Source organism: Indicator indicator, chromosome 6 (genome assembly GCF_027791375.1).
Source record: "Indicator indicator isolate 239-I01 chromosome 6, UM_Iind_1.1, whole genome shotgun sequence".
In the NCBI taxonomy this organism is placed as follows: domain Eukaryota; kingdom Metazoa; phylum Chordata; class Aves; order Piciformes; family Indicatoridae; genus Indicator; species Indicator indicator.
The window spans coordinates 25,791,780-25,935,958 of record NC_072015.1 but is presented as its reverse complement, the minus strand read 5'-3'; the positions used below and the strand labels follow the sequence as shown (position 1 = coordinate 25,935,958).

At 36.6% G+C, this 144,179-nt stretch overlaps 1 protein-coding gene across 1 annotated transcript; it reads right to left on the bottom strand.

Moving 5' to 3' along the window:
• Positions 1–60,610: 60,610 nt before the first annotated feature.
• CDH19 (cadherin 19) lies at positions 60,611–95,713 on the bottom strand. Its single transcript, XM_054381871.1, has 11 exons — positions 95,516–95,713; positions 92,047–92,341; positions 86,403–86,522; positions 85,085–85,249; positions 84,234–84,418; positions 82,384–82,637; positions 78,644–78,780; positions 73,742–73,863; positions 65,550–65,667; positions 62,306–62,557; positions 60,611–61,101 (listed from the first exon to the last, which is right to left on the bottom strand). Exons 1-11 carry the CDS (start codon positions 95,711–95,713, stop codon positions 60,611–60,613), a joined length of 2,337 nt encoding a protein of 778 aa, XP_054237846.1.
• Between the last annotated feature and the right edge of the window lie 48,466 nt (positions 95,714–144,179).

Here is a 144,179-nt window from a genome sequence, read left to right as displayed (position 1 = left end):
TCTGTGATATACATTCTCTTCCTGCTTTACTGCACCCTTGTTTTTCATCTGGACAAGCCCACAGTTACTCTATACCTAAACTGTCAACAAAATAATACACGATAGGTAGGCAAAAGCCAGTATTACCTGCTGGGATACTCTTCTTGTCCTTGTTCTCTGGCAAGAATTTGCAAAAGTTTTTAGAGCAAGCCAGTTTCTGAAATTATGGACCTTAGGTAGCTCCATAATTATGAAACTTGGGTAGATTTCAGAAATTACACAGAAATAATTCTCTAAATAGATAGGGATAGAGATAGAGGTACAGATACAGATAGAGATACAGATAGAAAGAGAGAGAGAGACAGTTAGTTAGAGATATAGGCCTGCAGTGATAAGTGATAGGATGAGAATCAATGGTTGGAAATTAGAGAAGAGGAGATTCAGATTGGGTGTTAGGAAAAAGTTCTCTACAATGAGGGTGGTTGAATACTAGAACAGGTCATCCAAAGAGGTGGTTGAGGTCCCATCCCTGGAGATATTCAAGGTGAGGCTCAACAGGCTAGTTGGGGATGTCCCTGCTGACTGCAGGGGGGTTGAAATAGGTGACCTTTAGAGGTCTCTTCCAACCCAGGTGATTCTATGATTCTATATTTATTTACATATATATATACATATATATATATGCACTGATATGGATTAAAAGTAACTTCCAAGAGATTAGATGAAAAATTATTACAAGAATGATAACAAAAATAACTAGGTGTTTGGGTTTTGTTGTTAGTTTTTTGGGTTTTTTTTTGCCAGTGACATTTTGGTTGTTTCTTGATTTTTTCAAAATGTGAATTAAGATAAGAGGATTCACAGAAGTAAGGGCAATTCAGTTTATGCTGAATAATTCCTTAAAAGTAATATATACTGTTTAAAAATATAAGTTTTATGTATTTATTGAGTTTGTGTGACTTGGTCTTGGTATTGGGGTGCTCCAGGAGTGGCTTTTATGAGAAGCTGCTACAAACTTCTCCTACGTCTATTAATGTTAATGCCAGTGACAGCCATCTCCAAGACGGACCTGCTACTGGCAAAAACCCAGTGGTGGTGGTAGTACTTCTGGGGTAACATATTTAAGAAGGGGGAAATAATTGCACAACAGCAGCTGCAGCCAGGAGTGAGAATATATGAGAGAGAAACAACTCTGCAGACACCAAGGCAAGTGAAGAAGTGCTCCAGGTGCTGGAGCAAAGATTCCTCTGCAGCTCAAGGCATGGACTGTGGTGAGACAGTTTCTCTCTCATTGTCCTGCTCTGATTGATTGATAATAGATTAACCTATGTTCCCCAGATCAAGTCTCTTTTGACCACAATGGTAATTGCTGGGTGATCTCTCACTGTCCTTATCTAGAGCCACGAGCCTTTTACTGTATTTTTTGTGCCCTGTCCAACTGCAGATGGGAGCGATAGAGCAGCTTTGGGGGGCACCTGGTGTCCAGCTGGGTTAACTCAGCACAATTTAATATCATTTTATATAATGATATTGAGCACAGACACTGATAAATGTAATACTAAGCACCAATAAGAAGATTTTGTGGAGCATTTGGCATTCGAGTTCAGATTGTGTTTGTATATAACCCATTTTCTGGCTCTGCATATAGCTTAAGCATGTTGGATTTAAAGAAAGCCTCGTGACCCAAAATAGAGTTACACCAGATATGAATATAGTCCATCATTAGTGGAAGAAAAGTATATTTATCCAAAGAAAACGTTGTGCAGGGTTGAAGGCATGTGACAGAAAGTTTTTAAATGGCTGCACATCTCTGGAAGTGTGACATTTTGTACTGGCAGGAGCAGAAGCAGGAGGAACAGATTGTGGAATGGAAAAATGCCTAATGAGGTTTGAGGGGAAAATTTTTATAGTGCCTGGTCCAAAATATACCAAAATCAACTTGGATTTTTTTTTATTTACTTTTTTTTTTTTCTTCTTCTCATAGGCTGTACCAGGTTTTCTGTCAGGGTTTGCACTTCATTCATAATAACACATACACCATGCAGGGATAAAACAAGGAAAGGTTAGGGTGGGTGTATAATACTAAGAGAAAGTGCAGAAGTCTTGGAGGCAATAAATAAAAAAAACCAACTTGGCTGGTTTATACAGGGTTTATTTTCAACAATAAGAATTTGAGGCTTTCCTGGCTATGATTGATATATCCACTATGCATATGCAAAAGAAAAATAAATGATGTTCTATGTAATGTTTTAAGGTAAAAGATATAACTGGCATTTTAAAGGAGAGCCAGACCTCAATTAAATATCATATATATATATATATATATATATATATATATATATATATATTCCCCCCCCCCCCTTTAAATTAAGATCTCAATCGACTTTCAATAGAAAAGTCCACAGAAAACTTTAAATATGCAATGAAATAAGAAAAGAACTTCTGGTTTTATTCTACAAAATGCAAAAATGAGGTTATTAGAAAAACAATTATTTCAAAAATGTTACATTTCAAGCAAGTAAAGATTAGTTTGGTATACCATAAAATAAAAACCCATAAAATAAAATAAAGTAAAATAACATAAAATAAAGTAAAATTGAATTAAATGAAACTAAATTAAATTGAATAAAATAATTTTAAAAAATCATCTACATTCTAAGTATTTTTAGAAATCTGGTAGTACAATTTTTTGTCTAGTATAGATAGGGATTTAAATACAGCTTTCAAAACAATGCTAAAATTGCTTCCACAGAAAATGTACAGAAAAGGTAGCTATCCTGTAACCTACAGGAATTTCCCATAACTTTAGGACTGTAAGTTCTGGAAATCAAACTACCTTTTGCAACTTTTTTAGTATTTTTTTTTCCATTTAATTTGTGTTATAGTTAAATATTGCCTAATGCATAACTAAAGTTGGAAAACAAGTTGACAGTTCTATGAGAGAGAAGAATCATTTAATGATGAAAAGAATCACTAGGAAGAATCATATTTAATTACATGTTGCTAAACATAGAAATTCTTGGAGTTGATACTTGACAAGAATTCACAGGAATCACTCCAGCTTACAGCCAACACTGAAACGGGATGAAACCAATCAAAGTTACCCCACCTGTACTGTCAGTTTTGAAATCCTTTATTTGCTTGATGGGACTCAGACAATAAGAAGTAAAACAAAGAGTTAAAAAGGAGGAGAGACGTCTACAGAGGCAATTTAAGATGGACAACGAGGTCACTGGGTGTCCAAAATAATATAGAATTTTGTCTAAAGTTTATTGGTTAAATGTTGATTCTTTTTTTTTCCCAATGTGTTTCACATTTCAGAAATAGGAAGTGGTGTTAAATTCCCAAAGATTCAACAAAGGCTAAGTCATGCTAAGATGATGATAGATGTAGGATATGTAGTGCTGTGTACAGATATTTATAGTTTAGATCTTCAACACGTAATTACAATCTGACTTCCATGTTGATTATAAAAGGTTTTGTCACAGCTCTCTGCTTATCTAATGCCCTTTTTCCATAGTTCAATACTTTGCTTTGTAATTTTCTGTTCTGGATATTCTGGTTTTTTATCTACTTTTTTTCTTCCCCATCCCTCTAGAATCCATTACTTTCAACTACTATTTTACAAATCTTTCTCAACCCAACAATTATGACCTATGGCTTTCAAATTCATTTCCAACAAATATGTTTTGATTTAGGCAAACTGAGCATGTCCATTATTACTGAATCACAGAATCATAGAAACATTCAGGTTGGAAAAGACCCTCAGGATCACCAACTCCAACCAGTAACCCTAATCTAGAAGGTTCACCCCTAAACTATATCCCCAGGCACCACATCCAAATGACATTTAAACACATCCAAGGTTGGTGACTTCACCACCTCCCTGGGTGGCACATTCCAATGCCTGACCACTCTTTCCATGAAAAAAAAATTCCTAATGTCCAGCCTAATCCTACCCAGTTACAGCTTGAGTACTTTCCCTCTTGTTTTATCACCAATTACCTGTGAGAAGAGACCATCACCAACAACTCCACAGCGTCATTTCAGGTAGTTGTAGATAGCAAGGAGGTTTCCCTCAGCCTCCTCTTTTCCAAACTAAACAGCCTCAGCTCCTTGTCACTCTTCATAAGATTTATTCTCCAGGCCCTTCCCCAGCTTTATTGCTCTTCCCTGCACTTGCCTGCTCTCCTTTTGAGAAGTAATAGTAGCTTGCAATATGTATGTGTTGTTATATATAGCCATATGCAGAAGCTCTCTTAAAAATAAGAAATATACTGTGAGGTCTTTTACACGTCCCTAAGGTATTACATAGAGCTGCGAAGCTGCATTCATTCTTTTATGTATCAAACTACTTTCAGTTTATTATCTGATAGCAGAATTGTTGCAAAATATGCTTCAGAAATGCTTTTCTGCAACCTGCCAGGTTTTTAAAATTCTCTTTTAACTGACAAAATTAATTGATAAAAAAACAACAAACAGGATTGCCAAGCACTGTCTTTCTAGTGGAAAGAGTAATAGGTATATATAGGGATAAAAGGCTCTCAACTGGAGATGTTGCAAGGATGTATTTACAGGGAAATTGTTGTGAACACACTAATAAATTCAATTATTTCTATTCAAAATATTTCATATTTTGAATTAATTTTTCAATTAATTCAATTATTTTTTCAATTAATTCAATTAATTCAAATTTTGAATTAATTTGAATAAATTAATTAATTTATAATAGCAGCTCCTCAGCTGCTCATTACAGCTTGGATGAACTTCAGAGAGCATCATCAGTGCTGCAAGAAACACAGGGAGGACATGAAAGCCACTCCAAAGCAGAAATTACTTTTTTACAGCTAGATTGGGAGAGAACTTAAACCCTGTCACTGCTGAAAAAAACATTTATTTTCATTCAAGAGAAAGGTTCTTCTGAGCTCAATTTTCTCACGTAAAAAAATAACTCATTTCCTCCATATAGTATAATATCTTTAATATCTTACAGACATTATTCAAATCTCAATATGATGCTTACATTTCTCATCTGTTTACTTAAATACAATCTGTAGCATAGTTTGAAGGATTTGATTTCAGCATGTGGAATTACAGACATCTCTCAATTTACTACCTCTGTTAATTTGATTCTGCTGACCATTATATTGTACCAACCTTTCCTTTCATGTTCCAATATCCATTATGAAATTTCTCAGTTTTTAGATACCATTACTCTTAGTCCTCCACAACCTCATTCCTTTCATGTCTGCTGAGTCTCAGTTTACATATAAAAACCATCTTCCATCTTCAGTTAAATACATTCATGGTATGTACACACCTTCAGTCACCCCTTCCCTGAATAATTGCAAAGAGCCACAAAATCCTTTCCCATTTTACATGTGGCTAAACTTTCATTTCTTCTACAGAACCAGTATTCCATAAAACAAGTCACATTAAGGGCCCTTTTTTTTTTTTTCTCCTGAGACTAGACTTCAGGTTTTCTAAATGTTGAGTATAGAAATTTGGCTCAATATTCTAAACAAATATTACCAGACCTATTTGACTTATAGAAAAGTTGACTTAGAAAAGATTCCGGGAGTTTACTAATTCTACCTTTGTCCTTGGTATGGCATCACATATAATTTTCTACAGATGATTTTCCCAACATCCTTCTAATTCTGTTATTTATTTTAATGTTTGTATGAGCATCTTCATTTTTTCAAAGTCCTGTTTTATTGGTGGGTTATAACTCAAAAGTAATCTAACTCATTTATGTATTTAAAAATTTGCTTTTAGTTTGTAGAAGCAAACATGACTATTACCCAGGTTTCAGAATCTTTCACTTTGGATTGCTCTATCTGAACCCATTGGGGTTTTTTGCTTGTTGGGATTTTTTTGTTTGTTTGGGGTTTTTGTTTGTTTTGTTTTGTTTTAACATGTCTCATTTATGTTCCATCTTTTCCTTAGAAATATATTTCATTATTCTACACCTGTGACACTTATGGCAAGAAGACGCAAGGCTTTAGAGAATTTTTATGGTAACACTCCTTTCCATGGTTCTGTGTGGTCTTTGTCCCTTTTCTTGCAATTTCTTTGTGAAATATGCACAGAGAATTAAGAATTAGATCACAGTCCCCAATACCAAAGACAAATGAAGAAGCCTACAATAAACAACATAAAGAAACTCCCCTCAAAAAAATCCCCAAATAAACAACCAAAAAAAAACCCCAAACCAACCAGCCAAAAATCCTAAAAAACAACCCCCAAACTTAAGGACTTTTATTTCGGGCTTCATATCGTACCGCTACTTAAAGCAGGACCCTGCAAACATTCTGATTCATTAGCCTAAGAAAATTTAATATTAGAAAAAACACTCATAAATACCATATATCCTTTACATGAAGCATGTCATCTGGGAGTATTGCATCACTTATCACATGTTCATTAAATAATAATTAAATCATGACCATACACAGAAATTATTAACAGTAGAAAATATACATCAAGAGCCATGAAAATGATATTTTAAAATAAAATTATTAAAAAGTATTTCAGTGTAATTTTTTTTTTTTTTGGTGGTGAATTTTTTTCCCTAGACACTAAAGACAAATCCATGTTGTTTTGAACCATAAATTTTCTGGTCTCAGTTGTTGTATCACCTTGTATCAATAACCTGCAGAGTAATCTGGCTGCAGCTGACTGATTGTGTATCATTTTCCCTGTGGAAGGGAAATCTTTAGTGCCATTCAGCCCGAGAATGTGTTCAACACACAAAGCCTCTGACCCTAAGACTTCTTTAGATAAGGAAAAGAGAGAAATAGTTCTTTGTACATCTTGGCACAACTGTTAGCTTTGTGGATAGATTTCTAGAGCCATAGAGTGTTAACAGGAGACAAAAGTAAGTTGAGAATCAGAGTGAATACCTGTCTCTGATTTCACCCTTCTCACCCATACTGTTGTGGTAGGCTTTGATGGGAGTCTTAGCAGCAGGGAGGATGCCAAGAAAGCTCCCCATTCTGATGTCATTTTATATAACTCTTAAGACTACTTTGTGGTCCAGAGGAGAGTCTGTTGCACTTCTCTTCAGCAGCTGTTGTAACTCTTTGATATATGAAGTCAGACCAGAGTACAAGGGTAACATTCACTCCAGCACAGAACAGTCTGACAAACTTCACTGAAATCCTTTCAGTGCTGAGCAAAAACTTCAGCAATACCACAACTTAAGTAGACTATCTTCCTCCAGATGACAATGGTCTCTGTAAAAGTCTGAGTGTGCTTTAGAAAGGTGTATTTGTGAGCAGGAGAGAAAACTACATCCAAGAGCTTTTTCTAAGTGTTTCTTAGCCCTTACCCTTCACCTGACATGATCTAATCCTCACCATTCTTGTTCTTATTATTTTTAACTTGTAACGTTGCCCCCTGACAGCAAAGTTTCTTCTTTAGTTTTATTTCTGAGCTGTATGATGAAAAGAAATATCTGGAATGTAGAATAAACCTGGACTGAAAAAAAAAAAAAACAACAATGTAAAAAATAGAGGGAGGGAGGTAGGTTAGTCGGTTTGTTGGTTGGTTAGTTAGCTAGCTAGCTAGTTAGTTAGTTAGTTAGTTAGTTAGTTAGTTAGTTAGTTAGTTAGTTAGTTAGTTTCTGGTGTCTAGGATTCTGTTTTCTTCATTATCAGACCTGGAAGGAAAGCTGACAGGAAAAACTGCTTGATTTACAGATCACTGATTGAAATCCAAGGAGTCAGCTGGCATGAAAAATGCTTGAACTCAGAAAGAGACTTCAAAGAACGTGCAGTGTTATCCCTTTACTTCTGATCCATAAAAGTGTTATTGGAACTCCAAAGTGAAGTGATCTGCAGAACACTTCCAAGCAGAAAGATCTGGGCTAAGAATTCAATTAACAAATTGCTGTTACACTATGAAATGTGACCAAAAATCCTGTTCGTTCTTTTCTCAGTCTATTGCAGGTAAAGACAAGTTTTAATCTGCAGCATCCTCTTGGTCTTAATACAATAGGCTTTACCTGGATTTATTGAGACACATATGATATCTGCTTCCATATTAGGGACATTAGGAAACTAATGGTTCAAAAAGTTTTCAGTAGTACAAAAGGATAGGAATTACCAGACTGTGCTCAGTGGTCCATCTTAGGACATAACACAAAGCTGAAAAGAAGTGAATTTTTTTCCATGTATTTAAAAAAGCTCTGTCACAGACCTTTTAAGTTGCCTTATGTAATGCTTAAAAATGGATACAAATGAGCCATCAGAAAGACAATTTTTGGAGTTTTTTCTAAGAAAAAAAGGTCAGCTTTTAGCTGGCTGTGGGTACCCAGTCTTGGAGGGGAAAAAAATAATTGAATGATACTTCAGCACAGCCTGTCAGAAGGGAAAAACATAAAGGAAAGAAAAAACTTTCAGGATTTGGGTTTCTTTTTAGAGAACAGAGTTATCAGGTTTCTAAAAGAAAATAAAAGTGAATTTAAAGATTAAATCCATAACCTTTCTATCCAAATAGATTTTTCTGTTCCTTTCATAAGTCCCTTTAGCTGTTACAGATGATTCTGGCTACACATCATGAAGGAAATTCTTCTCTGGCATACAGCTGCATGTCTGAGTCATCTTCAGGACAGTAAGGAATAACTCTGATACCTTGCCTGTGGGCAATTTTTGTTAATATAAAAATTCTGAGATGACCTTTAGTTTTGAGATGGCTTCAATCAACTTCAGTTCATCTCCTTCTGTATCTGCTAAGAGTAGAGGTTGAAATACAATTTTTATAAAATACATAGGTGTTGGTTTTGTGTGAAGTTGTTGTGTTTCCTATTTCTATTACTTCCTCTGATGGTATTACTTTGTTTTTTTTTTTCTTATAGAAGCTCCATAAGACATTACAGAAGGCTGAAAAAAAAGAACCTTTGATAGTTGTACTGGGCTTAATTCATAGCTGAATGGAAAGCAAGCACGGACTTCACAGAAGAATTAAATAAACACAACAAAACACAAAAGCAAAACTCACAAACCCAACCAAACAACAAACAAAAAAGGCCAGAAAAAAAAGCAACCCAAGCCAAACACCCAAATAAAATAACCAAAAAATCCTAAATCCCAAACCAAACCCAAATTAATTCAAAGCAAAACAATAACAACAAAACCACAGAAAACCCCCAAAAAATAACAAAACAAAACCAAAAAAGTCTACAAAAACAAAACAAAAGGAAACCCCAAACCAAACCAGGAACAACAACAACAACAAAGCAGAACTTGCTGAAACAATTGATTTCAATTAGATTTTTCTGTGTTGAATAATTAAAATCTGCCCAGAATTTTTTTAATTTTTTTTTTAATATTTTAAAGTGTAGAGTTTGATTTTTTTTTTTAATAGCCTCCTTTGTTATGTTTATGGAATTCCTGAAAGACCTCTGGAAATAAAATCTGAAATTAATTCACTTATTTGAGAAAAAAATAAATAAAAATCTATCACTGATACCATTGCCTACAGAAATATTAGGAAAAAACAAATAAATCACAGTAGCAGAATCATTCCAAAGGGGAAAGACAGTGTTTCTAACATCTACAGTATATTAGAGATGCAAGCAACCTCAAGGCTTTCAATTGATTTGATTTTTCTGTGGTTGGTTTAACTCAATATTTCAAGGTCCTTGCTTCTTTATTAGGTTGCTCTTTGCCTCTTTATTATGCTTTTATTTTGAAAGATTATGATGAGAAGCACTATTTTGAGCATCATATGAATGCACGGAACACCTAATGGCACTTGTATTTTCATATGACCTCCTCATTCCTTAGGTTAAAAACACCTTTGATTGCTCCTTTCTATTTCTCACCTCTTTCCCTTGTCCCTTTGCCTCACACACACTTTTAATACTTTAGGAGAAATACAACTCAAAACACTAGCTGCTTTGGTAAAATAAGTGCAGATATTCAGGGTTCTTGTCAATAATGTGTGATTTTAAGTGTGTTATTAGAAATTAAATCTGTGCTCAGCTTTTCTTGGGGAACTTGGGGTGACTTCGTTAATGTTTATAAAGATGTAAAGGGTGAGTGCCAAGAGGCTGTTCTCAGGCTGTTCTCAGTGATGCTCAATGACAGGACAAAGGGTAATGGGTGGAAGTTGAGGCACAGGAAGTTCCACACAAACATGAGGATTGTTTTCTTTTTTTTACTGTGAGGGTGACAGAACACTGGAACAGGCTGTCCAGGGAGGTTGTGGAGTCTCCCTCTCTGGGGATATTCAAAACCTGCCTGGATGTGTTTCTGTGTGATCTAGCACAGGTGAACCTGGTCTGGCGGGGGGGTTGGACTGGATGATCTTTTGAGGTCCCTTCCAACCCCTAACATTCTGTGATGCTGTATCTAACAGCAGCTGCTGTCCTATCTGCAGGAGACTGGTGGGAGAATATGAACCAGTTATTTACAGAAATCAGCTGAATTCAGACTCCTCATAGGATGTGATGAAATTAGAGGAAGCAGAGCAATGCATTGAAAAAACGTGGTTTTCCTTTGGAGGTCTACTGGTCTCTAGACTCAAGATACGCTATAGATTGATCTTCATTATATTACCTATAATGGTAGTTTTCCACTAATTGAAGTCTGTCTTTAAACAAAGATGGACACAGAATGAGATGCTGAAGTGACTTTGCTTCTGCCACCTGAGAAAATACTACCAGATGTGACCACAACTGGATTTTCTAGTTTTTTTTTAGTTGGTTTATTTTTAGTGTTGGTAAGTGGTCAGCAATAGCTAACCAGATACCATCCTTTATTACTTTTCTGAAAGGCAAGAAAAATAATTAGACCATTGTATTGACATTCATTTAGCTGCCACGTATGAAACTACTTTTTTTTTTTTTTTTTAAGTTAATTTGCTTAAAATGCCTCCAACACTTCCCAGAATCCCCCATACTAGTGTGGACATTGTATCAGGAGTTTCTGACATAGATTTCTTGATTTGGGAGATCAAGACTGATGATAAACTTTACTGTGTGACATTTCTTAATGCATGTTTTAAAAGGCTAAAAACAATTAAATTGTCTTGAAGATTGTGCTATTCATTCTTCTTATTATTTTTTTCGACTGTGTCTCAGATATAAGAGAGTTTTGTCTGTCAGATTGTTCCATTAATATTTAGCAGTTGTATTCTGTGTCAAAATATGAGGCATTCTGCATTTAGTTACATTGCAATATGTTATGTGGTTACTACAGAGGTGCCACCTGTAGAGTAGAAGCAGAAAAGGATTTTTCTGCCCATAGTTTACAAAAAACAAATGAAAAGTCACTGCAATGCCTAATTCTCTCCAAGAACCATGACTGGTTCACAGAGGTACACATCATGTAGAGAAGTGGCACACAAAGGGGTTCAAAGGCAGACATGGTGACATTCTGCAGCTGAGCAGGATGAGCTCTTCAGGCAAGATGAGAACTAAAACAGCTTTTCCACTCAACATAACCTTCCTAGAGGGATATTTCTGGGGTCAGTTCAAAGGCAACTGTGCAAATACTCCTGTGGAGAAATTTCACTGGTTCAGTGTCTCGACCACTTTTACTGGAGGTGCAGTCAGCTGCAGCATGGGTAGCTCCCAGGCTACTAGCCGTCCTCATCCCACTTGCATGTGAGGCCCCCTCTGCTGAACAGAGGGTCCAAACCTGTCACGTTTGTGCTGCTGCTGCTGCTTGATGTGAACATGACCATGTTGCTTTTGTTTAAAATAATACCTTCTACCAGTTGGCTGTCTCAGTGGAGTAAGCCTGGTGGCTCTAATTACTGAGAGATGCCTCTGCTGTGCTGAAGGTGGGGCTTACACACTCTGGTGGTTGCAGATGATATTTTTTTTTATCCTCTTGCTTTGGCCAGACTGTTCAGAACTGATTTCAGAAAGCCGCATTCCATGTTCACACTTCACAGGCCAATAAGCATGTAAATGAATGCATGACACTGAAATGGGTAAAGGCAGGTTAATACATAGAACACAGCTTTCTTGTAAAGCTGCAATAGGCTCCTACTGGAAAACTAGAGATTACAGTTGTGTCTGGATACCCATTTTGTAAGTTTGACACAATATTTGTTATACAAAACCACTGGATTGCTGTGTTTTAACCTCAGCTGGTATCTGAGCCCCACACAGCCACTTGCTCACTCCTTCCTGGTGGGATTGGGAAGATGATTGAAAGAGTAAAAGTGAGAAAACTCATGGGTTGAGATAAATGCAGTTTAATAATGATAAATACAAAATTAATAATAATAGTAAGGGAAAAAGGGAAAGGAATAACTGAGAGAGATTAATTAAAACCCCCAAGAAAGAGAAGTGATGAAGATTAAGCAATTGTTAACCACGAACCAGCTGATGTCTCCAAGCAGCGGCCCCCTTGCCAACCTCCTTCACAGTTTTACTGCAAAGCATGAGGTTATATAGTATAGAATATGCCTTTGGTCTGTGGGCACAGCTATCCTGGCTGTGTCCTCTCCCAGCTTCTTGTGCATGTCTGAACTACTCACTGATGGAGTGGAGGAACTGCTCAGCACCGCTCAGAAATAACAAAAACATTCCTGCGTTAGCCACATTGTTTCCAGCACTATGCTGGAATGAAGCACTATCCTACTATGAAGAAAATTAAATCCACCCCAGCCAAAACCAGTACATAATATAACAAATAAATAAATAAATAAATAAATAAAATAAGAAAAAAAAGAAGCAGCCTATCAGTCTGCAGCTGTGTTCATCAGCCATATCAGACAAGATTGTTCAACCATTTGTCTCAATCACTCTTGAGGTGAATTCTCCACCTGTCTTCAGGACAGAAGGGTAACAGATTCCAGTAGGAAAAAAATAAAAGAATCTTTATATGGTATGGTTATTATTTCTCTGATGTAAGAGAAGAATATTGATAAATTTCCTCCAGATATCTCTCATAGCTACATAAATCACTGTAGAACCTTAGAATTATATTCCTCAGAGCAATCTAAAGCAGAGACAATGTCACAGATATCTGCATTTATATCCTTTATCTCTTCACTTTCATTCTGTTTATTTGTTCTGTACCTATGTACCTCAGTGAATATAACTCAAATATGAGTTTTCAGAGAGAAAAATCAGTAACAAAGGAAAACAACTGATTAGGTCTGGACATCTTTGTCAAAAAATTCATTAAATTTCTGTGTACAATATTGTCTATTGCTTGCCATAGGAGTCTTTGGGAACACTTTTGTGGAATAAGGCATTGCTTGTAAGCATGAAGGTTTCATAATATTCTCCTTTATTCAGATCCAGTCAAATACGATTCTGTGAGAGTAAAACTGCTGAAAATATACCTCAGGATTTTTGCCTGTAAAAGAAATAAAAACAAAACAAAACAAACACTCAAAAAACTATAGAGTAAACACACTTCCAAAGACCTGTATTAAAAATAAGTATTCTGTAATACGTATGGAATGAAAAAAAAAAAGAAAGCTCTAATATTATTGATTGTGTCTCACATGTTCTATTATATTTTCTAAACTTCTTGTCTTTTTTTGAATGTTTGTAGTGACAAAGATGACTGCTCTCTAACCTTCCCATCTCTTTGGCATTTCAGATTTTTATTTTATTATAGAATTCTGTTTATCTTGAGTTTACTTTTAAAATTTCTTTTCCCCTTCCTCTTTCCTAATTCTATTCTTTTAGCTGTGCTATACTCATTCTATTTTTTAACTCATTTTTGCACTTTGTATGACTTATACTCTCCCCTTCTCTCTCTATATAGATCTATTTCTCTATCTCTGTCATCTCTATCTATATCATTTATATCATCTATATCTATTTTAACTTCTGGATGAACAGATTTCCTCTTATGCAGCTTCTTGTTTAGCAATTCAAAACAAACAATTTAATTTGAACACTAAAGAGCTGAAAGCATCAAAAAAAGCCCTGTGTGCTATATACCGTCTATGCTAGGTTTTGTTTTACAGAAACACAAGGTAGAGCATCATCTGAAAGAGTGGATTAGTGTCTGCTACTGTTGGATGGCTTCCCTTAATAAGGATTACTTCCCACTGCCTCTTTCTCTAACTCAATAAGAGCAGTAAGCCATATTCCCTTTACTTCTCCTTTTTCTCAGGATATCTGTGCCTCATTGCAAGGAACAGACAACTCATAGAGTAGTTCCTTTGTGCAACTACAAAAATAAAAACAGTGTTGCTCACAGTTCTTGAGTGTTTGAGCTGGCACCACGCTCCTGCTTTGCTCTTTTACCAGGTTCAAGATTTTGTTTTCTAGATTGAACATTCAAGATTCCCTGTGTTCCCTGTGCAACTGTGTAACTAACATTGTGCCACTTCTCTTTACTACCCCATCTTCCTCTTCATCATGGGGATGTATGGTAGGATTAGGAGGAGGAGAAGTTAAAAACCAATGTCTCTTCATAATTCATCTCTAAAATGAAGAAAATTTTTTCTCCAAGAGAGTTCTTGCTGAAGCTGAGCTGATAGACAACAGATAGACTGGAAGCTCTCACCTGAATCCAAACTTTCCTTCTTACCTTCTCCTCACTCTTCTTTCTCCTCTAAAAATGATAAATAAATGAAGCCCTGTCACTCTGAAAAGTGTGTGCAGTGCTCATCTTGCAAGACCACAGAAAATAAGATGGAAATATGAATTTGTACAAGGCTTTGAAAATATACTCCTATGCAAGCTCTAGGCATGATTATGATGACTATTAGTGACCCTAAGCACTGTGCCTTTTTTTTTTTTTAGGGCAGAACTGAGGCTGGTTTGACATATCAAAGGGAAGTTAGCCTAGATTTGAGACTCTGCTTTAACTAAGACAATTTCACACCTGCTCCCTTTGTCAGTCCATATGTTTGTCATCAATGAAAAATCCTCTCCACATGAGCGTTTGCAGTGGGAATGATTATGACACATTCCATTATCTTCAGTAAATTGGCTGCTTCAGTCCTTGAACTGCTGAATACCCCTCACAGGTCTTGTCTGCGTTGCAGACTTCACTCAGTTATAACATAATTGAGATGAACTCATCATATAGAGCCTGTGCTTCTCACTATGCTGCAGAGAGGAATCTTCTCAGCTGCAGCTCAGAGAATTAAAGGATTTTCTTTTCCCCTAAATAAAAAAAAAAAAAGAGAGAGACTCATTCCAATACCATTTAAAGTCAGAGGAATTGAACAATTTGAGCATGTATTCAATAAAGAACAATTATTAATTTGTGATTTGTATTAAGTATTGGTTAGAATTAAGTATTAGAATTAAGTATTGCTTAGAATTTCTAATGCTACTCATTGAATATTTTTTATTATTTTTATTTTTTCATATCCAGAAGATTCTCTTCACTGAATAAATTTATTCCTATTGTATCTCAAAATAGTTATTGGCTCATTTGTTCCTATTCAAGAATGATAATTACACCTGACAACATTTTTACCCTATTATGAAGCTTTGTCAGGTTAAAACAGAGCAAGGGTTTCTGTGTAATGGAGCTAGAGGATATCAAATCAAAATAAACAGCCTTTTCCTGCATATCATTATTCTTTTTTCTCTAGCAAAGGCAAGAATTCAGTATTTTCAGAGGGTACTGCACACAACCAACTATGAAGCAGCTGCTCATAGTTTGCACCCTCTTAGCAGAAATAATACAGTATGTGTCCTTGGCCTAGTGAACATTTCATTCATAATCTTAAAAAGCACTGGAAATTATATATGGAATAATATATGTAACAGCATCTTAACAAAAGTTGTTTTGTGATGCTAATTTTCCTCACAGATCTCTTTCTTAACCAAGTGGAGAAAAATCACATGGACCCAAGATTTAAACTCCAGGTTTACATCTGTGTGTTTCAAGACTCAATATAAACACATTTCTCTCTGATCCATCAGAGGTGAGTTGACAGTCTCTGGAGTGTGACCACAGTACATAAGGTATGTGTCACCTTGTGACTCTTGCTGAACAGATTCCTTCGAGTGAGGTAGTTTGAGGAATTCCTACATTAAAGTTCTCAATGAGTTTAAGAGATGAGAGAGATTTTGAGCTGCCTGGTGTCAAAGACTGGAGCGGAACTTGAAGTTTCAAGTGAAGTTTTACACTGGAATAAATGCACTCACAAGTTTAAAGGTGCCTCCAGGTGTTAAAGTCTTCAGATAATTGCACAGGTGTCTGGGTTTAATAGAAAAATAGAATAAAGATAGATAGTATTCACTCAGTTTTTCAGCAGAAGCTTCCCGCTAGCAATTACAAAATGGCAAAAACCAGTGGTGGACTTGTTGAGGTTTTGATCTTCGGTTTTGTTTTGGTTTTGTTTTAGTTTTTTTGGCTTGATAGTATGAAAGAGTTTCCAAATAACAAAGGTGACACAGAATCAGCTAATTATTTCCCACTTGTAGAAAAAAAAAATGCTTTACATTTATATTCATCCCCCTTACTACTGTGTCACACAAACACAGAACTATTATTCTGATGTTGGCAGATTGTACAAGTGTCTCACACCACTTTTTTTTTTTTTTTTTTTCATTAGAGAAGTATTGACTACAGCAATAAAAGCATTATGATTCAGGTTAGGTTGAGGTTGAGATGAAGAGAGAAGTGATTTTAGATTTTAATGAGGAAGCCTTCAGCGTTTGAAGGGCACCTTGTTTATTAGAAGTTCTGCAATATCATGGGGCAATGTGAGTTATCTTTCAAGAAGTGATCCTTTCTCAGGCATCAGTTAAGTAAAACAGAGAGTGATGCCTCATGTGAACCCATATTGCCTTGCTGAAAACCAGGGTCACTCCAGCAAAATCTTAATTTCTAAAGCAAATGAAACAGCACAACTTCCATCAACCCTATCACAAAACTACAGATTACTAAAGAAATTGGATGAAACCATGAGAAATGAATTTTACTGGCTAGGTTCATACATAAATGTAAATAGTCAAGATTGCCTTAAATATGACAGGTCTACTATGTTCATCCTTCCTTTGATAGTGAAACTTACAAAAAATCATAGCTTTAAATATAGACTCAAGGCAAAGGAAAATACATGATTTGTGATGACCTATATTACTCACTTTATGAAGAAATAAATTTGTTCACAATATTGTTTTCAATGAGATTTCCAAAGTTCCCAACACCTTTCTGACTTTTTTAAAGAGCATGTTAGTTAAAAAGCTCTTACCATTTAAGTGAGCAGACGCAGTATTTTCTTTATAGCTTTGAATTTGCTCCTTGAAAAAGATTAAAACTATGCTAGCTCTAGGAAAAAAATAAAATATAATTAATACGGTCAAAAACCCCAGTGAAAATATAGCTAGGGAAGGCTAAAAGAGCATTTATGCCACCAGAGTGGAATTTATGGGATGGAATGGGAGGAGGGGGAATGTAAGTTCTATGTGTAAATTGTTCCCATGTGAAAGCTGTCAATCCATCTTAGTCTCCATTATATAAATGCAGGAGAAGTGATGCACAGGGGGTGAAGAAAGGAGGATTTTTTTTTTTTCAATGTATGTCCAGAATTGCCATGGAATTAAATGCATTTAAGAACTCCTCAGGTGCACAGGCTTTATTTTTAACAGCTGTAATTTACTCACATCCTATAAAAGTGCATCTTTATTATGAAAGCTAAAAAAAGTTTGTAGAAGAGTTAGGATTTTAAATCTAGAAATCTATTACAGATTTACTTCCTGAAATTATGCCTAGTTGTACTTAAAGCTTGCCAGTTAACACTGTAAAATCATTGTTTAATAATTTTTTTATTAATTTGTTAATCATTGTAATAAAATTAATCATGATTAATTGACTTAACAATATTGCAGTTGTCATAAACGCTCATAGAGAATTTACAGTGTAAAATCAGCATTGAGGGTTGGATGTTCTCTCTTCAAGATTTTTATTTTGTTGATGATGGGTGTTAAAAATCAGTAACCAGAGAAAAGAAGCAGCTTTATATTGTCTTTGAGATCACAGGGTTTTTCTGTTTATTTGGTTTGGGGTTTATTTATTGGAGTTTTTTAATACTTATTTACAAATGGCAATTTTGGATATTATAAAAATATCAAGATTTTCCAGGACTGCAACAAGTAAGGAAACATTTCTGAGGGTAAATAATTTACATAGATTCATAGATTTGTAGAATGATTCGGGTTGGAAGGGACCTTAGAGATCATCTATGTCTAACCCCCCTGGCACTGGTAGGGACACCTTCCACTACACCAGGTTGCTTAAGGTCTCATCCCATCTGGCCTGCAACAGGGAGGGAGTATCCACAACATGTTCTAGTGTCTCACCACTCTTACTCCACAGAATTACTTCCTAATATCCAGCCTAAATCTCCCCCCCCCCTCCCCTCAAGCTTCATTCCTTTCCTTCTCATCCTATCACTGAATGCTAGGAATGATATCAAATAAAATTGTCATCTTTTTGTCTAGTGTCTCTGAATACTGAAAGGATATTTTGTATTCAGCTTATGGAGTTTTTTTCTTTTTGTTTTTATTTGATTAACTAACAGTTCTCATGGGCATGGTCACCTTTTATAAATTTGCCCTTCTCCAGAAACATTGTGATCTGCAGTGACACATCTAATTTAAAAATCCAGAGGGAAAAATGCTGTTGTTATGTTAGTATGTGATGAAATAAAAAGTTCAACTCACATTTATTAACTTCTTTGTTTCGGTGAGTATTTGCCATTTTCCAGTCCTTTGCTTCATGTGGCAACAGTGAACAAGTCCTTGGGTATGGCACTTATCATACAACTGCCATTCAAAGTGGCAAACAAATTCCCAGGAATCTGGGGGGATATTCACTTCACCACGAAAAAGATCAGAGAGGCTGTTTTGGACTGACCACGTCCTCCTCTTCCTCACCCCTGCACAACTCCAGGGAGGAGATAGGGGAGTTAGGAACGAAGTTTGGCCTTGGAAAAAGGGAGAGGTGGAGAAAAGGTGTTGTAATTTTTGAGTTGTTTCTCACTATCTTGCTCTGTTTTAATTGGTGAAAAATTAAGCTAAGTATTTCCAAGTAGAGGCTGTTTTTTGCCTGTCATGATAACTGATCTCCCTGACTCTTCTTCAGCCTACAGGCTTTTTAATCTTATTTTCTCCCACTGTTCTGCTGAGGAAAGAGAGTGAGAGAGCATCTGGGTGGGCATCTGCCATCCAGCAAAGGTCAATCCACTATAGAAATCCACACTAGGTCCACAGAGTTGTGTGGAAATCATGTCTTCACCTGTTTTTATGTCAAAACTACAGTAAGACTTGGAAAAAGGTGGATTTTTTGTTGACTATTCGATTATGTGACTTATTCTTTTTTTAAATGTTGCAGATAGATAACAAATTATTGTTTGTGCTCACATATGTGCAGAGGGATGTGTATGTTCTGGTTTACTTGCCAAGTAGGAGTCAGGAAAGAGCAATTATCAGCTGTAAAATAAAAAGCCATAAAATTCACCATGACGGTAAGAAATGGTAGACATACATCTCAGGAAAGTTAAGCTGAAATAAGCAGAAGAAAATAAGAGAAAGACAGGAAGTGTTCAGATTCTGCTGAGCATATTCAAACTATTAAACACTGGAATAAAATCCCAAGGGAGGAGATAGATTTCCCTACATTAGACAGTTTCAAGGTCCAGCTTGACAGGGTGCTTGGCCATCTCATTTACACTAGATGTTACGAAGTTCTGGCCTTTAAAGGAAGCATCTGATTTTCAAGCAATAGTCTCCTGAACCCATTTGAAAAGTACATTTTATTTCTCTTTGTGTGTGTGTGCCCTGAGCATGAAAGATAGCCTTTATTTAATTTTAGCACTCTGAGCTCCATGCAGTTCTTATCACAACCTTAAAAAATAATGTAAAGAAGCTTAATCTAAAGATAATTTATTGTTTATGGAATTCTGTTAGCAGTGGTTAGTCTGCCTTCACTGAGCTTAAAGGGGAATAGTCAATGCATTTAAAATTAAACAAGGAAAAAAGCAAGGGGAAAAGGAAGAGAAAAAAATAAATTAGGCTTGTCTGGTCACTGTCTTCTACAGTAATTTCACTTAGTGAAAAGCAGAGTTGCAGTTTCTCAGTCAAACAGAAAACCATTTTGAAAGAAGATCTACAAAATTAAGCATTGTCTATTTAATTCATATATATAATAAACTGTGATAATTCTTTTAGTGCTTTCCTATTGTCTCCTGCTATTACACAGGAAGCCTATTCAAATGAATTACCAAAAGCAACACTGAGGTTGAGGAAACAAATTCTCCCATTGATTTCCACATTACTTCAAAATTCCACATTTATACTTTTAATTCATTGTTGGAATATCCCATTGATTTCCACATTACTGCAAAATTCCACATTTATACTTTTAATTCATCGTTGGAAAAAAAAAAAAAAAAAAAGATAGTTCAGTAAATCAGTGCAGAAGCTTTTATTCCTTCCAGCACTCTCTGTATTGAACATCTATTCCTTTGGGACCAGATTGTCTTAAATACCTTTCATTCTTATGGCAATAAATCTGAGCCTTAAAATAAAATCATACAGCATTGGCCTAGTTTTTAAACTATTCAGTCCTTTAAATATTACATTTTTATTTTTCATTTCATAGAATCATAGAATCATTAAGGTTGGAAAAGACCTTTAACATCTTTGAGTCCAACCATAATCCAGCTATCCGTGACCACTACACCATATCTAGAAGTACCTCACCTATATGCTTCTTGAATACCTCCAGGGATGATGACTCCACCACCTTCCTGGGCAGGCTGTTCAAAGGCCTCACCACTCTTTTAGTAAAGAATTTTTCCTCATATCCAGTCTGAACCTTCTCTGCTACAACTAAGCCCATTTCCTCTTGTTCTATTGCTAATTACTTGGGAGAAGAGACTGACATGGCCCTGACTGCAACTTCTTTTCAGGAGGATCATACCAGTAAAATTAATGATGTGTTATTTCCTTTCTAAGCACTTCTTTTTTTTTTTTATTGTTGTTGTTTGTTTAGTTTTGTTTTGTCAGGGATTTTTGGCTCAAGTAAATATTAACTTATGACTCAAAATGCAACAAAATAGACAATATTTAAAACTACAGCACATTTGTTACAAAGTGCTTATTCTAACAAGGAATTAGTAAAGGGGAGGAACAACAACAGGCACCAGTACAGTTTAGGGGCTCTCTTGCTGGAAAGCAGCTCCACAAAGACCTTGGAGTGCTGTTAGACAGCGAGTTCTCCATAGGACAGCAATGTGCTCTTGTGGCCAAGTGGGCAAATGATATCCTGGGGTGCATCAAGAAAAGTGTGTCCAGGAAGTCTAGGGAGGTTCTTCTCCCCCTCTACTCTGCCCTAGTGAGACCACACCTGGAATACTGTGTCCAGTTTTGGGCTTCCCAGTTCAAGAGAGACAGGGACCTGCTGGAGAGAATCCAATGGAGAGCCATGAAGATGATTAGGGCACTTGAGCACCTCCCCTATGAAGAGAGACTGAGACCTGGGGCTGTTTAGTCTTGAGAACAGAAGACTGAGAGAGGATCTCATTGATGTGTATAAATATCTGAGGAGTAGGTGTCAAGTGGAGGGGGTCAAGCTCTTTTGTGTGGTGCTGCAATAACAAGAGAAGGAATGATGGGTACAAGCTTGAACATAAAAGATTTCACTGCAACATGAGGAGAAACTTCTTTACAGTGAGGGTGCTGGAGCACTGGAGCAGGCTGCCCAGAGAGGTTGTGGAGTCTCTTTCTCTGAAGACATTCAAAACCCTCCTGGATGCATTCCTGTGCAGACTACCCTAGGTGATCCTGCTTTGGCAGGGTGGTTGGACTAAATGATCTCTGGAGGTCCCTTCCAACCTCTAATGTTCTGTGATAGTGAAGAGTAAATAACACTTGTTTGCGTTTCTGAGGCAGTAAATAGTTCTTGCTATTTTGTATACCACAGGTGAGCTGATAAAATGAGATGACTCTGTGCCTATAAAACTAAAATGGATCCCTACCTTTCTTTATAGAGATTCCACACCTGCCCAGGACATTGCAAACTTTTTAAAGAAAGACTGAGTATCATTAATCTATTGCTGCTTCTGTGCTGCATGTGGATTGCTTCAGAGTCCAGCTGTCAACTCACCATGCCCACTGAACCATGTCCTGAAGTACCATGGCTACACATTTCTTGAACATTTCCAAGGATGGAGACTCCATTACCTCCTTGGGCAGAAGAAAACAGGATTTAAACCTATCCATAAACAGAATAGCAGGATTTTTATTCATTTTGATATTTAATGGAAATCAACAGTATGATTATAGCAACATTGCTTCGCCAACAAGAATTTCAAGTCACATGTAAAGTGGAACTTCACACGTTGTATGTATTGCATTAGGAAATGGAGATTTAAAGTTTACATATATATGCAATTTATATTCAGAACTTAATGAGTGATGTGAAGTTAATTCTGTGACTTGTTTCAAAAATGTTGTGGAATTGCATCGTGCAAGATGCTAAACTCTTCTATGATGATAAAGCTAAGTTCTACAATAGAAAATAAAAAAGGTGATTTAACAATCTCTGGTTCAAGCAAGCAGGAGGTGAAGAAGAGCTTATCTCTCTAAGTGCTCAACTGTAGCAATTTTGTGTCCCTGTTTCCTATCTCTCTTTCCTGAACGCTGACCAAATGTGAGCATTCCTTTTGCCTGTAACAGCAGAGACTTCTGGGCAGCTCTTCTGGGGATTCTCAAACCCAAAGGTCAAATTGTCATGTTGTTTTGGCCTGCTACAGCTAACACTGGCTATTGATGATTTTCATCACTGCTCTAAGTGTCCAGGCTTGTTGAGATCGATGAGCCAGAAGGTCAGGCTACCACATTGCCTCAGTAGGGTAAAATTCCTTGTAGCTTTTGATGATTTCCGCTGCTTGCACTTGGAATCTCTATCTACTGGAAGAGTTTCTAAGATTGAGAAGGTCATCCTGTCAGAAAGTGCTTACAATTTCAGAATTTCTGTGCTTCATTGCAGGGCTTTTTCTCTTGTGTCTAAATGAACTTGCACATCAGTGCAATCACTGAGCTTTGGAAAATGCTTTCTTCAGCATCTCCTAAAAGCATCTGTAATCGCCAGAGAAAGGTGGTTGTAAGAAATTATTACCTTTGTTCTAGTCATCATTCCTTGTTAGTGCCTTGAGAGAAAGGATTCATTTTGTGCTATCTTCTGGTCTCATTAGAGTGTGCTAGTTGGGGAGGAGAACTGGGAAACAAGTGCATTTTAACACATGAAAAAGGTCACAGTCAAGTGGTTTCGTAATGTTTGTCAAACGGTTGAAGATAAATGTATGCCAAGGTTCTTAGAAATTATGCACTTAGTGTTTGAATCACTGTGGGTCTTATTTTCAGATGCTGACCTTTCCTAGCACGAAAACATAACTTAGTACATCTGAGACATGCAAAAGACCAAATGGAAAACCTAAGGAAAAAAAAAAACTTAAAAGAACGAGTGGGTGTGTGAGAGCGATACAAACTCAAAAATACACATATAACTGAAAATATTTGTTTATGATTTCTCTCTGACACTTATACCTCATGATTTCCCTTACAAGTATGAAAGCTAGCACAACAGTATCCTATTTCTTTTAATTTATTTATTTATTTAAGTTAGAGATGACAAGAAGTACTGCCATACAGTATTAAACATATAATATAAAGGTAATCACAGAGTCATAGAATCATAGAGTGCTGTCAGCCTGTTGAGGTCATTTTGGACAAAAAGTTTTGGCATATCAACCACTCTTCCCAGATTTGTGTCATCCGTAAACTTGCTGAAGGTGCACTCTGCCACCATTGAAGGACTGACTGGAGCCAGTATTTACCCCTGGGATGCACATCTAGTTATTGTGCTCTGATGAGTCTTGGTGCCACTGGTCCTCACTCCCTTGGCCCAGATGCTGCTTCACCTGGTTGTCAGTCTACTTCACTCTCTGCTCATCCAGCCTATACTTAGTCAGCTTCTCTATGAAAATCTTGATAGAGACAGAGTCAAAAGCCTTCCAAAATTCCAGGTGTTCAGTGTTTTTTTTCCCCATGCCTGGAAACAGTTCCCAGGGTTAATTGTTTCATCACCTTCCCAGGAAATGTAGTAAGGCTGAACAGTCTGCAACTCCCTTGGTCCTCTTTCTTGCTTTTCTATGATGCTTTGCAGAAATCAAGACAATCAAACTGTACCATCAAATCACTAAAATAAAGTTCAAGCCTGCGAGAAAAATAAGTTGTAGCCTGTATATGTGTAGTGGTCTGAGCTAGTCCCTAGATACTAGTTGTAAGACAAAGACATTTGAGTAATAGATAAGTAAGAAAGGATTGGACACTGAATGATAACAACAGATAGGTTAATATAATTCCATTAGTGTGTTGGAAACCTTATGCCCTGCAGCAGAGTTTGTTTCTTTTCTTCTTTGCCTGCTTGCTCTTGGCTGCTCACTCTACTTCTGGGATTCGGACTGTGCTATACTCCCTCTGACCTTGGGCTTTTCTGGTTTTGCTTTTCTAAAGGTACAGGGTAGGCTGAGGGAGAGCATGTGGTTCCTATAGCTTTGTCCTTTGTCCTCAAGAGGGGACCAAGAGCTGAATTAAAGCTATAGGGGGGATCCTGTGTTGTTGGTATACTGTGTATGCATATGTAAATACACCCTGTACATGTTTATTGACTTTTATACTGTTATATTTAGTTTGTTTTGAAAATACAATTCCATTTTTACTTTCAAATTCTGAGTGTGATAAGATTTGCTCTCTAGGCCAGATTTCTGTTAAAAAAAAAAAAAAAAAAAGGTGATTGGGGGGATCTAATTCAACCAAGAACAATATGACAGAATTCAAATCAGATTATACCTTTCTTCCCATAATCAGGTCAATAAGAGAAAGACAAAAGTTCTTCTAGGTCACTTCATCACTATAATGATATGCCCTGATAAAAGAAAGAATAATGAAAGAGGGAGGATAATTGCAAAAGTAGCTACCAAAACATCAGACTCTCTTAGTGTATATGGCAACACAACAGAATGAACATTGCATATAGTGGGAGTTTGTTATCTGCAGAGAGTGGGCAAACACTGTGACTTGATGTCTGCTCCAAAGATAGCAAAAGAATATTTACACTAGAGGAAACCTTTCTGTGCAAAGCATGGCAATTTAAATAGGCATGAAATGAAATTGTGGCTGATCATCACTCCTTTAAGGAACCTTTCTGTGAGTTCAGATTAATAAATTAATCTGAACAAGCATTTTATCTTATACTGCCTTTATTGTATTTTTGCTTAGAGACATACAGAAAAAATAGTTAAACAATATTTATGTGTTTAAACATGCAATTACTATCAAACCGTGCAGCTGATGTCATTATAAATGGAAGAACCTAATAACACGTTGTCTACACTTACACACAAAAAAATTGTTTATCCTGCCCAAGGGAACACAAGGTGAAAATCTAGCCTGGAGAACTATATCACTTTAACACAAGCCCTCTAGACTGAAATCTCCCACTGAAGCCACTGTTCTCATATGAGAACTAAATGAACACTGAATATAGGACTCAATTTTAGGTGCAATATACTTTTGCAAAAGATACAGCTCAGCTCTCAGCTGGCTGTTGTCATCATAAAACACAGACACTGGAATGAAAACCACTGACCAAACTGATATGCCTTTCATTTCTTGCAGAAAGGTTTGCATAAGGAAGTGATGGAAATCCCTGAAACCAGCTGTGCTACCAGACTGCATCAAGGTTGTTTCCTACTGAAATACAAATGACAAATTAATGTAAACTCTCACAGAAGCATACTGCAATATACCCAAAATACAGGCACCACTTTCTCTAACCTCCCAAGGTGAAACCATACAGTGAACAAAAAAAAAAAAAAAAAGCAAGAGCTCTTTGTCTTTTCCTCCTTCAGTAAAGATGGGAGATTGCTTGTCACTTGCAAATTGGCTGGTTACCTCTTGAATAACCTCCTATGCTTCTTCTGACACTATAGTTTCACAACACAAGCTTGTGACTAAGTGGTATGCCTGAGCTCTGTATTACTTTTCTACCAGAGTTCCAAAGTGTTTACATCTCTTTCCTGAGATTTATCACTATGAATTTTCTATCCATCTTCTGAGAGGTGTTATTTTCCATCTGAACATCTCCTGTGCGATCTGGTATAGGTGATCCTGCTCTGACATGGGGTTTGAACTAGATGAACTTTTGAGGTCCTTTCCAACCTCTAACATTCTGTGAATCTGTGAAAATGTTTACTGTGTGTGTATCCTAACAGAAGATCTTCCCAGATGGACAAAAAAAAAAAAAATAAATCACATCTTAATAGTCATATGAGGCTCAATTGAACAACTGTACAACAAGTAAACAAGTGTTACCTGTGCAGGATCTTTCTGGACACTAAATAAGTTGTTGCTGGCTATTTGGTTGATTGGTTGGCATGACTGTGGTTTCCTAAACAGCTCCACCATCTCTTCATTGACCTGCACACACATTTGGGTTCTATATATAGTGATAGTTATCCCTCGTGGTACCATGCAGATGCAAAGAGATTCATCAGTATCTGAATATTGTAGAGTCTAGCTCATTTTTAATGGTTGATTTAGGTTGTCCTATTTTCCATGTAATATCAGAATTTCAAATATCAGATTTTTGTTGTTGAATTGTATGCCAGAAATCATGACCACTGAAGCAGAAATGCATATTAGAAATTGGCAGCTCTGATTTTGCTTATTTCAGGATTTTAGGAAGCTTGGTGCTAGTATGCATAATAGGAAAACTCATCTTAGTGAAAAGTTAATTGTTATATCTTGTGCTTAAAAAATGGCGTATGGTCATTGCCCTTAACATGAAATAGAGTGGAAGGTTGTATTAAACCAACAACAACAAAATTAAATGGGTGTGGTAATGATATATATCTTATTTCTATTCTGCACTTAATTATTCTGCATTTAATTATTCTGCTTCCCTACACTCCACCCTTGTCTTCCCAGCACATACTGAAGAGATTGGCATGTGTTGCATACAGCAGATGGACATGCTGTGGCATACACAGATTCTCAGTGCAGTCCTGGCACACACAATTTCTGCTGAATTTGCTAGCTAGCAAGGACTCCAGCAGCAGCTGTTTCACAGCAAATGTTGTTCACTGTCACTGTATTAAAAATAATTAGGCCAAGATGAATCAATGAAACCAAATAAATGAACCAACCTTAGATCAAACTGGATGAATATTTTTAATATGCATTTCCCCATTTTGTTTACTTTTTCTTTTTTTGGGGGGGGTTTGTTTGCTTGTTTTAAATGGAAGATATATTACAAAAAGGAAGAAATTCAGTTCTCAGCCCAAATTCTCAACTAAAGTACTTATCCAGCAACTTACTCTGGAAACATCAGTTGCAACTCTGATAGGTTCTGCTTATGTTGGGAGGATAGTCTCAAGAAAATAGTATCAGCGGGTTCCACAGGCAGATGCAAAGACCTTTTGTCCTTGTTGTGTCGTCTGTTCTGAGGATTTTTTTGTTTGTGTATTTTGTTTTTCTGTTGGGTTTTTTGTTGTTGTGGTGGGTGTTGTTTGTTTGTTTTGTTTTCACACAGAATCAGAACCATAGAATCAAACAGGTTGGAAAAGACCTTCGAGATCATCAGTCCCAACCTATCACCGTCAATTCAACTAAACCATGGCAATAAATGCCTCATCTAGTTGTTTAAACAATTCCAGGGACAGCGACAGTGGGCAGCCCAATCCAACAGCCAATCACTCTTTCTGTGAAGAATTTCTTCCTTTTGTTTTGTTTTGCTTTGTTTTTCCTTCATCGTAGGCTATCTCCAAGTGATTCAGCTTGGTAGACCTGGTATTCCTTTCTTGGGTGTAGCAGAAGCATCAGTTTTAAATCTCGGACTATGTTTATTTCTCGTCATTGTTGATGTTATTACAAAGCTAATAATAAAGTTTGCTCATGTGCATGCCTGCCTAAAAGGAGGTAGATAAAAGGATCCTTGATTCATCCCATCATTTCTTTTGCCCAACTAACTGGCCAGTGTGGTACAGAATAAAAAGATTTCTTAAAGGGTGTTAAAATATTTTGTCACTCCTATTGTTATTTAAAGGTGGGAAATGATTAAATGTGGAGGTAAGGAGAAAGCATTCTATTCCCATCATGTCTTTCCTCCTTACGGGCTTTAACGGATATCTAGTCTTAATAGATTCTAGCTTTTGTTTAGTGATAGACAAAGGTGATACCCAATGTTAAGATTTCATCATTAAATTCAACATGCCCTTGTGTGCTTAAACTTGTAATTCATTCCCATTGTAATTCTCCACTTGCAACACGTCAGGTTTTGACCCTTAGTTGGTGATTACTATATCGATAATTGTCCAGATGATTGTCAGTCTTGTGTTATCTTTGTGACAGTAGATGATAATCAAAGATCATGTTCATGGCTCTTCCTGTAAACCCTGACTTTATTTGTGCTTTATTTAAAATGTACTAAATTGCTCAGTTGCTTGTTGAATAATATCTCCTCATTAACTGCATACATATCAGATTTAATTTCAGACTGAATACCAATAACTCTAGAGTGAACAAAGAAAATGACAATGCAATTACCTTGAATTTAGGGCTAAAAGTAAGTATTCCAGCATTAAAATTATTGCTATTAGTAGCTGTCATTTTTGTAGTTGCTCGGGGGTCTTTCTTTGACTTTGCTAGTTAATACCATTGCAAGTTTATTACCTGGAGAACTGCTGATTGCCTTACAGGGGAAAGAAATTTTAGTGTGACTGATACTCTTTTCTACTCCCCTGTAACAAGATTATGCTTGCAGTTCTTATTGGAAGTTGACCTACTGACCTCAGCCTTATTTATGCAAAGCATGTGCTCTTACCTATGTAAAGATCTGCAAGGAAGTCTTGTTCTTTATCACATAAAACAGCAAATGGAAAATCCCACTGCACAGGAACCTACTTGTTCTTTAATTCCATACACACAGGTATCTCAGGATTTGACATGATGTTTTCTATGTCAAGGATGCTTCACATCATATATACTTCCCCTGATGGAATACATAGATTCAGGTGGGTTGTTGTTTGTTTGTTTTTTTTTTTTTTGGTGGTTTTTTTTTTTTACAAAAGTAAATAGACAAGAGCCAGTTAGTGATATGCATTCAAATACTGATCATAAAAACTAACTTCTGAGCTGTACAAACTGCCTTTTTAAAGTTCTCTACTTAGCTTGTGAACACACATTTGTTCCTTTTTAGATGGCTCTCTCCTTAAAAGGTTTGCCAGTATTTTGCCTTTTTCATTCACCCCAAATTTATATGAAATTATTAGAGGTCACAGAATTAACTAAGGCTTTCTAATAGTCTGTTCATATGCCAGTGAATACTGAGCTGCCTGTATGTAAAGTTACACAAAAGAAACTGCATTAATTTGCAGTAGCCAAATTAGTTGCTTCTCACCTAAATCAGCATGATCATTGAAAGGCATTAGCACAAAGACTGAAAGGTGAAAGTGGTAGTTCGGTATGACTAACTAATGCAATAATTTGATCTGCAGGCCTAAAATTGAGCTGACTGAATGACTGCAGGCTTTGAAGGGGCAAGAGGAAGAAACTGGTGAATGGGAAAATAAAAATTATCACTTGTTAAAAACAAATTAATCTCTGAAACTAGTAGAAAATCTTATTATTCAGATCACTTTGCTTTATACTGCATTTATATAGCAAAGCTTTATCTTTTTTCATCTTTTTTTTTCTTTTTGACAATATGAAGAACAGCACTAAAGTTGCATTACCTGCTCACACTTTGTTAGTTTGCTCCTTACAAAACTTTTTCTAGGTGTGGATTGCACAATAACCTTTCAGACACTATTGCAATGATGCTAGTAATAACTATTCCCACAGCCTTAGAGTGTTAACTATGTTACTTCGTGTATAACTAAACTACTGGGACAGTTCTCTTGCCTAAGAATATATTCAGAATTTAAAGAAGGCTTTGTGAAGATTTATGCCTCATGACAAAGCACACCATCTTTTCTTAGGAGTTTTGTAAGCGTAACTAAGCACAGAAGCATTAAAGACAAAGAAAAAATACAGCTAGACAGCCCCAAGTGTAATAACAGCTACATCTCTCAAGAAATAAATCACCTACATGATATGGCAGACCATGGGAAATGAATAGGAGAAAATATGTATCAGTAAATCAACAGAAGTTCAAGCGGCATTATGCTGAAAGGGAATTCAGAGTGGTACCTGACACACTATCCTTTACTCACCCTCATTGCCAGCTGCTGCCAAAGCGATCCTTACTTGTTTTTTATGTTTTTTAACATCAAAGCAGTTCATCTTGTGGCAGGAGAATGACTTAGTGAACAAGTAAATAGTGTTATAGAATAAGACAGTGAAGCAGTTTCATTCCTGGCTCCACAAGACACTTCTGACACGACCTTGGACAAGTGCCCTAACTTGAAATTCCGTGCCTCAATGTGTCCATTACCATTCTTACCCACAATCTACAGGGGAAGCTAATATCATCAGGACTGACAATGTCATCCACAGTTCAGTTTATTTCAATATGGACATATTTACAGGGTTTTCTAAACTTTTTCCCTATTTGCCTATTTTTGTTTGGTTTGTTTGTTTGTGGTTTGGGGATTTTTGTTTGAAGATTTTGCTTGTTTTGGTTGATGATGATGATGATGATGATGATGATGATGATGATGATGATGATGATGATGATGATGGTGATGATGATATTCCAGTGTTCCACTACCCTCATGGTAAAGAACCTGTGTTCCTTATAACCAACCTAAATCTGCTCTTCTCTAGTTTGAAGCCATTGCCCCTCATCCTATCACTGCAGCCCTTTGTAAACAGTTTCTCTCCATCCTTCTTGTGGGCCCCCTTCAGGTACTGGAAGGACTCTATACGTCTCCCTGAAGCCTCCTCTTTTCCAGGCTGAACAACCCCATCTCCCTCTGCCTGTCTTCGTAGCAGAGGTGCTCCAACCCCCTGATCATTTTCATGGTCCCCCTCTGGAGGAAATCTTTATCCAGTTTGCTAAAGACTACTACTTCACGAGGAATACCTAGGAACTCATGAGAGCTTCATTACATCCCTTGATAGTCTGATCACATCTGTAAAGACAGAAAAAGAAATTGAATGTTATCATTCAATTAGAATGATTAGAAACCATCTGCATCACTTGTGGGTACATGTTAGTGCTACCAATGTTTTGAATTTCATCCTCTAGGTTAGACTGTTATCATACTTGGTTCTGTGATCTTTCTGGGGAAACACTGCAGACACACCAGCTCTGGCAAAATGGCGTAGTCAGAATTTTCTTCTCACTAAGTGGCCTCAGCATGCTGGTTATATCCTGAAGGGAGTACACTGGCTCCCTGTCAAACATCAAATTGATTTTCAAATTGCTTTGATGGCTTATAAGGCAGTGCAGCTTGAGAAGTGTGTATTTATCAGAATTGCTTTCTCTGCATGAGCCCAGTCTCTCTTTGAGATCATAAAAAGCAAGCAAATTGGCTATTCTGGAATGTAGGGATGGGTAAAAACTCAGGAACGCATATTTAGCTGGTTTACAACTCAAAAAATGTAGTTGATTGTCTGACCAGAGTCTGTAAAGTGGCTTGATCCATTCATATTTATGTAGCATTTCATACATCTGTGAATGATGAGCAGTATTTCATTGTCTCTACATTCATTTCATGACCTAAACCAGGACACAGGAACTGCCCCTGCAACATATTTCTAAGAGAAGAAATCTCTTTTGAAGGACATTTCATAGCTGCAAAGGAAAGAATGGGCAGCTGTACCTGCTGGAACTTCTGTGACTATAGCTGACCTATGAAGTACAGAGGATACTATATCATGTCTGTAGGAAAGCACACATGCTACACAGAGTTCTTTATATATATAAAGAACTTTTTATTTGCAGGTGTTGATCCCAGAGAAAAAGATGATCCTATACTAAATAATGTTTTGGGGTTTTTTTTTGTTACCCTTCAACTCACAGGTTTATGTCCAAGTCAATAAATTTAGTTCTTAAGCACATTTGAGTGAGGAAATGAGCAAATAGCAAGCCTTTCCTGATCAAAAAGAAGGAAAGGGAAGGGAAGGGAAGGGAAGGGAAGGGAAGGGAAGGGAAGGGAAGGGAAGGGAAGGGAAGGGAAGGGAAGGGAAGGGAAGGGAAGGGAAGGGAAGGGAAGGGAAGGGAAGGGAAGGGAAGGGAAGGGAAGGGAAGGGAAGGGAAGGGATAAAAAATAGCCACCAAAAAACACCCAAATAAAAGCATTCTTTATTATTTAATTTTAATGTTGGAATAGAGAACATGCTGTGCTGTTTTATCATAAAAGCAAAATTCGTGAAAATAAAGAGCACTGTCAGTAAAATGATGCATTTGTATATTGGTGAGGGTAAAATAGTGAGAACTGTATAAAATAAGTAAAAAAAAAAAGATTTTCACATGCTGGAAATGATATAGCAAGGCACTATAAAATTCAGTGTAATCTAGTGTAATGCTTTTACCAGGTTACATTGTAGTATGTGCTCTGTTTCTGACTCTTCTAAGCTAAACAAATTTGCCTGTTTTCCTCTTACTGACTTTTATTTCACAAAACTAAATTGTAAGCTCTGATTATGTATTTTTATAACAGTTTACAAAAGAAGTTGTTGGCCTCAGTTGAAGGAGCTCAATAATTATTACAATAAATATTTTTCAACATTTCAAAATAAAGATCTTGCCAGGAATGTAAAATTACTTTTAAATTGCGTTCCTTATTTTTAATAACAAATACAAATGCTCATGCTGACATTTTCAATGTGATTATCAATCTCCTTCATTACAATTATTTGAAGGGCTTTGAATTTCATAATGAGATGGTTGCAATTTCAATTAAATTAGACTGTATATTATCTTAAGATTCTTTGAATTAAGTTAAAAATATATGTATAAGGGTTTTTTTTTTTCTGTTAAGGAACATAAGCATCAACTGAAGTGTCAGAAAAGCATTTCAATATGACAAAAATAGAAATAAGTATTTTTGGCTTGTAGCATTGCACAGCTATTGTGTCTGTGATCTATTTTCAAGCTTTCTTGATAAATAGAGAATTCCCCATTTCTATACATGCATTTCACCTTGAACATAGAAGAGGCAGGCCCTGCAGTCATAATTAGAACCTATTTATTTGTTCTAGACGATATCAGTCAGTTCCATCTGATGTTAAGTCAGACAGCTGGTTGTGTAATGGTGTGCACGTTGACCTGGGGGGCACACAGGTCAAGTATACATCAAACAAAGGGTAAAAATTGTCATGTTCACTTACAGTGCTACAAAGCAATTAGCAAACATTATGAACAGGCTGAGTCTAGCACTTCACGTCCATTGTTTGATTTGGACAAATCATGTAATTATAACCTTGGAAAGGGCTTCTGTATCCTTTTTAAGAAGGACTTAATGGTAAGTATTCATTAATTAGATATTTGAATTTTTTTTTTTTTTAAGAAAACAAACCAAAACAAAAGAGATCAATTAACATTTTGGTTAGGACTCGCAATCACAGAATGTAAATCAGAATGACTAAATATGCACACCTTTTGTAACACAGTAGAAAACAACAACAAGGTGTTCTGGAGATGTTATTGCTGTACGTTTGCAATTAGTTCCACTTCAAATAATTATGCTGTAGCATTTTATTTTATAAAAGGTATGAAGAGCTCTCAGCTGAGATTAGTCTCCTCTTTTGATACAGAAGGTGCAAACACATAGGCAGAGGAAATTATTCATACTCCATGGATATGAAGTCAGTCTCATAGATAAAGAAATGCACAGAGTAACAAAAGCTTCTGCCTAAATTCATATATGTCTTTAAGTAGGATCTATAGCAATGTTCTAAGCTCCAACATGCAATTTAATGCCACAAACAGGAGAGACTTTGGGTGATACGAAGTAAAGTATCCTGGTCTCTGTAGAAACAAGCAGTGAGCTGTTGCTGTGAGATAAACAAGACTTTGATAAGGCTGATAAGATCTATCTTCTGTAAGGTACAAAAGCAGTAAATCAATGACTCATCCAGGAATAGGGTCCAGATTTATAGCCTCACTGTCCTTACTTTCTTAACTATGATGTGACATCCGTGAAAGTGCAAAATAGTATTTTCATTGGCATAGATTACAGTCCATGGGCTTAGAAGTTGAATTTGTGCAACCTACTGATAAGATTCTTTTTTTCTCTTTAAGTAGCTCTGATTTCTGTGAAAATTGAAGGTACTCAATGTTTTTCAAGAGTGAAACTAGAAAGAGAAGTCTATAGGCTATAACTTCATAAGACATAAATCAGAATTGTTCCAGTGGAACTGTCCTGATTTATACCTACTGAATTACAGTCTCATAAAAGTTCTTAACAAGTGAGTAGATGTTTCTTAAAATTAATGAAAACTTGAATATCTATATTTTATTTTGACAAAGTATGTTTTGGGGAAGAGAGTATAGTATGGTAACCTACATTATTAATACTGCTGGAATAAATGTCTCAAATTTGAAAACCTCATGTTAAGCATTCAAAATGTATTTAAGGCTATCAAGGACTCAAATTTGAAAACCTCATGTTCAGCATTTAAAGTGCATTTAAAATTATCAAAATAAACTTAATTAATTAAACTTAAATAACTTAGAAAAATCCCCAAAAGATTTATGGATTCTCTCAACAGCATTGAAGTTGATATGAAAAAAATAGATTGAATTCCTGCATTTTTACACTTGGACATCACTGGTTTATTATTTCTTCTTTCTTCACCTGCAGTACAGCCTTCACTAATAGGACCTAAACGTATCTTAACAACAATATTTACTTTTCTTCTCAAAATATACTTCCTTTGCTGTCCCCACATAAATACCAGACATAATTGTTCCTTTTGAGATGACAAAATTTTCTTAAAATGCCAACCTTTAGTGAAGAACTAAAATAATCTACTTCACCGTGAAGATGGAGAGAGACTCTTTATCAGGGAGTGCAGTGATAAGATGAGGGGTAACAGGTTCAAACTGAAAGAGAGTAGATATAGATTATATATTGGGAAGAAATACTTTGCTGTGAGGGTGGTGAGGCACTGGAACAGATTGCCCAGAGAAGTTATGGATGTCCCATCCTTGAAGTGTTCCAGGCCAAGCTGGATGGGGCTTTGAGCAACCTGGTCTAGTGGAAGGTGTCCCCATCTATGGCAGGGAGGTAGGAACAAGATGATCTTTACAGTCTCTTCTAACTCACCTCATTCTATCCTTTTTTATCTTCTGTCATATTGGTTTTCAGTAACGCTGTAACCCATATATATATGTTTGGTTACAGTTTGGTAAATGTCTTGAAGTTGGACTTCAGTCAGTGGAACAGAATGCCTGTAGAAAAGAGGCTGGAAAAAGTCTGACTTCCAAAGCACATATAATTCATTCTGGATAATTATAGTTGGGTTTTTTTGCTGCTCACTTTGGTTTGTTAGTTTGATTTGGTTTGGTTTGGATTTGTTTGGTTTGTTTTTGTACATAGAAAAGTCTTTTCAACTCATATGACAGAAACAGGTAACCAATAATGTGTTGTGAAAGGATGCAAATGGATTCTCTGGAGAAACACTAGGTAATTGGCAAACATAGTAAATTGGGAGGAAATAGAACCCAGCAGAAGATTTTCTCACTGTGGTAGAGATTAACCCTCTGTCCCTTGGCTTGATTTCAGAATTGCAGCACAGGACAGTCTGTGTACATGCACAAAGAGAGTCCTACACTCCACATTTCTTATCCCTGTACAATAACAAAGAGGAAATACAGTCCTGACAGTGAAATCTAAAAAGCTCTAGATGATAGGGAAAACATCCCTGCAACACAGGCAAAGGTGGAAGGACCACCAGTAACTCCACTGAACAACAGTTCCTCAGCCTTCTTGTCCATCCAACAAAGGCTGATCCAACAAAGCCTGCTTTACTGAACTTCCTGTATCACAGGCAAGTGAAAGAAGAAGAGGATGGAAGAGGGGAGCTAAGTCTTGATTTAGATTTTCTGAATATTCTTGAGTGTTGAAAGATGAATATTTTGTTTTCTAATTGATAAAAATAAATAAATAGATAAAACTTCAACTATTGAGATAATTTTCTTAAATCTACAACTGCATTTGCTTTTGAAAAAAAAAAACAACAAGAAACATATATTTTTTTAATACATTTGGGTCCAAACCCTACATTTTTTCTTTATTTTTGTTTCTTTGTGTTTTCCTTTCCTGGCCAAATGAATCCAACTCTAGATGATGCACAATCCCACTTTTTTCACATTCTCTCTACTTTGACAAGTGTCAAAACACTTCTGTTCCTCAGTTCCTATTGGCACAAAACAACACAAGCTATAAGTTTCAAGTTAAAATAATAACATAAAATATATCAACATAAAGATTGTCAGAAAAATATGCAGCTAGCAATGAAATTGCAGGCAAGTCTGTTTTCATAAGCAAGTTCATTTCCCCACTCTCAGAAGGGTTAAAATGCTGGCTTGAGTTCATAAACAAAATATAGAAAATTATTTCTAAGGGATTGGAAGTGAATAAAACTTTTGAAATGCTCAGTTTATTAACAAATATCCTACATCATCATCATCATTATTTTCTCTCTTCCACAACCAGGACCTACAATGATAAAAGACATAAAAAGAATTGCCAACTTCCCTTTTACATTACTCTTTCAGCGCATCTTGTTCATGAGAGAGGTGTTTGAAGGCTCAAGAATCATAGAATCGTCAGGATTGGAAGGGACCTCAAGGATCATACAGTTTCAGCCCTCCTGCCACGAGCAGGGGTACTTCATACTTCATATCCCCATCCAGTCTCGCCTTAGAAACTTCCAGGGATGGGGCTTCTACCACCTCCCTGGGCAACCTGTTCCAGTGTCTCACATCCCTCATGGTAAAGAACTTCCTAACATCCAATCTGAATCTACCCACTTCTAGTTTTGCTCCATTCCCCTAGACCAATCACTATCCAACATCCTAAAAAGTCCCTCATCAACTTTCCTGTAGGCCCCCTTAAGATACTGGAAGGCCACAATAAGATCTCCTCAGAGCCTTCTCCTCTCCAGACTGAACAACCACAACTCTCTGTCTGTCTCCATAGGAGAGGTGCTCCAGCCTTCTGATCAGCCTTGTGGCCCCTCGAAGTAAAATAGGTCTAGAAAGGGACACATCCCTGAGCAACCCATTCCAATGTCTGAAAGAGAGATCAAGCATTGGAATAGGTTGCCCAGGGAGCTGGTGGAGTCATCATTCCTAGAGGTGTTTAAGAAATATGTGGACATGGCACTTTGGGACGTGGTTTAATGGCTGTGGTGGTCTTAGATTGATGATCTTTGGGGTCTTTTCCAAACAAAACAATTCCATGATTCTACACAAAGAGTGAGGATGGGTCACTCTGAAAGTTATTATGAGACATTAAGAAGGCTGTAATTTTGCTGCACACCATGTCCCATGAACAGCTCCAACCTCTGAAGCAATCCAGAACTAACTGAACCATCCCCTCACGTGAATATGAAATGTATACTTCAGAGGGAGTTTTTCATTATATCCATGCAGCAAAAGATCCATGGAGTAATAATGTAATTTTAATAATGTTACATATAGTTATTCTAGATTGCAGAAAAACACCATACTAGTATTCCTCACAAACTGTTTCCAATCCAGTGCTATATATTTCTCTTCAGAGAGACAATTATCTGGTCATTTGTTTTTACAACTGTTACTTCTTTAAATATTTCAACCAATTTCTACTTTACAAAATAGAAGCAAATTAATTGCACTATAAGTTAAACAAAAATGTCTCTAGGCACTATTTCTGTACTCTTTCTCTCAAGAGAAATCCTTAAAGTCCCAAGAAATGCTCATATGCTACAGCTGCCTATAATTAAAATATAAGAATAGCTAAAAATATCCCATTACCTCAAAAACAAGGAAGAATTCATTTTCAGAGACTGAACAGCATGGATGAGTGGAAGAAAATATGGTATACTCTTTAAATTTATTCTCAGTAAATCTCATGTGCATTGTAGAAGTGTTAAAATGGATTAGTAGCATATTAAATTATTCTTTGAGAATATTCAATAACAAATATTCACATTCTTTTTCATCCTGTAAAGTTAAAACTACAAAAATAGGAAAAAACATGTTGTTTCTGACTTCAACAATTATTATGCTAGCAAAAATAGAAATAAAATAACAACCAACAGACACCAAATCAGCAAAAGAAACCAGAAAGGTAACATTAAGTGTCAGCCAAAAAATTATCCATTTACTCCTAAAAGAAAACCAAGACATTGGGAATGCTTACCTATGTAGGAAGAGCATAGGCAATTTTTGTGGTGAAGGACTTACTCCTGATAAAATAAAGCTTGTGTGTGTACATGAATCATCCCTAACAATATATGATTATTGGTTTTTTTTCCAGCTTTAGCCGGACATCGTCTGCTCATTAATTCAGATTAACAAATGAGAGTTCATGGTGTTATGTTTAAGGGTGACATATCTAGGGCATTTTTGAAAGCCAGAGTGTAACCAACAGTGTGGGCATATGTTAAGTGCTAAAAACACTGAACTTCCTCATTTCAGGGATTGTATAGGTCATAAATCTGCCTAGACAAATAACAAGATTTTTTTTTTTCTCTGGATATCACAGAATCACAGAATGTTAGGGGCTGGAAGGGACCTCAAAAGATCATCCAGTCCAATCCCCCTGCCAGAGCAGTATCACCTGTACCAGGTCACACAGGAACACATCCAGGAAGGTTTTGAATAGCTCCAGAGAGAGAGACTCTACAGCCTCCCTGGACAGCCTGTTCCAGTGTTCTGTCAGCCTCACAGTAAAAAAAAAAACTTTTCCTCATGTTTCCATGGAACTTTCTATGCCTCAGCTTCCACCCATTGCCTCTTGTCCTGTCATCGGGCATCACTGAGCAGAGCCTGGCTCCATCCTCTTGGCACTCAGCCTTTACATCTTTGTAAACATGAATGAGGTCAACCCTCAGTCTCCTCTTCTCCAAGCTAAAGAGCCCCAGCTCCCTCAGTCTCTCCTCATAAGTATGTATGCACACTCATTTTTCTTGTCTTTCTTCCCTCACAGAATACAGAGATATTTTTTTTTCTTTTTTTTTTTTCTTTTTTTCAAGTATTCTGATTTAAAAAAAAACTTCTCTTGATACTATTTGAATTGCTTTCTGTGACAAATTTTAACTTGTTGCTGAAGATCTTCAGATTCTGGAAGTAAGTGTGGATTTCATAAAGCCGTGCAAATTTATACCAAGACAACATCCCATTGGCACTAAACCCCTGCTTTCCTCATGTTTCCATGTCCTGCTGAGTGAAGAAGGTTAACTTGTCATTGTCTGGATCATTAACTTCTTGAAGAGAGATTTTTGAACGCTCTCATACATAAATTTGCATGACAAGACGAACTTCTTAACTCCATAACTAGGCATTTCAGAATGTCCCAAGAATAGTATTTGGGAATTAGCATTTTGATTAGTACATAGTTTTCCAGAGTGTACTTTCTAAATTGCACTGGAATACTGTTGCAGAGGTACAGGTATGATGGATGTGCAAGGCAAACAGAGAAGGAAAAGTTATCTTTGTTTTCTTCATGAAAATGTTCACATTCCCTGAAGATAAATTTGTTTAACATATGCAGAGTGACAATTTGATAAGACAGCTAACAGGCTACAAATAACTTCCTAGTGTTTTTTTTTTTTTTTTTTTTTTTTGGTCATTTTTGAAAGATTAGTCTAATTAAGAGATGAAAAAAAAAGTTCTGCCACATCTATTCTGCTTGTATTAAAATAATGTTGTATGCAGCTGCATAACATCATGCATTTTCCACAGGTACCTGGTATTTCACCCACTGCTGCTGTCTTGAAAGCTAGTAGTAAAAGGCATCTGCATCTACACACCGGAGCTTTCTGACAACAATTAAAACTGGCATCTAGAAGCATCCTGAGATGAAATCTTTTAATTGACAGACTGAGACACTAGCCAAAGGGGTACATGTCTGGGTAATCCCTGGTCTGAAACACTGCTGGTCTGTCAGCCTCTGAAATTATTGACAATCTCCTAACCAGTATGCAACAGCTGAGAGGAAGCTGTGCCAAGCCATGGCAGGCTTCAATAGGTTTAGAAAAGCCATCAGTGTAATTGTCATCTTTAACACTGAAAGGTGCTTAGATGCCATTGTGCTAAGTGTGGTAGAAACTGTGTAAAGAGAAAAGAGCCAAAAGACTCTTGGAAAAGGCAGATGCGTTTACTAACCCCCACTGCTTTGTGCTGCCTGAAAATAGAAAGCTTAAGACAACAGACAAGTAACACATCTCATCAAGTCCAAAGCTTTATGAGAATGACCTCTGTGAGTTCCTCTGATTCATTGTTGTCCTGGTTTCACTGGGATAAAATCCTAGGCCAGCCATGGTTTGCAAGCTGTTAGCAGTTTGGAGTCAGCCAGGGCAGCTGATCTGAGCTGGCTACGGATGTATGATAAGAGGGAAACTTTGCTGAGGACAGGGAATTTTCCTGCTTCTTCCTTTCCTTCTCTTGCTTCTCCCCATCCCTGGAGGGGTTTGCTTACCATTCTGGTCCCAAAGCTTTTCTCAGGTATATTCTTGAATTGATCCTAAGCAATATTTCCCTTTTGTAAGGTGAAAGAAAATTCTAAGAGGAAAAAAATATCTATAATAATTTACCTAATCAGAAAGTATGCAAAAGAACACAAGAAAAAGACAAAGATTAAGCCTCTCCTGGAAATCAGTTTATTTTGTAAACCCTGCTGAGTTTCATGCTGGGTAGAAAGAGATGGTTAAAATAACCTAGAATAGTCAGATGACTCAACATGGCTTAGTAGTTAGAGAAGGCAAAAATATAGCAAATAAACATGAAAAGAGAATTGGAAGGTTGAATTGGAAGATTAATTTTGTGTGAACAATAAAATGCAATTTTATTTTTTTGTAAGTAGGAACTCTGAATAGTAAAAAAATAATAAATAGCAAATCATCTAGATTAACAAGAACAGTGATAAGCCAAGATGATTATAGTATTTTGAAAGTTGGTTTCCAGCACTTTCTTCCCTCTAATTATTTGTCAATAGACTGGAAAACAACAATTTTCAGACATTTGACACCAGACTGCCTTCTAAAAAGAACAAAGCTGTTCTGAATGAGTCTGAGAAGTTAATGACTACATTTTGTAATTGTGGGGTCATTTGGAGAGCATATGTATGCATCATATAAAATTGGGTGAAAAAAACTAACAATGCAAACAGTTCAGGTTGTCTTGTTATTACTGTCGTTATTATTTTCCAAAGGAAATGATGAAAAGGTATTAAATTATCCCAAATACTTGAAAAAAAAAATTCTGTTGAATGTTCGTCTGTGCTGGATTTTTCTTTTTTTCTTCCCCTCCCACCCCTCCCAATGCCATCAGGCATTCCAAATACCAAAGGACCTTCCTAATGACCATCTTTCTTCTGATCTTTGTGATAATTAGGGGCTATGGCACTCACTTCAGGGCAACTGGGAACATGTAATTAACTGTGTTAAAGTGTAAACTCATGATGTAATTAAGGAAATTAATATGAGTTGTGTGAAATCATTTAAGAGACTGAAGAGCCTCTTGTGCTAGACTTTGTCTGGTCTGTAGCATATATCAGTTCTGAACTTAGCAGATATTATTTCACCCATGTCATAACTCTGTATCAGCTGAGGAGATTAATCATAGAATCATAGAATGGTCCAGGCCAGAAGGGACCTCTAAAGATCATCCAGTTCAACCTCCACAGTCAGCAGGGTCACCCTCAACTAGATCAGGTTGCCCAGTGCCTCATCGAGTCTTACCTTGAATATCTCCAGGGAAGGGGCCTCAGCCACCTCCATGGGCAACCTGTTCCAGTGTTCCACCATCCTCATAATGAAGAACAACTTCCTGATATCCAATCTAAATCTGCCCTGTGGCAGAATCACCTCTCTGGCTCTGCTGACAACACATCTTATGATGCAGCCCAGGATATGATTTGCCTTCTGGGCTGCAAGCATGCACTGCCTCCCTCCACACATGTCCAGATTCTCATCCATCAGCACCCCCAAGTCCTTTTCCTCAGGGCTGCTTTCTGTCATTTTATCCCTTAGTCTGTATTGATAGTGAGGATAATTCTGGCCCAGGTGCAGAACCTTTCACTTGCTCTTGTTGAACTTCATAAGGTTCACCTGGGCCACCTCTCCAGCTTGTCCAGGTCCCTCTGGATGGCATCCTGTCCCTCTGATGTATTGACAGTACAGTACCGCTTAGCTTGGTGTCATCTGCAAACTTGCTGATGGTGCATTCAGTCTCACTATGTTATTGATACAAATTAATTTAAACAGCACAGGTCCCAGTACAGACCCCTGAGGGGCACCACTTGTCACTGCTCTGCATCTAGACTTCAAGTTATTGAGCACCAGCCTCTGGGTGCGACCACCCAGACCTTATCCACTGAACAGTCCACCCATCAAATCCAAATCTCTCCAAACTGGTCAGCAAGATGGCGTGGAGGACTGTGTCAAAGGCCTTGCAGACGGCCAGATAGATCACATACAGAGGTCATTCTTTATCTACTGATATAGTCACTTTGTCATAGAAAACCACAAGGTTAGTCAGGCAGGACCTGCTCCTAGTAAAGCCATGCTGGCTATCTTGAATCACCTCCTTGTCCTCCATGTGCCTTAACATGGCATCTAGGAGGATCAGTTCCATGATCTTCCCAGGCACAGAGGTGAGGCTGGCAGGTCGATAGCTCCCAGGGTCCTCCTTTCTACCCTTTTTAAAAATGGGTGTGATGTTCCTTTCCTACATTTCTTTGCTAGTAGTTTCTGCCAAAATCAAATATTGTCTGGTCAACTTGTGATGATCTATTAGTTTTCTGATGAGTGAATGAAGAATTTAGGCTTTTTGGTGGTATGTGCCAGGCAGAGTATTTATAGTTACAGCTGTAGAAATTCAAGCAGACAAATCATATGGAAACAACAATCTGCCTCATCTTTTTGGGGGGTAATGAACTGTTGCAAATATAATTTAATTCGAACTGGTTTGTTTCCTATCTGGTGTTCAGGAAGACACTAATGTGGAAAACAATTTGTCTTGTAGTTTTCTTCTTATCCCCATCCAGGTCATGTTGTTCTATGCATTTGCTCTGTTGTCCTGTGATTATTATATATTTACTTCCTTAACCACACAGATTATAATTCATCTTCCTTAAATTTATGATGAAGACCACAGTGAGCTGCTGAGTTCACAGTATCACAGTACTTTAGAGATTGGAAGGGACCTCCAGAGATCACTGAGTCCAACCCCCCCTGCCAAAGCAGGATCACCTAGGCTGGTCCGCACAGGAATGCATTCAGACAGGTTCCAAATGTGTCCAGAAAAGGAGACTCCACAGCCTTTATGGGCAGCCTGTTCCAGTTGCATAAATAGATTGTCTTGCATTTGCATCATTTGAGATGAAAGAGACTTCTATAAGAAAGACAGGAGATAGACCAGTTGAATGCACATTGAAAAAATAAAAACAAACAGTCAAAACGCTTTGAGTTTTTCTGGATTTTTGAGTTTTCCATTTGATAGATATTAGATACATAAATGTTCCATTTGATAGATATTAGGTAAATGTTTCATTTGATAGATATTAGATAAATGTTCCATTTGATATTAGATAGATAAATGCTCAATTTGATAGATATTAGATAGACAGTTTATTTGTGCAGTTAACATATTTTTTTTTAAATTAAAACCTAATGGTCCTGAGAAATTCATGGAGTGTTTGTTAAGCCTTTGGCAAGAACACTGTCTTTGGGCAAACATGATGGGAAAGGAAGGAGAGAGGAACAGACTGTTGAACTGACTCCTGTGCTTCTCACATACAGTCCCAGGGTCTCCAGCATCTGCAGGAAAGTGCAGAGAGTTCTCAAGTACCTTGTGCTGTAGAAAAAATGACACCTGAAGCACTTTATAAGTTTAAGGATAAAGTCTGGCTAACTTGTCATTGTTCATAGGATGGACATTTAAGCCAGCCTGAGGGATATCTGATATGACAGGGTTTCCTTTTGTCAGAGCTGTGATGCTCTGAGGTATTTCCCAGTTGCTAATGTGTAGGAAAATCCCTCCATTTTTATTAAGTAATGAAAGAAGTGTCATATGAAGTGGTAGGCATATTCCAGGACTGAATCTTTATGGGGAAGACTGATTTTTTTTTTTGGCGGGGGGGTTCACTAACTTCAATTTAACAAACATTATCTTAAAGTTTTGGATGACAATGTCAGCTACAAGACACAGATAGCTACAAGATAATGATTTAGCACATCTGAACTGAATGGAAGACATGCAGCCAGGAGCCTTTGATTAGTCAAAAAATTACATGTTATTATCTTGAGCTGATGGTATCAAAATGTAGACTTTGATTAAACTGTACAATGCAAATATCACTATAGCACAAAAATGCAAGAACTTCAGCGTGAGCACTTTAAATAAGTTATTAAAGATCACCAGAACTCAAAATCAAATCTGCTTGCAAAACAAGCCTGTGTTTCCTTTTGTAAGTGAAAAAAAAAATATTCTTGTGTCCTTTCCAAGTAAAGCAATATACTGCTCATTAATTTTAAATAAAAGATAAAAGCTCCATGTCCCTTCACACTGTGGTACAAAATAAAACATTAATAAAACACAATCTAGAAAGGAAACATAACATTAGAAGTAATGCTTCAGCCACAGGGCCTTCCCTGAGCTGTAGCAAAATATTGAACAACTTTAGATTAGTGCTGCTTCTAATCTTTTAATTTCCTTTTTATTTTTTTTTCCCCCAGACTTTACAATTCCAAATTCAAAGGAGTTGGGGACTTGGTCTCATGAGTCCAACAGAGAGTTACAATTCCTTTAATAATGCTATGCCTCTAGCCTTCTACTCAAAAACAATTTTAGCTTACATTTAAGTGTTCCTACAAATAAATCACATCTATCTCATTTTCTCAGTATTTATTCATTCACCCCTCAGAAAAAGAACATAAGCTTTGGCTGAACTTTGAAATAAATTCAGTGTTTGCTTGCTTGTTTGGCTGGGTTTTATTGAGTTCTTTTTTGTTTGTTTCCTTCTCCTGCCAGTGAAACTGTTATCAGGGTGCTTTGTTGGAATACAATCATGAAGAAGTGTTAAAATAGACAGAAGATAACTGCTCCTGTTTAAAAAATAAATAAATAAATGGTAAAATAATAGTATTATGCCTAAAACTGTTTAGTATTATGCCTAAAACTGTTTAGTATTATGCCTAAAACTGTTTAAAAAAAAAATAAGCCAATGAAAACTAACTGTAATGGAAAACCAGAAAAGAATGTGTAAATATGACCTATTCAGTGGTATTTACCTGCCCTATGGTCTCATTGTTCTGCAGATTTTTTATAAATATTCCTATATGGATCAATATTTTGTTTCTGAAAATCAAATGCATGCTACCTTCAATGATGTGATTGAGTCTAAGCTTGCATTTAGCCTCATTGAATGGACAGACACAAGATTTAGAGGACTGACTTAGGGAATACTTCCAGTCTTAGAGTACCTAACACGGAATGATAAGCTTATATAAAACCAAGCACACCTCATTTGTCAGTCTGGCTAAATGAGTCAGATCTTGCCATTGTGCTTCAGCCATTACATGCCTGTTGTGTCTTGCAGCCTTGTTACATGAACAGCTTCAGGCGGGAGGATCTCATGAAATTCCAGTGCTTATGTCTCAAGACAATATAGATGATGCATATCATAGAATCATAGAATGGTCTGGGTTGGAAAGGACCTCCAAAGGTCATCCAAACCCCTCTGCAGTCAGCAGGGGCATCCTCAACTAGATCAGGATGCCCAGAGCCCTGTTGAACCTCACCTTATTTCCAGGGATGTTGCTCAACCACTTTCTTGGGCAACTTGTTCCATTGTTCCATCACCCTCATAGTAAAAAACCTGTTCCTAACATCCAATCTAAATCTGCTCTTCTCTAGTTTGAAGCCATTGCCCCTTGTCCTATCACCTTTGTAAACAGACTCCATCCTTCTTGTAGGATCCCTTCAGGTACTGGAAGGTCACTATTAGCTCTCCCCACACTCTTCTGCAGGCTGAACAACCCCAGCTCCCTCAGCCTGTCTTTGTAGCAGAGGTGCTCCAACCCCCTGACCGTTTACATGGCCCTCCTCTGGATCCACTCCATCAGGTCCATGTCCTTCATATATTGAGGGCTCCAGACCTCAGTATGTGCAGGGCATTATAGAATACATTTACACCTCTAAGCTACAAGTAGAATAATGAAGACACAGAAACTGCAAGTGTCAGTGGAAGCTTTGTCCTCATTTAACTTAATTCAGGCTTGGTAAAAGGTCCAGTTCCCAAATCTCACCTCATGCTGGAGACATTTTTGTTCCTCATATTTGTGTTGGCAAAGTTCAGAAGTGCTCTTACAAGGTTTGGTGCTTTGCCATTTTTGCCTATGACTTGAAGAGTACAAATAACACAGCATTTTAATCACAACATAAAGAATAGGAGAAAGCAGAGAATCAGAAAATGAGGACTGGAGAAAAAGCAAACCTGGGTAAAAAAGGGGGAAAATATTGTTTCAGTTAAACTGTGTAATAATAGCATGGCAATAACATAAAAAAAAAAAGAAGAAAAAGAAAGATATAAGAATTCTAATACAAAAATACTGAAGACAAAACTGTCAATTTAAGTTTAGTTTCATCACAAGCTAACCTCAAGTTTTAGAGGTCTGACCTAGTGGAGAAAATCAGTAGTAACTCAGAAGAGAAAATCAGGTCAAAGAGAAGTGTATCAAATAATCTCTTTGACTTTACTCGATTTGTGATATTGGTTATTACCGTTTTATTGGAGAGCTATGTTCTCTCTCTAAACTGAATGTGTCCTAGTGAATAAAAGAGGCACAAGACAAAACAAATAAAATTTCTTCCATAATTTCAGTGATGGTATAGAGAGCAAATTTTGGGTGGCCCAGCCTCCTTCAATGATATCAGAAACAATTTCACACATTTGTGAGGATCTGGGTAACCAGGACACTGAAAACTGACAACAAAGTTGGCCTTCCAGTACCTGAAAGGGGCCTACAAGAAAGCTGGTAAAGGGTGTCAGGTTCAGATAGGACTGAGGAAAATGCATCCAAGTTAGAGGAGGGGAGATTTAGATTAGATGTTAGGAAGAAGTTCTTCTCCATGAGGATGGTGAGACACTGGGACAGGTTGCCCAGGGAGGTGGTGGAAGCCTCATCCTTGGAGGTTTTTAAGGCCAGGCTGGATGTGGCTCTGAGCAACCTGATCCAGTGTGAGGTGTCCCTGCCCATGGCAGCGGGGTTGGAACTGGATGATCCTTGAGGTCCCTTACAACCCTGACAATTCTGTGATTACTGAGTTCCACATTCATCTTTTAATCTGTGATTTCTGTTAGATTTTACCAGTCTCTGAGTCAGAAGTTTTTGCCCCCTCTTACCAGCAGATACATAAATGACACCAGCCACATGAAATTAAAATTGTGCCTTTTTACCTGTTAAATAATTCCAAAGATTATGCAATAAACATGTAGCAGTCCCTCTTGTCAACTATTATTCAGGCAGGACACAATAACAGTTTGATTTTGTTTTTTTTTTACTAATTATGTGACTTTCAAACTTGATGCATAAAAAAGCCTTCTTTACTTTAGAAAATAACACATGTACCTAAAAACTGCTTGAACTGGTAAAAAAACAAACCAAACCAAACATTGAAGGAAGGAAAAGAAATAATTCATGATAGCTTGTTTCTCAAATAGTTATAGTATTGGCCATTACATGGTAATTTTATAGGTGCTAGTGAAGATATCTTGAGAGTAATAAGAGAAAAATTAAAAAGACAGTTTCAAACCATCACACTGTTCTCTAGAAGTGTCAGATGCTACTTATTGGGAGCAATGGAGGCAAAAAAACAACAGCATAACTCGCCCACCCTCCACCCACCCCTCAAAAAAGCTCCCTCTCTCTTCTCTCATTATTTGTGATAGTGGATAGGCAAAAAAAGAAAGTGATCAAAAAAAAAAAAAAAAAAAGACAATTTTAGTAGAAGCCAGGGTTTGATACAGAAAATGAACACTGACAAGCCTTCCATCAAATTAATTGTCTGGAATTTGTAAATAAATTACTGGAAATTGCCCAGCTTCTCTGCAGATTAGTGATATGCCAGGTTCTCGTGTTTAGAATTTGATGCTAGCATTTGATTGCCAACATGAATTTGGAAGCTAGTCTGTGAAATCAATGCCTTTATAAATGACTGGAAATACATTTCAATGAATGCCAAATTACAGCTAATTATTTTCTTTCTTTGAAATCCCAGATAATTTTCCAGAAATCTGTTAAGCTTGGACTATGACACTTCTACAGTCTAGCAACTACAGAAAAGTGTATCCTAAATGCCTGATTTTTCTTATATATGTGTACATATATACACTATGCACTATTTTAGCATATTTTTTGATCAAATTACAAAAACAATAATTGCGTGAGACTGATAAAGCTTTTCTACTCTCCTAGAGTGGAAAAAAAAGGAAAAAAAAAAAGATTTTAACGACCAATTTTAATTCAGGAGCTGATTTAAAATAAATTTATTCTCTTCCATATGAAGGAATTATATATATTTTTTTTAAATCCTGATTTACAGATAGGAAAATCAATCAAACTTGTCTCAAAGTCGCTAGTACTCCTCTAGGCACTTGAAAGTTGAGTTGTATGATATTTTATTATGAGAATGGCATTTAGATACAGAAGAACATAGAGCATAAAAAAAAAGGTAATATCCTGGAACAACTAATGCTCTAAACCATTTCTAGGCATGTAAAGGATAAGAAAGTGATTAGGAATAGTCAGCAATGATTCACAAAGAAACAGCCAAGCTTGAAGAACCAGAAAGACTTACATGGTGAAACAACTAGCTGGGTAAATGAGGGGAGAACAGCAGGTATGGGGTATCTAGGCTTCAGGGAGGTTTTTCATTGTCTTCTGTAAGATCCTTCTTGAGAAGCTGAGGAAGTATGGGCTGGATCAACAGAGAGCTGGACTGAAAATTGGCTGAACAACTGAGGTCAGAGTGTGGCAATCAGTGGCACAGTCTACTTGGAGGCCAGTAACTAGATGTTTATTCCAGGGATTAATGTTAGTTCCAGTCCTGGAAGAGGTCCAGGACCTGGGATTCCCAGTGGACACCAAGTTGAAGATGAGGTAGCAGTGTGCTCCAGTGGCAAAAAAGCCTGATGGTATCCTGAGCAATTTGGTAAATTATTGCCAGCAGGTAGAGAGAGGTTATCCTTCTTCTCTGCTGAACACCCTGTGAGGCTACACCTGGAGTTCTGTGTCTATTTCTCAGCTCCCCAGTACACAAAAAAGATGGACATACTGGAAAGAGTCCAACAAAGCACCAGTGAAATGATGGACAGACTAGAGAAAGGAAAGGATGAGAGAGCTGAGGCTGGTTAGTCTGGAGAACTGAAGGCTCAGAAAGATGGTCTTATTAATGTGTGAAAACAGATGAAGGAAGGATGTAAGGAAGACAGAGCCAGGCTCCTTTCAGGTGCCCAGTGACAGGACTAGAGGCAATGGCCACATGTGGAAACATGGGAACATCTGGGAACACTTTTTACAGTGAGGGTGACTGAGCACTGGCACAGGCTGCCTGGAGAGGTTCTTGAAATATTTAAAAGACATCTGGAAACGCCCCTGGGCAACTGGCTCCAGGTGTCCTTGCTTGAGCAGGGGGATGGGACCAGACGACCACCAGAGGTCCCTTCTGCATTCAATCGTTCTGCGGAAGCATAGCACTGTATGACAATTAGTCTCAAATACCTGTTTTGTGAAACAGAATGAGAATGGGGTTTAGCATTTCATGAAGGTCTTTAAAGGTGGATTGTGGAGAGCTGGTAGGGGAAACTAAAAGCTTTCCCCTCTACCAGCACTGGATATGGCAGTTCAGGTTAATGGCTAAATAATAGATCACATAAAGAGTACATAGTAATCATTCTTCTGAAAGAAAAACGAAAAATAAAAAAAAAATCAGTAAATAGTAGAAGAGTGGAAAAATTATGAATGAAACAAAAAAAAAAACAAATGTTGCAAAATCTCAAGGAAACTTTTACTGAACTGAAAAGAAAGGTTTCAGAGGGGAAAGGATAAAGTGTAGGCATATGTTAAACATAGACTTCACACATAACCAGAAAGAAAAATATTCATTGTCTTTTAAACTAAGATTTTCCTGGATAATATTTTCATTTCTAGTCAACTCTTTGCTGTTTTTTGTTTGGTTAGTTGTTTTTTTTTATTATTATTATTTTTGTTTTGGGTTTTGTTTGTTTTCCTATTAACATATCTTTCAAAAATTAATCAAGAGAATTTTGAAATGTTTGAGCTTTCAATGGTTTGTCCTTAAGAAGCTTTTAGTTTTAAAATTTAAGTATTTTCTATAAAAAGAAATCTCTCCTTAAAAAGAAAATTAATATGCTACTTTGACAGCTGCTTCCTACAGATGGATGTTAATATATAACAGACCAAAAATATTAATGTCACTTAAAAGCAATGTCAATTGAAATGATAAGACAGCAGTCAAGGAGGAATTTAATATTGAAGCTCATGCTTGAATGCTTAAAATGAGTAGAAGAGAAACACATCAATATAACCATTAACATAGACTCAAGCTGGCATGCTCTTCTCTGGTTTATGCTGTAATCCCATCACACTTTACAAAATCAAATTAATGTCTTCTCATTGTCTCAAATTTGAATTAGGAAGACAAACATCTGTTTTATATATTATATCAATACTATATATATGTATATATATATATATATATATATATATATATATATATGGAGCTGATACAGCAGCTGTAAACCATCCCACTCCAGAAAACTCTACTAAGAAGAATATGAATAAAAAGAATGATTTCAGTGAAACTGAGTAAGTAAGTGCCATCAGCTGTGATAGCTTGTAATACAAATCCTGTCACATAGTATCTGCCCTGGGATATCAGCCAAACAACCTGATGGACTCAATGGACCCTTCACGTACAATTTTGTAAAGCAGGATAAAGGGAAAAGATGCCAGCTGCAAGGGAGCATCTATCAGAATTGTCTTCCATGGAATTTTGGAGTATTTGGGAATTATTTTTGTTTGCCTTACAGCAACAGTACAGGCAGAGTTCATCATGCTTTAGGGCAGTTTGGTCTGGAATCATGTCCCTTCTGGCTATCAATTTAACTTTTTGTTCTCTAGATTTGGATTTTTTTAGATCAGTCATCAAGATGTCACTTTGTGCCCTCTAGTGCCACAAGAAGGTTCACTGTGTTCCCTATTGAAGATGCTGCTGAGAGCATGACATTTCCTATAAACTTTGACCTCATTACCATCAAGGAGGATGAGATGGGTGCTTCTTGCGAGTCCTAAGCTCTTCATATTTTAAGGGGAAGCTGGTTATTTCATTTATACTTCCATTTCTCTGGCCTCTCCTGCAATAACAACAGTAGCCCCCAAACAGCAGGAGGTGCATCATAGTAGAGAAAGAAAGCTCAGTTCATAAACCTTTTAAGCCTTTTTATTATAATAATCTTTCTGTTATTCTTCTTCTTAGAGATCCTTTTAAGTAATGTTCTCTCTCTTCTCTCTCTCTTTTTTTTTTTTTTTTTTTTCTGATTTCTCAATTTATGCACTTTTCCAAAGCTCTTCATTTCTAGCACTAACATTTCTCCCTCGGCTGGGATCACTTGTTCTCTGTTCTTTTTATATGGCAATAATAATGACAAAAACAAAACAAACATCTGCACAACTGCAGTAAATTAAGCTGGCTTTCCATGCTCTTTGCAGAGTAAAAATAGCTGAAGTGTATTTCATAAATGGAATATATTCAGGCTGTAGTCTGCCCCACATGAGTACTGCTTAGAGGCAAAATTTAACCTTTGTTTTTTCATGTCTGATTTGAAGAACTCAACTATTCTTTCTTAATTTTCAGCAATTTCTGGCCCTGATTCTCTGTAAGGCTTATATAGCCAATTAATTAAAAAAAAAAAAAAAAAAAAAAAAAAAAAAGACAACCAAAACCGGAGCACCACTTGAGAAAAAAGTGATTTATAACAGAAGGTCCATTTCTGCAATTTACATTGTTATTGGATGCTGCTAGAAGAGTTAACTCACAAAATACTAATTCCTAAGCCAGGGCTAAGCTAATATTAAAGAATCTCTCTGCAGAGAGTTGCAGGCTTGCAGGTGTAGATATATCAAGGCAGATACAAGTATGCCAGTTATGGCTCTGGAGCTGCATACTCGAGCTGGATACAGACTGAGCATAGTTTCTTCTTAATAAAGGTTCACTGGTTTACTTCTGTGCTTCAGTGGTAATACAACCACCTGAAATGAGGTTGTAGTGATGTAGGTGTTGCTCTGTTCTCCTAGTATAAAGTGATATAATGAGAGGAAATAGTCTCAATTTGTGCTAAGAGAGGTTTAGATTGGATATTAGGAAAAATCTCTTTGCTGAAAGAGTGATCAGACATTAGAATAGGTTGCTCAGAGAAGTGGTGGAGTCACTGTACCTGGAGGTGTTCAAAAAACATGTAGATATGACATTTTGGAACATGGTTTAATGGTAATGGTGGTCTTATGTTGAGAGGCTCAACGATCTTACAGGTCTTTTCTTAATGATTCTGTGATTCTGTGGTTTCTGTATCTACAGCAGTCTAGCATCTGGACAGCTCAGGGGATGATGGAAATTTTCACATGATTCTCTGCACCTGTCTGTTTATTCATACATACACATGAATCAGGGTAACAGGAGAGGAACACCTCCTGTGCCAACTCCTACCGGCACCACAATTTTATTGCCAGCTTCCTACAGCAAAATGTACTACACAACTCTTTATGCTTCATCAGATAACACTTTGCACAGCATTTTCAGTGAACGTATCAAGCCTTCCTAGCCCCTTATACAGAACCCCTGATTGTCTGTGTATGCAGCAAAATAAATAATTGCCAGCTGTTGAAGGGTGTGGATCAATATCCAGACTGAATCTGTTTTTACAACTAGCTTTACTATGACTGAACCTTTAGTAATTGGAGCTAAAAGCAGCTTGCGAGGCAGATGGATGTTGCACTTACAGTGGGATAGATTGGAGGGGAAGGGGGGAACAAAGCAACAACAGGATATGAGTTTGAAAATCCTGTAGTCAAAATGAATTGGTGAGCATTTCTGACACAAAATATAACAGCTATGTAGGTCTACCTTGGATTATATAGGTCTTAAGAGCTTGACAATAAATCCATACCTGTTAAAAAAAAAAAACAACTAATTGTAAAGCATCTTAACACATTCAGGATAATGAAAAGGAAAAGGAAAAAGCAAAGGAAGAGAGGAGAGGAGAGGAGAGGAGAGGAGAGGAGAGGAGAGGAGAGGAGAGGAGAGGAGAGGAGAGGAGAGGAGAGGAGAGGAGAGGAGAGGAGAGGAGAGGAGAGGAGAGGAGAGGAGAGGAGAGGAGAGGAGAGGAGAGGAGAGGAGAGGAGAGGAGAGGAGAGGAGAGGAGAGGAGAGGAGAGGAGAGGAGAGGAGAGGAGAGGAGAGGAGAGGAGAGGAGAGGAGAGGAGAGGAGAGGAGAGGAGAGGAGAGGAGAGGAGAGGAGAGGAGAGGAGAGGAGAGGAGAGGAGAGGAGAGGAGAGACAAAAAAAAGAAAAAAGAAAAAAGAAGAAAGAAAAAGAAAAGGAAAGAAAAGAAAAGAAAAGAAAAGAAAAGAAAAAAGAAAAGAAAAGAAAAGAAAAGAAAAGAAAAGAAAAGAAAAGAAAAGAAAAGAAAAGAAAAGAAAAGAAAAGAAAAGAAAAGAAAAGAAAAGAAAAGAAAAGAAAAGGAAAGGAAAGGAAAGAAAAGAAAAGAAAAGAAAAGAAAAGAAAAGAAAAGAAAAGAAAAGAAAAGAAAAGAAAAGAAAAGAAAAGAAAAGAAAAGAAAAGAAAAGAAAAGAAAAGAAAAGAAAAGAAAAGAGGAAAGGAAAAGAAAATCACTATCTCAGAACCAGAGAGCAGTCACTTTTATAGACTCGGTGTCTCAGGCTGCTGTTGGGAGACAGCTGGTCGTCTTGGGGTTCAGAAGTCAACCCTTAGAACTGTAGAAGTGGATGCTTTTTTTTGAGCTTGATTGTTCTTATTTCTCTAATGTCCCAAAGCAAATAACAGGCTTTAAGCAAATTATTTCCCAAAACTGACATGACCTTCAATAACTCTGAAGTCCTTGCTATTTACCATTTTTCTCTATTCCTTCCCCAGCTGAACCCATGCAGGTAAGGCACAAGCAAGCCTTATTTGCTTCACAGTGAATCACATTGTTATGTTTGATTTGACAGAAAAAAAAAATCATTTGGGAAGGAAAAGAAATGAAATATTAAAGTTTGAAAGCCTTGTGTGAGTCTATTTTGAAATTAATCCTTTAAGAAAGAATGAGAATTATTTGCTGAATTGGTTTATGAAAAAAAAAAAGAAGAGGAAGTAGAATAAAGACATTTCATGTGAGCATAGTGCATATCTAACCAAAGTGTTCAGCTGATAACTGACATAAACTTATTAAAGCCTAGAATTAAAAATCCCATCCTGCTACCACTGAAAAGTTAATCACAGTGTAAAGCTAATCCTGGATATCAGGATTTTCCCACCAATAAGCTTTGTGGTATATAAAGTAGACCCTACAGCAGCACATTTATGCTTTACATGCTAAGACTTGAACCCATATGAACCATCTTAACGTAAAAAAAAAAAAAAAACAGGAAAAGAAAGAAAATGAAAAAGAAGCACAATAATCAGCATTTAAGTTAATATAGGAACATGAAAGGATGTATATAATCATCTACTTAATGGAAGCTGCTTGTGCAGTAATTCTCAGTAAGCACTGACTCTTCAGGTCTCTTGTAAAACAATACGGATTCACTACTTAAATAGATAAAAAACTCTTTTCTGCAATCAGCAAATTAATAAATAACAAATAAATAAACAAACAAATAAATAAATAAAGGTAGCAGACCAGCTGTAGCTGATGAGGATTCTTTCAATAACTTTGCCAAATAAGTTCAGCTGATGATAGCTTTCAAAACTGCTAATAGCATGCTGCAACCATGAAGATGAATTACAACAGTGGTTCAAACACCAAGAGCTTATTCCTACTATTTCTGGTAGGTGCAGAAAGCTAATAGACAACTGATAAGGTTCTTATTAAAGTTTTTTTTTAGGCTAGTCTAGCCATTCAGAATAAAACTGATCTAAAAGTGTTGGGCAAACACTTTTAGAATTGTTTCAATTGTATAATAATCTACAAAACTCCTCAGTGTTAGATCTGTGTTAGAGACTTAACAAGCCCATGTGCTCCTTCAGATGCTCAGAATTTTCATCAGTGCCACTCTTCAGTGCTTATTTATTTTTTTTCCTCATCCATTAGTCTAAGCAAACCTGCATGAAACATTACCACCAGTAAATAGCTCCATACTTTAATACAAAATCACCATAAATACTCCCACAATGACATTATTTTAAGGGCTTTTCTAATATGGTTTCTCACTGTGTGCATGATTGATTGCTCTGAGCTGAAAATCCTGTCTCAGTAAAAGCAAAAATGCCATCTAAGAAAATCAGTAGGCACTTTGTTTTTTTATTTTTTCCTTGTTTTGCATAGGACAGGGCTAAGTGTGCACTGGGGCATCAGTACATCAGTTTCAGGTGGTAGAAATTTGGAACATGTGTTGCAAGTGGGATAATTATAATTTTTTTGATGTGGAAGCATGCACAGTTAAAAAGACATCTGAGACCAAAAGGAGGAAGCTTTTGAAAGCTATAAGTCATATTGAGCTGGATGGTTGCCTGGAATGTGCTCAAAGATTAGCTTAAAATCTTGAATTGTAAATAATGTAGAAAAAAAATCATCATCCTATCAAAAAAAAAAAAAATGTTTTCCTATATTTCCATGGTAGCTACATGTACTTTTGAAGGCTCAGAGGAGGGATCAGAGGTATAATGTCATTTTAAAACAATCACAGAGGAAAGAAAATTGATGTCTGTTTCAGCTTTCTCCTTAAAGTTTACCTTTCAAAGGCTTTTAAAAGTCTGCAAAATATTTGTTTTTTTTTTTTTCTTTCTTTGCTTTTACTTTTTTTGTTATCAAATATGATTTGTGGCTTAATTTCTAATTTTTGGTTTTGAGTTATACAACTTTTCACAGAATCACAGAATGGTAGGTGTCAGCATCTAGACCAACCTCCCTGCTAAAGCAGGTTCACTTTACATCAGGTTTCACAGGATCACATCCAGGCAGGGTTTGAAATTGTGAAGAGAAAAAGACTCCACAAATTCTCTGGTGTGAAGGTTTGTTGGTGTGGGGGGAATTTCAACTCACACTGACATATCTGGGCAGCCTGGTCCATTGCTCTGCCACACTCAAAGGAAAGAAGTTCCAACTTGTACCTGTTGTCCCTTCTCTCTGTGGCTCAGCACCACTGAAAAGAGTCTGACCCCATCCTCCTGACCCCTTTAGGTATTTATAAGCATTGACAAGATTATTCCTTGTTCTCCTACATTCTTCTCTAAGGTGCAGACTCTTACAGCTCCTAAGCTACTGAAACTGTTGTCCAAGACACTCTTTGTAAAGTCTCTTTTCAGAGAGATTAATTTAGAAGCAACAATGTCAGAAGAGATGTATCATATATCTACAAGTAGCTTTGTGTCCTTTTAAGCTTTAATCCAATAATTTATGTTGTTTCTTTTTGCTCAGATACCTGTACGCAGATGTTATTGTTTCTCTACCAGCCACTCCTATTTGAACCTCCATGTCAAGTATTGTTTCAATTCGGCATTTTAATGTAACTAAAGCATTACCTAAATCACAACTAAAATGTTTGGGGAATTAAAAGCCATTGGTATACTGTTCTGGATTCTGCTATTGGAGAGATTTGTGAAATAGAGGTAGTTTCTAATTGCATTTAATAATATTTGATCTTAGTGCCATGTATCTGCTTTTGCTAGCAGACATCCTCTTGAGTCTTGGCAATAATCAGGAATATACCTGTTACCTGTGTGCTGTGGTGAATTTGTTTCATATGGATCTAAGCAGTCTCTTTGTATGTATGTATGTTTTAATCTTCTGAGATTTAACTACAAATTTTACTGTTCCTTGGACTCTGTGTATGAGGCCTTATAGACCCATACATTAAGACGTTTTCTGGTCTTGAAAGCATCCAAATTACTATTGTAAGATGTCAACTTTTTTTTTTTTTCCTAAACAATAATCCACTCTATTTTTCGTTATAAACCATAAGTCTATCAATTTTCTAGTAGAGAAATCTTGCAGACTTTATTAATAACTACTGATCCATCCTTCCTTCGTCCTTCCATCCGTCCTTCCTCTTATTTTTCATATAACTTTTATTCTATTTGTTCATATCCTGGATCAAAGGTAAAATATATTCTTTGCCAGAATATAAAATCACATCATCTCCTTCAGCTTCTACTCCTCAGAGGGAATATATTAGATCTGACTTTGAAGCATAAAATGTACATTCTCTTTTCAAAAATATTTTATTCTCATCTCTCAGAGTTACCCCATGCAGCTAAGAGTGAGTGTTAGAACAACCACATTTCCAATGTAAATGTTGAGAGCAAAGCTAGGACTGCACTGACAGCATGTATGAGAAAATGCAGTAGCAAATTTATGTGAATTAAATCTATTATTCTCAGTGGCAAAAAGGAATGCTTCTCAGTTTTATGATAATAGAAAACCTATATTGTGCTTTACAAAATGAAAATCAAATGAAAACATTTCATTTTGGGTGGATCTGTAAGCAGAATACACTTTTCCCGTCTTGTCAATGAGTCTGAAGCTCCAATATGCTATCAGGTGAATTTATTATTTTCTTTTTTAACTTCAAACATCTGAATGCTAAGCATTTATTAATATATGCATAGCCTTCGTTCCCTTGGCTTTTAAATAATAAAACCAATAACACAAACTCTGAATCCCTCTGAAAGAGGACTGAAACAGGAAAACAATTTTTTTGTCACTCTTTCTTAAGCTGTCTCATTACCATGTTATGGAAAAAGAAATATAAAGGACCATCTCCTCATAGCATTCATACAGAAAACCACTGTGAATCATCATACTTCCTTTGACCAGTCAATAAGTCTTCCTTATATTCCCTCAGGCATGTTATGAACAGCTGAATATATATTTACCATCTGGTACCACATGTTCCCTGTTCACTTCAGCCAATAGTATGGCTAATTCTAGCTGCTATTGAATTTTCAAAGATAAAGGCAATGGAAAATCCTCTTGGGGAAACTATTTCACATTTTAATAGATCTCCTAATCAGGAACTCTGGTTTATGAATTATCTTTTATTAATTTTATACTCTTAATTATTGCAATATCTCTTTTTTTCCCTTTTTTTGCTTCCTCAGAATGTTATTTCCTTCAAATAAGCAGACACTTCTACACGGCCTTTTTGCAGACATCGTTCAGCTAAATTAACTCCAATATATTAAAAAAAAAAAAAAAAAGTGTGAATTTGCTAGAACAGTTCAGTGACCCTTTTCTCACATGTAGAAAGAAACTGACAGGTTTGACTTAGATTGAATACCAGGAACCTAATAAGATGTGGTCCAGTAACAGCTTGGAGTTACTTAGGAGACAAACCCTGCCTTTCTCTCCTGTGCAAACACCATCCTATGCCTTTTTTAGTTAAAGATCATTTAAGATCCATTGTAGGCCATTATACATTTAGAAATTACTGACAAGGGTATACATTGGTTACACAAAATACAGGCATCATAGAATAGTAGGGGTTGAAAGGGACCTCTGGAGGTCATTTAGTCCAACCCCGCTGCCAAAGCATGCCTTGGTTTTCTTCAGTAAACAGAAATTGCAGCCAACACTGCAGAGCTTTTATGTTACATTTCCTCTTTTATTTGTTGGGTTGTTGAGGTTTGGGTTTGGTTTTGGTTTTTGGTTTTTGCAGTTTTTTGGGGGTTTGTTGTTGTTGTTTTTTGCTTGATTTTTGTTGTGTGGGGTTTGTTTTTGTGTTGGGTTTTTTTGTTGGTCGGTTGGTTGGTTTTGGTTTGTTTTTTTTTTTGTTGTTATGGTTGTGGGCTTTGTTGTTGTTGTTGTTTTTTATTTTTCTTTTCTTTTTCCCTTGCCTAAACTTTACCATGCTTTACCATTCTAAACAAACAAACAAAAAAAAGTGTTCCATAATTTTCTTTATCATGATGAGAACTTTTAGCTACGGATTACAGGAGATAATTCCTGTAAAATAAGTAGCTGGTGGAAGAGAGGTGAATAAAATCCAGGTAGGTTGCTTTTTTTTCAGGCAGACCATTTTGAACATATTTGATGACTCTCAGATGAAAAAAAAGTGTGGCTGGGTAGTTTTATAAATAAGAGTAAAGAATTTCACTGAGAGAGCCTTATATTCATTATGGAATGTTTGGAAAAAATACAATGGGAAATTAATTTTGAAGTATGTCCTGAGTCTTACAAAATGATTCAGGATCATTTTCAGAAGTGGGTGAGCATTAAGACATTTTATTATCTTATTGTTTAATGTTATACATAAAGTTTTAAAGCCATCAGCTTAGCATTTCAAAGATTCTTAACATTGTTCTAGTAAAACTAGACTGACTAGTGCAGATAATTTTATATTCCATAATAAAATGAAAGAAATAAATTTGTGCTGGTACATCACTCATCCTTTAAACTCTTAATAAAAGGAAAAATGCCTATATTTGGATAGCATTTTGTTCTAAGTACAGTAATATATAATGCAGTCGATGGCAGTATTTACGTTTCATATTGATTCTAACTTGAATGGCTCTATTTTTTCTTTCCTATCTTATTTGCTAAATTAAATATTGGTTTATGCATTTTTCCACTAACTCCATTTGAAACTAAAATGGCATCAAATTCTTGCTGATGTTGTAATAGGTTTTTGTTTTTTACACTGATATGAAAAGATAAGATAGTTTTATCATCCTAAGCACAATAAATAGAAGATTCTGTGAGCACTTCTGAGAATTGTATTAGAATACCTAGGGTCTACTTTTTCACACAAGTATATTTATATGATAAGGCATTATACAAATATTCATGCTTTACTTTGGTTAATGAATACATTTAACTGGCACAGCAAAAGTCTGTCTTAACTTTGGAAACAGTTTAAAGCTTATAGATGACAGAGTATTTACGATATCCATTTATGGCTTATATTCCTTTTGTACTCACAGGACCCAGGTTTTCAGGATCCAGGAGTGGGCCTAGATATACAAAGCAGCAGAGTTTTCATTTGGACACCTAAAGAGCCACGAGGTTTTTAAACAACTCTCTCCATCTCCTCACCTTATGACATGTCTGGTGTGATTCTTCCAAAGATCTTTATGTCCAAGGCTGTCCCGGAAAAAATCCAAACTCGACCTTTTATTTTTCATGCTTAAGTGTGGGATGATGTCCTTTTTAAAAGTCCACAGTTGTTTCTGGTGGCTGAGATTTAGGAAAATAAAACAAGAAGTGAAAGGGTAACTAATCCCCCACACTTCTATAGGAAGTGTACATGCCTGCAAGCTGTTTGAAGTGAGGTCCCCAGTCTGTAAGGTACTCATAACTCTGATCCACGTCTGACAGGTTTGAACCTAAAGAGCTGAGGGAGCCTGCCAAAGAGCCAGTCCCCTCAAATGCGTACGTCTGAAGTGAGTCATATGGAGGAACACTAGGATCTGTATTTGCTTCTTCGAGCTTTTCTGAAATGAATTGCCTGAAGATTGCACTATCAGGGCCAACCTGCAAAGACTGTCTGTAGAGGCTGTGGATTTCTGTGGTGACCTTCTTCCGAGGTTTGTGCATTCGCATGACGGTGCGGGTCCTCAGAGCTGAAATATCAAACGCTTCTGTGTCCTCCTCACCGCCTCCTTCATCATCATACCTGACAATGTTCTCTCTAAACTCTTCCATTTTCTCTGAAAAGGGAGACTTCTTCCTCTGCTGCCTTATGGCTGCAATTGCCAAAAAGAACACTGACACACAGAAAAAAAAAAAAAAAAAAAAAAAGAGCCAGACACTTAGAATGTGGTTGGAAAGACTTAAAACACAGTTAACATTTCTTAAAATCAATGCTGTTGTAAGGTTACAAGGTTTACAAATTTATAGAGCTGTATTTTTTATGGATTTGATGGTTTTGAGGTGAACAGGGTGTATGATGGAAAAATGGTCATGAAGTGACTTATAAAAGAAATGAATAAGAAATGAATGAAGCAGGGCATCTCTTTTGGTAGATGTGAGTTTGAAATTGAGGGAAACACATGTTACACTTTTTGAAAGTGTTTTGGTTTATTACCTAATATATCCATTTCACATTCTGAATTTAAATCTTAATTTCTCACTCTCTCTCCTCTCACCACCCCAGGAAAACCAAGTGAAAATATGAGACAATAACCATGATATCCTCTTCACCTGATTGAATTATTCAGTTCCATAGACTATGGAGATTGTGGTTCATTTATTTCTGCTATGCTGGAATTTTGAAAGCTGTGACTTATCACTGCATTTTGTGCTACCAGGTCTTATGAATGAGAGTAACTTGTTCCTCCCATATGTGAAAGCTTTTCTAAGTTTTGTTTTCAACTATAATTATTTTTTTTTCAATCCTACCTCATTTCTTTTTTAGCTGAATGATCCCTTTGAAATAGCCTCTGCCTTTCACAGAGATTAATGATTTCAGGTTTTATTTTCCTAAATCTCACTGCAGTTCTATTTAATAAATAAGTATTTTATGGACTGACTTTTTACACAGATCAACACATGATGCAAACTACCAACAATGAGAGGTTTTTAGCTCACTTGGGGATATGAGTGACCTGAAGGAGTTATTTAATTCTACATATTTACTCTGTACTGTTCCATTTGATTGGTCTGGTTTTAAGTTCTGCGTATGATAGTTTGCAGAGATAGAATTACAACTCCTGTGTATTTAAAACACTCAGACCTGTGGTTCACATCTGCAAGCTCCTGAATGTAATGGACATTAATTTGGTGCCCCATGAGCGGAAAAAGAAGATGTTAGAAGAAAACAGAGAAGAAATGTAACATTTGTTTTGCTTACTGCATTTTTTTTTTCTCAGTAGCCCAGCACTTGCAGGCTTAGAGTCAACAGAAGGCATTTATTGTGTAATGGAACTTACTGTAAAAGGAAAACAAGTAAATTCTCTTACTCATACTTACCTAAGAGTATTAGTATGCAAGCCAAAACAGCAACTAAAGCTTCTGTGCTGAGACCCATGGCATACATGAAAGCTCTGTATCGACAGTAGAAAATGTTAACTTGAGTGTCACAGTCACAGACAGTGACAGTAAGAGTATTTGTGCTTGTCAGTGGTGGGGTTCCATTATCCAGAATTATGATTGGCAAGTAGAAAGAAAACTCCTTTTCCCTGCTGAAGCCACTTTTTGCTGTGAAAATTCCAGCTGTGTTATCTGGAAGACAAATTATTGTACATGATAATGCAGTTACTACTTTTTTAGGAACAAAAGTAAAGCTCCAGTGGAATCTGACCTATTTTGAAACAATGACACTGTGCAAAACTACACACCGTCAATCTTTAAAAAGTGGTGGATTTTTCTTTTGTGTCAGTCATGAATAATTGTGGGTTTTTTTAAAAAAATGTATATTCCAGGGGACATAATAAAATTTGACATAGGAGCTCTGTTTCTAATGTTCAGAGGTAAAAATCCCCCCACCATGTTCTGTACCTGACACCTGCTCAGCCTAACTAATTGGTTTATAAAACAGTTCCATGTAACCAGCTGCTATCAATTCAGCAGTTCACAGATTAAATATAGACAGTTTACCAATCAAAAGGCTTCAGAAGTGTATCTGGCAGCACACAGAGAAAGCAGGTGGCAAGAGAAAGAAGAAAAAAGTGAATAGAAAGTCCACTAAAATAATGTTTTATTTCTTTCACTGACTCAAAAAAAAAAAAAAAAAAAGAAAAGAAAACAGAGATAGCTCAGCTCCTGCTGTCTAAATTAAGGAATAGTTGCTAAAGGTTCTCCCTTGGCTTCATATCTAATAGTTCAGAAATCAGTCCCAGTAAGCACCTTAAAGTTCAGTTCTTGTTGCATATTCACTAATTCAAATCTTACCTTGTCACACACACAAAATAACTACCCTGTCTATATATGTGTATAATGGAAAGAAAAAACATCTATAAATGTTTACATGTCAGACTTTCTATCATGGAAGGGTGAATTACTGTTTAGTATGAATTACTCTTTAATGTGAATTACTATTAAAAATAGTGTTTCTACCATTGTCTGTCATTGTCTACTGAGGTTAATTTATCAACATTGAGCATCTTCCAGATTTCTATCAGAATTCAGAAGCTAAATCTCAGGTAATATGTTCCAGAGACAGAAACCAACTCTGAGATAAAATGCTCCAGATCTGTAGACTCTTTTTTTGCCTAGGACTACCCAAATTCTACCAACCACTTAAACATAAGCAACTTCTTTAATTTGAAGGTGAAGGAGCATTGGATCAGGTTGTCCAGAAAAGCTGTGGAGTCTCCTCTGGAGAATTTCAAAACCCTCCTGAATGTGACCCTGTGCAACCTGATTTAGGTGTACTTGCTCCAGCAGAGAGATTATATTAGCTGATCCCTAAAGATCCCTTACAACACCTGCCATTCTGTGTGATTCTCTGCAAAGTAGTGGACTTAACCCTGTTCATGCTGCTTCTAATAGTTTCTGAATTTCATGTAGAGGCAGATATTTTATTTTTTTACAGATTTATTGTGTCAGAAACTCTTCATTAACACTTTTATTTGATTTTTACTATTCTGTGATTCTGTGAACCCCTAAGCACTGACCCTCACATGTTATGAAAGGTGAGTTGGTTTAGTTCCCCATCATTAGCCACTAAAAGGAACTGAATCTATTGCCTTGTGCACAGTTCTGCTTGGACTTACTGCAGGATGAGCAAAGGTGAGAAAGGCTCATGGTTTGTACACAGTTAGAACTTAATGTCACAAGCTATCTCCTCCTGGCAATGAGTGAGAGGTTAATGAAGCTGGGAGTTGAAACACATATTAATACATTAACTTTGAAAATATTGAGAGAGGTACTTTGCCATTTAACATGGCCTGAACTTTCCAAAACTTATTTCCATTGATTTATCCACCTAGCCAGAACATTTAAATAATTAGCAAAAGTCAATAAGAGCAATGTGTACTTTAGTTGAGTCCAAAGATTCTTTTTGTAGTCTCAGCAGACTGACTCTAAGCAGTCATCCTCCCTGCACTTCCATCAGATACTGCACTTCACCTCAGTTTGGTTTTGCTTGACGTCTCTTTAAATCACTCTTTGTATGTGTCTCAATCAGCATCAGTTCTGAATAACATTAAAATGCATACAGAATACATTATATGATGTCAACATTTATCAGCATATGCAAATTAAAACTTATTAGGAAAAAAAAAATATTATCCTTGTATTTATCAGCTCCTGTAATTTTTATCTTACTGAAATGATCACTTTACTGCCACTTTACTCTGTCGAGACCTCACCTGGAGTACTGTGCACAGGTCAGGAGCCCCCAATATAGAAGGACATGGACCTGATGGAGAGGGTCCAGAGGAGGATCATGAGGATGATCAAGGGGTGGAACACCTCTGTTACGGGGACAGGCTGAGGGAGCTGGGATCATTCAGCCTGGAGAAGAGGAGGCTTTAGGAACACTTAATAGCATCCTGCTGGTAACTTAAGGGGGTCTACAGGAAGGATGGGAACAGTCTGTTTACAAAGGCCTGCAATGACAGGATGAGGAGCGATGGCTTTAAGCTGGAGAAGAGCAGATTTAGATTGGATGTTAGGAACAAGTTCTTTACGATGGTGGTAGTGGAATAATGCAACAGGTTGCCCAGGGAGGTGGTTGAGGCAAGGTGAGGCTTGAGAGGGCTCTGGGCAACCTGATCTCGTTGGGGATGTCCCTGCTGACTGTGGGGAGGTTGGACTAGATGACCTTTGGAGGTCCGTTCCAGCCTTGGACCATCCTACAATTCTATGAAGAAGTGACAGACTTGTATAAGAACAACATTCTGTCTCTGGCTACCTTGTTTCTTTGATAAATAGATAGTTTTTAACATGAAAGTTGGTCTTTCCCACCATATCCTACATTAAGAAAATATGTTTTAGTGAATAATAATGTTTTTTCCATAGTAGTGCATTTTTCATCTAACCATTTTTTAATTTCCTTGAAACAAAACTGTCTTTTCTTGTTTATGTTACTTGGCTAAAAAGATGGAAAATAAAATGTTTATTATAACTAAATTATTGTTTTGAAATGCACCTCATGACATATTTGCATCCTATAACAATGGAAATGTTTATAAAATTGGTGATGAGAGGAGCACTAGAAGTATGCATCTTTTGTTAGGAAGTTCTTAAAGAGCTACAAGAATGACACCACCTTGATTATCTTTGACAGTAAAACTTGAGTTGCTTGTGGCTTCCTGATCCAATGAGAAGTAAAAATGGTGACCTTCTGTTGAGTCATCTTTATCCACTGCACTGATGCGTTGAATGAGCTGGGGAAAATACAGAAAAGCAGAATTGTTTAAGAATAAAAATATTTGCTTGACCTTTACAACAACAAAAGGCCATATCAAGCATGTTAAACTGTTGATGCTAGAGATATGATCCATACATACATATTGAGTGCATGTCATGCAGTCACAAATACATATATCCCTCCCATACTCAACCAGTCTCTTTGAGACATATTTTAAAAGCACTCTGCTTTGGGTTTTCATCTGTTTCAGAGAGGAAGACATAAAAGTCTCGAGAAAATGTAAAAGATTTTCTGGATCAAAAGACAAGGGGCAAATGAAATTTCCATAAATGAGAAAAGTAGTCATATATAGAATCATAGAATCATAGAATCAAGAAGGTTGGAAGAGACCTCAAAGATCATTGAGTCCAACCTGTCACCCTACACCTCATGACTATCTAAACCATGGCACCAAGTGCCACGTCCAATCCCCCCTTGAACACCTCCAGGGATGGTGACTCCACCACCTCCCTGTGCAGCCCATTCCAATGGTCAACCACTCCCTCCGTGAAGAACTTTCTCCTCAAAGATATATAGATATAGATATAGATATAGATAGATATAGATATAGATATAGATATAGATATAGATATAGATATAGATATATAGTGGTTTGTCTTTTTTTTTTTTCAATGTGGAAAATACACCATTCTATGTTTGAACAAATCCCTCTACACAAAACACATTACCCTCCAGCCTACAAACACATTGACATCATTCAACTGATATATTGTAGCTCCAGTTAGTGAGATATGGTGACAAGTTCATGTGCTGAATTGTGGATTCTGGTTGTTCAGTCTAAAGAGGAGAAGACTCCAAAAAGGCCTTATTGCAGCCTTCCAGTATCTTAAGGAGGCCTCCAAGAAATCTGGTGAGGGACCTTTTAGGGTGTCAGGTAGTGATAGGATTGGGGGGAATGGAGCAAAACTAGAAGTGGGTAGATTCAGACTGAGTGTCAGGAAGAAATTCTTCACCATGCAAGTGGCGAGACACTGGGACAGGTTGCCCAGGGAGGTGGTGGAAGCCCCATACTGGAGGTTTTTAAGGTCAGGCTGGATGGGGATCTGAGCAGCCTGATCTAGTGTGAGGTGTCCCTGCCCAAGGGACAGCAGGGGGGGTTGGAACTGGATGATCGTTGAGGTCCTTTCCAACCCTGACAATTCTGTGATTCTATGATATTATAACAAATTGATTATGAAACTTTTTTTCTCAAGGAAAGACAATAGCCTTGATTACAAATATGTCAAACCCCACAGTCATTGCAAGACAAAGTAAAAGTTGTCATTGAAAGTAATATCTTTTGTCTCTGTAAATAAACAATGATAAACAATAAATAAACAATCTGTAGTTAACATGATTAGAAATATTTCTGCTTAAAAAAAACAACACATATTTGTGAATTTAATGAATAACTATTTAATGACTTGGGCATCAATATATATTAGGAAGTATGAAACCTCTCTGACCCAGATGAAAGCTAACTGATGCTAGCTCACTGCCTTTCAGAAAAAGTGTCTGATTTGAACTTGCTCTCTACTTTATCAGTCATTTCATGCCTTGTAGATATTTGCACCCAAGAATCTTGAAGCTTCAACTTTCCCAAACCAGAAAGCATATGAATGTTACAAGCTATACTTTAAAAGTAAAGCAGTTAAGTCAACAGAAGTGACTACACTACAGACTTCCATCTGTGCCTTTGAAAACTCTTGCCTAATTTTTCCAGTCGAAGTTCTAAGACTTCAGCACACAGTTCTTCTTCCTTTCAAACAAGATAAGTTTGATGAAATCATCACAGCAGAGTGCAAAATGTGGCTTATACCCCAGAAGCTTTGTATTCTTAGCACTCTGCCTGTGGTATTTCAAATCTCTATGGAAAAATGAGGACCCCTAAGATTCTTCTGTTGCCACTATCAAGAGCAGTGATTGTTCAGTGATATACCTGGTGAGAGTGTACAAAAGATGAAGCTACTTGAGGAAGTCTGTTCCCTTTTGTCAGAACAAACCACATAGCTAAGGTGATGTAAATAAAGGTATAGGCATGCAGGTCAATAAATTAATGAAAAGCATTAACTTATGCCTCATATTACCTGATAATAAATCATAAACTTCATTAGTATAAGGGAATATTGTTCTCAGAATATGCTCAATATGAACAGCAATAAAGAATAAAATTATATATGCAGTCTAAAACATTAGGAATGTCACATTTTCCCAAGAGGATTTTGCTATACACCTGAAAACATGGCAAAAAAAGGCTCTGCTGGCCTTTACTGATAATTTAGTAGCAAAATCGCTATGGTCACAGCTGAGAAAAGGCTCTGTATGATGTATGTCTATCTGTACAATTCAGGGTCTGCTCTGTCCAAGGCAGGGTCTACCAAGCTAGAATGAATATGCAGAATAATGTAGTTAATTACCTACAAAGACATCTTAGCAACATGTAGGATCTGGTTTTTTGTCTTCCTTCCTCCCTCCCTCCCTTTCTTCCTTCCTTCCTTCCTTTTTTCCTTCCTTCCTTCCTTCCTTCCTTCCTTCCTTCCTTCCTTCCTTCCTTCCTTCCTTCCTTCCTTCCTTCCTTCCTTCCTTCCTTCCTTCCTTCCTTCCTTCCTTCCTTCCTTCCTTCCTTTCTTCCTGCCTGCCTGCCTATTTAGTTTGTTTTTTTGTAGTTGTTTTTTGTGCCTGTTTTGTTGTTGTTGTTGTTATTTTATTTTAATTTTATTATTATTTAGTTTAGTTACTCAGCAGAGAAGAGTTCCCTACCCACTTGCTTACGGAAAAAAAAGAAAAAACAAAACAAAACAAACCCCAACACATTAATTATAGATGTGATTTTTATACTTCCACTTATTCTGATCAAGTTATTTAACCATGTATTAAAGATCTCTTTGAGAAACATATTTGTAAGAGCCCATCATCAAGTTACTGCACTTGCAAATTGGATAGTGTTTTGTTATTTCATTATTAACTTCTGTTACTTTACACATAGAATGTGTTTGCCCATATAAATGTTATCTATGTCAGATTCTATCAATACAACTCTGAGGAGTATGTGTTTAGCTGAAAATCAAACCCCTCACCTTCCCTTGTTTTGATCTCTACTGTGCTCTTCTACACAAACCTAAGACTCCTATGATTATTCTAGGCATATTCACATACCTTTAAGGATTCACCCTAGAAGCAAGGGAATATCTGGAACATAAGGACAGAGCAAAACTTTCTTGTTTATTTCTTACTGTATCACTTCTCTTAAAATTCAGCAAAACCCAGATGAGTCTATAAAATATTCAGATAGAAATAGGCAGCTCTGATTCTGCTGACACTAAAGGAAAAATCACCTAGAGAGAAGGAAACTGGGGATTTTGTGGGTTGTTTTTCTTTTTTTTTTTTTTTTCCTGCTTTCCTAGCCTTTTTTACATCTAACCTGGGAGATTCTAGCTTTTTACCAGGGAAACTGGCAGCACAGACTGAGAAACTGCACTTGCTGTTTGTGAGTCAAGGTTTAAAAAACCCCTTGATTTTTGTGTTCAAACAACAAAAATAGAGTAAATGCTGTGCTGCTTCTTCAAGGTTATAGGTCCTATTGTATTGACTAGAGTGAAATTTAATTGCTGTAAAATTTCTTATTTCAAGTCTCATTAATCTAGATGCTTCAATAATCCAGCAGTCCATTTGAAAATGTTCATTTCTTTAAAACTGAGACTAATTCACCTGATCTTTCTTGAAAAACTGATTTAAGTGCATGGTAGATGGGCCTTGTTTATGGTTTCTTTCCAAGAAAACTGAGCCCGCTGCTGGGAACAGCAGGAGCTCTTTTGATCAAAGGTCACAAAAAGAGGTATCATGGTGTTCTCAACTTCCCTATCCATCTGATTCATGTGCACTTTCAACTAATAAATATCATCTGTGAAGGAGTTTAAGATAATAGTAACACCTCTGATTTATCATCGATTAATTAATTTGTATCGAAGTGAATTTCTGCAAACTGTTCTTGACGGAATGTCTGTCTCAGTGTTATTTGTCTTGCAAATAACAAACTATTGAGTATGGAGTAGTTAACTGCCTGGTAGTTTAAATTCATTGAAAAAATATTAGATTAATTGAAAAAATATTTCCTCAACCCCAAGTAATCTCACTGAATTGAAATTTTGAAGATGTCTAGAAGAAAGAAGAAATCTTATCTGCTACAATCCTTTCTTCTTCTAAGGGATTTCTCTTCACCAAATTCAGCTTAAGGCATAGACTCCCCATCTGAACAACTACCAGCACTATAAAGTTTGATGTTACAGTACTTCGAATGTATGTTCTGAAGTCCTTTGTGCATGTACCCATACCCAACTATAGCAAGATGGAAGGAAGTAGGAACAGATTTTCTTTTTTTCTTTCTTTCTTTTTTTTTTTTTTACTTCCTTCCCCTTCCCTTTTAAGTGTTTTCTTTTTACTTCTGCTTTATTTTCTTTCATTTTGTTTTTCACCCAACATCCTTCAGTAGGAGCTCTGCTGTGGTCTATAGGATGAAAGAGATCCAAACACCCATCTTTTGGGGGAGCACAGAACTGGATTTTTGTTCAAATTCGCAGAGGTCTTAAAACTACTAGATTTTTTTTTTCCTCATTGCTCAGTAATGTTTGATGACCACTGCCCCTTGTCCCATCACAGGGTGCAAGTGAGTAGAGGCTTTCTCTTCCTTTTTGACACCCACCCCTCAGATATTTATAGACATTTATTAGATCCTCTCTCAATCTTTTCTTCTCCAGACTAAAAAAAACCAGGCCTCTCAGCCTTTCCTCATCAAACACTGCTCCAGTCCCCTAATCATCCTTGTAGCCCTCCATTGGACTTTCTCAAGTAGATCTCTGTCCCTCTTGAACTGGGGAGCCCCAAACTGGACACAGTATTCCAGCACAAGAGCTTTCATGTTTAAGTACTTTCCAAAACAATGTATTTACTACTGGTAGTGCAGTCAGAGTGGTTTTTCAGCGTGCAAACAATCTTTAGTTGTGGTTAGTATACAGCTGACTTGGACTATAGCAGAGTACAGAACAATAATATGAAATAGGTAGTGAAAAATCCACTCAAAACATCTAATATGATGAATTGATACAGAATGATGCCAGAACCTACCTATCTGTCTTCTTTACTTCCACTTTTATTGTCAAATTTCAAATTAGAATTCCATAGACAAAAATATAATGCTTTTGTTTGAATGTCTTTCAGAGGCTAAACTAAACATGTAACTCTCACAAAACCACTATACAGGAACATGAAGGTCAAAACTCATTAAGCAAAAGCAGACAAAGAACTTTTTTCTAATCTTTTTTAGAAAATAAAACATAAAGCCAATCATTCTGCTCTAGGTTGGAGCTACCATCAACTGCTTCTGAGTTTGGATAATTAGAACAACAATTAGTTTTATTCATCACGTGCTTCACATTATTTATCATAGCCTACTATATTCCAAGGCTGTAAAAAACAACTTTGCCACATGATTCTGCATTACTTTTATTGTAAAACAGGAAGACATCAAGAAAAAGGAACCCAAAGAAACACTTATTTTTTGGCAGTATCTTTCCCTCTGCAGTATTTTTCCTTCTTTTCCCCCAAACACCGTAAGTTGGAGGTTGTAAATAGAGTATTTCACAAGTTGGGCACAATTCAGCTGAGAACAGGGAAGCAACTAAGTTCTAGAGCTACATAACATATCTGAGAATACCTCTCAGAATATAATTTCCAGCTAGATGGATAGGGATAGCTATGTTGGAAATGGAAAAGTTATGGAATATCTATACAAAATTTGATCTAAGCTCATAACATATGAGCAGATTCCTGAACTGTTTGGAACCAATCGCAGAAATATGGCTAAGATAAAAAGGTATATAGTGTCCTGATTAATCCCTTCAGATGATTAAATTGATTCTTCTGAAATGCAAATTGTATTATTCAGTGGACAACCAGAACAGGTCTGAAATAATTTTTAATCTTTTTTTTTTTTTTTCTGTGAGTAAGAAGTGAAAAACAAGACCAAGCAAAACAAAACAAACCAGGCAAGCATAATATGACTGAAGGACATATATCAGCTATCAATTCTATTTTAATATCATGATTATTGAGTGAAATATCATGAATTTTGACTTATAATTATGCACTTCAGCAGCAATTTCCTGTTGTTCTTAAGATGATCTGTTAATGAGAAAAGTATTTAACATGAGAGTCATTGGTATCTAAGGATGCTTTTGACTCTCAAAAACCTATAGCAATGAAAAACTAAAAAAAAAAAAAAATCAGACCAAACCAATTAAAAAAAATCAAAATCAGTCAAATCCAAAGCAACATTTTGACTGTTTGTAAAAAGGCAAAAAAAAAAAAAAAATCCTGTTTATTCCTCATTCAGGTATCAGAATATTAAACAATTCTGTATTTCATATTCAAAGCATTTATTTTTTACGTCATTACCCTTCTTCACAGCACCACTTTCTCCAGTGATCCTTGAAATATGTAAACTGAATTTATTATTGAAAAGTAGCCAATAATGGGCTAGCATATAGATGTTATTTATCAGCAAGCAGCTCTGTAATGATAAAAACCTTGAGAAATAAATCACCTAGGTTTTGGGGTTTGTTTTTGGTTTTTATTTTTAATTGAAAGAAAGTCCAAGACACAGATTACAAATATCCACTTTATAAGCTTCCATATTTAATTCACGGTGTCTTGAAGTCAAGAAGCATGAAGTGGTATTTGCTTTATTGTCTGTACTTTAATCTGTCAATGAGTTACCCTAAGACTGAAAGAAATGGCTTGCTCCAAGTAGCTGTGAACCAGGGGTAGCTTATGCAGAGTGGAAAACTACCAAATGCAGAACAAACAAACTAACTGACAATAGAGAAATAAATAAATGGATGTGAAAAACTGTGAAGAAATTACTTTTGCTACAAGGAAAGCTTTATTTAACTGCAGACTAATCAAAGTTTTTCTTTTGGCAGTTTTCTTTAGGACTCCTGTGTGGAGCCTGGCAGCACAGTTATTGCACAAAACTTAGGGCTTAGGCTTTAGAACAGCATCAATTGGAAAAGAAAATTAAAAAAAAAAAAAAAGGAAAAAAGTAAAGCTGTAGAGAAAAGTTGGTGTAGAAAAATGGACAGTCAGCAGTATCCCTGGGAGCTTAGGGCAGCTGACTGATATGACCCTATTTGTCTGGGGAGTAAGAAGGAAATGAACAAATATCTCTAGGGAAGGATGCTTAACAGGACAATCTCACAAGCTGCCAGCTAGAGAAGATGTTGCAATGGCTGTAACTTAGAGTTCTTCAGACTTCCACTGAACTGCACAGCATTTGAATTTAGAACACAATAAATGAGTTCTAACACAAGAACACAACGGATCTGGTTTGAATCTGATCCAGGTCTGATTCTCCCAAAGTGTGTCATGCTGTTGCAGCCAATACTAGGCCTAGTTTTAACTTCTGTGACATAAACATGAATCACATCCCTGGTTTATGCTCTTTGGTCTTGTTTTTTGTTTGTTTGTTTTGTTGTTGCTGGTTTTGACTATTTTGGTTGATTGGTCTGGGTTTTGTTTGTTTGGGTGATTCATTTGGGTTTGTTTTCTGTTGTGTTTTTTTGTTTGTTTGTTTGTTTTTGTTGTTGTTGTTGTTGTTGGTTTGGGTATTTTGTTTTGTTTTTCCAGAAATTTATTTCTATATTTCTTTCTTAATTTTTTTTTTTTTTTCGGTAGAGAAACAAGGGCTCTGGGCAATCTGACCTAGTTGAGGACGCCCCCCCTGCTGACTGTGGGAGGGGTTGGACTAGATGACCTTCAGAGGTCCCTTCCAACCCAGCCCATTCTATGATTTAATTTTCTTTTAAAGGAGGAACAATACACATCAGTCTGCTGACATCTAAAATTCAAACTATACATATATCAACAGAACTAACTTTACAAACAGGCAAAATAGAGTCTGTACCAACAGTAATGATGATAACTGATATTACAAGAAATAGGAACACCTCAATCTTCATAGTGCTGAGAAAAATGATAGCTAACTCCTTCACACTTACCTGGCCAGAAACTGCATTTTCACAAACAAATGTTTCATAATATTTAGGGAATTCTGGTGCATGATCATTAACATCCAGAACTTGGATATACACATTCGCTTCTGAAATTTTTTCAGGATTTCCTAATGGTAAAAAAAAAAAAAAAAAAAAAAAAAAAAAAGAAGGAGAAATCAGAAGTTGGAGTCTACTACATATTTTAAACTAATGTGAGCATTACAAAATTTTACTGATAGTCTGAAGGGAAGAAAATAGTCACTGAAGTCTATGGATACATTCTGTACTAAATCTTTTTTAGTCCATACCCATAAAAAACTCCATACTCCATACTTGTTATAATACTCTCTTAGTATCTGGTCCGGACCCAAAGACCTCCTACTCACTGCTGAGTCCAGCTTAAAGTTTACCAATTAATACACACACACCTGATACACATGAAGTTCAGGGAGGATGTAGACACTTGTTCCCTGTGACCCTCAATCTGGGTAGTAGCTGGAGGCAATTTTCACTTACACATGTGCAGGTCTCACTGGTAGCTGGTACTTCAGACTCTGCAGCACACATACACATACGATGATAGAGATTATGCAGAGAATCAAAGAGGGTTGGAAGGGACCTTTAAAGGTCATCTAGTCAACCCCTCTGTAGTGAGCAGTGACATCTTCAACTAAATCATGTTTCCCAGAAACATAGTCAAAAAATATTTTATGAGAAGATATAAAATGATAGCACTGACATGAACACATGCAGGGCTCAGCCAGATGATGTACTGACTGGCCCCACTTTGCGTGCAACTAGTCCCTTTTATGCCTCTTTCTGTCTACCCCTTCTGTTTTTTATTCCAGTATGCAGACACAAGAGTATCCATTATAGTTAAAATACAGCTCATGATGGATGCTAGTGTCACTGCTTCTGACCTGTTCAGAAATCCATAGGGAATTTTCTCAAATTACTCAAAGAGATCTTTAAAAGAAAAAGGGGGAAAAAATAAACAAACAACCAAAACCAACCAAACAAACAAAATCCAACCAAACCAAACCAAAACAAAACCTCCTTTTTGCCTCACTTTGGTTTGGTTGGTTCTCACATTGGGTTTTTTTTTTTTAATGTATAATTCACTAGTTGCTTGGAGCAAACATTTGTTTTCTTGGATCTTGTGGAATTTGTGCTGATAGCTTTGAGACTTTTGCCAAAGGAAATGGCAGCAAAAGCAACTACCACAGAGATAAAGGGCTAGATACTCAGCAGTTTCACATTGCTATTCCTTCTGTGAAATCATTAGAGTTGTGCTAATTTACTAAAGTTTATGAACTGTCAGAGTCATTTCAACATACTTCTTTTTGGGATGGCATTTCTCTTGCTGGATCCCAACTGCCATTATGGTACAATAGGCAATGATAAAGTGATCATCTTATTTTTCATAAACATAAAAAGGAGCACACATCCATGTTCAGAAATAACACTGAAAGTGTAGGATTTATATGGACTCTTCAGTCAGAATTAACTGTGTAGGGCAGAGATTTTCCTGGATCAGCATTGAAAGGAAAACTTTGTATCACCTATTATGGGGCAGAGAATAACTTTGGTGGCTTCAGTTGTATATGCTGTGGCATAAGAAGAACACAGCTGCCTTGGCCTATTCCTAAATTGCTTGTTCACAAGATTTGTGGTTACTATGCTGGCTTTAAAGCCTACCTTTTGCTTGCACAAACAGTTAGATAACACCTTTCACCCTAGAACTGCCCTTCACATGTTTTCTTTCACCAAATAATTATTTTTTTCCAATTTATTTTTGGTCATATTATTGTGTCTACTTCCTTACTAAATTTGTGTTATTTTATTGTTTGTGTTTGTTTTTTTTTTTCCCCTTAGTATATGGTGAATTGACAAGGAATGTCATTTAACGGCAAGGACTATGATTTCTTGTGTTTCTTTTGGAAGATAACAGTATGGAAGTTGATATTTTTTTCTGAAATCACAGGTGTTTCATTTTGGGATGGAGGAACACATTGCAAAACCACTCCTGGAATCAGTGTCTGGTGAATATTTAATGTAGATTTTGGGTTAAGCAAAGTGACTCCTTTGATTACAATTGCAGAAGATGTTAGGCAACACTTGTTTTGTGTTTTATCCCTTACACAGGAAAAGAGCTGTCAGAATTTGAACATAGCTATATTCACATCCTACATTAGCCTAGAGGATTTTTCAATGAGCAGAACATGTCTTTGTTATAATCTCCATAAGAGAGATCAGAACTTGAAAAGCAAGGTCTGAGAGAACAGAATAACAAGTGCAATAGACTGGATCAGTGTGAAGAATTAAGCTGATGTTTTAATTACTAGGCACCAAAATTAGTAACCTCCTTCTTTTGGAACAGTGTGAAAAGAAAAGCTGTGACCATTTCTAGAGACAAAGTAGAACTTGCAGGGGATTAAAGAAAGCTTGGCATTCTCATGAGCCAGTAAAAGCAAACTTCTAACAATAATGACAAGAGCTATTGCAATAATATTAATTGAAACTAAACAAATTTCTTTACTTCCTAAAATAAATTGACATGATTTTTTAATTATTATTTTTTTAAAGGACTAATGTAAAAAGGTGGAAGCCTGTCAAGAAATGTATGTATGAACAAGGTGATAACTAAATGCTAAATGATCCATGACTGAAACCTTTGAAGAGATATAAGTTCTGCAGTCATGTAGTAGGTCTAGAATCAGCTACAAAAGGACGTCTACTAGATCCATTGAGAAAATTATGGTTGTTTCCTGTGGGTAAATTTTCTTATGAGTGGTTGTGAACTTTTCCAATAGGTATACAGAGAAATGAGGATCACAATAAGCTCAAGCCAGTTGCTATCACTGGGAATTTTTGTTGGTCATCTGCAGTTCAAATAGATATTCCTCTTCTGAATAAAATAATTACCAGTCAGTCTTCATCTGACTCAGTAAATCAATGTTAAGTAAAGGTGATGACTTAAGGATTTATTTCCTTCATGCTTGGCTAGAATGCTATTTGTGCTTCAGCTTGGTACTAGGCGGAAGCTGATTTCAACCAGATAAAAACTGATCAAAGGAAACTTGATTTCTCTTGACCTAGAACCAGTTTAGGCATAAAGTGGAATAAAACTCAACAGATTGTAGGTTTTGCCTGCTTGTGTTTAAACTGTAATTAATTAGGTATACTTCTGGGTAGCTTTGAAACATCTTACCTCCATGACATGAGGATAGAATGATCCATAACAAATTCTGAAGCCTGTCATTTCAATAGAGGCAAAAGTTTTGTGTCCTTTATGAATGCCAGGAACTCAATAGACCTCTAAGAATGTTGCTTCTGTGGTGTAGTTTCAATGTCCTAGCTGCAATGAATATCTTATGTAGATGGCATTTTGACTGGGTTTCAGTGGAGCCACAATGTCATCCACCAATTGTCTCATACACAACATGTGTTATGCCTATATTTCAAGGAATAAAATGCTATTACTTCATAATATCAATCATTTCAGGTATGCTCAGACCAAGGTGACCTAACTTCAATGCTTTTCAATAGAGTGTTATAGACAGTGACCATATCATCATTAAAGTTATATAGAATGAGATAATAAGGGCTTGGTTTCTCCATAATAACTTCCATTACTGTGAAAGACTTGCTTTCTTTTGCTGCAAGAGACACTTATTCATTTGGTTTTTCCTTATTTTGGTGCTTAATTAAACAGAAGACTCCAGACCAAAGTCATTCTGCTGTATTTCCACAGTGCTTTTCAAGACATGACAAAAATATGCCAGAGATCAATTTTACCTACACCTGTCAGCTGCCCAATAACATGAGAAGGGAAACAAATGCATGTTTAAAAATTCACAGAGAAGCTGAAAAGGAAGAAAATACTATCAGTTCCCAAATATAAAAAAAAATAAATTCTCCAATGGAGATGGCCACCAACTATCCTATATTAAAATTCTATCAGTAATATATTACATATATATATATAGGGAAAGCTCTCGTTGGGGTACAGTGCAGTTTATGATTACATGTTTAAAGTACTCTTAACAATAAATAACACTTAACAGAGATCCAGAATTAAAAATAAACAAAACAAACCAACCAACCAACCAAACCCATACAAAATAAAAACAAACAAGCAAACAAAGAAACAAATAAACTAAACCACAAAATGCTTAAAAGTATTTGACAAAAATTTGTCTGATTTATTGATTGGACTCTAGTTTGATATGATTTTTGAGACTTTATTAGAATGAATGTGATTTATTTTTAAACAGTGTCCCAATAATCTTGTTAAACTGCCTTATAAACCAGTAGCTGTTAATTTTCTAGAGTGCTGTCCCAGAGTTAGGGCAATCAGATCACCAAAAGCACACACAGAGGCAATTTGCATTTGACTTTCAAATCACACTGGCAGGTGAAATCTATATAAAGGGTGCTTCATGGATGTAATTCTCACTGAAAAGAAGTCTAGCTGATTTAGGCCTTATATTCACAATTAATGAGCCACAAGTTTCATACTGGTGTTAAATTAGACCCTGGCTAATTTCACACTAGTCAAAAATCTGGTGTGAAATTAACCAGGGTCTAATTTAACATAAGATCTTTCACTCCAGGAGCAATTCATATGCTTCAGTGTAACTTGAAAACGTTACAGCCTTGATCCTATTACAATTTCCTTTCTCTTTATCATAAGGTCATCTTTTATGAAAGAGCACAGGACCTTGGAGCTCAAATACATTCTGCTTCTATTTAACTAATCATTTTAATAACGCTTCTTAATGTAGCAAGCAACAGTAATATAATGAGAAAGGAGCATGTGTTCTCCCCCCTAAAAGAAGGCATATTCAGAGGATAATTACAGTTCACAGCATATAAAACACAGCCTTCCTTAAATTTCTTACTCACTTGTTTCTGTCGCTGTAACAGTTATGTTGTGCCAAGAAGCTCTCTCTCGGTCCAGAGGTTTAGTTGTAATGATTGTTCCATTGTGTTCATCGATGCTGAACAATCTCTTTAAACGCATGCCATGGACAATAGAGTACCTGCACCAAAAAAAAAGAAAGTAAAGAGGTTCCCTAATACTGAAATGTTCTATCAGAAGCAAGGACACAGAAAGATATTGTCAGTTGAGAAAACAGAACTGTGCATATATACATATAAATTTGTGTTGCAATAGCTCAGAAATCATGAAAAGTGTACTCTTATAAACATTTAAAATTCACTCCTGTCAAGATCAAAGCTCTTCTTTCTATAAAACTAAATATGTCTCAGATCTATATTAATGTGAACTGAATCTGCAATGTATTATTCATTCTTACTTCTAAGTCAGGCTCACAGCAGGTGAATGACTTCGTTGAAAAGAAACAGCAAAAGTGCCACTTGTGAAGTGAATAACACTAACAGCTAAGTGGAGGTATAGTGGCAAATCTATTTTATCATTGCTGACATGCTCTGACAGCAAGGGAATGGGCATTATAAAGAAAGACAGACAACTATCTGTAATGAGGTGACACCTGGGCAGCATACAAAATCCTGATGCAGGAGATGATTGCAAATGAGTTCAGTGTTCCTGAGTCTTCACTGAAAAGTCTCTTGATGTCCATGTGTGGACATGCACATGCACATGTACATGCATACATACCATTCAAATTGTTAAAGTCTAACCACTGGTCACAGGCCAGAGATGGACTGAAAAAGACACCAAAGATATTGGTTCAAATGGAAAGGATATTTACTAATAATTTTCATGACATATATTTAAAAAAAAAAAAAAAAAAAAAAGACTGTGTGTTCCTAGTGGGGTCTTTATCACAAATAAAACCTGTTTGAAGACCTGCAAGGTTCTTACCACTCCAGCTTAGAATTCCCACATGTAAGCATTCCTTCTTTTATTGTACCTTTAATTGTGTTTGATAATGTCTTTCTATCTCCTGTTGGCACTTAAGACTCCAGCTCAGATTATGTGCCAGCAGTTGGATGACTCTCTAAATTGTTATTTATCTTGTTATTTTGTTATCTTTTTTTAGCTTGTTATTTTGTTATCTATTTTTGTTTATCTTGTTAAATTGTTATTTTGTCTGTTTTGAACATGAATGAGAGGATAAATCAAGGAACCAACAAAACACAATCAGTGAGAGTTCTCACCACCTGAGCTAAAGATTTGACATGTACAAACCTCTATTTTAGGGATCTACAATTCAATTTTGTCTTTTTTTTATTGTATTATTATATTTTTAAAAATGTAGGTATTCCTTATCCTTTGTATCTAAAGACAGTTCAGGGTTTTCTAACATTGATATTTTGTTTTCTTTGTTGGTTTTGTTTGACTTCTGATTCTGATTTTCAGGAAATCTATTTTTAATATTTTTTGCTTATTTTTTATCATTGATGCAGTGAGGTTTTGTTTCATTATTGTTTTTTTACTTTAAAAACTGTGTTCCACAAGGCCACTCAGTTGGCTTTATATATACGTAATTGTTATTATTTATGATGGCAATGGTTTCAAAATTAGATTCATATGCATGGCACTGAGCCCAATGAACATTAAAAGTGACATGCTTCTATTTTAAGGAAACTCAGTGATGCAAAATATGCATCACTTGTTTTGGAACCATGCAGACACATTCACTTTGTAGCATGTTCCATCAAAGTATTTCAAACTAAGAAGGTTATGGATATGCACTAGGTTTAAATGTTCTACAGGACATGTTGCAATTATCTAAATAAAGCACAAAACAAGGCACTTTTTTGGGGGAGGGAAGAAAAGAAGTACAAATATATTTTACTTATTATTATTTAATTTAGCCTATGACTAACTAACTAAATAAATGAATGTAAAATCACAACATATGGCCTTGCTCTGACTAAACCTTTGGAGCCTAACTATAGGCACTAATATCTATATATATAGATAGATGTTTCTATTATTAAGAATCTAAACAACAAATTATTTTATGTCTCATCCACTTGATCCTGTATCCTAGCTTGTCTAAATTGCACAGTACACAGTCACATCAAATAGCTCAAGAAGCTATTTTAATCATAAATCTCATGCTAAAGACTAATTACCTGTTTTCTCCCTTAAGAAACAGCAAAATTATTTTCCAAAATTAAAAGCCTGAGGGACTGTTTTTATATAACATCTCTGTGAGGCAATCATGGTAGATGTAGGAAACTGATAAATTTTGGTCATGCTGAGCTGAGCAGATGCCAGTGGAGCTGTTCTCTGTCTCCCTCCTAGCGATGAGTCCATTTCTTCATATCTCCAGAATTTATTTGGAAGAAACTGGAACTACTCCAGACACTTAGAGGTTTGGCTATGGTACCCTAGCTAGGCCACTGTATAAAATATTAACCTATCTCAAGGTATTTGCAAAGATGCACAAGGGTCATTTGTGCAGATTTGGGGCTAGAAGTCAGGATTTAACCTAGTGTGCTGGTTTTGGCTGGTACAGAGTTAAATTTCTTCCTAGTAGCTGTATGTGATGGGTTGAAATTCCCTCTAACATAAAATTGCCAGACCAGCTCACCTGAAAGCAAATGAAGCTGTATACAAGCAGAACTACAATCAAGAAATATGGAATGCAATAAATATGTACAAAATAGACAATATTTACATTTATTTACAATTTATAAACAGCACAAGAACCCCTCTGGACAAAATTAGGGGGTTATCAACAGCTTCCCTCTCTCTCCCTCCTTCCCCTCTGTACATGGGACAAGGGAAAAAGAGCAGAGCTTGTTAATACTTAACCACAACAAAGAATGCAGTCAAGGTCAGCAAGCTAGCAGAAGTACCAGTTAGTATCTGCCAGAGTGAAGGAAGTCAAAAAGAAAAGAGTTAGTATAGACAACTGACTTTATGTTAGTAATCAGACCAAAAGGACTATTTAGACCTTATCATTATTTTCCTTTTTACATCCAACAGTCATTTATTTACATTCTATCACTTTTCTGTTCAAGATCTGTGGAAAATTTTCCTAGGCACAGCCTAAAACTGTCACTCTGTATAGTAGGTTACATTTTGGGTTTGTGCTGAAAACAGTGTTGATAACACAAAGATGTTTTCATTATTGCTGATCAGTGCTTACATAGTGTCAAGGCCTTTTCTGCTTCTCAACCCAGCCCACCAGCGGGCAAGCCAGGAGCACACAAAAAGCTAGGAGGGGACATAACTGGGACAAATGAACCCAAGTAAGCAGTGGGATATCCCATACAATGTTCTGCTCAACAATAAAGCTGGGAGGAACTGCCATTGCTTAGGAGCTGCCTGAGTATTAGCCAGCTGGTGGTTATTCTGGGGAGGCATTTTTTTTCACTCCCTTATCTTTGTTTCTTTTTTTTTTATTATTATTATTAAAATGGTTCTACCTCAGGCCATGGATTTTTTTCACTTTTACGCTTCTAATTCTCTCCCATCTCAGTGGCTGGGGAATTGAGCAAGTGACTATATGGTCACCTGCCACAATACCTAGAACAACATAGGCTGTCACATTGAATGCATGATCAAGAAATCACAAGCCAAGGAAAGAAACAGAAATAGCCAAGGAAAGGAACAGAAAGAGCCAGGGTAATGAACATCAATAGCATTTGGAAATCCCACCTACATGTATATTTGAGGCCTGTTTGCATTTTAAATTAGGTACCTGACTGGGCTGTGATCATTGTCTGGATCTCTAGCAGTTACCACGCCCACCACTGTGCCACCCACAGCCTCTTCAGGAATCTCCATCACATAGTTTTCCAAGGTGAAAACTGGAGGTTCATCAGCATCTTCCACATCGATTTTGACAATGGTTTTGTCTTCAAATGGTTCTTCTTTCAGAAAACGGTCATCAATGTACCTGTTTACAACTTTTGCTTGAATACTGTATCTCCTTTTGCTCTCATAATCCACCTTCTGTTAAGAAAGAGAGACGTGGAATTGAAAAGAGATGTGGATTTCTTCACATTTCAACTAAATCTAGTTCAATAAGTGAAGGTCAATTAAAACAAAATAATGCTTCCCTTCCTTTTGGAATGTTTAAAAAGTAGTTACTTATAAGATTTTATTATTATTTTGTTTTTATTTTTATTTTATTTTATTTTGAGCTAAGAATGCTTTAAACTGTGCTGCCATTATTTGCTTTCACATCTAGTCTTGTTTTAATATTTAAGTTAAACAACACTGTAAAAGAGGTCCTCCTGCAGAAGGTCATCCCTAAGAAAACCAATATATTCCATTACTACTTGTATTTCCAGTGTAGGCATAACCTTAGTGAATATTGTTCTTTACTCCTACCCTAAAGAAAAAAGCAAATCAGTTAATCTGTGGTGCTTAAGCTAAGTATTTTAATATTTAACATCTAAAGGAAATAAATTCCCTGAAGACTACAAGTGTTTAATAAACACATAGTTATGAAACTATTATTGCTAGTCCTTATCTTCTGTAGTTAAAAACAAACACAAAAAACAACAACAAAACACCAACAAATAATGTCAACCACAAAACCAAACCAAACCAATCAAGCAAAACCCTCTTCCTGAACAGTGAAAAAAAAAAAAAAAAAATAGAAGACAAAACCAAACCCAACAAACACTAAATGTTAGAATCCAGGATCCTGGATTTCACTAGGCTCTCAAACTGTCATCATGATGGCCTAGGTGACCTTGAAATCTTCTTTCATGACTTTAAAATAAATCACACAATATCAAAGCCTCTTACATATCTTAATTCAGAAACTGATAATTTTGAGTGTATTTAGTGGTTTGTTTTTTTTCCAAAGTTATGTCCTAATAAAACCTCCACTGTTGTTCTAAAGCTGCAATGCATTCTAGCTTCAGTAAGGTTTAACAAGAAGTGTTGAAAGTGAGGAAATATTGTGTACAAAATATTGATAAAGAATTTACAGATGATGCATGGAAGAGATTTTCTCACAATAGGATACACTGTGTTGCACAGCTAGGAATAACCTTAAGATACTTCAACCAGTGTATTCAGTAGTAATAGGAATGTGTCAAAAACCAAACCAAAAAAAAACAAGAAAGAAAAGTATGTTTCTTTTTATCCCCCTAATACCCTAAACAAATCACAAAGCTTGAAGAAAGAAAAATAAATAGTAGAATCCAAAGAAATAGGTCTTTTTAAAACATCCAGCTTGCTTGAGAAGGTTCCTTACAGTGTTTAAAGAATTTTTAGAATCACAGAACATTAGAAGTTTGAAGGGACCTCTGGAGATCATCGAGTCCAACCTCCCTGCCAAAGCAAGATCATCTAGCGTAGTCCACACAGGAATGCATCCAAGAGGGTTTTGCATGTCTCAAGAGAAGGAGACTCCACAACCTCTCTGGGCAGCCTGTTCCAGTGCTTCAGCACCCTCACTTTAAAGAAGTCTCTCCTCATGTGTACCACTGAAAAGAGATTGGCCCCTTCCACTTCATATCCACCCCTAAGATATTTACAGTCATTGATGAGATCCTCTCTTGGTCTTCTATTTTTAGGTTTCTGAGATCTCACCTTTTTTAATAAGATAATTCCTTCTTGCGTCTCATTGTCGGTAATGATGTCAAAAACATCTGAGCTATCTCCTTCAATGGAATAGTCCATGGCTGCATTCTCCCCTATGTCGCCGTCTTCTGCAAAGACTTTGCCTACAGTGGTGCCCACAGGAGCTTCTTCAGAGACATTCATATAGTAGAGTTCTAAAGAAAAAAATACTGACATGGTTTAGTGATTTGCTGTGGATGCTAGCTGCTGTAGCTCTAATGACTCAAGGCTCTCAAAAACTTTTGTTCAGGAAATGGATCTACACAGCAATGGATAGACCTTGGGGGCAGGGGATGACAATCTTTCCGCTCATCAGTGTGCTCTCAGCCTCACTTTAGCAGCAAATAAAAAGCTGAGTAGAACTAAGGAAAACTGCTTCCCAACTGCATGTCAGTAGTCCTTCCTGGCAGCCCAGCTTTCAGCTCCTGTGTCTGCTACAAACTCCCTGGACAGAGAGGTTGCATTATTTGCTGAAAAGTTTGCAGTCTGTGTCTGCAAAGAATAAAAAGAGGGAAGGAAAATGGTACTAAAAATGGTACCAAATATCCCATTGCTAAGATTTTAGGTTTAGGTAGGGCAAACTCTAAGAAAAGCAGTTTGACAAATCATTTATCTCCACGGCCTAGCAATAAAGCCAGCAGGTCTGAGGTCTTTTGTAAAGATAAGTTTTCTTTTCTTTTTTTTTTCCAGCTTTAAATCTGTATGCTGAAACCAAACCAAACCAAAAAACAATCCTATTGTGAAAAGACCTATCACTCAACAGATCTGTAGAAGATCTAAATTTCCTCAAGACTCCAACTATTGCAAGTACCTATACTCACGTTGTTGAAATTTAGGTGGGTTGTCATTAATGTCAGACAGATTGATGGTAACAGTGGCTGTTGCTGAAAGTGCCCCTGCCTGCCCAACCATATCTTTGGCTTGAATGATGACCAAATATTGATCTTCTGTTTCTCTGTCCATTCCGGAAGCCATTCTGATGACCCCTAAAAACGAAAAGTAGAATATAATAGCATACAATAATACATTATTATTTTTTTCCCAACATCTGTCCACATAATATTGCTATAAAATGCATCGTTTGATACAGTTATGAAGTCACATTCTATACCGTGCACTTCACAGCTGTCCTAATACTGGGAGCTAATACTCATGGCAACACTTACACTCTATGAAGGATCCATTCTGCATACTTAGAGTTCTGGGAAGCAAAATGCACCATATATCTTATTTACCATATAAAACCATCTTTCTTCCCCAGAAATCAGGATTTTGGAGGTATGACACATATCTATGTTTTTTCCAACACAAAGACAGGAATGTCACATAAAAAGTCATAGAGGTGTTAAGCCCTAAGTGTTCCTATCTCCATTTGTTGAGTGGGGTACTCAGAATCCAACTCTTTCCTTCAGCAAAATATTTTTGTATGTAAATTAAATTGTTGATTCTCTAGAGAGAAAAAAAAATCAACTTCCTATGGGAAAGAAAGAATTTATTTAATCCAGATATAGGAGCTATACAAAGGATGTGCAAGTAGAGGGTGGTAGCAATTGATCTTTGTGTTTGTCGTGGTTTTAGAGAGCAGACAGAAGCTCTTTTACCTCTCCCAAAGGAGTGAAAGAAAATGCTCCACACAGGATTGGAAAGAATGGAAATTTAAATGGAAGCACTACTCACAACTATACACAGCAATACAAAAACATACAAAATACACAAATCCATAGTCAACTTTGGCCCAGTTCTCCAATCTAGGCTTACCGCAGAACCTCATTAGACCAAAGCTCTCCACAACCTCCCCCCAAACCAAGCCAAAAAGACCACCACCAGAAAATCAGCTTACCTGCACCAGACCCCACTCCCCTGTGAGGTAAGAGCCCACGTGTGCTGGGAGAAGAGAGGAAGGAAAAAGGGAATAGCCTGTGCTGTTTATAAAGGGGAGATGTAGGAATTATGGGATGAAATAACAAAAGATTACATTTTTCTGGTGTCCATTTCATGGGCTATCTAGCCCCTGGAGGACTTTTAATCTCTATGGCTCTTAAACCTGGAACAGTGTTGAAATGAACAAAGGCATTTTTGTTTGTATAACATAAATGTTAGTTTATGAATGCTTTCAAGTTACAAGATCATTTGTAGTACCTGTTTTTGGCTCCACAGAGAAATAGGGCTGTCCCTGAATGAGACTGTAAAGCAGACGGGCACTATTCCCATAAGAAGGATCATCACCATCTGTAGCTGTTACCTGTATAACCGAAGTACCTCAAGGAAAAAAAAAAAAAAAAAACAACAACAAAAAATGTTTATTTTTTTCTTGTAGAAATTATCCCATAATTACAAACATAAACACTTTAAAGCCTTTTAACAGATGAGCTATATTAGCAAACAGTCCTGAAAATTTACAGGAGCAAATGCCACCTCCTAAAATTTATCATTTAAATAGGACACTATTTGTGTTGCTTTCAAATTATCAGTTAAAATAAAAATAAATTGTGTGTGGCTTTTCAGCACTGCATTTATGTTGCTTGAAATACTACATATCTTACGCCTTTTCCCCTAATTTCTGAGATGTGAACAGAGTAGCAAATTGTTTCTCCTCCCTTTGTATATTCATCAAAGTATTTTATGGAAGTTTCCCATGACAGTAAGAAAACATAGGCACCTTATCAGCAATTGGCCCACTGGTGATAAGGAAATTAATTGTTTGCAAGCAAAGCAGTCAAGAAAAATAACAAAGGTCTGATAACATTTTTTTATCCCTGAGTCTTTACTGAGCCTCCCCCAGTGCAACAGTGACAACAGAATCCCCGGTGCAAAACCACAACAGAATCAATCTGCAGAGCTTGATTTCATCTCTGGCTGGAAGTTGGTTATATCCTGGATACAAGATTGACAGCAATTTCATGGTACCATCAATGATGATTGTCCTTTAAAAGAAAATATTCAAAGCAGCATCATTTTGTAGGTTAATCATTATATTTGTCTTCTTCTTTTTTTCTTTTTTTTTTTTCTCGTCTAGGGTCTGCATAAGAGTACAAGTATCTGTTCTTTTGAGGCACAGAAGGAAATCAAGCTACTGTCAAAAACCTTTCTGACATACATTCACATGGTTGCACCTGTTTATCAGTATAATTACGCTGGAGGAAAAAAAAATAAGAAATGATGGAAGGCAATGAGTTCCACCAGAAACATCTGATTTATTACAAACTCAAATCTCATACTTATCCCCTCAAAAAAAAATATTATTATTATTCCTGAGTTTTCTATCAGTTCAGTAGTTTTAATTTTAAATAGAAATGAAGGAGAGTTTCTTATATAAGAATATAGTGAATTAAATATTTCAATTATTAAAAAAAAAACACCTAGCTTTTTTTTTTCTTTAATTTTCTATCAATTTGTTCAGCAGCACTTCAAGCCATTCCACAATGTGGGTTATCTTCTCTCAGAGTGGAAGTGCATTAAAATGTTGTAATTACAACCATATTTTCAAGTTCTATGTCCTTCAAAATTTATCTGCAGTATGAAATTTCTGACATTTAGATGTATATGAGGTGTTTGTATAGATCTATACATATATATATATATACTGCTCCCTACTGCTCTACAGAAATGATAAAGAGAAAAAAAAAAAGAGAGATGAATATTTAATCAAAGCACTTACATGCTTCAAGAATAACAGTATTCTTTAATAAGATTGGAGGGTAGAGGAGCTCTTCAGCTCCAAAACTGTTAACCTCATATGAGTTTTGTGGAAACGGTTCTAATACAGGAAATTAATCCTCTAAGACAATTTAACATGACTAGAATGCATTTTTTTTGGAAAAGAAAAATTAGATTGCTAGTTAGGAAAGGATCAAGAGCTATGAATGGTCCAATAGGTACAGTCTGTTATGAATGGACTTTGGAATGGACTTGTTTACAACACCCACTTAATAAATCAGGAATAAAATCCAACATAAATATGACTGCAAAGTTATCATTGCAGCTTTTGTGCATCTCATTTAAAAACAGATTTATTTTCTACAGAGTTGCCAACCATTAGAAAGAAATCTTGCATCTAAACCAGCATTTACTGCTTCTACTTTTCAGCTGGTCTTCAGCTAGTTGTTGATTCCTCCACAACATAGCATAAGACAGAAGCACAGAATTTGTTCAGTTGGGCTCAATGGGATGCAGCTGGTGGATGTAATGGAAAGTTGAGCAGGCAGAGAGCATTTAACTAAAGGGGGAGCTGACGTGGAGGGAGGAGTTAACAGATCTGCATTCTCAGGAGGGAGACCATTTTTGAACTGAGGTGGCAGGAGGACATGTAAAGATAGGACTATTATTGCTCACATTCTTTTAGAAGAAACATTTCATGATCACTATATGAACCTCTACATTAATAGGGACTACATAACAACACATACCACCCCGTAAACAAAAAACAAATAAACAAACAAAAATTCCCTAAACTTACACCTCTTGTCACTCCAGCCATGCCATGATATAATTGACAGTCCAACAACCATACAGCTGCACAACATGTATGTGAAAATGGATATCATGGCAGAGACAAACCAACTGAATATGTTTGTGTGCTTTCAAACATATATTTTTGAATATGGAAGTCTGTGTGGTGTCAATACAAAGCTTAGCCCCAAATATGTGTTTTATGCAGACAGTAATATCTTAAGCTGCGTAATAAATATGGTTACACATCTTTTGCTTTTTATCAGCTTTATTTAAGGCAAACAACTTTTTGCTGATTGCTGCATAAGTTTTTCTTTGCATTTCTGCAACACTGTTTTTACCCCTCTTAGGGTACGTAGTGCGGCCCAATAGGTAGACTGCAGGCCCTCCAAACAATAAATAATGAAAAATGAAAAACAAGTAGTTATTCATTTTTCTAAGTAGAGCTTGAAATCCATAGAAACATTAAGAACTGATCTATTATTGCATCTGAATCTGAAGCATTCCATCAGATATACTGCATTTGTACAAGTTTAGCAGTTATATGGAAGCCACTTAATGTAAAATTATACTAAAAGCCTGAGGGAAAGCCAAAGTTCTGTGTTCTCAGAAGAGAGTCCATTTGCTGGCACACTTTTCATTTACTGTGACACTTGCATATAAAATCCTAATAAAATTTAGTAGTGATGGTAATAGAGAGCTAAGAAATAAGTAAAACATTCTAATTTGTTGCTACATTAGTATATGTTTATTGATATATGTACCTAACTTTAGGCAAAAATATCTGTGCCTGTTTTCTGTTTTTTTGTGGTTCTCTGAGGCGTTTGGCTGTGAATTATCCTCTCCTTGCTTCCTTAGTTTCAGACAAAATGTTTACTGAGTCTGAACTGTTTTCCCAAGTACTTCACATGCTCCCTGAGCATGCTTTCTGTGAGGAAATTGCTAGGAGATCTCAGTTCTAGCATCAGTGAGTTGAACTGCTGCTAGAGAACTCTGAAAGCCAAGTCCAAATCTATTGCACTATATCATTTAAAAGAATTCTGGGCCATATCCCTTGTTATACAAGAGGATATTCTGTTTTATTAGGGGAAAAGCATTGATATGCTAAACTATTGTGGTGCATGTTACAAATTTTGGTTTGATACTGTTTCTCTCTACTGTGAGGTTAGAAATTTTCTTGTGAAGATTAATGCTTTGGGATTTACAAGTAAGATGTGGTTTCATTGCAGAAGTGCAGCTCCTACCTTTTGAGAACCTACAGAGAAGGACTTGAGGGTACTGGTAGACAGAAAGTTGGATATGAGCTAGCAATGCTGACTTCAGTCCTGAAGACCAGCCATATTCTCAGCTTTATCCCAAATGGTGTGGACAGCAGGCTGAGAGAGGGGGTTCTGCCCTTCTTTTCCTTTCTGATGAGACCCCCACCTGCAGTGTAGGCACAAGTCTTGTCTTCAAATTTGAGTGCAAGATGTAAAGGCAAGAAGTACCCTCTGAACAAGCAGCTGATTATGTTAGAAAGTTATTTGACCAAAAACTCAGATGGAGAAATCTTGAGACAAATAAGGCTACCTGCTTGTATCAGTGAAAAACAATCATACACCTTTTTCCTGACAGAAGGTTGCATAAGCAAGTTGACTTGAAAATAAATTGATTAAAAGGGTGTCTTTTGATTCTTTTACTGGTAGTGACAGTGAGCTACTGCTTCCTGTAGAAATTAGGATACCAACCCATCTTTTGATTAAACCTCAGATATATCCTTTTCTTGCAACTGCTATCCAAGACAGCAGAAGACAAAGTTTACAGCTCCCTGTGAAAGTCACTGAATCTGCTTTAAAAGCTGAATGGGTAATGCTCAGTGAAACATAGTTTTTGTTACATTTTATGATCACCAATATTATATTAATGACTTCATTAATTCATGCAGTCTTCAGTAGCACAATGGTTGAACTTCTTTTCAATATTATTTGCAACAAAAAAAAATGAAAAAAGACAGAGCTAAGCGGTTAAATTATGAGTGGGTTTCTTTCTGAAAGATTTAAGGAATCCAGTTTTCCTTTAATTTTGAAGATAGATCTTTGGAGATAGCATATCTATAAGATGTTTGTTTATGTCAGATGCATTCACACTATGGGTTATTTTAAGGATTTGAAATTATGTGTATACATATTATGTATTTATATGTGTATGTACAAATGACAGAATCACACATTCACCTGTATTTGTTAGATGCTGACTTCACCTCATATTTGTTGCACAAGTCTATTTGATCATGTTGGGATGGAAAAGGGATTAAGGCAGGGATTAAGTTATTTGTCTTGACAGAAAAGTTACAATTTATATGCTTAGGGAATCATAAAGCAGTCCTTCACAGCACATCATCTAATTCATAGAGAGGCTGACTGGTAGGAAAGAAGCTTGGTGGTATAAATAGGCAGGCATCATACATGGTATGAAGATGGTCATCATATTATCCCACATCAGCTGCATACCATTCGTGTTCTGAATACTTTACTTATAAGAGGGAAACTATCCTTATCTTTGGGTGGAGGAGGGAGTAATCACAACTGCCTCTGATGTGAATGGGATTTTTTTCCAATTACAGTAAAAAATTAGAGTTGAATGTATTGAATATACTACACAGGGTATAAGAAAGTCATGTTTAATTGTTAAGCAGAATCAGAATTGAATTCAAGAGTTGGGTACTCTTGAATTCAACTATGCCTCTATTTTTGTCCTTAAAATAGTTAGTTTAGGTCAGAGGACTTAACAGTTTACACGCATACTACTTTTTGTTCAGCCTGAGGAGCTGACAGATTTTAATAATAATCATACGCTGAACAATTTTCTAGAGACTAGGGTGATATACACTGGTTGAAAAAGTAGTGAAATCTGTCAGCCTCAAAATCTTTTTAGTATCAACTGGCTATAGTACTCTACTTGTTTCAAATGGTAATGTTATATTTTTAAACAAGTAGTTTCACCTTTGAATCACTGATGTGAAAGACAGATCTCTCTAGACTCAAACTAAGCATGCATCCTGTTCTGCAAAAGGACTCAGATATATATAGGCATCTAAATATTTAATGTTAAACAGAGGTATACACAACCTTCACTTTAAGCATATGCCTTGGCAAATTTCCAAGCTTGTCACATAGTTTGCTTTCTGCTCATGAAAGTCTATAAAATATGCCCTTAAGATTTTATATCAACATAGGTACCTAAATACATAAATCTCTCTCTCTCTCTATCTACCTCTCTCTCTATTTACCTCTCTATCTCTCTCTCTCTATACATATGTATGAAAAGAAAGAGTTTGGTTCACAGCATGTCATACCTTCAGGTGACATCTCTGGAACAGTGGCTACATAAGGTCCATCCAAGAACTGTGGTTCATGATCATTGATATCTTGAACCTTGATGACAAATTCTGATTCAGGTTCAACAGGAAGCTGTGTTTTGCTATTAATTGCTTGTGCTCTTAGAGTGTAGAAGGGTTTTTTCTCTCGATCCAGCTTTTGTGTCACATAAATTTTGCCATTATTTTCATCAATGAAAAAAATGCTTCCAGCTCCTTCCCCAGTCAAAATGTATTTTAGGTTGCCATCCTGGTTTTCTAAATCTGATTTAAGCTGCAAGTACAAAACAGAAAAAAATAAGCCATGTTTTGAGAGAAATAGAGTTTTGTAGTATTCATTTTAGGCTTTTTGTGTTTTGATTCTACAGAGAACTTTGTCACTGGTGAGATTTCTTGGATACTAATATTTAAAAGAGAGCACTGTCACATTTTCAGTCAGTCATGGTTCAGTTTAAAGTATTGAAATAACAGACATGTAAATGATGGTAAACCTGGAAAAAACATGCTTCAGCCACTTCGAAGTAAAGACGATGAATGTATCTACTTTAGTTCAGTGCTTTATCATCTTCCATAACTTTCTGCTGAAAATGATGCTTAGGTCATTAAATATTATGTAAAATTTTATTATTAAAAATGACAAGTATCCTTTGGAAGTTTTATATACTTTTTTTTGCACTCAGTAATGGTGAGCGATTCTGTTTTCTTTCTGTTGAAATATTAAAGAGATGAAAAAACATTCTGTGGTTTAAGCCTGTATTATTTATTCTGAAATAAATTGATGGATATTTTCCACTTCCTTTCAGGATGATCTGCATTCTTTGTTGTCTTGCTAAGATGAACTTTATGATAATGATCCCTCTGATGAAGCTCAACCCTGGAGACCACTGTGGTCCAGATGCATTTGTTCCTGCCAGAAAAATTGGTCTGTTAACAACATGCAACAGTACTGTTTTAATAATAATAACTTAATTTCTTAACATGTCAGGCATCCTAATGGAAAGACTCATTTCTATTGTAGCATTAATTCTCTAATTTGTTTTATTTACTTTGGGTTTAGAACAAAAGATGTCAAAATGTCTACACGCCTGGCTAATTACTGAAAAATCTAATTAAAAAAAAAAAAGAATAAAAATCTTCATTCTATTTCTCCTACAATGCAGCAGTTTTAAAGTGCAAATAATGTATCTCCTTGTTGACTCTACTAATCTCACTGTTTTATTTCATGTTTATTGATCATATGGCTCAGTGTGGGACACAAAGCCACAGAATGGGAAAGAAGTAACTGTGAGGTATAAAGGGCACATTGCCTCATTGGATCTGCTCAATCCATTTTGTAATAGTTTCTGAGGTTGCAAAAATCATTCTAATTTTTCTCTGGAACAATGTTCATGATTTTGAAGATTTTCATTATGCATAATTGTCTGCTGTCATCAAATGGATAGTTCATTCAGAATGTCAGTGGGACACTGCTCTGAGATATGAGGAAAAGTTTTGAGTTCATGCTCTTGTCAGAGTATTTAAGTCCTAAATTATACAGATTTAATTCCCCTTGCCAGTACAAGTGAGAAAATGTCAAGGCTAGAAAGTTTAGAATCATTAAAGTAGTTGTTTGCAAAACATAAATCAAGTTCATCCCTTTATGAGTGGCCTGGTCAAGCTCTTTTTAACACCCTCCAATTTGACATCTGTCTAACGGACACCACAGATCGTTTTTGATCTTGGTTTCTTTATGATGAACCCCATGGAATGGGAAAGGTGATGAATATCTGGATCTTTAACATAGGATGGGGTTCAGATATGATCACAGAGTGTATTATACACTTGGAGGCTGTAAGCATGCATGTCTCAGCCTGGCTATTTAGACAAAACCTATGTTGAACCATTAAGTGCAGAATCATTTCCGCCCAGAATATTTTCATGCCCTCGACCATGTTAAATGAGAGGTGTCTTACAGATGACATTTGCTGAGAGAGCATATTGAAAGTTCCCAGTTTACCTGTTTTATTAAGGCAAGCACAAAAGAATAAATGGTCTTTTCATTGTTAATAACAGAACAAGAATTTAGGTATTTGCCTTCTTTGTCTACTTTTGCAGGCCTGATGACACTTTTCTTTTTCTTAAATATGATAATGGATTTATTAGTCTGTGTTAAATGAAATCCAAAGATGGAGCTGTGAATATGACTGCAGAATAGATGTCTACTTTTGTACTTTTTTTGATGCAACTTCCTTCAGGGCCTTAGTTACTAAAAATCCATGTGCCTATTGTGACTGTTACTTCACTTGCTGAAAGCAGTGTATATTCTACTCAATAAAAGGACAGAGGTAAATATGTCTGATTAGACAATGTTTAGACTGCAATAAATTAACCATAATATTTAATAAAATGTCCCTATAGTTTACCTGTGAGAAATAGAAATACAAGGTTATGAAATTTTTCTAAAGCTGTATGAAAATGCATTACATTTTTAAAGTTTCTCTCAGGGAACTGTTTTCCAGCTATGGGAAAAGTAATAATAGTTTAAAAATGAGTATGTCTACACTTGTTCTTTCAGAAGAGAGACATCACACTTCCATAGTAGTTACTTCGAAGGGGCTGTGAGAAAGTAATTAATGAATTTTGAGCACTTCACCCTTTGGGCCCAATTAAATTTTAGTGCTAGTTAATTAGCAGCAAAACTTATTTTGGTTCATTCATCTAGAAAGTGCCTTAAAGAAAAGAAAACGAGATTTCAAGATTAGAATACAAAAATAATAATAATTAATAGTTATAATAACAACAACAAAAAAAGAGTAGAGGGAGGCATATAAAGCCTCATCAAGACAATTATCCTAAAGTGTATTTTTAAAGGAGGGTGAAAAATAATTGCTCGTTGTGCTAAACCTACGTTATTCTAATGAACCATGCAGATTCCTGTAGTTTCTCAGTGGTAAAAGGATTTAGTATTAATCTGCTTCATTAAAAATTAATGAGGGGTAAATCAGCTGCTACTTAGTGTATTAGAAAATCATGCTAAATACTGTTTGTAAACTATGCTGCACTCAGTATGGCTGCTTTGATGCAGTGCCAAAAATAGCACAAGTAAATTGCCAGATGTTGATAAATGAGTCCTTAAATTTCATTCAGGAGACTTAAAGAAACTGCTCAGGTTGGTATCTTCATCTGCTGTGTAAGGAACTAGTTTTAGTAACAGAGTGAACATGGAGTTTCCTTGACAAAATACCTTTGTGAAGAAAGGTCTTTGGTCCTGCAATGACCTCCAGTTCTTGGAGTACTGTGACTCTAAGTCAAGCCATGGGACAGGAAAGATGCTGTACTGCTCCTTGACTTGTTTTTTCTACCTTTATTAATATTTCCGGATTTTTCATCTTCCAAGTCAACATTGTAAATTGCTAATCAACATATTAAATCTAACCTTGTTTTGTTCTTGAATCCTTACTTATCATACCTGTCCAACATACACAGACACTGTTGAAGACTGTTCCTCTGTTACAGAAAGAGGCTCCCATACCCAACCACGTTTTGCTCTTCGAACTGCTGTGAAAGACTGATCTGTGTTTTGAGTGCTGTCATTCTGCGTGCTTGTAAAGCAAGGCCAAGGTTTCACCAGCACCAGGATGAGGGATAGCCACGTGGAACAATTCATACTGAGCCCTTCTTTTAGTCAGTTTTCATCTGTGGAAGAGGAGGAAAAATAAAACAAAACAAAACAAAGAATAACAACAAGAAAAATCAAGCAAAACTCTGTGACAAAACATCACTTTTTCCTTTCCACTTTTACATATTGATTCTCTGCTAATGTAAAAGCTTATTTGCAGTGTTACAACCTCTTCCTCTGCCCAAAAGGAAAGAGATGGAAAAAAAACCAAAAACCTGTTTCTGATTCAAATAGAGATTCTATTAGAGACTGCAATGAGTCAAGTGCTGAGCTTTCCTTTATGAATTTCCTTTCCAGGGACTTTTTACACAAAAAAAGGAAAATCGCTCTTCAATTAATTCATCTTCCAAATTAAGCTTGGTAATTGTATTGTGTAGCCTAGGTATAATTTGATTGGAATAATTGTATGTTTCTGCTTAGACAGGGCTCATTTTGAGCTGCAGTCACAGAACTGCCTGAAGGGTGAATGTCTAGCCTTAGTGGCCCTGATGACTGACAGTCGAAACAGAGCAGTGAAGATAATTTTTTTTAACCTCTTGTTTCCCTCTTTTCCAACTCAGCAAAATGCCTGCAAGAAATGCCAAAGGTGGTAGAGTACCACAAAGAAGCAGTAAAAATGTGCAGCTTTCTCTCCTGTGGTCAACAGAAATTGTCTTAACTGGTTTCACCATCTTTGACATTCTTGTCTTCTATGAAACAGACAAAGGTCAAAAACATCTAGAAAGCTGTAGTTTTCTGCAGCTAGTGTTAGTGGCACAAAGAATTCTTTCAGAAAATGATCTTGTACAAACCATAAGCTATCATAAACTTTCCAGTGTGTTTTGATACAATGAATTAAATTCCAAATTTTAAATAAAGTGCAATGCACAGTTAAGAAAAGCTTTCTCCTGTGATGCTGAAATGAAAATTTTGAAATCATTACCATACACTTTTCAGGTCTTGAAGCCTTGCTTGACAATTGCCTTAACCATTCTTTTCAAGGATTTAGCCTTGAAGAATAAGACTTCCTATGCAGGACTAGCGTGGTTTATGGTTTTGTCACATGCCAGTCAGTTTCTACAGCACATACTAGAAAAAAAAAATTGGCTTCATTTACTTGATGTTTGAAAATAAACATGAGTCTTTTACCTGTCCAAGATAAAGTATGAATTTATGTATTTTAAGGTAATAATTTAAATAATAATGTTAAAAATACCCATCCTCACACTAAAAGAAATGCCATAATTGTTTAAAGTGATGGACAGGTCATATAGACAACTATTTATTTTCTTTCAGCCATTTTACACGATGTGGAATACTATTTTGTTAAAACATATATACATATACATATATATATACACACACACATATATACACACACATATATATATTTACTAAGAAAAAAGACAAAGGAGTAATAGTAAAACACCCAGAACTGTAGATGTTAAAGTGTGTTTCAAATTGTTAACATTTTCTAGTTTTTGTCTGTAACAGTGCAAGGTAAGACTTGAATGGAAGGAATGTAACTTGGGTGCACTCTCATTTCAGTTATTTTCCTAAAGCTGCAAGAATAATATCTGTGACATGGAAAACAAGGTCAGCAAAGTTCAACTTGGCTCTCAAATAGAGGTTTAAAAAGGCCTTGCAGAGTCTTTCTGTACAAATGCATTCAATGCTAGGCAGTAATCTGCACAGAACCCAATCTTGAAAATGGACATTCATTTAATTACAGAACATGCCCAAGGGCAGTTTTCAAACACTGAAAACTGAGTAGTCGAAAAGACCTTTCTGAGGAATCATAAAGGAATTTATTTCAATCACTATCTAAACCAAGAGAAAAGTGTTCAGTTAGGGCCATAGTAAATGCTTCTGACTACCGATCCACTGCTGTTTTGGCTGCTTATTCTGACACTGTCCACCTTGCTCAACAAAGTGTTTTAGGCTTGTAGTGCAGTATTTCATGCAGAGTGAATGTCAGACACATTCATTACCAAAACCATCTGACAGACAATGTGTATGCACATGAACATAGTAAAGATTCAGAACATGGCTGTGCTGATTTACTGGTGGCCACCTTTTAGCAATGTACTCAGCAGTTATTCATCAGCAATGAACAACTTAGAGAGCATAATTAATATTTTGGTCCAGGTCAGTGCTGTCTCTTTACTAATTTATGTTAATAGCCTGTTATACATGGATTCAAGTGTCATGTCTCAGGGAAATTAGAAGGCAATAAAGACTTTTAGATTCTGACATGTTGCACACTTTTACGTGTATAAATAGAATTTAGCTTGAAAATATAGAGGGTAAACAAATTATTGTAGAAAAAAATCATATTGCTATGTAATGGAATTAAGAGTTGTATGTATTTCTGGGTTGATCTCCTCTGATATATCAGCCATGCTCAACTGGCCTTTGCTTTCAATACCTTTCAAAACACATTTACTTCCCATGGCTTCCTACTCGTTTGGCATTGAGACGCTGCCTTCAGCCTCTGGTCAGCATATGTTGACATTCTTAATAAATCCAATTGTTGGATTTATTGTGAAAAAAACACCTTCTGCCTGTTCTACAGACTGTAACTCACTCTCAGAAGCAGTTTTTGTAAAGTATCTGGAAAGTAATTTATGATTCCCTCCTCTTTTCCTAATATTTCCCTTAAAAAAATATAAAATGTCAGTGCTGCCTACCTAAGAGTTCACAGTGTTTAAGGTGATTCTATGCTGACATGGCTGTCTATCACAGCAACTAATATTGTCTCATTATTCTCTTGTATTCCTCTGTCTTTCCCTATCCATCAGCTGTCTCTTGTTTTACACTCAATTGGTAAGATCTTTGTAAATTAAATGGCCTTGTACTTTCTGTTATAATTATAATATGCAGCAAAAGTAAGGATTAGTAGAAACACAGAGTGTTTAAGTGCCACACAAATTGATTTTTTTTTTAAATACAGTGAGCTCTCATTGAAAAATAAAAATATTTTCAGAAAGCTATCAATAATAATTTCCCAAGGGAGTGAGAGAAATGTGGACCATTTTTCTGCTACTGTTCTGTTCCTCAGGAAGTACATATCGACTCTGCCACTTGCATTGGCTTGCAATAATAGACTGATACTTAGAACAGAGTAATGAGAGTATCAGTTGTAATAGTAACAAATAGGTTACAACTTTTAAAGCAGTATCTTCCTTCCATACCCAATGAAAATCGTGACTAGTTCCCAGTCCTGTAGAACAGGAAAAGATTTACATTCTTGGCACAAAGTTTCAGAGTCCTTTGTTAGCTTTGTTCAAGAAACATCACCAAGTGATCCTATCACAACTTGAAACTGGCTATTAGTTTTAGGTGTGCTGGTAGTCTCACTTGGTTCTGAATTCCTATTGTTTTGATAATAGGAATTTATTTTTAATTATGATCATGTCATTAAAAATAATACCTGTTACTGCCTAACATTGCAAGAATAACAAGGGGAAGAATAAGAACTTTAAAAACTACAGCTGGGATATAGTGAAGTTATATATTTATAGAAGAAAAAAAAAAAGACTAAGGACAGAAAAAACAATCATTAATCAGAGCACTAACAAACCCCCACCAAACAATTGATTATATTTAAGGTGGGGCTGACTTCAGTTCTGTTAACTGAAAAATAAGTCAAAACCAAATTAATTTTGTAACAAAAGCCCCATAATTTGATATAAAGCCTTTAAATTAGGAGGTAGCAAACCACTGGAACATGGCAATAAGGGATGTGGTGCTCTTTAACCAGAGACCATTAGGGACCATGTCATACATGTACTACTTCACAAAAGGATTTTTAAATAGTGACTACTGAAGAAAACTAAATCTCTCCATCCTTAAAAGCACTGAGCAGAATCAAAAATGCCAGACTGAAAGACATTCATTTTCTGGAATTTGATTATATTTTTTCTTGTTTTAATAGCATCAATTTAAAAACCCTAACAACACAAAGTGAAAGAATTCCTGTAAGCCAATATAATTCATTAATATGCAGCATCTGAAATATAATACTTAAGCAGAGGCCTAACTTGATGTTTCCGTTGCAGTTTCTGTTTTGTGCCTCAATGTTATTATAAACAGAGTGAAATTTGTTTGCCTTGCTGTCTTTAATTTTCACTTAATAGGATAAAGAAGAAAGGGTATTTATAGCTAACACAGATTACTGTGCTAAAAAAAGCTTGAACTGATAGAAACCTTCATGGTTTCAACTATACATTTGTTCACTTGCACTATGTCTATTGGTTATTTCTCCTAGCTGAATTTTGTATGACTGATTACTGATAATTCTCCCTCCAGAAAAGACTGATGCTCATTGACCAGTTCAGATTTTACACTATATGGTAGACCCATAGTTTATATTGCTTTTAGAATATCCAAAGAATTAATCATATATATCTATAAACTAGTTCAGTTAATGCACACATTTTGTAGCCTTTTCTTTTTTGAAAGTTGTATAGAAAAATAATAAAATATATCAGAGTGTGCAGCTGGTGTCCAGTTCTGGGTTCTGTGGTTCAAGAGAGTCAGGGATGTACTGGAAGGGCTGTGAAGACGCTGAGGGAACTGGAACCTCTCTTTTGCGAGGAGAGGCTGAGAGACATGGAGAAGCCTGTGAGAAGGTCTTCTCAATGCTTATCAACAACTAAAGGGCAAGTGTCAAAAGGATGGGGCTGGATTCTTTTCAGTGGTGTCTAGTAATAGGGCAAGAAGCACCAGGCACAAACTGGAACACAGGAAGTTCCATCTGAATAGGAGGAAAACTTCTTCCCAGTAAGGGTAACAAAGCACTGGGAAAGGCTGTCCAGAGCAGTTATGGAGTCTTCTCTGGACAGATTCCAAACCTGCCTGGATGTGATCCTGTGCAACCAGATTTAGCAGGAATATTGGACTAGATGATCTCTGGGGGCCCTTCTGGCACCCACCAGTCTGTGATTCTGTGCAAAGTAGTGGACTTAATCCTGTTCTTTAGGCTTGTAAGCATCATATAAAGGCATATAATATTTTTTTACAGGTTTGGTGTGTTAGAAATTCTTCATTACCATTTTCATTGATTTTCAGCTGTGAGTTGATCTTTTGCAATCAGTGTCAGGATCTATTTTCTTTCTTATGTTAGTTTTCCATTCTACGTGTATTTTAAGTATTTTATTTGGAAATACTAGGAAAAGGCATACTAACCCTCTAAGGAATAAATATGACACATGCACTATGCTATGCTGGATTCCCTACCCTCTGGTTCCACTAATAACTACACAGACTGGCACAGAAGTCACTATTGTGGCAGTAATGTTTAACTGAGTTCATAAAAAGTAAGAGTGGGAATAAAGGACTAACATTTACAAGAATTTATTTCACTCTTTGAACATTCTTTACTGAGTATCACGGTTGACACAGGTCACACACATATATTATGTGATTAATTGACTGATTTTGTTTTCTGAATAGATACTTTTGATATCACTCTTGCTGTATCTCTGGTCACTGTTTCTATAATGTCTCTCATCTTATGCTTATCTGCTTGATTTATTTTTAAAAATAGTTTAGTGGTTAACATTGGTTTAATTTTAGCTATTGTGTGTATTGGAGATAAATATTTTAATTTAATCTTTTTTTGACTTTCTGGTCTTTCACACGTTTTCTTTGTTTTCAACCAATTTGGACAGCTACGTCTAACAAGTCTACTGAATAATTTATCCTGTGGCTATCAGAACAAAAATCTAAAATGTAATTATACCTTCAGTCAATTAATTAGAGCTATATCAACAATAATCTTGCTAGTTTGTTGCACAGCTCGCTATTTTAAAAGCTACTGCCTAACCATGAGAAGTGTCTTGTGTAGCACACATCTCGATGTGACATATGACCAAATTATTTTGACTGGTAGTGCATATTAACACAGGACAGCTTCATGTGTCTCTGCTAGTCACCCAGTATTACACATACATGGAGAGCAATTGCTCTAAATTTCACTTCATTCTAATTGGTACATTATGTTCTTCATTTTGTAGACATGCTGTTGTAGCATTAAAGAAGGCCTTCAAACTATTATATAGAATTGGCAGTGTAATTATGTCAGTCATACGTAGACAAAATAACTTTAGAGAAATTAATTTCTTAGTTTGACTAGTGTCTTTAAGTCTGTGGATTGTAATCAGCGTAGGGCTGGCAGACTAGAAATCTTGTCACTCTTATTTATTGTTTACTGATTATCTTTCCAGGTAGTATGCTAACAGATCCCAGTATTTTACCAAGATATCTATGGCACTGTAAGAAAATCCCAGATGCAAATTCAGATGACAAAACCCTGAGTCTTCAAAGCAGGACAAGCAGTAGCAAGAAGTCTGTCCATAACAGAGATTCAAAATATCTTTTACATTGTCAAACTGTAATTTTTATTTCTCAAAATCCTGTGTCTCCCATTACAAAAAAAAAAAAAAAAAAAAAAAAAAAAAAAAAGCCAACAACAAAAGCCCAAACAACTAAACCAAAACAAACAAAACCACAACAAACCAACAACAACCTATAGGAACTACAGGGAAAAGCAAGACATATTTTAAATGAGAGGTAAGGGAACAAAGCTGAAGAATGAAATTTCCTGCAGGAACTGAAGAAACCAAGTGGTAGACCTGTTCCTTTCTTAGCTCACAAACCAAAAGGATGAGGATGGAGAGATATATTCTGTAATTTCTAATCTTGTGCCACAATATCTATGGTTGTTCTCCTACCCTTAACGGAACTACATTAATCACCAAAATACATGAATAAACCATCACAGAGAAATAGCATTTTTCTGAATTAAAGTCAGGGATTTTTAGTGCTGTTTTATTCCTTTTGAACTTTGACATATAAGAATGGCTGCACAATACTTATTTCCTATGTGAGCACTCAATTTGAAATAGCCAAACTTTTGCCTTTTTCACCAGAGTTTTCAGACCTAAGCAATTGGTTGCTGATCTGTAATTTGGTGGAGATATATGGATCTGGGACCAGCTTAGCATTTCTGGTTCAGCATACTTATTCTTGACTTAGGTATCTGCTGCCACTGCTGTCTGTACAAAGATTCTCATGATTTTGGGAATATGAAATAATTTCACTGACTGATATCAGTCATATTGCACAGAGCTGGAAGTGCAGACTCAACATTTCAGTTGCACCCAAGGCAGAGGGAGACCCAAGTCTTCTTGCTGCAATCCTCTGAGCTCCTTTAGCCTGGTAAAGATTACCCAACCGATTTAAAAAGCCTCTGAGTACAGAGGCAGAGTCATCCACACCATTCCCATCAACTGAACAGAATGTGTGGAGAAGGATAAACTTCTAGTGGGCAAGACTTTGCCAGACTACCTTCCTTCTGCAGAAGTGACCTTTGGGGAGTGTTAAGGTAACCTAACTGATATTGTCTAACCAGCGTTAAAGTAAATACTGCATGTAGATGCGGGCAAAGACAATCTAATATTATTGTAAACTTTCCCTGTATTATTGTTTTTCAGTTGGAATTAAAATAATACTAGAATTAAATCTGCAACATCAAAATTAATGAAAAATTAAAAGTTTCTTTTGGAGTCCCACAAAAGGATCCAGCAAACATCATGAAGAATGTCACAGTAACACATACCCAGATCTCCAGTAGATTCCTCAAAGGTAATTATATTTTTCCCTGATTGCTGTGGTATCTTCTCTCCTTTTGGAATCATAGCTTTTCCAAATTATTAAGTGAAGAAGATAAGTTATTCAGTGAATAGTTTTAAAGACACATGACACAGATATTTGAACTTTAGTTTCTTGTAATGAAGAAAAAAGAATTTAAAATAAAGTAGAAATATCTGTATCTCTTGTCTAAAAACTGGTAAACAAATTATTATAGTTAGTTCTTTTTTTAGAGCCACATGGCTACACCCTGCTCCAGGCCAGATGCTTCCTAACTAAAGAGAAATTGAAATGCTTACCTTAGGACTTAACTTATGAAAAATTATGTTTTCTGCACTCATTCAATAGCTTCAGCAATTTTATTCTGATGAAAAAATTAATTTAGTAAACAGATGCTCAGCTGCTACAAGATTCAGTTGTGCCAGTAGCTGAAATATGCTGCACTCTCTACACTAAAAGTGTTTAGTTTTAATTGTGGCTTTCCTTAACTATGATTATTATTTATTTTTAAGATAGTTTTGCACCGTGTAAAATTATGACTAAACGCTTGTCTTTCAGCACAAATATTTTGCTGATTAAAAAGTCTAACACATGCATGCAGTAAAAAGCAGAAATTCTTGCCTTCTGGCATTTGCTTTTTATTGTAGGGAAGTAGCAAATCCAATTACAAGATGTTTGATTCACTGGGCAAATGCTACTAGAACAGTTTTGGCTCTGCAGGATACCACTCAGTACTGAAGAACCACTTGTCAGCATAACGATGTAAAGGACCACATTCTGTGATTCACACTTGAATCTGTTTGCCAAATGATTTTCAGGAAGAGCTGTAAAATTCTCTTTAGGATTCAGGTTCCCATTTTTTGCTTCCATTCATAATTATACTTTGCACACGCTAAAACCACAAGTGTAATGAATTCACCTTTCTCATGGGTTTTTTTGAGGAGAATGAATTCCTCCAAACATGAAATGCCCAAGGATGAAAAGAAGCTTCATTTTTTTCAGTTAAACAGATGCTTTTTGCTATAATTTGAATCATCATTAAACTTGTGGGTTTAGCTTTAGAGCCTATTTTCCACATTAAATGAGGTAAATAAGAAGCACCCTTAAATTACCTAGACTATGCCAGTGTGAGAGCAGAACGAAATCAGATTAAAATGGTTGTATTTAAGGAAACTTACTAGGATTCCTTTGCAAAGTAAAGAAATAATCATAAAAAAACAGTCCCTTGTGAGCAGTTAAGGAAACCATACATTCACGTTAAGAAAAGGAAAGAAAAAATGGTGATTTTAAATTTTCATTAACTTACTTTGTGCTCTGTTTATCAATAAAGAGCATTAAGGTAAATAAAGCAGGGAACAGGTACTTTTAATAGTATCAAGAGCTCTCATTATAAGCTAGAAAATTTTCTCTGGCACACAATAAAGTTTAAAGATACAATTTAAATTCATGAGCAGACAATGTCTGTTGCATACATATGCACAAGCTCTCTGTGTGCCACCACATGCTGAAACAATGCACCTCTCAGAAAGTCTGCAATAATATCAGGGAGGAAAGGGTAGAATTTGTCTGCTTTTTGATAGAGATAGCAAACTAAAGAGTGTTTGTTGCTTTCAGACTAGTGAGAAGTAGAGATGGAAAAAACACCTGACAAACTGACTAAAAGTTTAATACTGTTTCTTGCCTTTTCATTCTCTTAGTCAAGTTCTGATCTAATGAATCTTCCAATATCTCCTGCAATGGAGAAATCTCAATTTCAGTTCTGCTTAAGTCTCAATGAGCAGGAGTTTGTCTATCTCTTACTCCTTTTCCTTCAATATTTCACTGTTCTGCACTGTTACAAGGAACAAAACTTGTCCTCTTTCTTCATTCATTTGATCAATTACACTAAAGGCTAATAGCCTTTTTCTCTCTTTCTCATAAACCTAAGATAAATTAATCCAAAATGTTTCTCATTTGATTCCATTAAACTTTGCAAGCACTCTCTAGGCACCAAGGTATTCAGAACAGAAGAACAGAGCATTAGGCATCAGGACCAAATAAAGGTTGTTGTATAATCAATTGCATATCAAAGATTTTCAGAAAAGATTGCTTTTCTGTTTTATTTCAAGATGTGGAATAAAATATTCCAAACATAGTCTAATAAACATCATCATATTTTTAAATTGTGCATTGTAGAAATTATTTTAGTGGAATGACATTTTATGTGAGTCATAAAAAAACCCAACAAAATATCTTAAAAATAGAAAGCCCTATCTATTTGTTGCTATTATATGCTGTAATACTTCTGGATGTTGAAGCTATTTTTAAAGGATATGACTCACTTTAGATCTCTCTGTTACTCCTATACTCTAACTTAATATCAGAGAAGAGTTTCAGGTTAAAAAAAAAGTAAATTAAAAAATAAAAAATCCATATTCCATAGTATCTGGGACCTAATTTTTGATACTTTTTATTGTTTGAGCATAAATTTTGTTTATCTTCATGCTTATCCATACAATAAAGTTTCACCTTCTCTTATTGCTGCCTGATACATGTAATGTATCTCTTCCTACAAAATGAGGTGGTAAAATACTGATTTTATTTCCATTATCATTCAGCATAGTCCTCACCTCAAATCAAATTAAGGTGTCTTGGGACATTCTTATTAATTATAAACTCCCTTTTTAGTAAAAATCCATTAATCAGGAAGTCAGAAACATCACTGGAGTTTGTGTTGAAACTTGCTTTTCTAAAAGTCTTTGTTCAGGTCATACTGTGTTGTTGGATGTTTGGCAGGCTTTAAAGCACTCTCTGGTTCCTACACAGCCAAGTGGATAATTTCAATCTATTTAAATATACAAATATGCAACTCTCCAAGGACGAATGTCAGCTCTCGAAGATGCCATGATTCACAATATCAAATTGTTTAAATTTGATCCCAGAATAAGTTCTTACAAAAGAAATTACTGAAGTGGGTTTGTATGGGTATCTCACTTCTTTAAAGCTAGTTTCATCCACATAATTCCCCTTCTTTCAGAAGTCTGTCAGAGTTTCTAACTTTAATTCATTGCAAGCCAGCTGAAACTGGGAAGTCCATAAAGTTACCATAGTAACTGAATGGACAAAGACTTCATTCACCAGTTTATATAAGCCAAAACTCATATCCTGCAGACACTAATGATCTTAAATTATTTAGGTCTATAAAGTCCACAGTTAATGGATTATATATATATTTAATAAATAGGTGTCAGTTCCTTAGCTAATGAAAAATGGGCTTTGATTGCCCCACGATATCTCGAAAGTACTTTTATGTTGGGTAGTAGGCCAATCAAAAAGTTAAAGGGAATGAAAAGGAACAAAAAACCCACGGTATTATTACAGCAGTGCTTTCTATCTTAAGAGAGGCTGTGAGTTATTTTATTAATTTATTAAGAGTTTTTAAACTCCATAAAAGCCATGTGGATTTAACACTGACAGAGTCAGAGGACAGCAGACTTTGAATTTTAGTCTAGTGAAAACATCAGGGCTGGAGTCAATTGTTCTGGTTCCCAGTCCTCAGCTATAATTTTCAGTGACGCTGCTCAGGTAACAAAGATGTGAAAGAGCAAGAATGAAGGAGAAGTCTCTTGAAGAATGTCTTATGAATCACATTATATTCAAGGTGAGGCTTGACAGGGCTCCAGGCAACCTGATGTAGTCGAGGATGCCTCTGCTTACTGCAGAGGAGGTTGGACTTGCTGACCTTTAGAGGTCCCTTCCAATCCAGACCATTTTATGATTCTATGGTTCGATGATTATGATTCTATGATCATTTTATCATGGACAGTATGATTTATTTAGAGGCATTAAATACTTCTGGATTAAAAGAAAAGTGTGATATAGTCAGCTGTTATGCTGGGTGGTGTCAAGATGGATGTGGAAAAATAATTAAAAAAATAGTTATGCATATGCTTAGTTCGGGCAATTCTCTGCTTCTCAGCCCTCTTGATCATGAATTGGAAATCTTTTGCATGGGACTGATTTTAGATCTCCTACTAAGTCTGAGAACAATGTCTGTCTCCTTAATTTCACTTTCATTTAGCAGTTGGGCAGATTCAAATCTTAAACCAGGCGTGCTGTACTACAACTTTCCTAAATGGCATTGGCAAATATTATAAAAATCATAACTATTCTTTGCTAACTTTGTGTTAGTAAATTCATAGGGACATTTTAACCATTAAATCTACCTGTAACTTCAATGTCTTAGAGAATTAGTTTTCCATAACTTAATTCCTTAGATTAATTAATTTTGTAGCCCCTTTTCATGAAATTCCAGAGAACAGTTATTCATTTTAATCCTGCAAGTGTGAAATGAACTGCCTAGACAGGAATTGTCACAACAGCTTTATTTTGATGCATGTTGTTTTATTCCATTCTTTTTTTTGCGTTTATTTCTATGGCCAGCTTTCAGCAGGAAGTTGAAGATGAAAGTTTCTCTTGCACTTTTCATTTAAACTGTGGTCTAACACCTACATTTCTCCCTGGGTGGAATTCTACTGCTCATATCAGGCTATCAGATTTTATCACTGCATTTACACGTTGCGTCATGCCAGGTTTCAGTCCTTTTATGGATTCTTGCCCAAGACTTGTAATTAGTGGGTAAATGGCATGAGAGGCCAACAGGATGTGGAAAACTATTCAGAGAAATAAAGAGAAGATTGTTAACAAAAGTGAAAGAAAACAGATAACAGTTACATACTCCTCTCTCATAAATTTATTTTGTTGTCCTATACAATAATAGAAGGTTTTTAAATTCTTTTTATTTTTGGTGATTTTATGCTAGCTCTTTGTCCAGAAGATCTCACAATCTGTGAAATAAGATAGGCATCCTCTTTAATGATAGGTTTTCTCTCATCTCCCTTCTCTAATCTCTACTACTGTTTGATATTTTTAGAGGCTCTTATGGATTTGCTTCTATTTTTTTTTCTTTGATTAGAAGATCATACAATCATAGAATGGTCTGGGTTGGAAGGGACCTCTAAAGGTCCAAAACCCTCTGTATTCATCAGGAGCATCCTCAACTAGATCAGGCTGCCCAGAGACCTCTTGAGCCTCAACCTGAGTATCTCTAAGGATGGGGCCCCAACCACCTTGCCAGGCAACCTGTTGCAGTGTTCCACTACCTTCATGGTAAAGAATTTGCTCCTAATCTCCAATCTAAATCTCCTCTTCTCTAGTTTGAAGCCATTGTTCCTCCTCCTACCACTATGGGCCTTTGTAAACAGTCTTTCTCCAGCCTTCTTTCAGTAGGCCCCTTTCAGGTACTGGAAGGTAGCTATTAGGTCTCCTGGGAGACTTCTCTTGTCCAGGCTGAACAGCCCCAGCTCCCTCAGCCTGTCCTCGTAGCAGAGGTGCTCCAGCTCCCTGATCATTTTTGTGGTCCTCCTCTGGACCTGCTCCATGAGGTCCATGTCCTTCTTGTATTGAGGGCTCCAGACCTGAACACAGTACTCCAGGTTACAGATGTTCTGTAACTGTGGAGTTCTGATATAAATCTAGTTTTTATTCTTCTGGTTAGTTCTTGTCTTTGCATATTTTTTTTTCTTTTTTTACCTCAAAGGCTGTAACAGGGCATATGGACTTTGTACTGTAAGTGCTACAGCCTATTTAACCTTCAATAGTAAACATTCATTTTAAAGAAAACAAAATATCTGTCCTATGAACACTCAGAATTAAAAGCCTCCTCTTAAATTTAGTGCTTAAATCACAGAAATACATTTAACTACTTTCACAAAGGACATCCTATGCCAGTATAATGAATGGGAGGGTATTCTCTGATGTGGGGTATTTGTAAAATACAGAGATGTTCTCAATTACCTAGGGCTGAAACATCATTCAGTAGTTCATAATAATTTCACTAGTGCTTTCTTTAAAAATCCCTAAGATTAAAGTATTTAGACAACTAGCTGAAAATACATGCAGAGATAAACTGGGATTACTCCCTGGTCTCACACTTTTGTTATAAAGATTTTCAAAAGAGCACTAAAAATATTTCAATTCTTGCTATTACCAATATGCTATCAGCCAGGAAAGTAAATTCTGTACAGTTTCCTTCTCATTTTCCTTCAAATTACTTTTGTGACTTCCTTGCCCTTTACTGAAATGTGACTCAAAATGTATGTCACTAATGCTGATTATGTTATTGTACTATTTCACCCTTGCAGCCATGTGGTAACAAAGGAGTAGAAACAGGGACAGTGTATTGGCATGGTGCTGTGGAATTTTAAGCACGGCACAGAAATCCCTCTCTCTGGGAAGGGGCCAAGGCTGTTATCCTCGCTAAGAGCAGTAGCACAACATTGTGAAAACAAAAGAAAAATTCCCCACTGGGTAGAAAGTGTCATTTTCCTGACAAATAAATGCAAGGGTCCCTAAGCTTTCTTAGGAGAACATGAGAATAAGCTCTAGTCTGTAGAGTAACCAGTAAATCTAATGTGTTGACTCTGCTCATTGCTGAAAAAATGTCAAGAAGGATTAGGTAATACTAAAAGAAACAAGTGTATGGAACATTCACACACAACCTCCAAAAGAAAAGAAGTACCATGCCAGCTAGAATGAGGAGTAGATAAGGGATTTTAGAACTTCTGAATTTGCCTGTGGGAAGGACTTGCCATTTTCTCTGCTTGATTATCAGGTGGGTTTTACAGAATGCACACAGTAATATTTAAAATAAATAGAACACTACTAGCACTTAAAATTTGTTTGAAAAAGGTATTTACCTTGAGGAAATGGCTTAACTCTAAACTGTTTCAAAGTCAAAAGTTTCAAGCTGATCAAATTCTCTGAAAAGTTTCAAAGGAATAATTTCCACTGTTAAAAGAATATCAGAAGAAAAAGAAAAAAAGGGGGAAAAAAAAGTCATCTTATGCAAATACATTTGGTACATATGAACATGAAATTAGGCCATTTATATTTGTGGATCACACTACTTGATTTTCTTTTTTCCATATATTGATATTAAACTGGATAATGAACCATTTGCATCTAAGATCATATAGAAACCAAGCAGGATTTTTAAAGAGGTAATCTTAAATCACAGATTGTGAAAATAGCAACCGATTCAGTATACACAGCACATAATTCATCTGTGCTGAAAGCACTTCACCTTGAAGAGTGCTTTCTCACCCAGCCCGCAGCCCAGCATTGTTCTATATTAAAAATTCAGTTCTTTCTGTGCTAAATGGTAAATGAATGGTAAGAAGTCCCCTTTTCACTCCTTTAGAGCACTACCTTGCTCCTCTGCAATCCTCTTAAAGGATAGTTTATTATTCATAGCTTACAGTCTGACATTATTGTTTTTTCAGTAGCAGCTCAATTTTAGGCCACCTTTTGCCTCTCTTCTTCAGTAGCCACTTCTGCTGCCCCTGGTCAAGGCCCTCTTGCTTCTTGTTGTTTGAAAAGACAAATCACATGCTATCATGTTATATGTGGATGTTTAAAAATAAAATGGTAGGATTTTAATATGTGAAAACATGCAGTTTAGCATCTGAGCTTTTCAAAACTTGAAATGTATTGCTTATTTCCTCTCCTGAGAGAGGGATGTGAGTATACATATAAATTTAAATTTGGGCTTTTTAAAACTGATTTTTAGCTAATTTTGAACTAATTTTGCATCATTTTTTTTAAACTAACCATTAACTTCCTGAAGCAATATATGGCGAGGCCAAGCAGGCTGTGACTAATAAACCTCCTGTGATTTATCAGCAGTGCAGCTGAAGTCTGCAAGCCTGAGCTGGTGATGTGACTGGCAGCAGAGCTGGGTTGGCTCAGCATCCCCATGTTATCTCCTTCTCCCAGCTGCAGGAAGCAGCAACCTATCAGTGGCTGCTGAGGCTGTCACCTATGGTTCTCCCTTGCATCCAGAGATCGATGTTTCTGACAGGCAAATATCTTATATTGTCTTTTATACAGATGAACTTGCTGCCACTTGACAGAGTTCCAGCCTTTTACACCTATTAAGGAAGGAAACAATAATGCTGTCCTCTTCTCTCTAGGGTTTTCTATGTGCTACGTCTGACTGTGTCCTAAATGAATCAAGAAATCAATTTGCAGCCTCTCTGTCTCAGTTAAATCAAACTTATTCACAGTTTCTGCTGAGTAAAAAACATCCAGTGCTTCTCCACAGGTATCCACTGTCACTTTGACAAGAAATATCAGATCCTTGGCCAAAGTTACAATGTACAAAATGTCTACTTTTCCTTTTTTTTAAATTCTTTTTTACCTTTACTTGTTACTATTTTGTTGCATTATCAGTTTTAGTAATATTTGTGTGAATCAATGCTACTCCTAAAATCATTCCCTGGTAAATGAAGCTGCTAAATGAAGTAGAAAAAATAATTTTATTGCCAGAAGAACAGAACACAATATAGACTAAAACTCCTAATAATTGAAAAAATGTGGCCATAAGATGAACTTTTACAGTGTTTATTGCAGATTCAAAGGTATTATAGGCCTGTTAATAGCCTAAGATTTTATCTAACGTTTTCTCAATGCCTGTGACCGATTATTCTTTATGATACAGAATTTTTGGTTTTAATAATGCAAACTCTGGGGCTCCCAGGTTTTCTTAAGACTGTAATGTGTCTACACAGTCTCCCTCAATAGGCAAAGGAAAGAGTAAAGCATCTCTGTCTTACTGAATTATAAGAAAGGTAACTAACCTGTGAAGTCCTAATCCCTCTTTTCTGTCTAGAGAGAGTCTTGATAATTAACCCAAGCTAATAAATTACCTAAAAGACATCTACAAACAGGTCAAATGAACAGCATTCAGCCTGGAGAAGAGGAGGCTCTGGTGAGACCTAATAGAGGCCTTCCAGTACCTAAAAAGGGCCTACAAGAAGGATGGAGAGAGACTGTTGACAAAGGGCTGCAGTGACAGGACAAGGGACAGTGGCTTCAAACTGGAGAAGAGCAGATTTAGATTGGATGTTAGGAACAGGTTCATTACTATGAGGGTGGTGGAACACTGACACAGGTTTCTCAGGGAGGTGGTTGGGGCCCCATCCCTGGAGATATTCCAGGTGAGGCTTGACAGGGCTCTGGGCAGCCTGGTCTAGTGGAGGATGTCCCTGCTGACTGCAGGGGGGTTGGACAGGGTGACCTTCAGAGCTCCCTTCCAGCCTGGACATTCTATGATTCTATGATGCATTCTTAATACTATTGCCATCTCCACAGAAATATTCTATTTTTGAACAAGTTTGTTTGCTTTTTTTTTTTTTTTTTTCATTTCAGAGTTCATATTAATATTAGTGAAGATCAAGGTGCCTCTTGTTAAATACGTTAGCACTGATTTACATTTAGAAGCACAGCTCACAGTTCCTCTGTTAGATATGTTTTGCGTTTTAAGTAGAGAGATTACTCCAATAAAGGAAATTACACCAGAACAAAGATGTTTCATAAATTAACTAGCTTAAAATAATGTTTGAAATTCTTATAAAAGGTGCTATTTATCTTCTTGGTAGAAGGTTCTTTGAATCATAATAGAAGAACATTTTAGAACCCATTTGTCTCTCAGTTGTACCTAACAACGTTATCCAAAGGACTTGACATTTTTTTCATGTTTTCCACTATATTACAAAAACTTTTTTCTCTCATATGTTGAATCCCTACTTAGCACAGCTGATTAGCAGAATGTTTTTCCTCCTTCTGATTACTATGATTTATGATCAATATGGTCAACATATCAGATTCCTATGGTATCATTCTATCATGTGTAAATCATAAATGCATAGATCTCATGGTATAGAAAGAAAACAAATAAGCTGCTTTTGGATGTGAAAAAAAAAATCAAAACTAAGGGTTTTTTTATTTACTCACTTCATAATTTTCTGTGATTTTTTGTCACACATCTATTAAAAATCTCATTTTTTCATGCATTATAGGTGAATAGGATATCAGTCTTTTACTGACATCATTCATTGTCCAACAGGACAATTCACTGTCCTTACATTGCTATGTGAAGTAGTAGCCTCATCTCACTTCCCTGCTTAGGTATAGTAAGCATTGCTTCAGCATAACCAGGCTTAAGAAAGCCTACACACAGAAATTACAAACCTCTAGAAAACTAAAGATGTTGTCTATAAAAAGACATTGAAATTGTACCATCAGATTTTATCCTCAGATATCCTGCTGAAATAGTACAACTTTTACTCTCTTTGACATTTATGATGAGCAACACTTGAGAATAGAGTCTAGTATTTCTATGATGCAACACTTTTTGCTGTGCTGCCTTGTTTTTGTTTGAAACAAAATAGACTGAATCATGTTATAATAGCTTAAACTTCACCAGTATTTCTCCATTTGGAAGTACTTTGGTATTCCAAACAGGCTATCTATCAGAACAAACAAACAGATAAATAACTAAAAAGCAAACCGCACGACAAAGACCTTCATAAATTAAAAAGCAGAAGTTCGTGATTTGTGACAACAGAGCAGTTGCTCAGGTATTTGAATTACTTACATTTCCTGTTTGTATAATGTATATCTGTTAAATGTGATTATAAATTTATATTTCAGAGTTTCTTTGAACGCTTCAAACATGCTACAAACCTATGCTTGTAGACACTATATCTGGGGTTAAGTTCTTGCTTTAAATTTTCTTCTGAGAGAATAGTTCCATTTGCAAGACTTGAGATATTTGATCTACTGAGAAAAGCTGTTGGGTTTATTATTATTATTATTATTTAATGTAACTTCATTCTTAGATTTAATTTTAAGGACTTGGTGTAACAGGAAATGTTTTGTTTCATTTTTTGTTGATGCTAGATTGCTAAGAGCAGACAGTTGTTTGGCCGTTCAGATGGAGATGGTGGAACTAACTAGCTCTGCCTATCAAGAAAGTATTCTTCAAAATCTGGCTTTGGGATTAGCACCTGATGGGAGGCTCATGCTTCCAGTGCAGCTCTGTTTTATCTGCCTCTACCAATGTATCTCTTGAGAAATTTACTACCTCTTTGTATGTTCATGGCTGGGCCTGGAAGTGCTTCCATCCCTGGAAGTTTTTGAGGCCAGGCTGGATGGGACTCTGAGCAACCTGATCTAGTGTGAGGTGTCCCTGCCCATTGCAGGGGGCTTGGAACTAGATGATCCTTGAGGTCCCTTCCAACCCTGACAATTCTATGATTCTATCATAAGATGTGAACCCCACTTTGCAGGGGAGCAGCTCTGTCACCAGAACAGCAAAGGTCCCTGAATGCAGTCACCATCCCCATGGCTGCAGGAGCTGCTAGCAGAAGAGAAAAGCCAAAAGGGACCTTCTTAATCCACAATCATGTCCATGGGCTGCTGTGGGGTGCTGAAGGGATTCAAAGCAGGGATCTCAGTCAGACAGTACCTGTGTAACCAGTAATTGATGGGGTTGCAGTTCCTCAAAGGTACATAGGGGAGAAGGTATTTGGGTACATGTGAGAGGAGTCAAAGGGAAAAGGAAAGACTTCAGGACCCCTATGGCCACATTGCAGACTGCATGCCATGGTGGGGATGGCTGTGCTGACTTGTCTGATATTCCTCCTGAAATATTCCTGTAGCATCTCCCTGCTGCCAGTCAAGGGTGTTCTGTCACTTGTAAAACTTTCCTATAGGGTTTAAAATTAAAATGTTAAAATGGCATTAAAATGTTCAGGTAACTGAGCCCCTTTAGTCCCCATACTTTCAAACTGGCCTTAAACTATGATAGATGTTAAGTCTAAGCTCTGTTTTCCTATAATCTTTAAAATGGGAAAAAAAAAATCCTTGCAGAAGATGATCACTTAAAAAAAACCCAGCTTAGATAAAGGACTGATTAGAATATTAACATGTAAGGCATTAGAAAATGGGTCTAATTTTATAACATTTGCGCACTCCTGAATGTTTGCATATGAAAATGTGAGCAATCAGCACAGTTTATCTCTATGTGACATTTCCAAATGCTATTTATACATTTCATGGGTCAGTCTTTTATGAAAATAGCTATGCACACCAGCTATCTAATGATCTGCCATTTGAAACCAATTCAATTTATATGTTAAATTTGATGTTAAGGGGAAAATGAATACACCTACCACATTTTCATTCTCTAAGTCTGGTTGTCATCCTGATTCATCTGGAAACATCATTTTATTTTCTAGGACTACCACAAGGGATATAAAGTAGCATAAATCATCTAGCTCATCTACCATGGGGAATTACCATTCAGGGTAAATTTTGTCCAGCCAATAAATATCACAGCGATACATAAAAAGAACACCTTTAATCTTCTCCAATGGTTATCTACATCTCACGGAGTAAGTCAGAGTGAAAGATCAGCTGTTTGAAGATGTACAAGGCATTGAAGCTAGCAGTGTTTTCCAATTTGTTAGCAAAGATGAGGGGTTTATAGTTTGTACCATATTGACAGGTCCTCCTTTCCCTTCATTCTTTCCCTCAAGTTTTCTGTGGGCTTTACAGGAAACTGAAGTGCCTGGAAAGGATACCATTTTTTCACAGAAAGAGTGCTCAAATATTGGAATGGGCTGCCCAGGGACGTGGTTAAGTCACCAGCCTTGGATGTGTTTAAAGGTCATTTGGATGTGGTGCTTGGGGATATGGTTTAGGGGTGAACCTTGTAGAGTAGGGTTCTTGGTTGGACTTGGTGATCCTGAGGGTCTTATCCAACCTGAATGCTTCTCTGATTCTGTGATTTCTCTGAAGTGTGACCAAACCATTGTTGAAGCTCGTGGTCTTGGATGACTGTTCCTGTGTTTTTCATCAGAAGGATCAAAGACAGAAAGAGTTTGGAGTATTTAGAGAAAAAAATACCTCATTTCATGTCACCTCAGATACTAAGTCCAAAGACAGTCAAATATGGGACTACTTCCAGTCCGTGTCCATCTTCTCAAAAATACATGCAACTGTGTGAGGGGTGCTAGGAAGCTTCTGCATCAGTTTGCACATTCATACTCCTCATGCCAACATGTAACACAAAGTATGTATTTGTCTCTGGTTGTACAATTGCTTCCAGTACATTTGGAAAAACATGCAGAAAAACTTTATTCTGGATTATATAAATTCTTACATGCTGCTGTATTATGATTTTCTCAGCTTTATTTCTGAAATCGGTTGTCAGTTTTCTTGAAAGCTTCAGAGTACTTCCAATTGTCTATAAATCACAGATTAATGATTTCACAAAGACTCACATCTTTTTGGGTTTTAGCTCCTGTGTTTAGTCACTGTGGGTAAAACCCCTAGGAAATGAACTCTGTTCACTTGTGACCACATTCAGAGAACCACAAGCTGTTTGCAAAGCAGTGTAAAACATAAACTCTTAAATCCATGTCCTGATAAATTGTGGGTTCAATATCTAGCTCTCATTTAATGATTTTGAATGTTTTGAGACAGGAAATATACACAGTTTTCTTTGCAAAGTTTTTTGATTCTGTTTAGGGTTTGTTGTGGGCTTTTTGTTTGAGTGTGGTTCTCTCTTTGTGGGTTTGTTTGTCTGGGGTTTTGGTGTGTGTTTTGTTCTTTTTAATTTTAGTTTGTTTGGGTGTTGTGGGATTGGTTTGTTTTGGGGTTTGTGGGGTTGTTTTTTTTTTTTTTTTGGTGTTTTTTAGACTTAAAAGGTAAATGTGACGCAAAGAAGTTTCACCTCAAAGAGTTATAAAGCATCAAAGCAAATAAAACAAAAGTCAATGTTAAGAAGTAAAAAATATCTTAAACCATGGGCAATATTAAAATCTGCCTGTATAGCATATTCCACACTACTTATTTTGTGTGCTGATATTATCTGATACTGCAAAGTACTCTGAAACAAAGAGGAGGCATATTGAGTCCATTTTTTAAAATATTCTACATTTTAGCTGTTCTGAATGTAAAATGAGCACAATTTAAAATATATAAATTACCTAGCACTAGGTTAAAATAGTTACATTTTTGTTCTCAAAATGCACAGCTATCTGTAGTAATTTGTAATTTTGTTCTTCAATTTAAAGCTGCTTTTCTTAGAGTATTTAGTGAGCAAGTCCCTCTTTCTTCCTCCCTCAATTACTTAAAAATAATTCCAAGAATATATTTTCATTGTATTCTAACTCTTAACCCAATTCATCTTCTAGTCTGGAAAAACACACAAAATAGGTACTCCAGACACAGCCCTATATTAATTTTGTGTAAATGCTTGGTTCACCATTTCTAACAGGAAAATGCTGAACATAGAAGTGTATCATTACAACTCCTCAAACTGACTCCACAAATTCTTTTTTGCACCTCAGTGCAAATTTGTCCTGGTATGAATTAAAAGCAGTGTAGCTGGCATTCTTTTGCAACAAATGATTCTAAATAGCCAACTGTTAAAAAATAATCATATAATCCAAAAGCCAAATAATTCCTGCCAGTTTCATACCAAAATAACTTGTAAAAATGGACAAGCTGACAGATAATCAGCATTTTAATAGCCAATCAGCAGCTATTAAACATCTCTGAGTTATACTCTACTGTCTGTTTCCTGAAAAAAGTCTAATTGGAGAGTTTGAACCTGAAAAATAAATTCCCACTCTGCCTCCCAATATAAGGTTTATGAAAGTAACATGGAACACAAATATTTTGACAACATATATCCTGCAGCACTCTTTGAACATCTTATTTCCTAGCAAATTGCCATTTTACACTTCAAAACAACAAAAGGAGAGGCATTCCTTTTTCTGTGGTCTGAAAGACTTCACAGTTGCTATCTGTGAGATTATAAACAGAGATGGTAACAGAAATGTGAAAGTAAAGACAAGTTCGGGTTTTTTTGTTTGTTTGATTGGTTGGTTGGTTGTTTTTTTTTTAAGTGAAATTATTATTGCCGGTGTAGAAGGAAGAGTAGCAAGCCAGGGAGTTTTTCTAAGTGTTCCTGTAAAACAAGAGACTTTTTACTTTGCTTGATATCACCTTCAGGGATTGTAAGCACATTTTAGTGACAAACACTTGCATAAGTGAAGATGAAGCAATCGCAAACAGCCTGTCAGGGGTGGGGGTCTTAGATGAAATTTTTCTATATGCAAGTTGAACACAAAACAGGCATAGCAAGCATTTCCTCTGGCAAATCCAACTTTGAAAGTTGGACTTCCTCAGCTATAGAAGTTAGTCGTTGGACTCTGAGGAAACAACAAAAGCAGATTTCTCCTTCTAGAAGTTTTAAGTCACTTCTGGTTTTGGCTTTGCCTGTGTGGTTTTCGCATTGTAGACACACAGCTAAATGCTTTAAATTTGATTTTTAAAGATAGGAAAAAAAAATCAAGATCTTACCTGTGTAACCTCAGGACCTTCTAGGTATAAAAAAATGGATATAGTAAAAGTTGACTGATGCAGAGAAGTAAGCAGTTCTTTTCTACTTCACAAATCCTTGGAAAGCTTTAAGAGTTGCAGCTTCCTGCCAGTATAAGTCACTTGTGCTTTTACTTTTGAAAACTCGCAGTAGGACACTGCTTACTGCATGCTATTTTGGGTGTCTTGAGTAAAACTATGAACACAGGCACTTTTGTGCAAAACATCATAAGGCCCCTCTGATGTTCATTCAGAGTTCAGAATTAAAATGCAGAAGGCTCTAGCAAGCAAAATCCAAGCTGATTTTCTTTTTCCTAGTGGAAAAATAAAAGTACTCCTTGGCAAGTAACCAAGGTGGTGGGAAGGTAATTCATTTTGTGTGAGAGTATTTTGCAAGTGAAAGGGGTATGCTCTCTGTTTAGACATTAGGCTGGGAAACAAGTGATTAATTTAGAGTAGTCAAAAAAAGTTGGTCAAAGAGAGTTTCTACAGTCTGGCTGTTATCCACCAGCAGTTTTTCACCCAAATAAGTTAGGTTCAAGAATCATAAAATCTTCACACTGACAGAAACAAAACAAAACAAAACAAAAAACACATGCCCAAAGTATTGGTTTGAGGGATGGAAAATAAACACCTTGAAATTTTTGCAACTCTTTGCAAGTTATCTTTTTTCCAGTAGCTAGTGCTGCATTTTTATAGTCAGCTGAAAAATACAATAAAAATATCAAAACCCATATTAAAAAACAAAACAAAACAAAAACTACCAGATCTTCACAATTTTGTGCAGTAATTATGCAACAGGTTATAATTTTTTCCGTATAAATTAATTTTTATCTTAAGTCTGTTTATTAAATTCACAAATCCACTGTGCCTTCCTTGCACATGACTGGAAGTAAAGAAATAAAGAACTTTGGATTACAGATTACTTGTCTAATTTTTATGGAAAGCATATTTATTATGAGATAATTTAGAGCTGCAAGCTACATCATTATTAGCTCCAAGCCAACAAGATTTCTGAGAAGTCCTAAATGTTAAGACAACAAACATGACATTTAGTCAGACTGAATACGTCCTGTTAATGACAAAACTAAAAAAATAAAAGAACCACTCCAAAAACTTCCAAAATAATTTTAGATTTGTAGTATGAAATTAATAGCTTAAGGAATAACTATGCCTTCAGTTGATACATTTCTTTTTCTCCTGAAATTTCCACATTTATACAGAAAATTTTGACCTCTCAAAAAAACTTACCTCTTCCTCTTTCTTCTTCATAATCCAATCTAAATAAATCTAGCAACTATTCCTATGTGAAAACTCTGGTCTTTAGTTTTTGTCAGATATTTTTAATATACTTTTTTTTTTGTAGCAGAATGCAAGCAAATTCTGACCACTCCTTCAGATCTTCCTCAGACATTCAGGAATCTCATAGTCAGACCACAAAAGTGATGAATAAGGAAATTCTTCATCATGCGTAGTACTACAGAAAACAGAACTAGACAGTGTTCATACAATCTGTGTTGGAACGGACCTCCAAATGCCATCTGGTCCAATTCCCTCTGCAGTAATCAGGGTCATCCTCAACTAAATCAGGTTGCCCAGAGCTTTGTTGAGCCTCACTTTCAATATCTTCAGGGATGGGGTCTCAACCACTTAACTGGGTAACCTGTCCCAGTGTTCCACTACCCTGATGGTGCAGAACTTGTTCCTACTATCCAGCATCTGATCTGTTTTCAGGTCATTTGCTGAGACTGATGAATCTCATCACAGGATGTAACCTAAGAAGGATGTGCCACATGAAGGGAACAGGAGGAAGCAAATAGAAACATCTTGACGGTGTTTCTTGAAGAAATGAACTGACCAGCATATGAAGGACTTTTGACAAGGCACAGATAGTCTGTAGTAATAATATAAAAAGCAAACCCAAAACCTAGCTGTGTGGTCTACACTTTAAAAGAGAAGTTGAATAAGAAGGCTAATTTACAAAATTAAGAGAAAACATTTCTCAGCTGAGAAGAAAACACATTCATATTCCCAGTACAATGTTGTCATGTGATAAGCAGTCTCTGTTTCTCTTTGTGTAGCTATCTGTTAATAACAGGCAGGATTTTTGATACTAACATTGAAAGGAAATAATTTAGACTGTCACATATTAAGCAAAACAATTACCCTGCTAGCTCTTTCCTGATCTCACAGGCCTGGTTATTTCCTTCAGAGAAGGATCTCAGTGATATGGCAGCTTTCAGCAGCCACTGTCACCTTAACTGTTGTCACAGCTTCCCTCCAAGGTTTTTTAAAAGCTTAGCATCATCTCCCTCCACAGGGGATATCTGTTGCTTGCTGACAGCAGAATTAGTAGTGCAATCAGCATCAATGGGCAAGTCAGTTGTAAGGGAATAATGAAGAGCTCTACTTATTGCCTGAGCACAACCAAAACCTTAATGAACATTTGGAAAACATGACTCAACTTTGTTCTACCTAAATAAATAAATGAATCGTCATATAGATACTGGAGACTGAGAGAGAAACTTCAAAGTTCCAACTGTTTGGAGTCTTTTCCATTTTCATATTTTGAATAAAAATAGGAGTTTTATCTGTCAAAAGGCTTTATTTTCAATAGAAAGTTTGACTGCATGAAATTGGACTGCATATAATTGGAATTAAAATACTTATGAAATGTAAAACTTGGTTATGGATCAGTCAGTTGTAATAGGATATCTATCAGTTTATTTTAAAATTATGTTTTTGTTCAAATGTAAAGGCAAATGATATTTTGTGGATATATGTGCATGCTATAATTATTTTTAAAAAATACAGTTCTAAGAATTCAATAGAGTTCCTTATCTTTTTTAAAAAGAAAATTTATTCCATTTTCCAGAAATTAAGAGTACTGTTAAGTTTTAGAGGTCAGTTCTCCTTCAAGGAGATGAAGGAAGTTGTATTCTCCTGTTTGACACTTGTTTAATTTGACTGACTTCAGAAGATTTCAATCCCTTGGGTTCATTCAATGGAACTATAGGTAAAGAGTTCTCCCCTTAATCACTTACCAGGAAAATTCAAAATACAAAGGACCTTTGGCAAGGGCAAAATATTTTCTTGAAAAACCTTGGAAAACCAAAGGAAGAGATACACAAACCAAAAAGAGATGACAACAACAAAGCACAAACAAAAATAAACAACTAAAAAACCCCAAACTAACCAACAAAGCAAAAATCCAAACAAACGAACAAGGAAGCCCCAACAACATGAACATATTTCTTAATTTTGTTTCTTCATATTTCATTAATTTGTTGTCTGCTGTGTTTGTTGCCCACATTTATCCAAGGCAGGTGTTTAGAGGAAATTCAGTGATGGGATTTCAATTCTATCCATGTGTGGAGGGATTTCTTTCATAAAACACAGGGAAGAAATAAAAAGGCATTATAGTTAAAGTAAAACTACCTTTTTATTTTAATTTGTAGACAGTTGTCTCTAGAAAAATGAATTAATAAATTGTGTATTTATTGGTTTACAGAGAATAAGAAAGCCACAATTTTATCTATAAGTAAAGGTGACTATTTTTAAAACAAAACAGCTTGAGAACTTCCTATTTTTGAAGAAGTTAAGTTAGTCAAATGTCTGCCAAGTGTTATGCATGATGCTATATAAAAGAAACACAATCAGAGGGCTGTAGCACTGCTCCTATGAGGACAAGCTGAGAGAATTGGGGTTGTTCAGGTTGGAGAAGAGAAGGTTCCGAGGAGAGCTTATTGTGGTCTTCCAGTATCTTAAAGGGCACCTACAAGAAAGCTGGGGAGGGACTTTTTAGGGTGTCAGGTAGTGATAGGACTAGAGGGAATGGAGCAGAACTAGAAATGGATAGATTCAGTTTGGATGTTAGGAAGAAATTCTTTACCATTAGCGTGGGGAGACACTGTAAGATGTTGCACAGGGAGACAGTAAAGCACCATCCCTGGATGTTTTTGAGGCCATGATGGATGTGGCTCTGGGCAACCTGATCTAGTGGAAGGTGTCTCTGCCCATAACAGGGGGGTTGGAACTGGGTGATCCTTGAGGTCCCTTCCAACCCTGACAATTCTGTGATTCAGTGATTCTGTGACTTATCTTTTAAGTCCTGTCCTACTTATGCATGGGAAAACAGCGATCCTGTGAACTAAAACTAGGAGGGAGAGGAGGTGTTCACCTTCATATTTTGTCTCTGAATGTCACACAGGTTATTAGGCTTTTGCACTTCTAGAAATCATTAGCATGAAATATGAGGAGACTGAAGTTTTATTCTTTCATTTATTTTTAAAAATATATTTCCAACTTCCAAATAATAGCGTGGAACCTTTACAAATACAGAAAGAAAATATACTATGCTGAATTAAAACTTTTTTTCTAGAAATGTATCTCCTTTTTTACTTTTTTTCTTCTACTTCTTTTTTTAGTAATTCCACTGCAACTAAAAATCAGTTCCAACTAAAAATATGTTCTGTGTCACAGCTTCTGGAGCAGAAGTTAGATGCTGTAAGAGGCAATGTAAGTAGAAATGTACATGGATTAATCTATATTGTCAGTGAGTCTCTTTGTCATGGAATTACGTGTATTTAGTTTCAAAATATCTTTGTGTCTTATTTGTTTCCATGTTTAATGATCAGCTTTTGTGGGTTTGCATTTTTTCTCCCACAATTCTGTGCTTTCTGTGTTATGGATATTTTTTTTTTTTAATTCCAGAGGACAAAAAAAAGTAATGAATTGCAGCAGTGTATAATTACTTAAGATAAGTGTGTACTTAGCTGTACATATGAGAAGTCCATGGAAATTATGCATAACCTTCTTAATTAAAAGAATCTGGATATCACATTTGTGTCGGTGAGAGCTGAAATTCCCCCCCCACCGACAATAACCAGGCTAGCCCAGTCTGGAAGCAAATGAAAAGCTGTATTTACAAGCAGAGTCTAAAATCTACAATGAAATGCAATGAATATATACAAATATACAAAATTCACGACATTCACAAATATATACAATCAACAGAAAAGCACAATCGATCTCCCTTTGCTTCCCCCCAAGGGGACCCTCCCAAAGGGGCCTCTCTCTCTCCCAGGAGCTTCCCCCCCAGACCCCCCTGGACAGAGAAGCAGAGTTAGTTAAGCAGAAAGTTGTTAACTTAGCTGCCAAGGTCAGTGTGTTATCTTCAGCCAGAAGAGAAGAAGAAACAGCAACCAGACAGCCCAGCAACTGCCCCCACTGCCGAACGCAGAATGTGCCGAATGCCTACTTTGTTTTGGGTAATAGTTCTTAAACATTTCTATCTATCCAATGGAAGTGTTTAGAACAATCGTTATTTTGCTTTCTTACACCCAATAGTGACTTATTTACATTCTTTCACTTTCTCTGTTCTGAACTTTGCAAGGAAAAATTAAAAAGACAGTTTCAAACCATCACAGTCCACCCCTTCTAAACAATTCCATTGGCTGCTACTACAATTTATCTAATCTAAAATAATATCTACAACACTAGGTGAATAAAGACCATAGTCCATTCCGGCTATTTCAGATGTAGATGATTCAAAAGAGTCAAATCACAGGAAAAACAGCAAACAGCTTGTTTCCTCGCACATGGAGCGAAGAAAGGAACAGGGACTCTCAGGTGACTCAGGGCTCTCAGGGTTCGTGCACTGTAGATCTCATGAACTCTCCTCTTGGGCGCGATGCTGTATCTCCGCAACACTCTGAATTTAACCTCTCTCAGCCAAAGTTAGATTTCTTTGTGGAATACACTGAATTTCACCATTTTCTTGCATCACCCAATAGGTGTGACCAGGACCTTCAGCAGAAACCACCCCTCGGACAGGTTTGGCCTCTCCTGAAGGAGAAAATACCCAAACAGTTTTGCCTAACAGATTCTTTTCTCTGATAACAGGAACTCTACCACCTTCTTCCTTTCGCAACAAATCTGATTGGGCAGGTCCAGCTCGATTCACTGAACCTCTACTATTCACCAACCAGGTTGCTTGTGCTAAATGTTTCTCCCAGTTTTTCAATGATCCACCCCCCATGGCTTTGAGAGTGGTTTTCAGCAAACCGTTGTAGCGTTCAATCTTCCCTGCAGCTGGTGCATAGTAGGGAATGTGGAATATCCACTCGATGCCGTGCTCTTTGGCCCAGTTTTTTACAAGATTGTTCTTGAAGTGAGTTCCATTGTCCGACTCAATCCTCTCTGGAGTTCCGTGTCTCCACAGGATTTGTCTCTCCAGGCCAAGAATGGTGTTACGTGCAGTTGCATGAGGAACTGGATAAGTTTCCAGCCATCCAGTGCTTGCCTCTACCATAGTCAGCACATACTGCTTACCAGATGGAGAACGAGGTAGAGTGATGTAGTCAATCTGCCAGGCTTCACCATACTTGTACTTGGACCATCGGTCACCGTACCACAAGGGATTGATCCGCTTTGCCTGCTTAATAGCAGCACAAATGTCACAGTCATGGATGACTTGTGTGATAGCATCCATGGAAATGTCAATGGATCTGTCACGAGCCCATCGGTAGGTTGCATCTCTGCCTTGATGTCCTGATGAGTCATGGGCCCACCGAGCTAAGAACAGCTCACCTCGGTGTTTCCAGTCAAGATCAGGATCAGGATCAGAGTTTGTGTCCACCTGGGAAACTCTTGCAGCTAGATCTGCCTGATGGTTGTGTTGTTGTTCCTCTGTAGCTTTGCTCTTAGGAATGTGAGCATCGATGTGTCTCACTTTCACTGGGATTCTCTCAATGTGAGCAGCAATGTCTTGCCACAGATCTGCAGCCCAGATAGGCTTTCCTTTCCTCTGCCAGCCATTCTTCTTCCAGTCTTTCAGCCAACCCCACAAGGCATTGGCTACCATCCACGAGTCGGTGTAGAGATAAAGCTTTGGCCATCTCTCACGTTCAGCTACGTTAAGAGCTAGCTGGACAGCTTTTACCTCTGCGAATTGACTGGATTCTCCTTCTCCATCTCTCGCTTCTGCAACTCTGCGCGTTGGGCTCCACACTGCAGATTTCCATCTCCGCTTGTTCCCAACAAGACGACAGGAACCGTCTGTGAACAAAGCATATCTCTTTTCATCATCAGACAGATCACTGTAAGGAGGAGCTTCCTCTGCACGAGTTACTCTCTCCTCTGGAGGTTTAGCACAGCTTGTGCCTTCTGGCCAGTTTGTGATCACCTCCACCAAACCAGGCCTTTCGAGATTTCCCATTCGAGCTCTCTGTGTTATCAGAGCCATCCACTTAGACCAGGTAGCATCTGTTGCATGATGTGGTGAAGAACCTTTGCCTTTGAACATCCAATTCAGAACTGGCAATCTAGGAGCTAGAAGAAGTTGTGACTCAGTTCCAATCACTTCAGAAGCAGCTTTCACTCCTTCATAAGCAGCTAAAATCTCTTTCTCTGTTGGAGTGTAGTTTGCCTCTGAGCCTCTGTAGCCACGACCCCAGAAACCAAGAGGACGTCCTCGTGTCTCCCCTGGAGCTCTTTGCCATAAGCACCAGGTTGGACCATTGTCACTCGCGGCCGTGTACAGAATGTTCTTAATGTCTGGACCGGTTCGGACAGGTCCCAGACCCATCGCTTGGACTACCTCTCGCTTGATCTGGTCAAAGGCTGCTTGTTGCTCAGGACCCCATTGGAAACTGTTTCTCTTTTGAGTCACATCATATAGAGGTTTCACAATCTGACTGTATCCAGAACTATGCCTAAGAAACGCAGAGTTTCTTTCTTGTTGATGGGATTTGCCATGGTGGAGACTCTGTTTATCACATCCATTGGGATGTGACGGCGACCGTCTTGCCACCGCACTCCCAGAAACTGGATTTCTCTGGCAGGTCCTTTCACCTTGTCTCGCTTGATAGCGAAACCAGCTTGCAAGAGAATGTCAAGGATTTTGTTACCTTTCTTGAAGACTTCTTCAGCAGTCTCACCCCAGACGATGATGTCATCGATGAACTGAATGTGTTCTGGAGCTCCACCTTTCTCCAAAGCATCATGGATCACTGCATGGCAGATGGTTGAACTGTGAATCCACCCCTGGGGCAAACGATTGAATGTGTACTGAATGCCTCTCCAGGTGAAAGCAAACTGAGGCCTGCATTCCTCTGCTATGGGAATAGAGAAGAAAGCATTAGCAATGTCTATGGTAGCATACCATTTGGCCTGCTTGGATTCCAGCTCATATTGGAGTTCCATCATGTCTGGTACAGCTGCACTCATGGGTGGAGTTACTTCATTCAAGGCACGGAAATCAACTGTCAGACGCCACTCTCCATTCTGCTTTCGCACAGGCCAGATTGGACTGTTGAAAGGTGAATGAGTTTTGCTGATGACCTTCTGACTCTCCAACTGACAAATCAAGTTTTGAATGGGCACCAAAGAGTCACGGTTGGTTCTGTATTGTCTGTGATGCACATTTTGAGAAGCAACTGGCAGCTTTACATCCTCTATCTCATGTTGTCCCACAACTGCAGATTCATCTGAAAGCTCAGGTCTGATAGACAACTTCAATTTCCCTCCATCAATTTCTACAGTTGCTATTCCAAAAGCCCATTTGTAACCCTTAGGGTCTTTAAAACGCCCTTCTCTCAGAAAGTTAATTCCCAAAATACAAGGTGCATTAGGACCTGTTACAATAGTATGTTTCTTCCACTGCTTCCCAGTTAAACTTATATCAACTTCTATCTTAAACAACTCTTGAGATCCACCAGTGACTCCCTGAATAGTTATAGATTCTCCCCCTTGATAATTTGATGGTATTATGGTGCACTGAGCTCCTGTGTCAACCAAGGCCCTGTACTTCTGAAATTTTGAAGTGCCAGGCCACTGGATGTACACATCCCAATAGATTCTGTTATCTCCATTATCCCTTACCTCCCCCTGGCGGAAGGCAGGGCACCCCTAATGGTGGGGATTACCTCCACATGTACAGCTGGCACAACGTCCAGCACCAGAATTAGGATCACTGTTGGAGCTATCAGAGTTGTTCTGGGAAACTGAGGAAGCGACAGCTACCCTCCTGGTATTGCTACCTCGGGATCTGCCCCTCTGCAGCTCCCGTAACCTCTTGAAAAGATCAGAAGTTGGTTGACCATCCCATCTGTTCATGTTCTCACCAAACTGATCACGCAGAGTTATCCAGATACTGCCACGTGATTGCCTCTGCTGTCTGTTTTGGTTTGACCTATTCTGGAATGGCCTTCTTGGAGCACGTCTGTTCCTAACAGCTGAAACTTGTATCCATCTGGAGGAAGAGGAATCAGAATCATCCCCCTTCATCAAGTTGGATATGGAGGTTTTAAGTTCCTCCTTCAGCTCTTTCATGCAATTCTCCATCTTTCCAGACAGAGTTTCAATGGCTGAAACCAAAGAAGTACGTGCAAGACTATCCTCCAACTGCCTCATCTGGTCAGTGAAATGGCCAACAGTGGGAGGCACTCCACCATAATTTCTTGCCACAATCCTGCTTGCCAGAATAGTGGCATAATTAGGAGGAGCAAGCTTAATGAGCTTTTTGGCAAGGCCTGTTCCAACAGGAATTTCATCAGGATTCAGAGTCTTATGATCTCCATACATTACTTCTCTCACAGCAAACTCTCTCAGACGCTTGATTCCCTCAGCTATTGTGGTCCAAGGCTTAGGGTTCCATGGTAAATCATCTCTGCTGGGGTACCTCAGCGAGACTGCCAGTAGGAGGCGTGCCCACAGAGAAACTTTACCAATGCACTTGCCTAGGTGCCTGTCTATGCCTGTATCCTTTGAGAGCATCCCCAACTGAGAGGCTGACTTGTCACCTACCACCAATGCTGGGGCTCCCATATCAAAACACCTGGCTAGCCAAGACAGGACTGGCTCATTATCTCCTCTGATGTAATCCTTCCTCACATGTCTAATTTCCTGTCTGGGTGCATTAGCTGACTGTATGTCATCCTCATCCTCATCATCATCATCATCATCATCATCATCATCATCATCCTGAGGCTGCTGTCCCCATAATCCTATTTTAATCCTCCGTTGAATTTCTTTGAGTTCAGAGGCACTACCAGCAGTTGCTAATCTACTAGGGTCTACATCCTGACCTACATCTCCATCATCCATGTGGGGTCTCAAGAGGTCTACCAGAGTTTTAAGGCTAACCCTCTCTTCCTCACCAGAAGGATCTTTCTTAACAGAGGGACCCTGAGTAGAAGGACCCTCATCTCCATCTGCACCATCTCCTGCAGCATCTGCATCTCCTTTACGCTTTCTGGTTACAGTGGCCACCAAAGTTACTGGCTTGGTTTTCACATTCACAGCAGAGTTGGAAGAGCAAGTAGCCTTATGTCTTTCTTGACACAGTGCTATCAGTAGCCATATGATTATTCCAAGAAGCAACAAAATTAAGATTAAGGCTAGCACAAGATATCTAGGGTACCACTGGTTCCAAGGACCCTCTGTAGTTGTAAGAGGAGTAATCAGACCATTCCAAAAACCATTCCTTTCTCCTTTATTTTACTGTCTCCTTTTCATTTCTCAGTGAATATTGTTATAATAGAATCCATTTTTCAGACAATAATAGTCAAACATTTTATTATCTTTCCCTGTTTATATTCTCATCACAAGATGCAATCAATAAGAGTGATTTCATCTCAAAAATTTTCAATATGATCCCCTGAGGGAATGCAATTCCCATACTCTTTTACTGTTACACACTGGTTAGATATAGATTGAACTAAACTGGGGATGTCATCTCATCTCTGTCTCTAGCCCAGTGCCTCAGACCTGAATTCAGCTGATTTCTGTAAATATCTAGTTCGTACTTTCCCACCCGTCTCCTGCAGAGAAGAGCTTGACTCCATCCTCTTGGCACTCATCCTTCACATATTTATAAACATTATTGAGGTCACCCTTTGGTCTCCTCTTCTCCAAACTAAAGAGTCCCAGCTCCCTCAGTGTCTCCTCATAAGGAAGATGTTCCTCTCCCTTAATCATTTTTGTGCCTCTGCGTTGGACTTTTTCAGGCAGTTCCCTGAGGTCCTTCTTGAATTGAGGAGCCCAGAATTGGGCACAATATTTGAGATGCAGCCTCAGCAGGGCAGAGTGGAGGAGAAGGAGAACCTCTCTTGACATACTAACCACAGCCCTTCTAATACACCCTAGAATAGGATTGGCCTTCTTGGCCACAAGAGCACATTGCTGGCTCATGGTCAACCTTCCACCCACTAGGACCCCCAGGTCCTTTTCCCTTCACTGCTCTCCAGCAGGTCACTTCCCAGTCTATGCTGATAGAGGTAATATATAGTGCAGGTCAGAACATAGTCAGGATTTTTTATAAAGCACATTGAAGAGCAGCAAGACAGATATTTCTTTTGGTTAGACATGTAACCATCACACATTTTTTCACATATATGTTCAGTCTCCTACAAATGTTAGAAGGCTGTTCTACCTCTGCGGTAGGTATTGAAATATTACTATATCCATTTATACATAGACAAAAAAAAAAAAAAAAAAAAAAAAGATGTGAAGGTTGAAGAAACACTAGAAACTAGAAATACTAAATTCAAGTTCATAAAGTTCACCTATAGCTGTGACTGATCAATTCAATGTTTTCCTTCACTGTAACCTCTCAGTATAAAAACTAATGTAGAGATTGATATGGGAACTGGTATAGAGATTACACAGTCATATTAGCCTGATTTGGAAAATAGATGCACAAATTTCAGTGGCAGCAAAATAACCCTGTTGGATTAGTTCAACAAAACTAAAATGAATATTCCATTTTCAGAAATGTCAGTGTGTTTTGTGGTTTTTTTTTTTTATGGAGGTTTTTTTTTTTGGTGTTTTGGTTTTTTTTGGTGTTTTGTTTTGTTTTGTTTTGTTTTGTTTTGTTTTTTCCCTGCAATGAATCCCCATGACATTTCCATTCCCAAAATGAATGAAATTAACTAAAACATTTCACCCCATGTCCAACCAGCAAAGCCTAATCAATAGCTTGGAAGGCGATCGTGAAAAGTGAAAAGCTATTGAGATAAGCTTCTGGGCAAGGAAAATATCCAAGTCTTAACCCTCCTTCCAAAAGGCTAATCTGTTTGTTTTTACTTTTACCTAGAGAGTATGTGATTGCTTGCACTGTATTAGTACCTATTGCAGACTGAAATGGTTTCTGAGTTAGTCAAAATAATTACTTTAAAAGGTAAAATTACCCTGAGTTTAAAACACTTTCCCTCCACAAAAATAGTGTCCAAATTTATAACTTCAGCTGAAATAATTCATTTTGCCTTCTGTAAAGCTTATGAAATCGAGCTTACAGTGTGATTGCTGGAGAGAGTCAGGTGGAAGGCTAAGAATATGAGGGGACTGGAGCACCTCTCTAATTAGGAAAGGCTGAGAGACCTGGGGCTGTTGAGCCTGGAGAAGAGGAGACTGAGAGTGGATATTATCAACTCTGATCAATATCTAAAGGGCATGTGTCAAGAGGATAAGGTCAGACTTTTTCCAGTGATGCCCAGCAATATAACAAGGAGTAATGGGCACAAACTGGAGTATTGATGGTTCCATCTGAACTTGAGGAAAAACTTCTTTCTTGTTAAAATGACAGAGCTCTGGAACAGGCTATCCAGAGGGGCTTCCATGGAGTCTTTTTCTCTGAAGATGCTCAAATCCCATCTGGATATGACCCTGCGCAATCTCCTTTAGGAGGACCTGCTTTAGCAGAGGCTTTGTGCTAGGTAACCTCCAGAAGTCCTTTCCAACCCCTATCACTCTGTGATTTATATTCACTACAATATCCACAGCTATGTTCCTCTATTTAACATCTGCGTACAATTGCAAGTATTAACAGCTTGATTTGTCTAAAAAACAGTTTGAAATTTCAACCCTAAAGCAACCAGCAGATTAATTTGTCTAAGCTAAACATCCGAATCCTGAAAAACTACATCAAATTTTATATAAAAAAAAAAAAACAAAAAAAAACCCCACACCCTACCACACTTGCTATTAAAGAGCTAACATAGGTTTGCCTAACACAGATTTGTAACTGGTATAATACAAGTCTACCCTACCTTTAAACGTCCAATACAAGTCAGATAGATAGAACTGAGTAACTGCTGCTTGTGGAATGCCCCTGTTTGATCTGTGAGCAGGCTGAGCAGATGTAAACGTGTCTAACTTCGTTGACTGCTGTGTAGTCTACACTAATTAGACCAGCTTGAAGACCCTGACATGAATGCTACATCAGTAACAGCATGGAAACACACTGACCTCTACAAGTCAGAGGCACAGTCAACCAACAAACAAGACCTTATGTGATAAAATCTGAGGAGAAAAATCAGCCTGGCTATACTTGGGTATACTCATGGATACTCTTCCTTTTAAAACTATCATCTGTTTATGCATTTTACCATTTACTACCAAGGATGTTTGATGTTTGTATAGAATTAATTTCTATGAATATGTGTTAAAGAGTTTTACTCACCAGTGAGAGATGAAGAAATATATGCATATAGTCAATCAAAAGGGCAATGAAAACACAGTAAAACCATAAAATAAAGAGTATAAGCTGTTCTATTGTTGGGGAGGGAGGGTGGATAGTTTTCACAAAACAGCAGAGAATAAATAGGCAAGATGTGTAAAGATGGAGAAGCAGTTTTGTGAGTGACAATTTCACAACATTTAGGAAACTTCCTGCCAGCTGCTGGAGAATAGAAAACAATCAAAAGACACAACAACAACAAAAAAAATAAATCAGAGAGATGGAAATGGCCAAATCTCCTCTCCACAGTTATGCAGACATCTAGCCAAATTAAATATGTTGTTAATGCACCAAATAGGTAGGGGAGAGAGTGTAGGGAGAGATTGACTATTCTAAATAAGGAAAATCCAGTTCATCCTTTCAAGAATAAACCAGATGGGGAAATTGTGACTGCATCGGCTTGGAGGATAGCCAGATGAAGGACCAGTTTTTCTGGCAGTCAGGAGAAAGACAAAAGCAATCTATGAGAAGCACAGCAAGGTCCAATACATGAAGATGTGAGTAGCCCAGGAGCAAGGTCAGCCTTGCCTTGGGTGCTGGCCAACTCACCCACAGCCAGATGGAGAACAGCTCTTGCAGCAATCAAGCCACTGCCTTCAGGAGCCATCCCACCTCCTGTGCAATGAGCAAGGCTGTGGGGTTTAACACAGGGAAGGAGGCTGATAGAAGAAGGAACTATCATTGCCACAGGATGACTCTCATCTTTACAAAGTGTTTAGGGATTCAGGAAGCTGGTTCTAACAAGGATGCAAGAGAGGCACATGAATTCTTTTGTTTGCTACAAAACAATGAAGCCCTGCTTTCTGCTTTTGACCTTGGCCAAATACCTTGCCCCTTGAAGTGAAAAAGAAATGTGATATTGTTCACCCGAATTGCCCAGCGTTTTCAAGATCATCAGTAACATTTCCTTACAGTCCTATTCTCAATTGTGATTGCTCCTTAGAGAAATTAAAAGCAGTATTCATACTATTATTGCTATTTAACTAATTAAAATGTTTGATCTATATTTCACAGGGGGGAAAAATGAAATAATTTTCAGTGTTCACTTAAGTCTGTCATAGTATAGTAGTGTAATTTATTGATGTTACTGCTGTTTCAATTCCAATATGACAAATTTAAATCATGCTAAAGCTGCAGCTCTCACATAGTACATTTGGCCATTAGGTAAAAGTTTTCTGTATGTCTTGGGTTTTGATATGTGAATGTTTTATAAGCTGTAAAGGTTAAATCTTCCTTTCTGTTCAACAGAAATTTCATGCCTGTATTCAAATGCAGATTTGAAATCTGAATGTTTACACCATCAAGCTCGAAAGATGCAAGAGAGAATGGAAACTGACAATCTTAAAATTGTGATCTAGAGGTGACACGTATATGTGTGTATATATATATGTCACTGCTAGAATAGAAAGATGATTAGATGTAGATATAGATATAGATAGATTCAGATGGTACAGATATAGATGATAGAGATATAGTTATATAGATTAGATATATAGATATAGATTATAGACATAGATATAGATGTAGATATAGATGATAGAGATAGAGATGAGATAGAGATAGAGATAGAAATAGAGATATAGAGATAGAGATAGAGATAGAGATAGAGATAGAGATAGAGATATAGAGATAGAGATAGAGATAGAGATAGAGATAGAGATAGAGATAGAGATAGAGATAGAGATAGAGAGATAGAGATAGAGATAGAGATAGAGATAGAGATAGAGATAGAGATAGAGATAGAGATAGAGATAGAGATAGAGATAGAGATAGAGATAGAGATAGAGATAGAGATAGAGATAGAGATAGAGATAGAGATAGAGATAGAGATAGTTCCTTTCACAGGTTCCAATGTACCAAAAAGCAGGGTTTATCTGCCTGGTTACACTTCTGAGCTTATGTGATTCTGTATATCATCATAAAATCGATCTACTTTGCAATAAAATGACAGACTTCAGAGTAGTAATAAATATAACTCTTTAACTTCATTCTCATCTTAATCTTGGTGATGGGATACAAACATCACAGCTGATTTTTTTCTCAATTTATCTGACTAATCAGATACAGTGGGTATGTAAAGTATTATATGGCAGCAGGACTATTTTAAAAAGGCCATATTCAACAAATGCAAACTCAAAATACTCAGAATAATATCCTAAGATTCATCAAACAGAGCAGTAAGGCTTTCTTAATTTCTTTTTAATGACATATAACACGAAATTGGTGTATGGGACTGCATGATCTTTCGAGGTCCCTTCCAGCCCCTAACATTCTGTGATTCTGTGATATTATAGCTTAGTACTTTTTTTCAACCTAAAATTTTACAATCATTCTTAATATAAGAAACATAGAAAGGGAAAGTAGTGCTCTTCAAAACACAATTTGCAAGTGATAAAATTAACATTCCCTATTACAAGGAATAATATTCATTCTCTAGAGGTCAATGATAAGACATTTCTTTTACAGTTGTATTTGACTTCCTGCCCTTTTAGCTTCTAAGGCCAATACACTGTCAGAAACCAACTCAGTCTTTCATATTACATCTTTACCTCTTGATTTTATTTAATAAATCCTTCAAACTACTAGAAATGTAATTTTGTAAAACTTAATGGCACAGCTCACAAAATAAATTTATTCTGAAGTGGTACCCCTCTGGGTTAACAATATTATTAATTTTTTTGTATTATGTGCAGTAATGTCTAGGAGACTTAAAAATAGCATTTTTATTGTGTGAGGCACTGTACATGTAGAGAAAAGAGTTAGTTGCTTCATCCAAAAAAAAAACAGTCATCGAAATTTTCCAATGAAAAATGAGAGGTTCAGATCTCTTTGTAAAGGTTAAGTCTGATATTCATAAATTAATAAATAAAATAAAATAATTAATCATCTGTATATCATCTGTTCAATTTAAGCATAATCAGGAAAGTACCATAAAATAGATTTTTCTAATAGGAAAATGAAAGCTTGCAAAAGTTTGCATGTTCAGATCGGAGCACTCCTAGTGCAACGAGCTTATCATGTTTGAATTGTCATGTGTCCATAAGTCTGAAAAGATGGAGATTTTCCAAGAGAATATGTTTGTATAAGATTTTGAATATTTTATTATGTGACTTTAGCAGATCAGAAACAGGAGAAAAAAACAAAGCTCTTAGATCTCAGCTTCCGTGTCTTAATATTTAGGATACATATAAGTGCAAATGGAAGCTGCAAGTTTATATTTCCATGGATATCTTTAAAAGTGAATAATTTATTTCTTGATCAATTATTTCACTTCCTGTAAGGGAAAAAAAATAATCTAGGTTTTTTTGTACACAGAAAATGCATTTTTTACTGTGTTGGGAATTATTTCTATTATACTGGTCATTTAACGGGGATAAACACAACCATCTTTAAAAATATTTATGCATGGCCATGCCTTCCCCTGAGAATATATATTCATGTCCATGACTTTCAAGGTTACTTATGTTCAGCAGAAAATTGGAATAGATTCATTCTCAGTATGGAAGTCATTGCAGAGACACTGGAATAGCTACACAGGATGAGGTGAAGATCTAGCTATAGTAGAATCCAGTCACCAACAGCTGATAATGTTAACCTAGCCCAGGAAGATATAAAAGTGCTGTAAAAGGTGGCTGAGAGATAAGATGATTCCTACTTCTCTTTTTTTTTTTTTTTCTTTTTATGAACTATTCATATTGAGAGGCTGATCAAATCCTTAGGTAGCTTTAGATTTCTCTAATGTTATCATGAAGTGAAAGAAAAGCAAAAAAATGTTTCCTACAGAGTAAAGTAGACGTGGAAGAGAGCTCAGTTTTTTCAAACAGCAGTAATAGTGCACATTGGTGTGAAAAACTGAAGCTTTGCCACAAAAGGAGTAAGTTAAAGGTATGTGTTATGATACCCACTGTAGGGGGTGAGGGACTCTGCTTGACACAAGGTCTGGTTAGATTGCACTGCTCGAAGAAATGGAGAGCAAGTTAGGATCTGAGCAAATAACTGCAGCAAAGTTCTAACATGTAGAGAAAATTAACTCAGAATTTACTATATGGCCTATAACATTCAAGATCTGGCTTGAGAATTGTTTTGTATCTTTTTCTTTGGAGCAGGTGTCTTAGCAATGCAGGAGCTGGAGGGATTTCCAAGCCCATTGTAAAGAAAAAAAAAAACAAACCCACAAACAAACAGAAAGGTGCCTTTCCTTTATACTATAAGGCTAAACCAGTTAATTTTCTCAAGTATAGTTAAAAAAAAATAATTAAAAAACCCAAACCAAACAAACAAACAAAAACCAAAACCAAACAAAACCAGGAACCCAAAAATACTCAGCTGTCTGTGGAAGAGTTGTTACTAGAAAAGAACAACATCATTTAGATATGCATTAGAGATATCTCCAAATTATACTGCATTCAAATTCCTTCTCAGGATAATGTGGTAGCATTTCATGATTGATTGTTTGTTTTTACCCTAGATTGAAAGAAGGTTGTCAATGGAAGCAGATAATGAAGAGTACTATTCGCTCCATGGGATTTTATTCAGGGTGAGAGAAACAATAATCTGTTGTAAGCTAAACATCAACTGTAAAATGAAATAAAATAACCCACAAACAATATACTAAAAAAAAAAAAAAACAAACCCAACAACAGAAAAAGCAAATTAGCTACCTAGGAGAATGCATTGATATGAAGTATAACTTGAGATCAAATTGGAAAGCTGAAAGTGGGTAATTATTTTTAAATATGGCACCAAATTAAGGAACAGTTGGTATTTGCAAAGAACAGATGTTAAAGATCATTATTATAACCACTGGCAATATTGTATCCTATAATAAGCAATATATTAGCACAAAATAGTGTGGGAACAAAAGAAAACTTATGTTTGAAATACACACAGTTTTTAAGGGAATAAAACAACTATCTTCATGAATGTTAATTAAGATCTCAAAAATATAGCCCCATACCTGAAGTAATCTAAAAAAATGTCTCACTTTTTATCATAAAAAAATATCAAGGAGAAATAAAGTTTGCCAAACCCTGAATTAAATAAATAAATAAATAAATAGATAAATAAATAAATAAATAAAAGAACCATCAAGAACTGTGAGAGTGACACCTTATTATGTAGTGCTAAGTGGGAAAGAGCTTCTCACATCTGCAGTGGAGCAGATGACAAACATCATTATTGGGAACATCAGCATCTAAGTTACACACACATTTAGCAGCTCAAAAGGTTCTACTCCCGATGGGAGATGTCAGTGCCTGCTGCTAGCCAGCCAAGGAAAAAAATGATGTTTCTTCTAACTTCTTGCAAATAGGCTCTGTTGGAATCAATGGGCCATTCAATGAAGACATTAAAAAAAAAAAAGATATGAAAATTTAAAGCAGTAAAATATCTAGCCTTCAGCATAGGTAGATAATACAGGAAAAACAGAAAGCAAATACAAAAGCAGAAACTCCAGCAGAGTTTCCAGGAGAAAAAAAAACAAACAAACCAACCCTTCTTGTTTAAAGATAAATTGTGTCTTAACCTCAGTAACTCTGGGGTACACCCAAGGGCAGGGGGAGTTGTTGTTTTGTTGATTTTTTTTTTTTTTTAACTTTTTATCTTAGATTTAGGAACTGTCAGAAGCTGGAAGACTAGATGAGCTTTGAGAAAGAAGTTCTGCTGTGGTCTGCTTTGATCCTTTTTCCTTCTGCCTCCTATTTTTTCCCCTACTAGTGGTTTATAAACAATGTATTAAATTGATAATATATATACTTTCTTTTTGTGGATGGAAGCAACAATAATTTAAGTACACAGGTTAGGAGGAACCATGAATAAAAGGCCTGGGATTACAACTTTCAAAACTATAGAATCATATAATATTAGGGGTTGGAAAGGAACTCTAGAGCCCATCTAGTCCAATGCCCCTGCAAAAGCCGGATCACCTGAGGCAAGCCACACAGGAACACATCCAGGCAGGTTTGAAAAGTCTCCTTCTATGGAGACTTCACAATTTCTCTGAACAGTAACAAAGTTTCTCCTCATGTTGAGATGTAATTTCCTGTGTTCCATCTTATACACGTTGTTCCTTGTCCTATTACCGGGCACCACCACAAAGAGCCTGGCACCTTCATCTTGACACCCACCCCTCAGTTATTTAGAGACATGAAAAAGATCTCTCAGGTTGTTCTTCTCAAGACAAACAAACAAACAAACCCATCCCAACCATAATCATATAAATTAAAATAAAAGCACTGGAGTTCCCCAGTTTGCATGGGAAAACCTCACTTACTTGAACCTTCGTGCAAGGTTTTGGACAAGTTTTTTCAGACACAAATTACCTTCCACGGCTAGCACTTGACCTGGTAGTCACAGGTTTGTGTTTTAATATTTCTGCTTAATATCTTTGCCTTTATTTTAATACATTTTGTATTTTATTCTTCTAATAAAGGATTCCTTCGTGAATCTACAAGGATAAAAAAGACAGAAGGGGAAAGACTTACATAATGTAATTCATACAAAAGTGTTGTAAATGGCTCATTTAGATATAGTTTTGACATATGGGCTAAATTAAGACTTTAAATAGTGCAATACATCTTTTAATGCAAAAGAAATAGTATAAATGGCACTCAATTAATGAGCAGAAAATGTAAAAGACACTCTGGAAAAGCTATAAATTGCTTACTAAAATAAACCAGCAAAATTAATAGATAATGACTCTCACAGCTCACTGTCATGTCCTCTTAACCACAGCATCCATCAGAAAAAACAAACAAACAAACAAACAAAAAACCCCCCACCCTTACACCCAGTTATTTTGCTTAGTGAATCTGCATGGGTGAACGCTCTCGTGAGGATAATTGAGTCTCTTTATATTGCCACCACAGAAGTAAATTGGGACTGCAGATTAAAAATACAAGTTAATCCTTCCAGCCCTGTGTGTTCTCATATAGCTCCCTGTTTCTGAAGTAACAAAGAGGAATCCTTCTGCAAACTCATGAAACCTCAAAATGAAGGGATAGCTTCTGGTTCCTCCTTCTCCTCTAGGATGGTCTACTGCCCCTCAGCTTTCTCCTCCTACAAGAGGAGACAGCTGCAGATGGATGGCAGAGCAATGTCACAGAAGAGAGAGGCAGAGGAAGGGCATGTCTATGACAGAATTCACCGGCACTATTTGTGACAGCTTTTCTTCCCTAGGGCCAGAGAGGAGTGATACAAGGAAGCAGGACACATCGCTGTGTTTAGTCACAAAATGATAACAACAATGAAAGGACTTATCTCCTTTCCTGTAACTACTGTTATTATCACCTTCTGAGATAAATAATTTACTTCAGGCTTCAACAATTTTATTTCATGCCTATAGAAGGAAAACATATGAGGTGCTGTGATCATTTATATTGCTGCTGTGAATGGGGACTTTAGCACTAACATCCCAAACCATTGTTTAGCTCTGCTCTAGATGATACAAAAACTACATGTAATAGTTACTGTCTCATCTTATTAGTGAGCTATGATTTATGATGAGAGTTCTTGTTCTTTTCTTTTTCCTTTTTATTTTAGATATTTTTAGATAATGATATATAATACAAAATATCAATATTATTTCTGTTGTCTGATCAATTTTTATGAAGATTTTTTCTTGTTGCAATATTTTTATTTACTTGTAAGGCAGTATCACCAAATACACATCTAATGCTCTATCCCTCTTAGCAGTTCCTTAAACTTCAATGAAGTTTTTGTTGTTTTTTTTTTTTTTTTTATTCTTATTTATTTTTCCTATTTGGTGCCATAGTTACAATTTTGAGTTTTGTTTGGTTTTGTTTGATTGTTTGCTTGGTTTAATTTTTTTGGTTGGTTGTTGTTCTCTTTTGTTTCTCCTATTTTCCTTCTTGATCCTTACTGTACACATGGTACTTTCTAATCATTTTATGTGTAATTTATTATAACAGTGCTTCTGAGATTGATAGAATGCTCTCAGTTATTGTCTATGGAGCAACTTCTCTACATCTTCAAATATATCAGACTTCTTTTTCCCATTAATTCTTCCTCCAGTTTTTTTTACACAGTGTTGTAAATGGTCATGAACTGATATTTCAGAGACACAGTAGAAGTAAATCAGACACAATATGTTCTACCTTCAGACTGCAAATTTTTATCTGAAGGGTCTGTAGTCTGAAGCTCAAGAAATGATACATCTCTTTGGAGATGTAATGCAGATTCTGACCTTCAGTAAGTTTCCAGTGACAATGAACACCAATATCTATCTTCAGAACATTTCAGATTTGTCAAACATCTTTTCACTAATTTTCTCTTAAGCAGAAATGTTCACATCATATCTAGTGATTTTGTAAGTCCTGTCATTCAGCTACAGTGGGTGTTGCTGCTGATTTAAAATGATGGCATCTTTGTTGGGGAATGCAAGGAATGTGTTGGAGAGGGTGGAGGTGCAATTCTTCCACAGAGGCACCAGAGCAGGTTTACCTATTTAGAGAGAAACATGGGATGCTAAAGCTCTGTGCTGACATTCTTGGATATGCTATCATCTGGAGACAAAACTATCAGTAATTAAACTGCTCATGATAAGCCTACAGAAACATGAATATAATGAGCTCTTTATGTGTACATATTGTTGTTTTAACTTTGGATTAGGATTTATTTAGAAACATTCCCAAGCCTTCTGACCTTGGTCAGATAGAAAGTACACCTTTAGGAACCTGTCAATAAATGTTGCCGTTCACTTCTACACAGAATTAACTAAGTCAAGTCAATCAAACAAAAGATCAAGTCAGGAAGTTTATCTAATGCATTCACACAAACAAATGTTTAGGTTTTTTTTAATTAAATATTTGAGAGTGGAGTATGATGCCAGAGCATGAATCTTGTTTTCAATGTACAGGTTTATCTCTTTTAAATAAAAGACCTTGCCCAACTCCCAGATGTTTTTCTTGCTTGAAGATACATAGCTTAGTGGCACTTATGGAATATCCTGAAGTGCTTTACATCAACAAAAGTTACTATCATGGGTATTTGAGTGATATTCTTACTTCACATTGGATTATTATTTATGTCATCCCTGAGATATATGACTCCTCAACCCCATATTCTCATTGAGATTTAATAGGTTATTCCTAATGAGTTGTCTTCTTTCTTTCTTTGTAGTTTTTTTTTTTTTTTTTGTCCATAGTAGCACTTCTTACCAGATAAAATCATGTGGTTTTTTTTTTTGTTTGCTTGTTTTTAATAGTGTATCTCAGTGGCGTTTTGGAGTGCAGAGTGTGTTTCTGAACTCTTAGCAGAGCAATACTTGGGAGTATTGCTCATGAAGGTTGGGATACTCTGTATTTTTCATGTGGTAGTGTAATAAGAAACAACATGATAAGCTGGGAGGAAGAACCTTGAAGTGGTAACTACTCGTGTAGAAATGAAAAATGGAGGCAAGAAGTCGAGTGACCTTGCTCTGTCATATGTATGTCACGCTCCCAGATCAATATCAATTCTTGCAGGACACAAGCACTTGCTTTAGTGACCTCAACTTGCTGTTGCTGGTGTGTGTCAGTTACTGCTGTGAAGAATAAAAGCTAAAGGTGGACTGATGATAAATAGAAGAAAATGAAGGGGGGAAGAAAGGAAGACAGTTGGATAGAAATCTCCAGACAGCATGTATCCTTAGAGAAGGACCATTAGCCCTGGAATGTCATATTTGCTGAGTTTCCTATTTTTTTTGTTTTGTTTTTAAGTGTGTGTTTATGTGCAACTTAATGGAGCTTTGTTCTCATGCCGTAAACTATATCTCACCTTTGTATACAGGCCTAGCAAGCTTTCTGAATTATAAAAATAAGAGAGAATTTGATGAGAGAATAATTGAATTAATCTCTTATATGTCTTTAACACGGACTCAAAGAAAGACGTAGCTTAGCAATGCACAGCAATACTCTGCAAAGAAAAAGAAACTTGCCTTGCTAATACAAAAGCAAATAGCCAAACTGGTTTATTATGGATTCCTGGTGACTTTGATTATTGTTTTCTTCTTCTTTTTTTTTTTTTTTTTTAACTCTAGTATTGTTAGGCAGATGAATGAACAACTAATTTTGTCCCAGGTTTCTTCACTGTCTAATCTGTCAGATGTGGGTTTGATCCAAACTAGAAACCTCATAACTGACATAATTTTTATCTGCATTACATTTTAATACAAGAACATCAACCAAAGAACAACTCAAACTTTGAGTATTTAATTCCTGATTCTATGTGAAATGAAAGAATCCCCAAAAGGAGTGATAGAGCTTAATAAAGTGTACAGTGATGGTAAAATATGCTAAAAAGATCATTGATATAGACATTGAAGATATGAAAATGGATATAAAAATATGAAGATACATATAAAGATACAGGACAGATATAAAGATATCAAATAAACTTTATACTTCTTCTATATCAGAAAATTTTTACCTATGTCTTGTTCATATATCATGGGGCAGATCAGAAGAACTCAACACTCTCTGTTAAGCCATATTTTAATGTCCAGGGCAGGTTCTAATGTTAACATTCTTAAATCCTTTCATATTTTTCAGCCTGCTTGATCTTTCGTCTCTAATGCCCATATTTTCATTTCTTGAACATGATACGTAAGAAGAATATTTTATTTCAGCATAACAAAAAACTCCTCTTCTTGAACAAAATACCTATCCCATGTAATTCTGCTTGCTGAATATAATCATAAAGCGCTGTACTTGATTGCTAGGTTTCTCTAATTGAGCAAATATGAATTAGCCTGAGCAAGGGATATAGCCTGGTTCTAAAATGTTCATATGGGTGATTTGCACATCATATCTCTGACTGTCACTCGCTTTTCTCTCTAGTGGTTATTCCTTCTTTTTTTCTGCACTCGCTGGACACAGGCAGCCTTATGTATCTGTGGGAGATTATGTCCTCTGCCAAGCAGCATGTCTCTACCCTAGAGGGTGCTGAATACTACATCTGATCTAGTTAGGAGGACAGATCAAAATCTCTGCTCTTGCTGGGTTGCCAAGGGTACTTAGATCCTCACCAAGCAGACAAAGGTTTTGAATATTTCCTCTAATTTTTCTTTTAATGACTCTTTACATGTGAGAGCTTTATCTATGTTCTGCTCTGTATTCAGTTTTGTGACAAAGCCATGTTTAGGTTAATATAAATAAGAGTTATGGGAATAACTTCCAAGACCTTGGCAATGTATAGACACACACAAATACACAGCCATGTACATACACATGTGCACATCTATTTGCATCCAAAATCAGTACTGCCAAGCCTCTTTACTTCTTCCTGCTAACAGGAGAACAGAATGTTACTCAGATTATCTTGAACATGGCAAAGATCAGGTAACAAAAAAAATATAGCTTAAAAGCTAAGACACATGAATCATGTGGAAGTTGAGAGCCTTTATCATGAAAGTGCGCTGTTATCAGTGCAAGCAGGCATCTGTTTGTATTCACTTTGATTTACTCTGCTGGGCTTCTGTACAGATGTAAAGCCATTTCATGAAGACAAACTGAGTGGTAAATATAATAAACTAAATGCTCACTGTAGGAGAAAAGGAATAGTGTCAGGATCTTGCTGAAGAAATAAAAGCCTCATAAGATATAACTTTCAACTATCCTAAAAGATAGACTCCGAAGACACAAGGAAAATGAAAAACTTTCTGCAAAAGAAAAAGAAACAGCAACAGCAGCAAAGGTGCAAGAACACGGGGAGAGGGACAGCCCTGCTGGGGTGAAGGTTCATCCCCTCACCTCCTCAAAAAGCAGCTCAGCAAACTGTGGCAGATGTCACCCTGACAGGGAAAGTGGCAAGCGGCCATCTCAGCTCTGCTTGTAACTTCTTTCACAAGAGTCAAGCTGCTTTTTCCACTCCATTCAGCATGTTTGTGAGTACTGGGTTTGTTCAGAAGACAAAAAAGGGCAAGGGCTCTAGAATTCAATAGAAGGTCAGAATGGCAATCTTTTTTGCCGGGTCGAGCTTCCTTTTATACTGTGACATCTGGCACCATTACCAGAACAAATTAGAGCA

Bases quoted from the DNA above. Each gene is read 5' to 3' on its own strand.
- CDH19 (XM_054381871.1), bottom strand. From the start codon at position 95,713: ATGAATTGTTCCACGTGGCTATCCCTCATCCTGGTGCTGGTGAAACCT. The intron at 85,250-86,402 runs GTACTACAAATG...TTTCGTTTTTAG, and splicing joins CTCTGTGGAGCCAAAAACAG to GGGTCATCAGAATGGCTTCC. The intron at 82,638-84,233 runs GTGAGATCTCAG...CTTTCTTAACAG, and splicing joins GAATTATCTTATTAAAAAAG to AAGGTGGATTATGAGAGCAA.